At 33.6% G+C, this 144,179-nt stretch overlaps 3 protein-coding genes and 2 long non-coding RNA genes across 8 annotated transcripts; 2 read left to right on the top strand and 3 right to left on the bottom strand.

Moving 5' to 3' along the window:
• Window positions 1–51,264: 51,264 nt before the first annotated feature.
• Window positions 51,265–52,777, top strand: LOC138334257 (piggyBac transposable element-derived protein 4-like). Its single transcript, XM_069282895.1, has 2 exons — window positions 51,265–51,431; window positions 51,674–52,777. The coding sequence occupies exons 1-2, from the start codon at window positions 51,318–51,320 to the stop codon at window positions 52,697–52,699; spliced, it is 1,140 nt and encodes a 379-aa protein (XP_069138996.1). The 5' UTR covers window positions 51,265–51,317; the 3' UTR covers window positions 52,700–52,777.
• A 2,877-nt stretch (window positions 52,778–55,654) lies between these two features.
• On the bottom strand, window positions 55,655–81,433 carry LOC138334258 (uncharacterized). Its single transcript, XR_011210077.1, has 3 exons — window positions 81,187–81,433; window positions 76,463–76,797; window positions 55,655–57,095 (listed from the first exon to the last, which is right to left on the bottom strand). It is a non-coding gene; the product is annotated as an uncharacterized lncRNA (long non-coding RNA).
• Window positions 72,583–75,694, top strand: LOC138334259 (uncharacterized). Its single transcript, XR_011210078.1, has 2 exons — window positions 72,583–73,335; window positions 75,593–75,694. It is a non-coding gene; the product is annotated as an uncharacterized lncRNA (long non-coding RNA).
• A 3,671-nt stretch (window positions 81,434–85,104) lies between the features above and the next one.
• Window positions 85,105–88,166, bottom strand: LOC138335772 (uncharacterized). Its single transcript, XM_069284938.1, has 3 exons — window positions 88,033–88,166; window positions 85,328–85,966; window positions 85,105–85,155 (listed from the first exon to the last, which is right to left on the bottom strand). Exons 2-3 carry the CDS (start codon window positions 85,950–85,952, stop codon window positions 85,133–85,135), a joined length of 648 nt encoding a protein of 215 aa, XP_069141039.1. The 5' UTR covers window positions 85,953–85,966; window positions 88,033–88,166; the 3' UTR covers window positions 85,105–85,132.
• A 6,945-nt stretch (window positions 88,167–95,111) lies between these two features.
• LOC138334256 (prominin-1-A-like) lies at window positions 95,112–128,913 on the bottom strand. 4 transcript variants are annotated; one of them, XM_069282893.1, is made up of 15 exons: window positions 128,759–128,913; window positions 125,387–125,496; window positions 124,872–124,956; window positions 124,377–124,520; window positions 123,291–123,389; window positions 122,577–122,651; window positions 121,586–121,639; window positions 121,063–121,143; window positions 118,310–118,378; window positions 117,841–117,933; window positions 114,895–115,040; window positions 105,731–105,754; window positions 101,543–101,580; window positions 101,119–101,145; window positions 95,112–99,900 (listed from the first exon to the last, which is right to left on the bottom strand). In XM_069282893.1, the coding sequence occupies exons 1-13, from the start codon at window positions 128,852–128,854 to the stop codon at window positions 101,553–101,555; spliced, it is 1,104 nt and encodes a 367-aa protein (XP_069138994.1). In that variant the 5' UTR covers window positions 128,855–128,913; the 3' UTR covers window positions 95,112–99,900; window positions 101,119–101,145; window positions 101,543–101,552. The 4 variants fall into 4 exon arrangements, with proteins under 4 accessions (XP_069138994.1, XP_069138992.1, XP_069138993.1 ...); XM_069282891.1 differs by lacking the exon at window positions 101,543–101,580 and adding an exon at window positions 100,738–100,773; XM_069282894.1 differs by lacking the exon at window positions 95,112–99,900 and adding an exon at window positions 100,738–100,773.
• Window positions 128,914–144,179: the final 15,266 nt, after the last annotated feature.

Raw genomic sequence — 144,179 nt, 5'->3', positions numbered from 1 at the left:
TATGACTTATGTAGGACTAGATACGATGTGGAGCATGACATATGTACACATCTTATATGACTTATGTAGGGCTAGATGCGATGTGGAATATGACATATGTCTACATATAATATGACTTATTTAGGACTAGATACGATGTGGAGCATGACATATGTACACATCTTATATGACTTATGTAGGACTAAATACGATGTGGAGTATGACATATGTACACATCTTATATGACTTTTATATTGTACTATATACGATGTGGAGTATGACATATGTACACATCTTATATGACTTATGTAGGACTAGATACGATGTGGAGTATGACATATATCCACACCTTATAAGACTTATTAGGACTAGATACGATGTGGAATATGACATATGTACACATCTTATATGACTTATTAGACTAGATACGATGTGAGTATGACATATGTACACATCTTATATGACTTATGTAGACTAATACGATGTGGAGTATGACATATGTACACATCTTATATGACTTATGTAGGACTAGATACGATGTGGAGTATGACATATGTACACATCTTATATGACTTATGTAGGACTAGATACGATGTGGAGTATGACATATGTACACATCTTATATGACTTTATAATAGAGTGACTAGATACGATTATGTAGGACTAATACGATGTGATATGACATATGTACACATCTTATATGACTTATGTAGGACTAAATACGATGTGGAGTATGACATATGTACACATCTTATATGACTTATGTAGGACTAGATACGATGTGGAGTATGACATATGTACACATCTTATATGACTTATGTAGGACTAGATACGATGTGGAGTATGACATATGTACACATCTTATATGACTTATGTAGGACTAGATACGATGTGGAGTATGACATATGTACACATCTTATATGACTTATGTAGGACTAGATACGATGTGGAGTATGACATATGTACACATCTTATATGACTTATGTAGGACTAGATACGATGTGGAGTATGACATATGTACACATCTTATATGACTTATGTAGGACTAAATACGATGTGGAGTATGACATATGTACACATCTTATATGACTTATGTAGGACTAGATACGATGTGGAGTATGACATATGTACACATCTTATATGACTTATGTAGGACTAGATACGATGTGGAGTATGACATATGTACACATCTTATATGACTTATGTAGGACTAGATACGATGTGGAGTATGACATATGTACACATCTTATATGACTTATGTAGGACTAGATACGATGTGGAGTATGACATATGTACACATCTTATATGACTTATGTAGGACTAGATACGATGTGGAGTATGACATATGTACACATCTTATATGACTTATGTAGGACTAGATACGATGTGGAGCATATGACATATGTACACATCTTATATGACTTATGTAGGACTAGATACGATGTGGAGTATGACATATGTACACATCTTATATGACTTATGTAGGACTAGATACGATGTGGAGTATGACATATGTACACATCTTATATGACTTATGTAGGACTAGATACGATGTGGAGTATGACATATGTACACATCTTATATGACTTATGTAGGACTAGATACGATGTGGAATATGACATATGTACACATCTTATATGACTTATGTAGGACTAGATACGATGTGGAGTATGACATATGTACACATCTTATATGACTTATGTAGGACTAGATACGATGTGGAGTATGACATATGTACACATCTTATATGACTTATGTAGGACTAGATACGATGTGGAATATGACATATATACACATCTTATATGACTTATGTAGGACTAGATACGATGTGGAGTATGACATATGTACACATCTTATATGACTTATGTAGGACTAGATACGATGTGGAGTATGACATATGTACACATCTTATATGACTTATGTAGGACTAGATACGATGTGAGATATGAATATGTACATACATTTATATATGTACACATCTATATGACTTATGTAGGACTAGATACGATGTGGAGTATGACATATGTACACATCTTATATGACTTATGTAGGACTAGATACGATGTGGAGTATGACATATGTACACATCTTATATGACTTATGTAGGACTAGATACGATGTGGAGTATGACATATGTACACATCTTATATGACTTATGTAGGACTAGATACGATGTGGAGTATGACATATGTACACATCTTATATGACTTATGTAGGACTAGATACGATGTGGAGTATGACATATGTACACATCTTATATGACTTATGTAGGACTAGATACGATGTGGAGTATGACATATGTACACATCTTATATGACTTATGTAGGACTAGATACGATGTGGAGTATGACATATGTACACATCTTATATGACTTATGTAGGACTAGATACGATGTGGAGTATGACATATGTACACATCTTATATGACTTATGTAGGACTAGATACGATGTGGAGTATGACATATGTACACATCTTATATGACTTATGTAGGACTAGATACGATGTGGAGTATGACATATGTACACATCTTATATGACTTATGTAGGACTAGATACGATGTGGAGTATGACATATGTACACATCTTATATGACTTATGTAGGACTAGATACGATGTGGAGTATGACATATGTACACATCTTATAGACTTATGTAGGACTAGATACGATGTGGAGTATGACATATGTACACATCTTATATGACTTATGTAGGACTAGATACGATGTGGAGTATGACATATGTACACATCTTATATGACTTATGTAGGACTAGATACGATGTGGAGTATGACATATGTACACATCTTATATGACTTATGTAGGACTAGATACGATGTGGAGTATGACATATGTACACATCTTATATGACTTATGTAGGACTAGATACGATGTGGAGTATGACATATGTACACATCTTATATGACTTATGTAGGACTAGATACGATGTGGAGTATGACATATGTACACATCTTATATGACTTATGTAGGACTAGATACGATGTGGAGTATGACATATGTACACATCTTATATGACTTATGTAGGACTAGATACGATGTGGAATATGACATATGTACACATCTTATATGACTTATGTAGGACTAGATACGATGTGGAGTATGACATATGTACACATCTTATATGACTTATGTAGGACTAGATACGATGTGGAGTATGACATATGTACACATCTTATATGACTTATGTAGGACTAGATACGATGTGGAGTATGACATATGTACACATCTTATATGACTTATGTAGGACTAGATACGATGTGGAGTATGACATATGTACACATCTTATATGACTTATGTAGGACTAGATACGATGTGGAGTATGACATATGTACACATCTTATATGACTTATGTAGGACTAGATACGATGTGGAGTATGACATATGTACACATCTTATATGACTTATGTAGGACTAGATACGATGTGGAGTATGACATATGTACACATCTTATATGACTTATGTAGGACTAGATACGATGTGGAGTATGACATATGTACACATCTTATATGACTTATGTAGGACTAGATACGATGTGGAGTATGACATATGTACACATCTTATATGACTTATGTAGGACTAGATACGATGTGGAATATGACATATGTACACATCTTATATGACTTATGTAGGACTAGATACGATGTGGAGTATGACATATGTACACATCTTATATGACTTATGTAGGACTAGATACGATGTGGAGTATGACATATGTACACATCTTATATGACTTATGTAGGACTAGATACGATGTGGAGTATGACATATGTACACATCTTATATGACTTATGTAGGACTAGATACGATGTGGAGTATGACATATGTACACATCTAATATGACTTATGTAGGACTAGATACGATGTGGAGTATGACATATGTACACATCTAATATGACTTATGTAGGACTAGATACGATGTGGAGTATGACATATGTACACATCTTATATGACTTATGTAGGACTAGATACGATGTGGAGTATGACATATGTACACATCTTATATGACTTATGTAGGACTAGATACGATGTTGGAGTATGACATATGTACACATCTTATATGACTTATGTAGGACTAGATACGATGTGGAGTATGACATATGTACACATCTTATATGACTTATGTAGGACTAGATACGATGTGGAGTATGACATATGTACACATCTTATATGACTTATGTAGGACTAGATACGATGTGGAATATGACATATGTACACATCTTATATGACTTATGTAGGACTAGATACGATGTGGAGTATGACATATGTACACATCTTATATGACTTATGTAGGACTAGATACGATGTGGAGTATGACATATGTACACATCTTATATGACTTATGTAGGACTAGATACGATGTGGATATGACATATGTACACATCTTATATGACTTATGTAGGACTAAATACGATGTGGAGTATGACATATGTACACATCTTATATGACTTATGTAGGACTAGATACGATGTGGAGTATGACATATGTACACATCTTATATGACTTATGTAGGACTAAAAACGATGTGGAGTATGACATATGTACACATCTTATATGACTTATGTAGGACTAGATACGATGTGGAGCATGACATATGTACACATCTTATATGACTTATGTAGGGCTAGATACGATGTGGAGTATGACATATGTCCAAATCTTATATGACTTATGTAGGACTAGATACGATGTGGAGTATGACATATGTCCAAATCTTATATGACTTATGTAGGACTAGATACGATGTGGAGTATGACATATGTACACATCTTATATGACTTATGTAGGACTAGATACGATGTGGAGTATGACATATGTCCAAATCTTATATGACTTATGTAGGACTAGATACGATGTGGAGTATGACATATGTACACATCTTATATGACTTATGTAGGACTAGATACGATGTGGAGCATGACATATGTACACATCTTATATGACTTATGTAGGACTAGATACGATGTGGAGTATAACATATGTACACATCTTATATGACTTATGTAGGACTAGATACGATGTGGAGTATGACATATGTACACATCTTATATGACTTATGTAGGACTAAATACGATGTTGAGTATGACATATGTACACATCTTATATGACTTATGTAGGACTAGATACGATGTGGAGTATGACATATATCCACACCTTATAAGACTTATGTAGGACTAGATACGATGTGAAGCATGACATATGTACACATCTTATATGACTTATGTAGGGCTAGATGCGATGTTGAGTATGACATATGTACACATTTATATGACTTATGTAGTACTAGATAAGATGTGGAATATGACATATGTACAAATCTTATATGACTTATGTAGGACTAGATACGATGTGGAATATGACATATGTACACATCTTATATAACTTATGTAGGACTAGATACGATGTGGAATATGACATATGTACACATCTAATATAACTTATGTAGGACTAGATACGATGTGGAGTATATCTGAGTAGAGGACACATCTCCCGGACGATACCTTTCACGAGTCTGTGATGCGTGCTATTGTGGGTACCTCTGTAAATGAACCAAGGAAGGCCAAACCAATAAATCAGGTAGAAATGTCATTAAGGTCAGTCGACCACGACCGTCACAATGTTGGAGTAAATGTGTTGATAATGTCGGATGATTGGATCGACAATGTATTCTGTCATTTCTACTTTGATGTCTCCATCGGTGATTTTAAAATTGATGTTAGAGACAAAGTCGTCAATTTAAAATTGATGTTAGAGACAAAGTCGTCATTTTAAAATTGATGTTAGAGACAAAGTCGTCATTTTAAAAAGTGATGTTAGATGACAAAGTCGTCATTTTAAAATTGATGTTAGAGACAAAGTCGTCATTTTAAAATTTTATGTTAGAGACAAAGTCGTCAATTTAAAATTGATGTTAGAGACAAAGTCGTCAATTTAAAATTGATGTTAGAGACAAAGTCGTCATTTTAAAATTTAGATGTTCATTTAGAGACAAAGTCGTCATTTTAAAATTGATGTTAGAGACAAAGTCGTCAATTTTAAAATTGATGTTAGAGATGAAGTCGTCATTTTAAAATTGATGTTAGAGACGAAGTCTTCATTTTAAAATTGATGTTAGAGACAAAGTCGTCATTTTAAAATTGATGTTAGAGACAAAGTCGTCATTTTAAAATTGATGTTAGAGACGAAGTCGTCATTTTAAAATTGATGTTAGAGACAAAGTCGTCATTTTAAAATTGATGTTAGAGACAAAGTCGTCATTTTAAAATTGATGTTAGAGACAAAGTCGTCATTTTAAAATTGATGTTAGAGACAAAGTCGTCATTTTAAAATTGATGTTAGAGACAAAGTCGTCATTTTAAAATTGATGTTAGAGACAAAGTCGTCATTTTAAAATTGATGTTAGAGACAAAGTCGTAATTTAAAATTGATGTTAGAGACAAAGTCGTCATTTTAAAATTGATGTTAGAGACAAAGTCGTCATTTTAAAATTGATGTTAGAGACAAAGTCGTCATTTTAAAATTGATGTTAGAGACAAAGTCGTCATTTTAAAATTGATGTTAGAGACAAAGTCGTCATTTTAAAATTGATGTTAGAGACAAAGTCGTCATTTTAAAATTGATGTTAGAGACGAAGTCGTCATTTTAAAATTGATGTTAGAGACAAAGTCGTCATTTTAAAATTGATGTTAGAGACAAAGTCGTCATTTTAAAATTGATGTTAGAGACAAAGTCGTCATTTTAAAATTGATGTTAGAGACAAAGTCGTCAATTTAAAATTGATGTTAGAGACAAGTCGTCATTTAAATTGATGTTAGAGACAAAGTCGTCATTTAAATTGATGTAGAAAGTGTCAAAAATTGATGTTAGAGACAAAGTCGTCAATTTAAAATTGATGTTAGAGACAAAGTCGTCAATTTAAAATTGATGTTAGAGACAAAGTCGTCATTTTAAAATTGATGTTAGAGACAAAGTCGTCATTTTAAAATTGATGTTAGAGACAAAGTCGTCATTTTAAAATTGATGTTAGAGACGAAGTCGTCATTTTAAAATTGATGTTAGAGACAAGTCGTCATTTTAGAAATTGATGTTAGAGACAAAGTCGTCATTTTAAAATTGATGTTAGAGACAAAGTCGTCATTTTAAAATTGATGTTAGAGACAAAGTCGTCATTTTAAAATTGATGTTAGAGACAAAGTCGTCAATTTAAAATTGATGTTAGAGACAAAGTCGTCATTTAGAAATTGATGTTAGAGACTAAGTCGTCATTTAGAAATTGATGTTAGAGACTAAGTCGTCATTTAGAAATTGATGTTAGAGACTAAGTCGTCATTTAGAAATTGATGTTAGAGACAAAGTCGTCATTTTAAAATTGATGTTAGAGACAAAGTCGTCAATTTAAAATTGATGTTAGAGACAAAGTCGTCAATTTAAAATTGATGTTAGAGACAAAGTCGTCAATTTAAAATTGATGTTAGAGACAAAGTCGTCATTTTAAAATTGATGTTAGAGACAAAGTCGTCATTTTAAAATTGATGTTAGAGACGAAGTCGTCATTTTAAAATTGATGTTAGAGACACAAAGTCGTCAATTTAAAATTGATGTTAGAATGAAGTCTTCAATTTAAAATTGATGTTAGAGACAAAGTCGTCATTTAAAATTGATGTTAGAGACAAAGTCGTTGATGTTAGAGACAATCGTTTTAAAATTGATGTTAGAGACAAAGTCGTCAATTTAAAATTGATGTTAGAGACAAAGTCGTCAATTTAAAATTGATGTTAGAGACAAAGTCGTCATTTAGAAATTGATGTTAGAGATGACAAGTCGTCAATTTAAAATTGATGTTAGAGACGAAGTCGTCATTTAAAATTGATGTTAGAGACAAAGTCGTCATTTTAAAATTGATGTTAGAGACAAAGTCGTCATTTTAAAATTGATGTTAGAGACGAAGTCGTCATTTTAAAATTGATGTTAGAGACAAAGTCGTCAATTTAAAATTGATGTTAGAGACAAAGTCGTCATTTTAGAATTGATGTTAGAGACAAAGTCTTCATTTTAGAATTGATGTTAGAAACGAAGTTGTCGTTTTAAATTTATGTTAGAGAAGAAGTCGTAATTTTAGAATTCAGAGACATAATACAGTTCGTCAGTGCTGATCAAGACACCGTGCACGTTTTCGTCATTTAAGAATTTGTCAGTATTGCTATAACATCATTCTAGAACTTGCCATAGGAGTAAAGGACAATACCTGATGACATTTGGAAGCAACAGACCTGAAATCAAGTAGGCCAAATAGACCCATTCATTTGTCTCTATGTCAATCCTTTGTCATTTTTTGCATTTCCTTTGTTCAGAGCGAAGGTGATGTGATTATGATATTTGATTTTACCTAACAAATGTAACATTGGAACTATTTTTACATCTTGATAATCAAGAATTGTATGAAGTAGTAAATTGTGTAAAGAAAAGGTCATATAAATATAAAGCTGTCAAATAGCATTTGCTGATATGGCCGTCGGCTACTCATTTGATGTTAATTGATGAGGGTTTTAAAGTTCGTACGTTATGGCTTTGGTATCCGTAGGTACCAGCGTCTGGGCAGTGCCGAACCAACTTCATCACAGTGGCTGATGGTTAGTATACGAAATATTAATACATATGTTAATTAGCTTCAAACGAGCCTTTTATGGCCCAAAGTGCCCTGAATGTGGAAAGCAAATAGCACCCGGGCCCCAATTGATCGATACAAAAACCACCGACTTAAGACAAACATTATCTTTTATTTATAATGTAAATTAAGTTAAATGATTTAATTTCAATTTTGTCCTAAGTTTGCGCTGAGAATCGGGGCCTGTTCGCTTAGTCATTGCACATCTAAAACAAGAATTGAAGAAAGCATCAATACCATGATACATCTTTACGGTTTGACAAGTTGTCAAACGCCTATGATTGTTTAATACCATGTTACTGAGAACCATTCTCATTTTAAATTAATTTACCATGTACATTTTATGCAGAATTATTACTAGAGTATGTCATTGCCTGTCCATTTCTTGTTAACTCACCTGTGAAATATTATATACTCTAAGATGTAATGGAAAACGAACACACTTTTAAACCGTTTTAGCATATTATCTTGAGAACAAGAAAAACCAAAAACAAGGAAAGATTTGTTATTCGATAGGATATGGCGGAGATATCCGAAAACGAGCACCGTTCTTTTACCAGCTAATGACCGGAAACCGTAATGGAACATCGTTCTAAGATAACGTGAATAATGTTTACAGATAGTCTAATATTGATCTTGAGTGTGTGTGTATTTATAAACTTCCATTAGCTTTGTTTCGAGGAGGATTCTTAATCTTACATATTTTTTGGTGTGTAGAAAAGTCAAATATGGCTTCTAATAAACATAGTGCATACAACTAGTTGTAGATAACTCACAAAAAAAGACGAAAAAAGCAATCAAGCATTCATTTCAGGGTATCTTTCTTAGTGGAACTTTTTATTGAATATAAAACACCAGTACCAAAATCGTTCAGATATATGTTTTGTTAAATTATAAACTCGACAACTAATTAACGATAAATCAATACCAGCACCACGCTACATGTATTGCTCTGCGCCGAGAAAAGATGGATAGGGAAATCAAAAGAAACATATCTAACAACTATTGGTTTGTTTGGCCTGTTTAGGAAACGAAACTTTTTCGATGATCAATTGATTTGTTCATGTACAAGTTATCTTTACAACTGATGTGATCTATAGTCAATAGCCAATTACAACGACTTACAGTTTACACTGAACACTATTTATCCCATTACTATGTATGTTTCATAATGGAGAGAAAATGGTCAACCGATACCGCTATTGATTCTGATTGTCTTTCAATTTCGGAATAGAATACATTTCATATCGAATTGTTTTTGAGTTGCGTTATATTTACAGTATGACAAGTAGGTGATTACTCAAATTTATAAACAACAGAATGTTGGCACTATGTGTTTAGGATGGAAGATATTATGACGCATTATATGGTGATAAGTTTCCCTGAACGTATACAAGAAACATACTAACCCCACAGTATACCTATAGAAATAAAGTTATAGTCAAGATCCCTAACACATAACTGTTACTACATCCTCTAAAGATCGTGTCTTGTCCAAATTTGAAACTTCATTAACTCGAGTGTGATTTACTTTATAAACAACACTTGCTGGGGAATCTTTATTTAATTGTCGCAGTATTACTTCGACCTTGAACACTACTAATCATTTTTATCTAAGCATCATATACATAGCATGATGGTACAGTATCTATGTGTTGGCGATAATAATGACATTTTCCGAGCAGAGGAGAATTTAAACAATTCAACGTTTAGATACAATTCTTAATGACATGGCGTTATCTTTACTGATAAAATGGCATGTGTATAACGCGTATAACAGTCACTCTCACTCAAGGTTATTCAAGGTCGAAGATGTGGAGGGACGCTAGAGTAACCGGAATAACGCCATCGACTACGATCATCACCTGGCAACTGTTCCGTGTTAGGTTCGAACTTGTAACGTAGAGGAGAAGGGATATTGATTATGTGCCTATCACTTTACCCACTGTCAAACTACTTTAAATGATTCATTTGAAGTTGATGTTATGATAAATTCAGCCACGAAGTGGCTCAGAGTTTTGTTACCAGAGGGATACATCTAATTGTATTGTATATATTTTAGCCATCAGACAATAACATATTCTACAATTTTTACAAAAATAGTAGTGCAATATCTATTTACATGCAATAGTAATTATCGTGACGCATTTATAAATATAGCATATCAGCATAAATATAGGTAGAAGCAATGTGATTACATTAATATAACTATATAGATAAGCTATTGCCATATAAAAAAATAGCATGAAAACTAACTGTTATCGGCAATATTATTAGCTTCTGATTAACAATGACTGACTATTTTAACATTTGTGGGATACTGACAAAGTTTAAAGTGGAAGCCATTAGATAGATAACGTCTTTGTTTTAATGTTAGGCGTAAAATTAACGACTTGTAAACGTCACTATCACATACCACTAAATACAGGCTATTTGTGTAAATTAAAATGGTTTTATTGGTGGTGTTCAACAACCATTCGATCGTTTGACATGGTACTTGATGGTAATGAGAGCTGCTATCTTATATCAGTACTTATTTTCAGTTATTAACTTTAAATTTAAATGAACGACATGATATTTATATTGGTCGTTCAACTTCAAGTCATTATAAATAAAAAGACAGATGCTATTTAATTAAATTAATGAAATAAATGAATTTGAATAGATGCAAAGCTCTTTTTGAAAGGTTTAAATCATGCAAAAAATATTTTGAAATTACCATGATAAGCGTTAGTTAATCAATTTCTTTATACGTTAATGCAACAAGCTGAAATTTAATTATTCATTAATTTTCAACCGATAGTTTCCAAAGTATGAACACATTTTATGATACATTATATAACAACCAACCTAGCAGTATCACATATGGTAAGGAATGTCGTCTATCTGGTGATATTGAGATCACGTATTACTCGGTAATCTTCAATAATTAATGATTTCTACTAAAAATAGCTACATCATTTACATAAACGTCTTTAACTTGTTTGAATTGACGATAACCTTTTCATGGTTGCTAAGTTGAAATGGTATTTTGCCAGTCTCTTGATTGTTGAAATGTACATATAGACTGAATTTTAAACTCAGCTTTATAAAAACTGCATATCCTTTATAAAGCCGTTCACAATTGTTTCTATACATTAATTTAACCAAATGAAGTGCGTTTACAATATACTGTTTCATGTCTTATTATCTTAACTGAATTGTTTGTCTATTACAAAATCAAACTAAGTATAGAATATCTACGGATGCTGACACAACGAGAACGTCCGTCATTTGTTAACACTATAACAATTGTAGTTCGAGTGTTTAGACCCAAAGGCTGTACAAGGTATATGATAGAATTTAATATGAAATAATCACTTAATTTAGATCCTATTCTAATTACGCCAATGCAGTAAATGTATCACATGACACGCATGCTAATCGAGTTTAGAATAGGGAAGTCAAGCCAATCTCGATCCCCCAGATGGCCTTTTATTGAGACGAGTGTAAAATTGATCTTGGTCTAAAGAGTCTACTATTGAGGCGCATAAGTTCATGTTTGCAAAGGAATTAAAATAATTTTGTGTATTGTGTACTAATAGCTATAGAATGAGCGAGCCAGTCGATCTGACGGCTGACATTCTCGAGAAACAGAAACCCCGTTCATAGTTTGACAGAATACAATTAGAAATAAACAGACTGGTCCTAATCCGTCAGATGAAATGTCGTTTCCATTGAGGACAATGATATGATGGTGTTAGGTGCCTTTGGCGGTTCATTGTCCGTGTTTTGGTCTCGACACACTCTCTGTAACAGGGGGCCAGGTCAAACCAATAGCTGCACAATGGACTGAAAATTATGTGGTTAAAACTAAATTATTCCTAGATTTTTAAGTCGATCTTATTTATAGCAGTAGAAGCTCCGAGACGTACTGAGGATTAGAGTAATTACTGGTATCTGTTGTCATTCACAACAAACGCAATCATTGCCCCTAGTCAGGTGAACACATTACGTTGATGTAATACATCTGTACGGGGACGTCCATAACAATGATTCCCTAAACACATAATGGCCAACCCAGTAGTCTTTTAAACCAGGGGCGTTGGCATTAACAGATATATCAACACCACGTACGACTGCTACCTTTATTTCCATGTATACAGTATTTCGCGTCATTTTTATTTTCAACATTCGCAAAAATTATCCTACAAACATTATCGTACAACAATTATCCTACAAATATTATCATAAAAAATCATATCATTCAAAATTTATCATGCAAACATTATCATACAAAAATTTTATCATATAAAAATTATCATATAAACATTATCATACACTAATTTTATCATACAAAGATTATCATACAAAAAGTATATCATACAAAAATTATCATACAAATGTTATCATACAAAAATGTTATCATACAAATTTATCATACAAACTTTATCATACAAAAACCATCATACGAAAATTTTCTAATACAAAAATTATCATACAAACATTATCATACAAAAAATATATCATACAAAAATTATCATACAAAATTTCGCGATTAAGGTAGCTCCATACTTTTGGGAAAACCCATGTCATTTTTTTCTAACAGGTCTTATTTTTTTGCATTTTTCATGTAGATTTCAAATCTGTAAAGATAAATGGGTGTTCTCGAACTACTTTTTGAGATAGTTAAGCTTGAAATATACCATCCATGCAAAATTGCTGACCGAAAATAGAAAAATTCGTAAAATTATGTTTTCTGTAGTATATGGGTGAATGTAGTCTCGATCCTGTTGATTTTTTTGTCCTAAATTTCTAACGATAGAACAATATACAAAACTATTTTATTTTTACAAATGCTAACTAATTTTTGTTATTTCCCAGGACCGTTTCTATACGTAAGTATCATGTTTTGCCATATTTTCGCCCGTAAAAAATCAATGAATAGGCCAAAAAGGAAATGAAAACCCATGTCAATTTCACAAAATTTGTATATGATATGCCCAAGGTAATATGTTTTTCAAATATCATATAAAAACACGGGGTCTTCGATCAAAATTTCACAATTTTGTAAGCTTGAAGTTTGTAACTCGCAACCCTACCCCCATTTCATCCAGTGCTAAGATGGGTTATATTTGACTATTTTTTGAAAATCATGCCGCAAAAAAACATTCCACATCAGTTCATACGTTTTTGTTATATTATATCTGGTTTATGTCTGTTTATTTTTATGATTTTCTCCAAATTGTGTGTTTAAAGGAAATCCGTATGCGATTTTTTTAGAATTCCGGAATTTCGGTCCGGCCGGGTCCCCTCTTATGATTTAAAGCGACGAACGGCACTTCCGGTGTTTAAAAATCCATTCCCATTTACGACAGGGACCGCAAAAACCACAGAGATAGCATATAATTTTCACTTCTCTGCTTTTATTTGATTTATTTAATGATTTTAAACATTCATTATTATATGTAGACAATTTTCACCTATTGAAGAAATATCCAAGTGTGATGTCGTGGCGTATCAGAAACAATCTGGAATTCAAAACCACCTCCTCAACTCCCGGTATAGCGTCATATGAATTGGCGCGATTTTCAAAAGTATGGACCTACCTTAAGGCTCTTATTGACAATCCTGCATTAAAACATACGTTTTATGCAATGTTTGCGAAACATTTGAATTCGCGTTCTCGGTCTTCACAAGAATTCACGTCAACATCCCGTGATTTACGATACTTTTAATTAATACAATGAACGAAGTCTATTTTGATGAAGCTCACCACTCCAACATAATTCAAATACCTTATTTAATCAGAAGTAATACAAAAAAGTCAAGTTATACTCCATAAATTTCATTAGGATACTCATATAACTTGACATGTTCGATGGTTCTATCCTTTTGTTTTTATATAAAACAAATGCTAATTCAAAATCACAGACGGGGAACTTCAACAACTACTAAAAACACCATATACATAATGACAAACCGTAGCCTTTTAATTAGCTTGGCCTTCTCACACATGGAAGCTAAAGATAGGTGGCTATCGGGGACATCACTGATGTGGCTGTCTATAGTGAACACTAAGTATCAGAGTCAGAATTAGATTAATTCCGGATGTGTTGCCTATAATCGGGAAAACGTTTTGAATTGGCAATTCTGGAAAGAATATAATTTGATAGTTAGATGATAAGTCAGCGTGCTTTCACACACAAGACTAACAAGTAACTCGGCAGCACGTGCCCGTGTCAGATCGTCATAGAGATAGCGAGCTGGTCTGATGAGCGCGTGATATCCGTTTGTATAAGCAGCATATACACCTAATTCCTGTCAATTCCTGGCCAATTTGTACGCTGCTGATAAGAATTAGTTAATGTTTCTGTCAGTTAAAGAAAAAAAGATGAAAAAATAAGCCTTTTTGTTTCTTGGTAGATAACAGCTTCAAACTCAAGTTAATTCTATCTTAATATTTCAAACGAAAGCATGAACAAATAACAGGATACAAAATCTGAAAAGCCTTAAGAACATTTATCGTAACGGAATCTGCTAAAATAAAATTGTTTAATGACCTCATCTCTTGTTTTGAAGCTAGTGTGAAATTCGCGTGAACGTCTTAGGAAACAATGATATTAATTGGCAAACTTCGATAGGTGAACTTGATAACCTTAATTTGTGATCACGCGGGCACATGATGACAGAGTATTTATACATTTGTATGCAAATGGACATTACGTTTTACCTTAAACGAAAAGAAACATAACAAAATACCCGAACAATGAAAATGAGCAAGAAAGAAGGTGTATTATTTTCATCCATGAAGCCCCTTATTTTGTTACTATCATTGTAATGATTGCTGCGTTTTCTATTATAAGCTAATGCTATATGATGTAATGGACAATACACAAACTATGAGATATTCGTAAAATAATACAACTGTTCCAGCTGGTGTTCAGTGTTAAAGGAACTTGAACATAAAAGGTACGTTACAATAATTAAAGCTTCATATATCAATATTCTAGAATTCAGGTTAACACTGACAATCAATGACACCCAATCAAACACACAACTCTAAATGCAAACATTACATCACACAAAGGCCGATGATAAGAGCGGCAAACAAATATATGTGTTGTATGCAATTTTATTGTTTCATCTTTGTTACTGTACTAAATGAATTGATTCTGATGTACATGGGGGGGGGGTTGCATAATACACAAACAATTTATGACGTCGTTTGTCGTAGAAAACTAAGCTTTCTATCACATTCTATCACATCTAACGACATTGTTGCGCCTAAACTCGAGGACTTTGTGTTTCTTTAAGCTGGGAGCCCGTCCTGTATATAAATGTGGTAGAATGGCCGAGTCCTAATCGTTTATAATGGTGATTAATTATACACGGGTGGTTCATATTATTTCTTACTTTGTGACAACTCATCCTTGATCTTAATATTTGTGACCCATAATCGATATGAAATCAAATACATGTACAACATATAAAAAGAAATTAAATTACAACATAATAATAAGGATTAAATGTACAACATATCAATAAGGATTAAATGTACAACATATAAAAAAGAAATACATGTACAACATATCAATAAGGATTAAATGTACAACATATTAATAAGGATTAAATGTACAACATATAAAAAAGGATTAAATGTACAACATATCAATAAGGATTAAATGTACAACATATCAATAAGGATTAAATGTACAACATATAAAAAAGAAATACATGTACAACATATCAATAAGGATTAAATGTTCAACATATCAAAAAGGATTAAATGTACAACATATCAATAAGGATTTAATGTACAACATACCAAAAAGGATTAAATGTACAACATATCAAAAAGGATTAAATGTACAACATATCAATAAGGATTAAATGTACAACATATCAATAAGGATTAAATGTACAACATATCAATAAGGATTAAATGTACAACATATCAATAAGGATTAAATGTACAACATATCAATAAGGAAAAGGATTTAATGTACAACATATCAATAAGGATTAAATGTACAAATGTACAACATATTAATAAGGATTAAATGTACAACATATCAATAAGGATTAAATGTACAACATATCAATAAGGATTAAATGTACAACATATCAATAAGGATTAAATGTACAACATATCAATAAGGATTAAATGTACAACATATCAATAAGGATTAAATGTACAACATATCAATAAGGATTAAATGTACAACATACCAAAAAGGATTAAATGTACAAAATATAAAAAAGGATTAAATGTACAACATATCAATAAGGATTTAATGTACAACATATTAATAAGGATTAAATGTACAACATATCAATAAGGATTTAATGTACAACATATCAATAAGGATTAAATGTACAACATATAAAAAAGGATTAAATGTACAACATATCAATAAGGATTTAATGTACAACATATCAATAAGGATTTAATGTACAACATGTTAATAAGGATAAAATGTACAACATGTTAATAAGGATTAAATGTACAACATATCAATAAGGAATACATGTTCAACATATCAATAAGGATTAAATGTACAACATATCAATAAGGATTAAATGTACAACATATCAATAAGGATTAAATGTACAACATATCAAAAAGGATTAAATGTACAACATATCAATAAGGATTTAATGTACAACATGTTAATAAGGATAAAATGTACAACATGTTAATAAGGATTAAATGTACAACATATCAATAAGGAATACATGTTCATCATATCAATAAGGATTAAATGTACAACATATCAATAAGGAATACATGTTCAACATATCAAAAAGGATTAAATGTACAACATATCAATAAGGAATACATGTACAACATATCAAAAAGGATTTAATGTACAACATATCAATAAGGATTAAATGTACAACATATCAAAAAGGAATACATGTACAACATATCAAAAAGGATTTAATGTACAACATACAAAAAAAGGATTAAATGTACAACATATCAATAAGGATTAAATGTACAACATACAAAAAAGGATTAAATGTACAACATATCAAAAAGGAATACATGTTCAACATACTAATAAGGATTAAATGTACAACATATCAAAAAGGAATACATGTACAACATATCAATAAGGATTAAATGTACAACATATCAAAAAGGAATACATGTTCAACATACCAAAAAGGATTAAATGTACAACATATCAAAAAGGAATACATGTTCAACATATCAAAAAGGATTAAATGTACAACATATCAAAAAGGAATACATGTACAACATATCAAAAAGGATTTAATGTACAACATACAAAAAAGGATTAAATGTACAACATATCAATAAGGATTAAATGTACAACATATCAATAAGGATTAAATGTACAACATATCAATAAGGATTAAATGTACAACATATCAATAAGGATTAAATGTACAACATATCAAAAAGGATTAAATGTACACATATCAATAAGGATTAAATGTACAACATATCATAGATTAATGTATTAAATCAATACATTAAATGTACAACATATCAATAAGGATTAAATGTACAACATATCAATAAGGATTTAATGTACAACATATCAATAAGGATTTAATGTACAACATTACCAAAAAGGATTAAATGTACAACATATCAAAAAGGATTTAATGTACAACATACCAAAAAGGAATACATGTTCATCATATCAATAAGGATTAAATGTACAACATATCTATAAGGATTAAATGTACAAATGTACAACATATCAATAAGGATTAAATGTACAACATATCAATAAGGATTAAATGTACAACATATCAATAAGGATTTAATGTACAACATATCAATAAGGATTAAATGTACAACATACCAAAAAGGATTAAATGTACAACATATCAAAAAGGATTTAATGTACAACATACCAAAAAGGAATACATGTACAACATATCAATAAGGATTAAATGTTCAGCATATCAACAAGGATTAAATATTAATTAATGTACAACATATCAATAAGGATTAAATGTAAAACATATTAATAAGGATTTAATGTACAACATACCAAAAAGGAATACATGTACAACATATCAATAAGGATTAAATGTTCAACATATCAACAAGGATTAAATGTTCAACATATCTATAAGGATTAAATGTACAAATGTACAACATATCAATAAGGATTAAATGTACAACATATCAATAAGGATTAAATGTACAACATATTAATAAGGATTAAATGTTCAACATATCAACAAGGATTAAATGTTCAACATATCAATAAGGATTAAATGTACAACTGTACAACATATCAATAAGGATTAAATGTACAAATGTACAACATATCAATAAGGATTAAATGTACAACATATCAATAAGGATTAAATGTACAACATATCTATAAGGATTAAATGTACAAATGTACAACATATCAATAAGGATTAAATGTAAAATATCAAAAGGATTAAATGTAACATATCAATAAGGATTAAATGTACAACATATTAATAAGGATTAAATGTACAACATATCAATAAGGATTAAATGTTCAACATATCTATAAGGATTAAATGTACAAATGTACAACATATCAATAAGGATTAAATGTACAACATATCAATAAGGATTAAATGTACAACATATCAATAAGGATTAAATGTACAACATATTAATAAGGATTAAATGTACAAATGTACAACATATTAATAAGGATTAAATGTACAAATGTACAACATACCAATAAGGTAATAAATAATCATAATCCTCGTAGCAGACGATCAAAAGTATAATATTAAAGGAATTTTTAAAATGGAAATAAGTTTCGTTAAATTAGGCTACTATTCAACATTTAGAATAACAAAATACCATATTCACACAGACTATTACATTCATTATGATACCAAAGCAAAGTGTTTAATTCCCTAGAAGACACGAGGCTATCGCCAGTACATAGTCATTGTGTTGAGGAGAAATGGCACCGACATCTATTAGAATGCTTTTTGCAACATATGGCCCCAAATTGTCTCACAATTGAGCTCAATTATGTTTCAATAAATCAGTTTAAAAGGCTAATGTCAAATATAATGTGGACGGTGTTACGATTTATTTTAAATGTTTCCATTTTCCCATCACCAAATAGTTTTTGCTGATGGATCAAAAGTGAGATATGATTTCTAATATCTGTATGAAAGGATAACCTTGCTGCAAGTAAACATTTCTTAAACACATAATCTTTCTGTAGCAATATATAAAGTACTTCATCAAAATGCCAGATTTTGAAATTATTGTTTGCTGCATTTTCCTTAAACTGAACAATGAATAGAGCCTTAAATGGCAGGCGATAAAATATCTAATATCATTATATTTTCTGAGTATTCACACATTTGTATAAAATAGAGAGAATGTTAAAATGCTATGTCACATGTCTGTATCCATCAACTTTATGGTTATGGGCTATTAGGGCCATCGAAACTCTCTTTAACACCATCACACCTCATTACACAGGTGGGACGCTAAGCCAACATCTACAAAATATCAACTGCAACGCTTAATTTGTATATAAACATTTTAAAGTATCAATTGGCGGTTGTAAGGATATGATGATTTCAAATGTTAATAAAAAGTATAGAAGAACTGTGGAAAGTTCAATAATATTTCAATTCAAGATTTATTTTAAATTTTAACTTGATAAGAATATTTCAAATTTAGAGAGTTTTCATTCGATTTGGCAACATCAAATATTACTATCAGTACAATTGTAGTTACCGAAACGCTTCATCTACACACTTAGAAGTAACAACTCAACAACCATATTGAATGAACAAGGCCAACCTCACTGAGGATGACAGGGTATTTATTAAATCAACAGCAAATGATAATCAATTATAATAATGTCTCGTATGTAATACATATGAAACAATATTTGTTTTAAGAATTAATACACCAAAAAGTCAATGTGGGGTTTACAAATTAAAACCTCCAAAAAAAACATTAGGTCATCAACAAAGAGAAATTGTCTGGATATTTCTGGATATAAGAAAGTGATCAAGCAAAGACTGGTATATCTAATTTGATTATGTAAGTCTTTAGGGTAGTTTAACTATAGTCAACTGTTCTATTTTAATGTATTCTTGATTGTTAAAATCAGTATTAGAATGTTGTGATCGTTTTATTTGATGTGCTGTGTCAGTTTATATTTCTGATTAGATAATGGATAGCAGCACAATCACGTTATCAAGTGTAAATAAGTAAGACAGCCATGTAAACGTAAATCTATAGAGGTATGTAAACAAGTCAATTTAAATGTGAGGACGTTATCGTCAAGAAAGAACAATTTTGGAATTGAAACATTCCGCTCGGAATGCATTTCAGTTAAAAACTGTCTGAATTAGTAAAATTGTATGTGTAATTGGGTGTACTGTATTGTGTAGAAAAATCAACTTCCAAAATTTGTGGAAATTTTGTAACGCCTTTGGATTTCAAATTACATTACATGTATATGCAAAGTCTCTGAAATAGAAACAAAAAACAAAAACAGCCTTTGAGGATTACAGAAGACCGAGTCCCTTCAATTCTTTGGATGTACATCAAAGGATCAAATGAAGATATCACCCGTTTTCACAGGCATAGTCTTCAGTTTTGCAATGCGTAGTCCAGAGGTGGATATTACGACGGTGATAGTAGCCCCTGGAGTATCGATGATGACAGACATTGGGCATGCATTCTGTAAAATTAGGTATTTTTTGTATTTTGATTGAACACGAGTTAACAAAACAATTTTATGCAAACTTATAGACTATGTAATAAATTATATTGAGTTGGAAAAAAAGGCTCTGAAATAGTTTGTCATATGATCTTCACTTGAAATAAACGATAAACAGACAAGTTGCTTTGTATCATCTTGAATGGTTTGATATAAATTTCAATAGCATTTCAAAACCGTAAATTTTATTTTCTTTTTCAGTACACAAATAACATAATGGTTTATGTTTCTAAAGGTATAAGCGGGAATAAAGCTTTTTCCTTATTTATCTGGAAGGATACCCCATCAAGACTTCATTATGGTTTCTTCATCATTAAAAAGACATACCCAAAGACGGAAATCTCGATTGATATGTACATCAGTCGTGACAGATTGCAAAAGTGTATTAGCGGGAACTGTTACAGATTTTAGTAAGAATTAGTTTGAATTCACATTATTGCTTTTTGTAGGTTCTAGGTACATATGTATATTATAGATAAAATGAATTTGACGTTTCAGCCAAGTATCAACGGAATTGTTTTGACTAAAACAACGATGTATCTGTACACTACAATCATGGAAATGTTGTTGCCAATTAATTAATTGCCAAACAAAACGTCAGTTTTGTTTTACTATCATAATAATCAAAAGACTTTCAGAAGAAAGAGTGCAAACGGATCCTGAATAACTTGCTACTTAATTACTTTTTAACACAACATTCCCTTTTAATACAAATTCGAACGAGGAAACATCTTAATTCCTCCATGGCAGATTTCGTTGGAAGAGCAAGCCAACATCCGGTGAATTGTTGGTCCATCACCAATCACACCAGCCACAGAAAATGCTTACAATTCCTGTCTGTTGAAAGTGTATCAGCTCCTCACTCTTTGACAAAACGGATGGGCTGCAGGCTGGAAAAACAGTTAACGTGTAGAAGAAATGAAAATATTAGTTTATGGTATGCATCAGCTACAGCCATCTCGGGTCACGCTAGAATGTGAGAATGACAAATCATTTTTGTTTTTTGTGGAAAGAGAATACCACCCCGAACGGGAAGGCTTTACTCTAAGTAATGGTTGTATGTGTAGGTTAATAGATAGGAACGGAACACATATCCCCAAACTAATTTACGGAGTGCTGAGAGCATAGCTACGGTTACAGGAAACCTACAAAACATGTGTATATCTCTGGACGAGAAAACATTTATGGATAATGCAGAAAGGAAAATAATTTGTGATGTATTGGGTATATACGTGAATGTAAATAGGCCGTGCAGTCGTCCCGAGACCAACACCAGACGGCAAAGTCGTCTGCCATTTACAATGGCGAGTAAAGAGTACATGTGTCATACGTACGGGCAGGATTTACGGACAGTCAGACAAAAACTACAGACAGAAGGACGAAATTTATACCTCTACGACTAATATTACACTGCTTACTTTTAACAATTATAAACGGGGAGCAAACATATAGTAAAACTATATACAAGTCAGTCCTGTATCTGCAGGACTAACGAACTACAATAGGTACCGCAGCACATATCACGAATCACGCATTTTCTTTTACTGATATTGATCATTTATATCTAATTTTAGATATTGTTTTATATTGATGGGTTTATTTCTGACCTTATAGTGAACCACGCAATAGTTTGGTCGAATAGAGGGCTTTGTGAAAAGTTATAACCTTTTGATATGTGCTTGCCGTAAGTAAAATGCTGGTGGTATTTCCACTTTAGATTCGGCCTTAACTGCATATGCATTTAAGCTTTGACTCTGATATTCTTTTTTTTTTATTTCATATGGTATGGTTTTTTCATGATTTTTCAATGAATTAGGTTTTTTAATATACAACGCCAATGGAGCGAAATTGACGTATCACGATAAAGTCATATTTTAGCGTAATTCTTGGATTTTGTTTTACATATGTATGAAAGAAAATCGGTCATCAGAAAGTCAGATTTAGTTTGAAAACAAAGAACATATATAATGTTTTGCTTAACAGTGATTTATATAACAAAGCAATGAAACATAACTATTGCTATTAGAACTGCTGGTACGCTTTGTTAATCGTGCTAAACAATCCCTTTTTAACATTATCTTTGAGTAATCGAAATTGAAAATAATGTTTGTTTCTAATATTTTTCTCGTTTTTCTTTTACACAAATTACGTACAAATCACAACATTGAAAATAAGCCATGCTTTAAAGTTTTGGGGTTGGGAGTTTGTACAACGGACCACTAATATCAAACGAATTGCATGAGACATAGAAATAAACATGTTTGCTGCATTTAAGGTGCTGTACATCTAGCCCTTCTTGCTATATCCAAGGAGAGGCAATTTGAGAAAAATTAAATTACAAAATAATAGTTCTAACTGGCCAATTATTTGAAATATTGCATAATGAACGACATGGAATCGTTGATATTTACAACATTCTGTTTCTAAACAGCAACGCAATATTTATTCAAAAAGCTATTTCATACCCATTAATACCTAGTACCAACATTCATGTAGTTGCGTGAATGTAATCCCATTATTGAGGTCAGTCCGTAGAATAGTATGATCATCAAATATAGGTCAAGCACTCCTTTTAAAACCATTTCCATCTTTAAATATGGAGAGTGTCTTGGGAACAATTTGTTCTCTCATTTACAACTGAGGTGTACCGGGAAGTCAAGTTCGTCAATTTTTTTGTCTTTGAAGAGAAAATTGTGAAGAATATTTACCCCTGAAAGTTATCAGCTCTACGATATGTAGGTTTGAAATAGGTTTTTATTCGGAGACTAAGTTTTTAGAAGGCTAAATTAACAGCTATCGTGTTTTAGGTTTTTGCTGTTTTTCACTGATTCTATCTATAGGTACATTGGAACTATGACTATGTATGTTCTCGTAAAACCGTAAACTTAAATGAGGCGTGCGGTTTAATTGGTACGTTGGCGACTGCGGTAACAAACATTACCCAACAACAGGACAGTTTCCGAACACGATAGAGACTTCATGTTTTACATAATCAGTATCATGCATGAGTGGACGATCATTTCATCTGATCGTGTTATCAAATGAAGCGACAGTTTTACCTATGTGAATGGATGGAGGATGTGATTGTGGCCTTGGAATGGTTGCAGACAATGTCTTACACTTGTCCTGTATTACGTGCATAACATTTCAGCTGTCAGAAGCACAAGACCTAACATCTAACCAGAATGAATATCATGCCCCATTTCAAACTGGCGAAAACATTTTGCCATAAATTAGAAAATGTTTAACATTCATAGTGCGGTTCACTACTCGCGATTTTCTTGTGAGTTGGAATAATTTTGGGTGATGAGTTAAGCAGACCCAAAGTTTAGACACCCGTCCTCACTGACAGGTACACGAACTGATGCTCAAACAGTATGGCGAGCAGATGAGCATCGCATACATATACTGTTTTCATTGTTTCTACTTTTTTGATAACTCCGATTTTTGATATTAATTCATGTGGCTTTTAATAACATCCAAGAGACCCTTTTAAATACATCACAGGTAGAGTAATCATTATGTATCCATTTAGAGAGTCCGACTTAATACTTTCTTAAGACAAATAAAAAGCTCAATGGCTTCAAGAAAAGTAAACATCTAAGTTTTCTAACTTTGTATGTAGTTTTAAGGAAATTGTAAAGACGTCTTTATTCATTGATTGAAATTCAGAAATCATTTTTATTTTCATTCTTTGTTTACAATATATTTATGCTATCTAATATCTTACAATCTCTTAAATCATCGCCGACAGGGCATTAACGATACTCATTATTTTAACCATAATTGGTGTAATCAACACAAAAAATAATATAACATAATTTATTTTGCCTTTGGTGCATGCGTAATAAGTACGGCATTCCATATAGGATATAGTGCCATGTTTTTTGGGGATGCAATTGATTAATTTTAATATTTTTATCATGAAAAAAAATAAGAAGCTCAAACTTTTCAATGGTGGCAATGGTGTTAAAAAGTAAGAAAATTTTGTAACTGAAGAAAAATACTTCAGTCTGTTCCTGTTATTGACAGAGAAAACACATCATTCGTCAGCGGTGGAGCATATTCAATATTATTATACCGATAATGTTACTTATTTATTATCTCGTTTAAAATCCTTATAACTCGCATTCTCTTCTTTGTACTTGTTTAACATTGATGTCATTATTTTTTTAACGCCATCGGGTATGAAAGAAAACAAAATTTACTTGAAAATAGTGACATCAATGCTTATAAAAAACCATCATGCTACTTGATAAAATCAAATACGTATAAACGATTCGCAAATAAATTATTTTCCCAAATCAATACGCGACATCGACGTCTCCATTGTGACGTCATGATAACGTCGGGTTATTCTCAGAGGTTTTTTTTCATAGATGTAAAAAGAAAATAAATCTGCTAAACAGAAAGTCGGATTTAATATGAAAATAAATGAATATTAATTATTTAACCATTGATGCCACTAGTATTTAACTTCGTCGGGGTATGAAAGAAATTTTGTTTGCAAACTGTGTGAATCTGTGTAGCAACCAAAATTTATTTCATAACCTGATGGAGTTAAAAAATAGTTACATCAAGGCTTGTAATAAAGTTTTCTGACTACTTGAAAATATCAGATAGTTTAAACGTACGATTCCATTGATTTTCCAATGGATTTTTTTTTCTAAATCAATACGGAACGTCGACGTCTCTATTGGGACGTATGAAAACAAATAAGAATTAATTATTACCTGATGAGCCCGCTTGTGTTCTTATCTAAGAGTATGTATATATATATATATACTGCTCTCGAGCGTTTACAGGATATCAATCAGGCCTAGCATCAAGTCTTGCACATAGCCAGAGATGATACGCATCTGAATCTTAAGTTGTGCTGAAGTCTATTGAAACCAAAAGAGTGGATAAGTATACATATATCACACCTGCTCCAACAACGTATCAGGTTCTCAGGGGTATAACTCCCGGGGGGACGATTACTCTCGGAATCTAATGATTCGATCCCTCATACACAAACCGCCGGGGAATAGTTTTCTCAGGAAACATATGATGGTAAATACATTGATAGATCTGAATAAAGATTACAGGGGAGGCTAGCTTGATCTCTTCGCTCATTAAAACTATTGACCTGCGCTGAGACATCCAAACTCTTCATAGTAACGCCCGTGCACTGCATGATCACAACACAGACAGCTGCGTGATATATACAACATTTATAAAGAGTGGTTTATATACATCATATGTAATAAACACAAATTATAAAGAATGATGATGATGATGATGATGGTGATAATGATGATGATGATAATGATTATTGAACTATCGTTCGATAACATATTACATAGGTATGTAAAAATATCGACGATGCCACTGGATACCGGACGGACCTATTCAATAAACAATAACTGTGAGCATTGTGACCTGTTTCCACCATAATTTAATCGTTTACAAGCAGAATAAATTATTTGCCGACAAAAGCAAATAAAGTGTGATGATATATTTACAAACAAAACATCATTGACTGATTTTTTTTTTAAATCTTAATTGCAGAAAAGAATGATTCGATAACACATTATGTTACTTATGAGTACCTATATAATATATTTCCACTTTCTGAACGTCTTTAAATCTATATTTATATAGCTACTTCATGCCAGCTGTTTATCATATGCGGGTAGGTTTATCGCAGTGTCCTCTGCTTTCTGCCAAATTCCAACCAAGTTCAAAGCCGGTATAATACACATATTGCTATGGAAACCATCAGAAGGGTCCTACCAGAAAGACACTGATCACAGAAGAAATTCGATTTTGGGTTCATGTATCTCTTCTGATGGGGAAAATAATTATCCCGACAAGTGAAACATTCGGTTTGTAGACTTCCGGCAGAGATCGGAGTTCATCAGTATTACATTTGTTTTAACTTTGTAATATTCATATCGATTAATCAAAAAGAAATTTTCATATTATTTACTACCAACAGTTTGAGAATAACAATACTTACAATGTAAATAAGTTTTCATTTTACACAAACAAATAATAGCTCAAAATGATATTTGGTAGTACTACGTAGTGTAGTATAATGAAAATTATCCTTTCATACCATATCTTATTGATTCAGATAGACGGACTAATACTCTTTATCTGATATTCATTATGTGAAAGGACAATTAAATATTGGTTAAAATCAACTTCAATTCTATTTTTTTCACTTCCAAGTTTATTTTCTTTTTTCATTTCCGTACCTGTACAAAGTTAAAGATGCTCCACCGCCGACGAATGGTACTCTTTTTCTATCCAAAATAGTAGCAGACGAATCGGTAATTTTCTTCAGTTACAAAAGTTACTTACTTTACACCATTACCAGCATTGGAAAGTTTGATCTTCTTATTTTATTTCAAGATAAATTAATTAAGAAATTGAATGATTTATTGTGTCCCGAAAAACTTCATGGCACTATACCTTATATGTAATTAAGAACTGATCGTGCAATCAAAAGAAATTATTTTATATGTATTTTTATGTTGATTAGATACCAGCACATGATCTTGTGCACCTAAGAGTTTCATAGCCGATAGATAATTTATTTGATATTTGTTTTTTGCTTTATAATGGTGACAGCAAGGTTCAAATATTTGTTTTTCAGTACCTTCCAAAAATCAAAGGTATTTTTTCAGTTTACCAAAAATAAACATAAAAACATTGACCTTACACCATGTTCAAACTGGAAGTAAACATGGCACATGACCTTAGGCAGTACATTTTATCATATAATGTAATTATTATTTAGCTGACCATTTAAATTTCAATTAAAAACTAAATAATTGATTAATAAATCAGAGTTCAATTTTTACAAATATAAAAAATAAAATTGTTGGCGACTTTTTAAATCAGACGGCACATTCCGATATTCTTCTTCTATGGCCCAACTGTAATAAGGTACGTATGCATCTTGGGCTAAAAACTGAGGTTATATTAGAATTTACATTGACATTCTGTACATTTAATGCCTGTTAAAGTTTGTTACATTATAAACCTTAGCTTAAATTATGTGTCCGTGCAATCATGTACCGCGCACGATCATATTCCCTACATATAAACACGATTATACATCAGGTATTGTTCAAATGATGAGTATTGTTTATTTTCTGTCGGCAGTAGAACATCTTTTACACTGGAATTTATCATAATATCGTATAGCGGAAACCTATATTCCTAATATATTTTTTTGATTTAAAATACAATCACCTAAAATAGATATAAACATAAATTTGTTATGCTCCATTTATATATATATATATATATATATATATGATTTTAATTTCAGAAATAAGTTCTCCTATTTTAACAGACATATCAAGATTTTTGAGAAAGCCTGTCATATCCAAATCGCAATTATAAAATTGATAATGACTTATTCATTTGACCTTGATCAAGTGAGGAATACTGAGTGTTTATGATTGTGTATAAGGGAATGCAGGAATTTCATTTTTATAACATTATTTCTTCCTTATATTTAAGAACTTATTATACTATTTCTGTATGTGTTCTAAAGTTATCATTCAATAAAAGATTCGTGTTTATAATATCTATCATGAAATTTTAATATTCTAATCAACAAAGAAAATAATGTCTTCAGGTTTGTTATTCTTCCATGTATTTCTCCCACCTTATGACTTATTTTCCCCATACTTATTTAGGTTTGTTATCAAAGCTGCTATGTACACTACCGACAAAAAAAGAATAATCTATCAATGCAAAAGCAAAACAAGAACCAGCAACTTTTTTGTCAGTTAAAAAACTTAAATACTGTATACCTTTACTGTCCTTTAAAAAGATCTTTACATTTAAAGGCAAAGTTATGGAACTAATTGATTGCATTCTACAACAAATATGCTACAAGTAAAGTCAATTCTGTTGTTGGAAGTTGTAGACTAGACCTTAATCGACCTTTATTTCGGTAGTTCATCACCTTCATACATGTACATATAGTTCCCAGATACTGAATATCACCGGCAAAAGGCGTTAAAAGAACGATAACTCTTACTTCAATATCATCGCTTTTATCCTAATTATGTTTAAGTATAATGCTAGGTTTACACTATGTTCCCGGCGGTCACGGCAGCCCCGTTTCAGGCCACCGTGGACAAAACGTGGTGACCGCGAGACAACGTGAGACAACGCAGAAGGACGTGATAGACAAACTTGAGCGGCCGTGATTACCTTGGATGCCGTGCCAGATTTTTAAACTGTCAAAAAATTTGCCACGGCAGTCACGGTACAGATGGTGAACGCCACAGGACGTAATAAAACGGGATTGACGTAACAAAACGTGACAGTGCGTACGAGGCCGTAACAGAACTGAAGATGGTCCGTGGTGGAACGGGCAGCAGATTTCAAGTTTTGTGACATTCTGTTGCGTTTTTTTCCACGTTTGATCACGGTTGATGCAGATTGGCTGCACATTTTGTGCCGTTTTGTCCAGGTTTGTCAAGGTGGATGAAAACCGTTTTGATGCGTTCTGTCAAGCCATCTTACGGCTTGTAGCGGTTGAAAGTCCGACGTGATACGGCTTGTTACGTCTTATTACGGTCTTACGTTGCAAGCAAAATATGATAAGGGTATCATTGCTTGGCCTGGTACATATTTGCTACTTCATTGAATTATTTGTATTAATAAATAGAAATAGTCATTATCAAACACATTTAAACCCTCAAATTATACCAAAGCTATTATTGCAAAAGGCAGATTAAATGAGTACAGAAAAAAATTTGCGTAGAAACACTTGGCTATAATAATTATATATTTATACCAAATATGCTTTTAACAAGTTCTGTAATTAAAACGTGTTTGAAATTACATTTTCGGCAATAAATATTGTTTCAGTTGCTCCAAAAAGCCCGGCATCAGACTTTCATCCTAGTAAGCCTTGGCGGACCGTGAAAAACGTATTGGAGTTCGATCAAAACGTGTAAAACGTAGCAGACCTCATCAGATCGTAACAGGCCAGGAGAGAACGGAGTGATATCCTGGATAGACCGTGCTAAAACCGTAGTGTTCCTTTAACATCCGGGAACAGCACTTTCCCCTATATCCACGGTCCACCACGTAATTCGTAAAAGACCGTATCAAAACTTCACAAGACCTAGCTCAACTTGAATGCAGTTGCAAAAATAGCCAAAATTCCACGGCGCACCACGTTTCGGGCAAACGGGGCTACCGTGGTCGCCGGGAACATAGTGTAAACCTAGCATAAAGAACGGTAACTCTTACTTCAATAACACTGTTTTTATACTATGTTGAAGTATAACACTGTTTTTATCCTTACTATGTTGAAGTATAAAGAACGGTAACTCTTACTTCAATATCATCGCTTTTATCCTAACTATGTTTAAGTATAAAGAACGGTAACTCTTACTTCAATAACACTGTTTTTATACTATGTTGAAGTATAACACTGTTTTTATCCTTACTATGTTCAAGTATAAAGGACGGTAACTCTTACTTCAATATCATCGCTTTTATCCTAACTATGTTGAAGTATAAAGAACGGTAACTCTTACTTCAATATCATCGCTTTTATCCTTACTATGTTTAAGTTTAAAGAACAGTAACTCTTACTTCAATAACACTGTTTTTATCCTAACTATATTGAAGTATAAAGAACGGTGATTCTAACTTCAATAACACTGTTTTTATCCTATGTTGAAGTATAACACTGTTTTTATCCTTACTATGTTGAAGTATAAAGAACGGTAACTCTTACTTCAATATCATCGCTTTTATCCTAACTATGTTTAAGTATAAAAAACGGTAACTCTTACTTCAATAACACTGTATGTATCCTAACTATGTTTAAGTATAAAGAACGGTAACTCTTACTTCAATAACACTGTTTTTATCCTATGTTGAAGTATAACACTGTATTTATCCTAACTATGTTTAAGTATAAAGAACGGTAACTCTTACTTCAATAACACTGTTTTTATTCTAACTATGTTTAAGTATAAAGAACGGTAACTCTTACTTCAATAACACTGTTTTTATTCTAACTATGTTTGAGTATAAAGAACGATAAATCTTACTTTTATAACACTGCTTTTGTCCTAACTATGTTTGAGTATAAAGAACGGTACTCTTATTCAATAACACTGCTTTTTGCTACCATCCTGGTTTTGCTACAATCCCAAGATGTCAGCTATCTTAATCGGTTGCTTTGCCTGCCATGTTGTTGGGATTTCACATGGTTATAAATAGTCTATTCACTTTGATTGTGGCAAAAACGATTTACGTGTGTTGATTGGTTACTTGTTGTTGAAGATTTATATGTGTAAGGGGTACCAGTTGGGAAATTATTGCAAACAAATTATCATTAGATAAACCCAGAGAAGTCCGAATGTTTTTTTTTCTGGTTGTCGGACATTATTCTCAGAAATCACACAAGGGGACGCTACTCGTACTTAATAGAAACATTTTCAGGAGCGCTTGGAGGATCTACATATAGCCTAACTAATACTGTTAGGTAGATGATCATGACCTACTTGTAAAAACTTTCCGTTGCATGGGAAATGCTGAAACAAAGTTACTTAGGGGATATTTGTGGAACTGTATTCTCTAAACTAAAGTACAGTTTTAAACGAAATGTTATGCCTGTTTCTATGCATATATTATGTATTTCACCAACTTGTCTGAGTATATGTACATGTAAATCAGTACAGTGTATGTTAGACTTGTTAGCATCAGGAAAAGGCTCACTACACCTTCTGAACAATTTTATTAAAATAAACAAAACGTTAATTTCCATAACGCAGGTCGTATTATGTTTCCTGACGTCGTGTTAGTTGACCATTTCTGCGCCAAACGGCAACATTTTAACTTCGTTAGTGTTGTAACCTCATCTTTGGCCATCATTATCAATTTTGTTATGCTATAATTGTTTTAAAGAAACTTTTTATCGGAAAGTTAGCCTATATTGGCCCTTTCATAAATATCATGAAGTTGATTATCTTTTATATTGAATTCGAAAGCATTTAAATTATTATTCTTCAAAAATGAATTGTCATAATAACTATGGCAGCTAACTGTGAACAGAACAATTCGTCAAGCTTTCCTATTATTGCTTCCTAAAGAATAATGCTGTATGGTAGCCTTCTTAGCTATTTGGGAAGCTAATACTTGTATCCTAACTATGTTTAAGTTTTAAGAACGTTAACTCTTACTTCAATAATACTGCTCCTATCCTAACTATGTCTAAGTATTAAGAACGGTAACTCTTACTTCTTAGAAAAAATGGATTACCAAAAATAAAAGTTTGTCGTTAAAAACCATAGGCTAGTTGTGTTCTCATCTTGTGATCTTCATTTCACTGACTGACTCTTAGCTGCAATATTGTAGCTCAAAAGACTTTTAGACAGAAAATGCTGAGGTATAGTAGGCCGGGTACGTATATTCGTTCTAACTGACTCTGGGTGTCGTTGTAAAGGTTTAGCACTGACATCAAATTAATATTATCGTCTTTTACATTAATAAACACCATTAGTAGAAAAAATATTATTATTGTACAATGTATTGAAACGTGAATTATTATAGATGTCTTCACAACTGCTCTCTACTGTTGCCAATCCGAAACAAAAAATAACAATGTAATAATTCATAATTATTAAAAAGTCGTTATCAGTCATATTAGCATATGGAGCGATTACTACAAAAAGCATCGAATCATTATTCATTAAAAATGGGATAAATAAAATATCAATTAATTAAAGTTTCAAATCTTTCAAAAAAGTGTGTGAACTTCAACACATTCCTATTGATAATGTACTATCGTTTCTCGTTCCTTATTACACATTTAGCAGATTGAACTAGAGTGTAAATCAATTCTATATAGAGATGTTAAAATATGATGCATAATTCACAAATGTAACCATTGTATTTTAACTTCATGTTACAGTGAAAGGAAGGTTAACGATCGTTTTTCCCATTTTTGACTCAATTTTGATGAAAATTACCTTAATGCTTGGCTCATTTTTCACTTCAGCAGTGCTCCACATGCACATTTTATATCTGACCGGAAAGCATAGTAGGCCGGATATGTATCGTTCTAGTTTTGACCCAGACAGTAAAAAGCAAAATATTTACACAGGACTCAATATTTATTGTATTAGGATGATAACACCCTTGTATGAAATATCTACATTAATCATTGACACAAGGAAATAGAATATATTAGCCACCACTCACACTCAATTAGCCACACAGGTTAATCGGTATATCTATCTACTATTGAAACTTTGTTCACGTCACTGTACGTGACATGGTGGAATCTTTATTTTTAGTTTCTTTTTTTAATAATAAAGACTCTGATCGAATTCTTTATGAGTTATGTGGCGTTTGCTCATTTAATTGGTAGGTACAATCTTACATATGATTGATCTCTTCGACCTGGACCGATATGACATATAACAAAAATTGTTCAAGGATAAGGGCCTTTCGCTTTCAACATAGATGATTATCAAATAGTCACAGAAAACCAGACAATAAACAATTTACCTTTAGACTTTTAATTGGCAAAAATGGTCATGGCTTCAAAGACAAATACCCTCATGAGTTCTGGGAACAGAAGCCCATGAATATGGGTAATATTGATAACAAATCAAATTTATTTTGGACGCTAGGCACTCACGAAAATGATCAAACACTTGTTCATAAATCAGATAAGTCCAAAATCTGTTTGTAGCATTTCCGGTTCATAAAAAAAATTCGCCAAGTCCGTAACGCGCAGGGAAGCCATGACGGGGAGTGGATTGAGGAGACTGCCACACTAAAACAGTAAAGAAAAACAACAGCAGTATCTGGATATAAAAACTGGGAGGGAGGGAGAGTATAGACGTCGCACACAATGTTCGGTCACTTTTATGTAACGTTATTGAATGTAAAAGACGTCATTATCTTATAACATGACGAGCGCAATTAATGTCATTTCCGACATTCGGCAAACCTGCAAGACAAAGAAAAAACGCAAATTTTCGAATACTTCTTTGAATTTTCAGTAGAGATTTCGCACACGTATATTTGAGCAAAAACGTATTTTTTTTATTCTTAATAGAAAACATAATTCCTAATATGAAGTCATCTTTCAACGTCGTGAACTTGCGTGACAGAACAGTCAATCTAAAAATTTCATTTTGTGTCATTTCTGCAAGACAAAGGTTTTGTTCGATAAAAAGTGTAACGACGTCGCAGTCTATATTTTCTGACATGTTATTAAAATAGAAGAAAAACGTATTTTTATATTAACAATTCATGTCTCTATCTAATGTATTAGTACCGTTTTGTACTGTGTGTATTTGTTTTTTTTTTCACTTTTTTATCTTTTCTCTTCGGATCTGTCGATCGGCAAGTCTACAAACAAAGTCCACCATTTTGAAGTATGACGTCACAATTAATTATAACGAAATGACATCATGATAGTTCGTTTTTGGGGAATTTCTTTGTCAAATTTTACCGCCATGTGGTGTTCAGTATGACCACAGTGACACTTTAACTGAAACCGCATACAGGTGCGTGTTACATCTGTCGCGCCAAAAAACGTCATTTTCTCAACAAAAACACATCAATAGAAAAATAGATATTACAAATATTTTGATAAAAGTCCTCCCGTAATTGAATAAATATATCCTTTCTGTTTTTCAATTAAAAAAATAGTATTGCGCTTATATTATTTTACTGTTCAACGCTTTTTCCAATGAAATTCCGGCGTGACGTAAAAGTGACCGAACATTGTGCGTTATGTCATAAAGTTTTATACTCCTTGAATATACGTTCACCTGGTCTGTCCGGCTGAGCAGAGAAAATAGAAAGTTCCATAAGGGGGAAATAACTCTCTTAAACAAAGCTTGGACCTACTAATTAAAGAGCTGGGAAACATTCGGTTTGCATTTGATAACCCAATTTAATCTGTAATTCGATTAAATTCATCTATTTTATATCAACATTTGAAAAATATCCAAAGTAAATCATGGTTAAAAACCGATTACACAATGAACAAACAAGATGCCAGCGAATACTTGTTATAATGCCCTCTCACATTATGTATATGTCAGATATTAAACGTTCATGTATAAATGAACATTTCTAGATTTTGTACTACGTATTCAGTTGTCTACGGCTTAGATCTGCTTTTACCATCAAACTGGTCAGTTTGCATAGTATTACCATGTAAGTAGCCACGTTAAATATGTTAATTGCTTTATTGATCTATTGATAAGTTTGCTATGGTATATTGTTACGTCTTGTTCCCCGGATGGGCGGGACCGAAATATTACAACTTCGCTTTGTATTTCTATATTATTCATCCACGTTTTTGTTAGACATGGAAAATATTTCTATAGTGTATGTTTGTACAATTCGTACGTCAGTTAAACGTATTTAAAATCGATAAATGTTCATCTTAAATGAATAAAACTCTATCGAAAACAATGATTATCTTAATATGGAGGACAGTGCATTTGTTAGGAATTTTCTGTATACTATTTCACATCATTCAGATTGGCTAAAGGCCATTAAGAAAATGTTGTATAGTAATGGTGAGTTAATCCGTGATATCAATTTATATTTAACAGTATTTGATTATAATTATTTAAACCAGCATTCATTAAATATATCAGATATATCATAAACATTTGCTATACATTCTGTATCATATTCATGAACAAAATAGTAATTCAATGTTCGGTCAAATATTCAAAAGATGCATTCAAACGATACGATAATATAGTTATGATAGGATGGATTTTATGGAGTATGACTGAATGGCCATGAGCACAGGATTTGGTCAGGACAATCGCACCCCGAATATTACTGGTGTTCTGGTGATAGCATCTGGTCAAATATACATCACTGAACGTTTCACATTATTAACATTAGTTATGAAGTATACATTTGATTTTACCATCTTCAAATTGATTTTAACATTACGTCGACAGAGTGTATACGATAGCTATAGGCATCACTTGTGAAATGATCAAACCTTTCAAATGAAATAATAATTCAATCGATAAAATACCATTGGTCCGCAGTGTGGTATTTTATGAGGTATACGTCACAATCATGATGACTTTTATTTTTTATCACTTTCAGTATCCATTATGAAATCGCTTGTCCTTTTTGTGATGGCATGCGTTGTGGCTTTCTCTACCGTTTCCATGACTGCACAAGAGGGGTATTTGTCCACCATATGAACTAGATCAGCTTACATACGGATTCGACGTCACATACAGACAGCTATTATGTATGTCTTCCTAGTGGTAAATTACAGATTGTGAACTATATGCCGTTCAATCTGGGACTACCTAATAATTTCATCAGGCAATCCGCTACAGCAATCGCCACCCAGTAAATTGCAGACTTGTAACATCGAATAACGCATTTAAGTACAAATGTTGTCCCTTAAGGTTTCGGCATATAACACAGAAGCTTTAATTTAGAAAGGCTTTTTAATGGAAAATTTCTATATGTAAGTTTACCTTCTTTGATCTTTGAAGTAGTTATATAAGTATAACTGTACACTACTGCTGTTTCTAAATAACCGTTTCATTAACCAGGACCGGATAACATATATCATCGTTATTCTGACCTATGACCTCTGACCTACGTTAAATTGCTTTTTATTATTTTACTATAATAACTGTGAAGCTAAATTCGTGTCATGTATAAAGGGGCTGTTCAAAATGTCCATCTGATTATAAAGATTAAAGCATCTTTCTGGTGGATCTATCGAAGGATACAGTTGAGTAGAGCATAAATATTTCATTAACAACAAAAGATAATTATCTTTTACCCTTTACAGTGTATGGTCACTAAACTTGGCTTGCCGATATTTTCTACGGTTATAAAGTCATAATTGCACGAGCTATTGATATAGATATGAGATTGAAAATTTCCATTCACAAATGCTATTGTTACCATTGATATTGTGTCCTTGTAGGTTATTCTTCAGAAAAAAATGACATATTTTTTAGATATCTACTAGTAATTATGTAATCCATGTCCATGAAAATCTCATTTCTTGATCATGTGTATTAACTTTGAAAATTTTCTAGTCCATAATTTTGAGCCACAAAATTTTGGATATCTTTTTTGTACTACATTGGATTTTAATATATTTTTGCCAAATTTGCCATCATAGTGAGAACTCTCTGATTAATAGGATTTGGAATTTCATTTAGGTCTTGTATTAAAAATTATTTGGTTTTTTTTTCATATCCTTCAAAATAAAGTAATGGGAGGATGCATCATTTGCAAAAAAAATTGAAGTTATCAGTTTGTTAAAGTTCAAGTTTATTTCTTTAAATCATGTATTGTATTATGGTTAATTATGGGTATGGAAAATTTTATTTCAATCGGATAAAGTATATTCAAAAAATGCATTTTTATTGTTCAGATTTATGGACTTTTAGTGCCATTTTCAGCACTTATGTCAAATCGCATGAAATTCAATATTTTTCAGTACATGATGAATTACTTAAATCTTGCTTAACCAAAAATAGACATTTAAATATGTACTCAATGTATACAAAACCATATTTACTATTGGAAATTATCTGTTTTGTCACTCAGAAATTATACGAATTGTTCATATTGATCCGATATAACATATAATTGATGAAATGATTGTCTGCAAAGCTGTGGCATCTATATAGACCATTGATGCCATAGGAAGATAGCTTAATGTTTATATTTACATTATCAACTCATTTTAGGGTTTCTGCATTTACATAGTTTAAGCTAGACCAGGAAAACCGTTTGTCAACGACGATTTAATCCACAAGATGGAACAGCCATTTTGACGGTGATCAGTTGACGTCACCACGTCAACAATAGTGACGTCATAATGGTCACGTTTTGGGTGTCAGTTATACCGTCATATCCTTCACTTTGCCTTGGTTAATTTATATAATAGAAGTGACAAGTAAATGTAAATATATGCAGTTAATTTTGTGTCTCCTGTGTTACGAATGAGTCGGAAATCATTATCTAGAAGTTGCCATTTGAGTGAATTTCCCTATTTTCCTGATTTTGTGAAAAGTAATTAAACATTTTCCCAAATTTGGATTTTCGTATATTTTGTTCCTTTAATGGTACTTATAACTACTACTCCAAAGACTAAACACTTCCGAGGAAAATTGAACAAATTAATACATATATAACTCATGATCAGTGTTGATCCAGAGAACAAAAATAACGCCTGCATCAGTGTTACTACAGAGAAAAATACATTAACGCCTGACTCAGTGTTACCACGGAGAAAATACATTACCGGAGGATCAATGTTGAACCAGAGAACAAAAATAACGCCTGCATCAGTGTTACCACAGAGAAAAAATGCATTAACGCCGAATAAGTGTTAACGTTGATCCAGAGAACAAAAATAACGGCTGCATCAGTGTTACTACAGAGAAAAATGCATTGACGCCGAATCAGTGTTGACCCTGAGAACATAAAAATGCCTGCATCAGTGTTACCACAGAGAAAAATACATTAACGCAATCAATGTTGACCCAGCGAAAAGTGAATTAACGCCGGACTTATTATTGACCGCATCATCTTCGTCTGAAATTGTCGCGTTTCTACATTGACACACTAGATAACATAAACCACTACTCACACTTGTTTAACCATACAGTTAAATCGGTATGTATCTTTACTATTAAAACCTTTTTCGCGTCATTGTACGCGATATGGTAAAATCTTCATTTTTTATATCAGTAATAAATCTTCGATCATTATGAGTTATGTGGCAATTGCTCATTTATATGGTATACTAGTATAGATACAATTTGAATATGATGGATTTATCAGACTCGGACCGATATGTCTTCATATCACAAAAGGAAACATTTGGGTCAGGGCCTGTCCCTATCAGCATATAAAAATATCAATACTTCAAAATGTCCAGAGTAAATTGGTTAAATACCGATTACACAATGACCAAATAACTAGAAAAGGCAGCGAAAAGCCAAAACTACGTATCACTTTATTTCATTTTGATATTTGTATATATTCATATTTTTGTTTTGTTGCATTATAGATAAACATTCTAATGTCTTAATAGATATTGAAATGCTGTAATAGCCACGATTAAGATTATTAACATTATAACCAACTTGAATGGCATGTTAATTGAGCGAATTCCTTCCCAAATAAAAGTACATTTTTTTAGTTGCTTTGTGTTTGTGATACAGCTAGTCGAATTATTTTTATCATATAACTAGTCCGTCTAGCCATGTCATACGGCCATGTCATAAATATCGTAAGACGCATGTGTTATAACACTATTGTGACGTCATAGGCAGTTTTAACGTCATATTGTTATATGACTGTGAGTTTTGCCGTTTTCTGATTGGTCTAGACCGCTCAGACAGGTCTTGACAAAATGCAATGTCAACCTGAGACCGATGAACACCTGTTCAGAGGTTTGACATTGCAAATCCAGTAATCTGGCTATAAATAGACACAGGGAATTCCCTGTCTCTTCCGCATTTTTGACCAATCAAAATAGAGCATTGCCGATCATCGGGCAATAGCTAAATCCAACATGGCAGACAGTAGTGAGGTAGGATGAAAATTGTTAAGCACATATAGTAAATGTAGCTATATGGTCGAAACTTATATTGTGAAGGAGTACAGCAGAAGTAATAAAAGTACCTACTGAGGATATGTTGATGAAGATTTTCTTGAATTTTTGTTTGATTACTCATTGCGCTGTCCTTGCTTCAAAATTGTTCCAAGTAGCAAAAAAAAATCATATAACAAAACAATTATTGACTTTGTGTAGGTTAATACGAGTAATTGTTAAACCTTTGAAAGATAATATTTCCCTCGGCCTTCGGCCTCGGGACATATCACCTTTCTCAATATTTGTATAATATATACATGACGCGTACGTCGACTGATTGTTTCAGTAGACGAAAACGTCACATGCGAGCCGGATTTCTACTGTCTTATGTAGAGACGAGAAGTTCCAATTATTAAAAGTTATGTGCTACATGGAATCTTTCACTCGTGGCTATGTGATATGAAATTTATCAAACTCGTTAATTAATCTGATATGCCACTCGCCTAAAAACTCATGGCATACCAAATTATTGAACTCCTTTGATAAAGTTCGTATCACATAGCCACTCATGTAAGATCCTCTATTAATGTATTACATGAAATTGATTTTGATGCCGCGATTTTTGTTTGTTTATATATTTTGTCTATAAAGTAATGCTGGGCTCTTTGAATTGCCTACCATCATCTGATATAGGGCTATTCATAATACTTTTCGCGGTCTGTCGTCTGTCCGTCTGTAAACATGTCTGGGTACCGCTTTTCCAGTCTCCTTTTTGGCCTTAGTTATGTATATTGTACTTTCGGACTGATCCGTCAACAGGCGGCCATCCTGGTTTTTAATCGATTTTTACCGCTGTTTCTGAGGAAGTACCAAACGGATTTTGTTATGCTTAAACACAACTAATACTATGTGACGTCATTTCTTTCACAGTTATTGATAAGTTATTAGTTATTGAGTTTTTGCAAAGTCATGCAATGAAAAGTGTAGATAGCTTTCGATAAATATCCCAATCATCGTTAAATTCCATCTAATTTAAAATGAATGAAAAAATAAATTAAAAAAAAAACAAAAAAAAAAGAGAGAAAATATTGATTTTATAATTAATGCTCAAACACTATACAGTCAAGATCAGACCTCGAATTTTCGAAACAAACTTAAGTCAAAAACTAACTTATGTCATATATTGCAATATAAGTTACATAAAGAAAAGAAACTGATTTTTTGACTTAAGTCTGCACTTTTATTTCGAGAAATTGGGCAGGTCTATGAAGTGTGATATTGAAAATTTAATTTAAATTAAATGGGCTATACTGTTTTATCCAATATCAAATATCATACGTAGGTTAATCAAAGAAATAAAATAGCAATTACATATACAGTTTGTGTTTTCGTTTGTGGTATCTGTAAAGTATCACGCGTACTGTATATTGTATCTTACCTATGTTGTCTTATAGAAATAGGCAGTGTGTACAAAAGAGAGAGCTTATAACAGGTATATTCAGCAAAAAGCGTAAGAAATTAATGCATTTACTAAATTAAGAAATAGGTAACATTTTACAATATTCAGGTGAACACGTTTACATCAGTTTCAACAATATACAGTGGATGTATACGAAAACGTCGTTTAATTGTCATCTTTGTGTCTATGACTGTCAATTGTTTTATAAATGACGGACCTATTCAGAAATGCTGTCGACTTATTCAATCATGAACAAGTATCATCAATTTGGAAAAAAAAATAAAACAATAATTCTGTTGTAGATTCTCTATTGATTTATGAGTATTTACCAATAGAAATCGAAATAGTGGAATTAAATAAGAGCTCTCACAATTATGTTTTATAAAATAGATAATATCCATATAATACCATGCAATGTCCTCTCACGGTATGTATCAGGTGTCATCGGCCATGTATGAATTAACGTATTCAGTTGACCATGGCCTAGATCTTTTGATAGATGACATGGTCATTCCAATAACTCAAAACGAATTATATACGGGAAGATAATGTATTCAGGATTTGATTGTAATACATCAGTATAACCCAATCACTGGGATATAAAAGGAATGGATTCCTAACGGTGTTAAGACGATCACATCCGAACGTTACCATGTAAGTAGCCACGTTAAATATGTTAATTGCTATATTGGCATATCTATTTTTGGTGTCCACGAGTAAATGTATGTGTAACAAAAACAAAACAATGTGTAAAATAATTAATGAGCCTTTTGTGCATGAACAAACAGTACTTTATTCCATATGGCGCAAAGTACGATGGATTGTTTGACTTTTTATATTTTTATCTTGAAGTATAATAAAATGCTCAAACGTTTTCAATGAAATAACAACTCAATTGATAGAATACCATTGGTCAACGGTGTGGTACTTTATGATGTATACGTCACCATCATGATGAATTTTATTTGTTTATCATTTTCAGATTCCATCATGAGGTCGCTTGTCCTTTCTATGGTGGCATGCGTTGTGGCTTTCTCTGCCGTTCCCGTGAGAGCCCAAGGGGGTATTTGTCACAATATGAACTTGACGAGCTTAGATACAGAATGGCTTCTTATTTGTTGTCACATCGATATCGTTCACAATACCCAACTGTACGTACGGTAACCTCGAGTGGACATGGCCTTACCGGATCAGTTTTGACACATACACGTCCACCGCAACGTACAGCTTATACCCACCTACGGCTGGAAGACACTGCTTTACGAACTGGTCTACACAAGAGAATAGTAATACAACCGTATGTAGGCAACAATGTCGTACTTCTAAGTGACGGTAGAACACAGGTACATGTACCTAATAATTTCATCAGGCAATCCACTACACCAAGTGCCATGCATGACATTGCAGGCTTGCAACATCGAACAGTTGTCCCTCAAGGTCTCCGCATACAACACAGAAGCTTCATCTAGGAACGATTGCGAAGGTTATTTCATGTAAGTTTACCGTCTTTGGTTATAGAGGTATGGAAATACACAATACATTTGTATATTCACTTAGTAACCATTTTATGAACCAGGGCAGGAAAGCATATTACGAGGGTCAATCTGATCTATAAGAGTTATTTCCCTTTATTTGTTGTACAATGTGTTGTAGCAGAACCTAACTATAGCCGTATGCATTGTTTTCTGATAAATTCTTGTTATACTATAATATGAAAAAGAATTCTTGTTTATTGTTATCATATAAATGTGACGTCGTTGAATTCTTGTTTGTTACTATACTACAAATGTAACACTGAATTCCTATTTATCTTTATACTTTAAATGTGACCACGAATTTCTATTTATCTTTATACTTTAAATGTGACCATTAATATCGTAAGACACATGTGATATGAAATTTATCACACTCGTTCAATAAGTCTCGTGACATACCAAATTATTTAAACTCGTTTGATAAATTTCATATCACATAGTCACGAGTGTAATATCCTCTATTTATAATATTAATGTGTCGCTGAATTCCTTTCTATTTTATATATTGAATTCCTGTTTTGTTTCTATTTCAGGCTTATGCAATCGTTTCGTTTCATACGGAATGCTGAAGTATTTCTACTTTATTTACACCAACGAATATGATGCAATGGTATACATAACAAAGATATACTCAATTTGGCATTGTTTTCTTCGTAATACTTCTTTCTGATTGCCGAATCGTTTTCTTAATACCTCTTTGAAGAAACATTCCGAAAATGGCGGACACAATAGAGACGTCGACGTTGCGTATTCATTTGCAAAAAATAGTTTCTTAAGATGTAATGGAATCGTACGTTTAAACGTATTTTAAATCTGTATTGAAAATTTAAACATGATTATTGATGTCACTATTTTGCTTTAACTTCCCCAGATAATGAAAAAGAAAGTTGGCAAAAGAATTTGTTTTTATAACCTGATAAAATTATTTTTGACATTTGATTGTTACTTTAACTTTGATTCCGTAAATATATTGAAAACCATTTTATTAATGGCGAGACCAATATCAGCGGAAAACATTTAGAGTTTAAACCAAATGAACTTTCAAAGGATAGAAACTACAGAAAAAGGGTAAAAACGATGGTGATGTACGAACGTAAAAAAAACAATGGCCATGGTGAAATGACCTCCCCCTCCCAACACCAATTATATCTTTTTGATTCACATTTTACTGCCTTAATATACAATTAAATCATATTTATTATAATTTAAGTGAATATTAAATGTGATTTGCAAAAAAACATGACTATGATAACTTTGACTTAGAATGGGGGTCGGCAAGGACCAATATGGATATGATATCGATATTGAAATGCTATCTCAGACTAACAATTCTAACAAAGTTTGACTCATTTACTTTGAAAATTGAGCAAAAAATGCTCATAAATATGTTTTCCCTATAGAAACTATAGTAAAATTGACCCCCTCCTTAGGGAAAACGTGAGACCCCAGGGTCATATAATTCACAATTTTATAAGACACCTTAAGACCTTTTCATCTATAAAGTGTATTTGATTCTACCATTTCCTGATCCAGAATTCTAGAAGAAGATTTTTTGAGGTTTTAGCCTATTTGACATTTTTAGGCCCCGCCCCTCTGCCCCCGGGGGTCGGCCAGGACAGATATGATATGATGTTAAAATGCTATGTCAGGCTAATAATTCTGATCAAGTTTGACTCATATTCTATGAAACTAAATGTGTTTTCCCTATATAAACTGTTTTCCCTATATAAACTATGGTAAACTTCACCCCCTCCATAGGAGGAAACGTGAGACCCCAGGGCCATATAATTCACAATTTTTGTAAAAGACCTTAAGACCTATATCGATGAAAAGCATTTGATTCTAACATTTCCAGAATTTCATAAGAAGATTTTTGAAGTTTTAGCCTTTTTGAACCCTTTTGACCCCGCCCCTAAGGCCCCTTGGGGTCATTCATAGAAAATCTGTTCATAGGATTTAATGGCCATTTCATACTGATAATTCTGACAACATTTGACTCATTTCCTATTACAAATGACCAAATAATGCTCAAAAATGTGTTTTTCCTATATAAACTATAGTAAACTTAACCCCCTCCCCAGGGGGAAATGAGAGACCCCAGGGTCATATAATTCACAATTTTTATAAAACACCTTAAGACCTTTCTATCTATGAAGAGTATTTGATTCTACCACAATTGTAAGTAGAAGATTTTATTTTTAATTTTAGTTAATTTTACCTCTTTTGGCCCCTCCCACAGCCCCCTGGGGGTTGGAGACCATATCATTCACAATTTCGATTGGCCTTATGCCTTAGAATTTTTGTGCAAAATTTCATTGAAATTGCTTCAGCAGTTTTGGGGAAGAAGTCAAAAAGTAAATTCTAAGGACATAGGACGGACGACGCAAGACGGCGGACAAAAGGCGATTAGAATAATCTCAAGTCTCAATTGACCCAAAAAAGAAACTATTAGGGGAAGGATTATTACCATGGTCATGACAAACAAAACTTATGTTTTGATACAATAGGGTATTCAATTATGTACATATAGAAAGCCAAAATCATTTTGAAATTTCCTTAGTGTTTGTTTGGGATGGGGTATATTTCATCATAGCCATGGTATTTTTATTCCCTCTCCATTTCTAAAGTAAATTTCTCATATTCTCTACAAATGACACTTGAAATATTTTCTCACCCTATTCTCCTTAAACGACATGAAATGGTATATAAAATCACAAAGGACATCATTTAAGTCTAAATTAAGCCAGTTTGAATTGTTTGTTTTAACAAAAAATAAAGTGGGGGCAGTTGGAAAAGTGTTGGGATCATTTCACCATGGCCATGGTATTTTTACCCTCTCCTAAGTTGAAGTTCTCTTAGTCATAGTGCTTTGCAAATAACATTTAACATTCACTGAAATCATAATATATATGGTTTTATTGTATCTTAAGGAAGTTATATGTCTGTTATAAAATGAAAATAAATAATTAATTGAAGTGGGCCATGGTATTTTGACACCCCTCCCCCCTTTTAATTTATTATATGATGTCCTTATATTCACAGTTTCTGTAAATAACACTAAATATTAACTGAATTCATGATATCTATGATTTTGTTGTATCTTAAGACAGTTAAATGTCAGTTGACAAAAAGTAATTGGACTGGGAGAGGGGGAGTCATTTCACCGTGTCATGGTATTTTGACACCCCCCAACCCCCTCTCTTCCCCTTCTAGGCTTAAAGATGCTCCATCGCTGACAAATGGTATGTTTTTCACTATCAAAAACAGCAGCAGACGATTAAATATTTTTCTTCAGTTACAAAAGTTACTTACTTTACACCATTGCCATCGTTGAAAATTTGAGCTTCTAATTTTAATTCAAGTTTGAAATATTGAAAATAATTAATTGCATCCCGAAAAAATTTGCACCAAAGGCAAAATAAATTATTTTATATTATATTTTGTGTTAACTAGACATATATATACCCTGGTACACGATTAAACACCAATTATTGTTCAAATTATTAATATCATTTATGCTCTGTCGGCGGTGGAGCATCTTTAAGTTCTCGTAGCCATTAGTGTTTTGTAACTTAATATCAACTGAAATCATAATATATTTATGATTTTATTGTATCTTCAGGAAGTTAAATGCCAGTTGAAAAGTAAAAACTGTAGTAGGAATGGGGGGGGTCATTTACTTAATATCAATTGAAATCATAATATATATGATTTTATTGTAGCGTATTGACCTGTCACCCGTTTTAATGATAATACCGGTATATCTTGGTATGCGATATGAATTAAAGGTGACAGACATAGAAATCTGATCAGCTGATGCCAGTGATGGGCGCAATCGGATCATGTTTTCACTCGCCGAAGCCTAAATAATAATAATATAAGTCAAGTCAAGTAACTTTTATTTAAAGTCGGTACATATTTAAAACACATGACAACACAAGCCCATGTGGGCTTTTACAACCTACTATTTAACAAAAGTAAACAGGAAAACATAAGGTAAAGCACAGCATGTAAAACATGTAATACACAAATAATAAACACTAAGCAGTAAGCAGAGATGAAAACTGGGCATGAGCAAGACTACAGGAGTAAAAAAAACTATACCCTCTAAGAGAAAAATTATCACAGGCGTTATAAAGAAGGCACGTCTCAGATCACAGATATTTATACAAGCTTAGGAGAAAAAAATAAACATTAAAATAAACATTCTTTTATTATTGATTACTGATGATATGATTTCCTGCAGCCTGATCAAATGTACCAAGAGCCAAGTTTCCGTGTTGGTCATATCAACTCTCTCCACTTCAAGTTCGCTATCGACACAGTTGACCAGGCTCAAAAATAATTTCAAAGTTTAGTAAGTAAAATTACTATTAAAATACAAGAAAGGGTAGTACAAGGTAAAACTCTTGCAGCTGAAACCATTCCAGCTTCCAATAATTTGTTTAAAATGATTAAAACATGTGGTTGTTCTGGCCCTCACTGGTAGGGAATTCCATACTGTGGCGGACAGAACTCTGAAACTATGTGTTCCATATGTCACTGTTCTAGTTCTTGGTAAGTCTAAAACATTACCATATCTGAAGGAGTACGAAGATTGTTAAAAATGTATAACATTTTGGAGGTAGCAAGGACCATGCCCATGTAAGATTTTGAAAGTTTATGTGCGTAGCCTACTTATAAGTAGAGTGGTTGTGCAACTCTTTTCAAGGAGTTTTTCATATGTAGATTTAAAATCTTGATATACAAATTTAAGAGCCCTGTAGTGGACTCGTTCAAGTTTCTTGTTGTTGCTTTTGGAGCAAAAATGCCAAATAAGAGGGAAAAAATAAAACTTGACATAATGAAGGCATTATATATCGCTCGGCGGCTCTCGAGAGTAAGAAAACCTCCCAAGCGAGCAAGTACATTTATTTCCTGGATACCTTCATACATAAAATCTTAATATGTTTATCAAAATTTAGTAATGAATCGATAGTGACATCAAGTAATTTTACAGCTTCTTCGCATTATATTGTAATGTCACCAATTTTGAATAATATAATTTCATTGAAAGATACTATGACCTGAAATTTGTCTGAATTTGCTTTCATTTGATTTTGAGTGAACAAATTTATGAGTAATTCGCTTTCCTTTTCTAATATATCTACAACAACAGATTTTTTTATCATGAATGGCCGAAAGAGTGTTATTATCTGCATAATTGTATAGTTTAGCATGTTTTGTGAGGAGAAAGATGTCATTTATGAAAACATTAAAAATTATCAGACCCAAAATCTAACCTTGAGGGACCCAATTCACCAGTGTATGCATTGAACTTTTACTATTTCATAATTCAACATATTGTTTTCGATTTGGTAAATAGCTTTTAATAAGATTTATGGCACCATCTCCAACCCCATAAGCCCCATCGTTTCCAACAAGAGTTTGGGAGGGACGCAATCGAATGCCATGGACAGGTCCATCAATATAGCCGTTCCTTGTCATGGCTATCAGTGGAGACTGACAGCTATATCCCTTCCTAAAACAATGTTGTATAGTGTTAAACTCTGACATTGTTGCATTCTGGTTGACACACTCATGCAAAACGAAAAAACAACTCTGTTTGATATAAATTTATCATTATCAGCTGCCTATTTATTTATTATTTTTTGACAATAATCACTTATAATTTGAAATTTAATTTTAATGAAAAGCTGATAAAAATAATGCATGTTGTGTACGTCTACAGTACTTCCTGTTAGTGCTAGATATAAACCACTTCATATCAGTTAAAACACAATGAAAAACAATATTTAAATATCATAGTTTATTTATAATTTATCATTTTTAAACACAAACACATATAAATATATATATGCCGAATTTAATTGTTGCAAATAAAACAGGTAGTCATATGGACATGTTATGATGTTTATATCATAATCTAGAGCATAAATAGAATCATTATTCAATAACGGTGTAAACTCGCAGAGGCACGCCGGCATGTAAGTAGTTACGATCTATACACAGGTAACTAAACGTATAGTTATTGGGTAAAAATTATTTCAGTTTTGTGGCTCATTATTTTAAATGAGTAGTTTTTGTAACTTTTGAAAAATAACTCCCGAGTTGAGAATAAATTCCACACTCATTGCCGCACTATATAAAAGCATGCGCTAGTACGGTACCATTTATTAACCTCTGAATAATCTTCAGATTAAAAATATATATTAAGAAAAAACTCCGTTCGCGATTGAATGTTGTTTGTAAGTGATGAGTGTCGAATGAAAACTCTGGACTTTTCACATTTTTCATATTTTCCCTTAAATTCAAAAGGCCCTCACAGCTTTCTTTTCTTCTGCACTTAGCTTTACGACATAATTAAAAAGTGAGAGTTTTCAATTCCCTGTCCCTCCCTAGTATGTGATTGATACCAACATGAATAGGAGTCATGTTTACTGACACCAAGTTAGTCCGCGCGGGAAAATGGATGTATTATTAATAGGAAATTGAAAAACTATCTACAAAACAGTGAGGTTTTGATGTATTTTCATATTTTTACAGGGACTATTTTTCATCACATTGATATTGGCTGTTCAGGCTAAAGGGTTGAAGCGGGAAATTCAAATGTTAACTCGTTTCTAAATTATGTTTTAATTTGAAGAGAAAACAAAATGTAAATATCACAATTAAAGGATAGTTAGATTGCATTTATTTGAGATACAAATGCAATCTGGGTGGCAGATAAATATTCATAGCGCCCTAACTGGCGCTATTCTATTTATCTGCCACCCAGATTGCATTTATGTCTCAAATAAATGCAATCTAATAATCCTTTAATTGTTAGATAACACATTGCCTTCGTACGCACACACACATGGTGTAAAGTTATTTGTATCTTTCTGGAGATATATCCTGTAAAGTTACATTTACCAGCTATCACAGAAAAGATATATAAATACCTCATAAAGTTGGTGACATTCTTATAATTCGTACACGCGTTATTCCGAAGGCTTAATAGTCCGAATGTCCTTTAGTCCATAAAATATCAAATATTGCTTGTTATATTGATGTTAAATTACACACAATTATGATAGTTTAGTATATTTCTCAATGTGTTTGATGAATATATTTTTCGAATTTCTACGCACGGCAATTTGTCATTTTTTATAAGAAATGAAATATGTTAGAAACTTACAAAAACAAACAAAACAGAATTTTATGTTGATATTGGTTTATTCATTTGTTATGTATATATTTCCTCATAGAGAGATACAATAAATAGCCAATAAAATCAAAACGAGAAAAACAAAGTTCAACACATCACATTATCGAAATAAGCCAGAACAATTTACACAGTCATTTAGAACTTGTCCTCGGCCACGAGGAACACGTGAGACGCTTCTCTGATTAAGTGCATATCCGTCAATTCAATGATGTTTCCTTGGATATGTGTTGGGTTCGATCTGATGCATTGCCTGACATCAAAAAGGCATTAAACGCAAAAACACCAAGTATTTTCTTAAGATATCACAAATTTCTGGATCAATGATTTTACCTCTGGAGCATCATCGTATCAATAAGTAATATATACACTAGTTTATGCTGCACATTGGTGGTGACAACTTAAACAATGTTACAAGTACAATAATACTACACCAAATCCATTGAAGGAGCAATCTAACACAGAAATTAAATTTTAACATATATATTAGTTTTTATTTTGTCCTCATGTTTTTGTTAGTTTCTTCCAGAACCATTCACAATATCTTTATGTACCATGTCATGACGTAATCTTACTATGACGTCATTGTACTATGACGTCATGTTTTACAAATAAAAGAATTCAAACCCCTGAAGACTGGCATGAGCCGAGAAAGCGCTAGGGAGGAAAAAACTGTTTTATAGTTGTGTTTTCTTTTTATGTATATATATATATATATATATATATATATATATATATAAATACACATCTTCAAAGCTAAATCTCAAACTACGATAGTTCTGAATACATATAACATATAAATGACAAATTAATCTGTTTATGGCAGTATATAATTACATGTCATCAAATGGCTGCAAAGATGCATCATCATGTAATTGTCCTAAAGAATATGAACGTCTTAGCATGGTTATCTTATTCATTATCAGTTAGACTGTGTTTGAATTTTAAATCAGAATAACCATATGTCCCTGCACTGCGATCGAAAGATTCATGGTTCGAATAACCAATATTGTGTCTCATATTTTTATTTATGTTTTGTCATATAAGTCTTCAAATTGTGAATTATACATGTATTTTTAGATGAGATATCAGATGTTAGAAAGACCTCCATAGAAGAGTATTGGAATTCGATGTTACCGAGCCAACTTTCATCCTGGTTTAAGACAGTTTCTTCTAGGAATACATTCCAAAACATCTTAAAGTTCCTGCACGTGGCTGATTATCGGAGATTGGCAGACAGACAGGTGTGTGTTATTGAGTGATATAGCTTAGGCCCAGACTTATGTTTTTTATATAAAATATGAAATGTGAGCATTCATTAAATAACAGAGACTAAAAGGCTGTCATACTTCCTTCTATGAAATTGTAAAGCTAATTTGTCGTCCCTGAATGTTGTAATACGATACAGTAAAAGACTTATCAAAATTGTACGATGTATACAGTTTTTCATGTGACATGTTTATTAGAATGTTTCATTATTTTGCAGCATCCAGCTTATGATCCAGCTGCACGCTTCAAACCACTGCTGACCTTCATTAACAGAATGTTTCAAAGGTTTTTGATACCCAATCAGGAGCTATGTGTCGACGAGACGCTAGTGTCTGCAAGAGGTCATAGTATAATGCGTCAGTATATTCCAACCAAGGCAGCCAAATTCGGTATCAAGTTCTGGATGCTGTGTGAAGCGGCAACTGGATACGTCATCCGGATGATGATTTACAGAGGGCGACAATTTGATCCAACACCAAGAGGAGAGTTGCAGGGAACTCATGTAGTGGAAACTCTCTTGAGAGAAACCTCCCTATTTAACAAAGGCTATCATGTTTTCTGTGATAGCTATTTCACTTCTCTTAATCTTGCATCACGTCTTTTAACACGCAATACCTATGTAACGGGAACACTGAGAAAAAATCGCCCAATGCCGCGTACCATTCAGCAGGCAGACCCCCAGGCTGGCACTGCCATTTACATGCGCCAGAGAGATGTTCTTTGTGTAGCATACAAAGACGAGGTGGGTAAAAAACCAGTGCGTATGTTGAGCACTTTACTTCCTGCTCAGGACCTCCCGACAGGACGCCCAAACATCATTCACCAATATAATAGGTACATGGGAGCTGTCGATTCGTCTGACGCTGTGATGAGCGCTTATAGCTGCGTTCGACGCAATAAAAAGGTTTGGAAGAAAGTAATATTGCATCTGTTTCATCGAATCATGATGAATGCCTATATTTTATACAAGAACAACACGACGGATAGAGTGGTTTCAAGACTTAAGTTTATTCAGATGGTGATAGAAGATTTAGCTGGAGTTCAGCCCGACGCACAAGTAGCAAGACCGAGACCGAGGAGATGTCATGTAGACTTCCTCCCCCAAAGGAAGGAAAAAGACTGTTGCGTATGCTCTAGCCGTGCTCGCGGAGGAATCAGGCGCCGAAGCCGAACTGCATGTACGCTATGCAGGAGAGGATTGCATAGAGAATGTATTCGATTACACCACTGCATAGAAATGTAGATTTAAAACTACAACATCAATTGAAATACAAGAATTATGTATATAGACCTGTGTTGTGTAAACTTTGTTTTGAAAATACACGGGATTTCACTCAAAAATCTATAGTTATTTTAGAAGTTAATAAATATATCATTTTATGTAGGTCAAATTGACTTACGGTTGATCTTGAGAAAAAAAAAACTTCTCTTTGTGTTGTTAATTAGTCAATATAGCACAGTGGTGTGTATATATACAATATAACTCAACTTTGATGGATTCATCATTTTTCATACGTCATAAACTCGCCTTTGTAATATTTAAAAACAGAAACATATGAAATGAGTAAGTATGATATAAAAAGTATTAGTATATCAATACAACGTATACAAATTTATTCATATTTTCTTTCTTCTAATAATCATGAAGGCGAGGATCTGTATCAGTGTATATGCATTAGGCCTAATCTCCAGAAGAAACAACGCAAAAATGAAATGACGTCATAATTGTCGTAACGTCATAATTGGCAGATCAGCTATTTGACAGTTCGAATTTGGCGACGTCAACAACTTGGCAGTCTAAGGGTTAATGATATGAAATGGAAAAGAATGTTTCATTTGATTGTTTTAAATATTCATGCTATTTTGATACATAAAGAGTTCCAAGTCCCGTTTTCTTTCGAATGGATGTCAAAATGACGGAAAATCAAAGTAATAAAATTGCAATAAAACGTCGAGGTATGAGAAGAAAATATTCTTTCATACGTGAATATGAAACCCTCGGTATTGCAAAATATTCTACACTCGGGATCACAACATGTTGTAAAACTCTCGGCATGCCTCAGGTTTTAGTGACCCTCGGGTAGAATATCCCTATTCTTCATATCCACATATGAAATAGACTTATCCTCAAAACCACATATTATCTGTCTTGACCTAATGGTAACTTGGTACAGTGGTTCAAATCTCTTTACGTTTTTGTTTATACATATATGTCAGATTTCATCATGAACACCTTTGTCCTGTTTATCGTGACATGCATTGTCGCTTTCTCTGCCGTCACTCATCAACAGGTGAATGTTGATAGTCTAGTCATGTGACCGTTTCAGCCTTTTATTGCTCGAGATTCCATGATTATGCCGTCTTTAATGATAATGAATGTCAGGATGACTAGATTAGTTGACGGAATGAATAGTAGGATCGCCGATCCATTCACAGTATTCCCACCAGCTATCCCCATCAGGCGTTTTACGTGGAGAACAATCTACACTCAGAAGGATTCCTATGTTCCTGTCTAGAGGTACATCTTGAATTCCTGCTAGTTTTGATAAAGTAAACAATATTTATCTAAGACACATTTCAATGACTATGTGGATTTAAAACTTTGTAATGCACTACTGTTTTTGTTTAGATAAACATTGGTATCTAAACGTTCGAACCACTTACTGTGGGCATTGTAAAGTCATTATTTAAGTCATATGTGGTAGTCATATGGCACTATAACATCAAACCTAATTCCAGATTGATGAATTTTGATGAAATTTGATAAAGGTAATAAAGCTTGAGATTTCATTTAGTGATAATCAGAATGCTTGTTACACAAGATGTTACCGTTGATGACATGTCTTAACAAGATCATTACGGAGTATTGCGTATTTGTAACATGCTCTCTAACATAAAAGTTACGATAATTTACGATAATTTTGGTGTCTTAGTATCATGAAATGTTTATAAAACAAATGCCTTTTTAATATGATCTAGTCAGGAACAAATGTTGACCGTTCAGGATTCCCTCGGGCATGATGGGGGAATTCCATAGTTACGTCAGTATGTGTGTACAGAATATCTGATTGGAGAACAATTCTGGGATCTTGTAAGCGAACACCCGGTTAACAGATCACGTACTGGTTTCCACAAAAAAATTATCTGAAACGGCATCATCACCTTTATCCTCCGTCTTTGCATTCAAAACAGGCCTAACTTACACACACGCCATGCAAACAAACACTTGTCTATCCTGCATACAAGAACATGAAAGATTACTTTAAATATATGGTCTTTGAATCTGTATCGATGTATCGTAGACCGAGGAATCCATGACAAACATTCAGCAGCTCAACGGTCATACCATCTACAGGCTATATAACAGTAACTGTCCTAGGTTAAAAATCAAATATGGCAACTCGGTAACGATACATACTGGTAGTCGTTGCCCCTCGGTTATCTCCATTTTTTCGAAATGGAAATTCTTAATATGCAATGTATGATCAAATTTTTATATTGAAAAAAAAACATATTATAAAAGTAATTGAAAGGTGTCATTTTTATATTTCAAATCACACTTTAGCTATAACGTTCCGGTTATCAGTAGTTACCCAACTAAGCAATCAACAATGTTAAAAATTGGACGAAGAACATGTAAAGTAGACTTATTTATGTAAATATTGAGATTGAACAGTGGCATGATTGCGTTAAAGGTGGTATGAACCCGCGAATGGATAGAGACAACTTTAATGTAGCGCGTTCAATGCGTTTTAAATGTATGTTAATTTACACATGTATGTAATATATATCTAGGATCTTACATGAGTGTTCATTTCATATGAGATTTTATGAAACAAGTCTAAGAAGTTCTTATTTTCGAAAGTCTTGGCGAGCAAAAATTAAAACTTCGAGACGAGTGTCATAAAATCTTATATGAAATGAACACAAATTCAAGATACTTTTTATCACATAACTACAAATACCTACATAGCAAAGAATTTCACGTCAAAATGTATGCCGAAAATCCAGCAAAGGCCGCCATTTTGTCCCGACGTCCTCGTAATCCTGACATCACGTCATTTTTCCTGACGTCATTTTATTGTTTCTGTCTGACATCACAATGAATTTCCAGCCAATGAAAATCGCTCCAGGTCATATTACACTAGTGACATATGCAAAAATATTACACGGGCGAAATCACTGGATATCAGGCGGATTATGTGATAAATCCTTTTAATTATTACAATAAATGTTACATAAATACACGTTTAGTTACATACATATGTATATGAGATAAATATGTGATGTTTCAAGATAAGAAAGACAACTCTTGTTGTACTGTATGACGTGCATCGGTATTTAGTAAGCGTTGTTAGCATTGTGAAACCCTGACTAAAATTATATAAAAAAGATGCATGGACGGATGAAGTATTAATATTAAGGTAACATCGTCACTGTATGCTACGTACATACAAATATATAGTATTATAACGGGTACCATGTTAATAACAATTAAATGTCACCTGAGTTCTGATTCAGATTGTCACAAAGATGTGCCAACAGTTTTGACCCTATACACACACTACCTATAAATATATATAGCCTCTTGATGTTTCTTAGCACTAACTTGTACATATCTGTCGATCAAGAAATGGTCCGAATGGCATAGACTTGATTTCTGATACAGCATGACACAAAAACATATCACACTGTATACAATATACATGTATTGACCCAGTACACCGTTCAGGCTCTTCAAGTTATTTTATCAATTTGACCCTTTAATATATGAAGAGTATTCAGAAGATGGTTCTTGAAATTTTCGTTAATTATCCCCTTTATGCCGCGTCCCGCTTGCTGCTGGAGATGAGCCAGAACCAACTTTGATATGATATTAAAAAACTATCTCAATAAGAATTCTAACCAAGATTGACTAATTTCATAAGAAAATTTACCAAATAATTAATGCTCAAAAAAATGTTTCCATACATAAACTTTAGTACATTTAACCTCTGCCCTTGGGGAAACTCTGAAACCCCAGTACCATGAAATTCGTGTTTTTTGTAAACGGTCTCAAGACCCTTCTGTCTATATATATTTAGGGTATTTGATAATACCATTTTTTGGAATGTTTAGTCAATTTTACCCTTTTTGGCCCCTCCTAGAAAAACCATAGTTGTACACAATTGCGATTGGACTTATGTCTTAGACAGTTTCTGCAAAATGTCATTGAATTTTCTTCATCAGTTTTGAGCCGCCATTAATATGTAGAAATGAAGAGCTACCAAGTTCATTTAAATCACATGACTTTCATTCAAGGTTGCAGGAGCCAAATAGGCTAAAATATTTAAGCGGCTTGCTGTTAAGTTCAGTTCCATTATACAATGACTAATAGCCGTATGACAGTTCAGGTCCTTTGGGCATCTTGTTCTTCATACACAATGTGTATGATGAAACAGCAAGACTTCACAGGGACTACTGCAGACATTCTTTTCGGAAACTTCACATTCAAATACAGCTACCTGTTAGCTGTATGTTTCTGTCCGTAAAGAACTAAAGAGATTGTTGTAACTCTGCTCATCATAAGTTCATTTCAAAGAAATCTTTCTCCAGCACACGTTTCTATCTTTGTGTCATTTCGTGTCAATCCAATGTATCTACAACAAAACACACACATTCAAAATCAACATATCTGAGAACTATTCTCGAATGCAAGTTGTTAGGCTCACTTGCGTATAATGTGAAGTTATTAAACATTATCGGATAATGTTATAATAAAAAACGTAATGTTTATAATAATTAATAACGTTTTGTGACAATTAGTATCCATCTAAATTATTTTGTCTTCAAATAAGAAAATAAATTTGCAGATATATATGACAATGAGATGATTTTATTTTGCATATGCGGTTTAATGTAAACTTTATTTTATTCATTCATTATAAACATACAAAAAAGTTCACATTCATATGCAGATTCTAGGGTCACGAATAACACGTGTTGTTATGTAGGTAGAAAAATACTATTTTATGCAGTGTACAATCAGGATCGGCAGTCACGTAACTCTAAATGATATGTTTCACGGAAAAATGGCGAAAATCCTGTCACTTCAGGCACATGTTTTGGTAAATCAGGTGATATTATCATTCAATCATTACAATTTATAGCCTAAAACCATTTGTGTATTTGAGTCACGTGATTCCCCACCCTAAAAATATTAACTGTTTCTTTACATGATCACGCAAAGCATTTTTTTTAGTTTAATCATATTGTATTTGAATGTTGTCAGATTAAAAAAAAACTCTTGCACTGCCAGGCGTGTGTTTTCATTTTGTTTCAGACTAATTACATATACATAGGAACTATGAAGTATCGAATTAAAATTAATATTCATATAATACAACAATAATGTTTTATTTGGGTTTTAAATTGTGATACAGTTTCTAACAAATGAATTATAAAGTTTCACCGTACTAGGAAAAAGCAATTTTTAATTATCCGTAGGCGACACCTCGGTGGCACATTAGTTATAAGTGTTACTTTCATTAACCCTATTAGGCGAAATGCCATTTAAAGAAGACGGAGCTATATTAAGATGATTTGTATCAAATGAAATCTTTTTATCCCGTCTTTCAGATAATGTGCCAAATCCAGGATCCATATATATAATTCAATTCTACAATTCTACTTGCGAAAGAGGTTAAGCCTGTAACTAATCTGGCAGTTTCTAGTTGTATTTTTCCTGTTTTTCTAGTCTGAATTTTATACATCCATCCTACTCCTCGATAGCATATTCCAATAAAGGTTTAATAAACACAGTATAATTTAGACAACATTTTCCTTTCCAATGTAAAGTCCAACTTACACTAGCCTAACACATGGTGAGAGCCGGAATTATCTATAGTTGTGATATGTATGTCCCTTTCGATGTTATACCAAGCTGATTGTGTAAACTATTGCAAATTGATATCATGTTTTTTGAAGAGAATCGGTCAATAAAACTACTTCAGTTTTATGAGGATCAAAATTACTTTCCCTTCTCTAGGCCACTGCCCTGTAATTGATAAATCACAGATTTGAGTGTTGTTCAATATATTGAACGTTATTTGGGGAATATGCGAGAGAGATGTGGTCACCAACATTTCTGATAAGAATATCAAATGTTTAGATATATCATTTATAAAAATTAAGAATAAGACGGAAACGCCAGCTTTTAAATAACTACTACAACAACCAATAACATTAATTTGGTTTCTGTCACTTCATTCAATTAAAAATATTTCTCCTGCACCATATGAAAGGAACTGTTCAAGTAATCCACGATGTCATACATGTACCTATCAAATGCATCTGAAGTATCGAAAAATATCATACATATTTGTTAAATTTCTAATGATACACATATATACTATGATAAACTTCAAAAGGTTGGGATACAGTAGTGTTTCTCGGGAAAAAAATCCGAATGATATTTATTTACAAATGTAAAAATGCAAAAATTATGTAGATGTTTATAAATAACCCGCTCAAAAACTTTGAAATTACTAAAATAAATTAGAAGAGAAATCGGCCTAGAATTAGAGGTTAGGAGACGTTCTTTGCCTGTTTGAATTGTCCAGTTTATCGGATACGTAGGAATTGATTAAAGATGGCATGAGACATTGACCTCAATTAAATCAAATATGAAGTATTACGACTTTCAAACGGACCAATATGGTGGATCGAAGTAACAGACGACTTTTCGAGATTTCAATTCCTTTTCAATTATTTTATTGACCCATCCGTACAATACTCGATATTTGATATATACGTACAGTACATAATGCGCAAGATACGTTATAACACAATTTATAACAAAATTACAAAACGTAGTTGACCTATCATGAATAAATATGGGAAATGAGTCATCAACAGATGAATTATTGATCTACTGTCATGACTAATTACAAAAATAATATATTATGTATCAGCTTTAACTTACAGGGGTTGCGCCCATTCACAGGATTGATACAAATATACTACATATCAACATGCGGATATCAGCAGACGTATGTCCACTCCGAGAAAGCTAGAGGAAGTATATTATAAAAAAAATCATAAAATTTAACAGACTTCGGCGGCACTATGGCGGCACGAGGTGACACGAAAATATATTTTCTAATGAAGAGTGAAAAATATTTTTTTAATATACGTCGAATCTTTTTGATTTTTATAAGACGAAAAATATCTTATTTTATGTAGTGTGAAAAATATTTTTACGTGCTAATGTAATAAGTTTTATGTGTCCAAAGAATAAAATGTTTTTCACACTAAATAAAATAAAATATTTTTCGTCTGACATGAGTAAAAATATTTTGCGCCCTACATTACAAAGTATTTCTCCCCCTACATTAAATATGTATTGTTCGTGTCACTAATGCGTCGCTTTAACACCAAGGCTTGTTATGAAATTGTTAGTGCACTTTATGCCAATCAATTTGATCAGTTTTGCATTAACAATTTACATAAACATATCTAAACTACGAGAGCGTAATAGGCTTACATGGGAAGATATCTTTCATGATAACAAAAATATTTTATTCTAGTTGATATAAATTATCTGGCGGTCGCCACATAATTAATTTCAAATTAATCAATTCCAAAAGCACTAAAGTCACGTGTAATACAATACATATGAAAATTTTCTTACATCTTCTTGATTCTATAGATAAATTGTGAGCTGAATGTCTAAGTTCGGTATTAGTTATCACTTTTGGGGTTTGCTAAATCACAGTATCCACCTGAAAATATATTGATATCTATTTTACATGGCATTTACATTATTTAAACCTCGTAATTATAGATAATTCACATACATCTCCTCTACTCGATATTGAGTATTAAATATTTCCGAAGAGGAACATGAAGGCTGATAATATTCATAAAATAGAGAAAACACCACAGAACACATTTCAATTAATGTTTAAAAACTCTTTAAAATATACACACATACTTTGGCAGGATCACATAGATTGCCTTCCATCACATCAATACTGTGGTGTCATGGAAATTCCATTTTCGACATGGACCTGTTGGAATCTTATATCAACTCATGCAAGTGATTGTGACTTCAATACAAGTCTCTATAGTTTAGTACAAACGTGATCTTATGGAATCTTATACCCACCTGGAATGACATTACAATGCATTGAGTGTAATTTTCTGCTGGATTTTGTGATGCACCAATGCGGGAAAGTCAAGTTTTAGCCAATCATGAGCAGGCCCATCCTCGATACTCCAGGGGTTCCGATCACTTACGATCTCTACACCCCTGGACTATCTCATCGTAAAACTGGAGGCAACAGAACAGAACAGGTAATTTAGTCCTTTGATGTACATCAAAAGAACCGTATAACGGTACACTGTGGTTGACTATGTGGCTTTGAAGTTGGGCGTCGCTCTCTCTGTAGTCTTCAAAGGAAATCTTTGCTGGTCTGTGATTGGTCAAATATTTTCAGCTGAGCTGCCTTCAATTTCACTATGAGATAGCCCAGGGGTGTAGAGATCGTAAGTGATCGGAACCCCTGGAGTATCAAGGATGGAGCAGGCCATCACACAGCCATATGGGAAAAATATATTTTAATGAGGCAATAAACACTCTCAGGATTAAAAGGTTGATGTGTCAGGAATATGGCATTGAACATGTTGTTTGCAAGTGAAAAATGAAGTAACGTTATGTAGAGATGGTTGTATATGATGAGTTGTAGGTACGTGACTGGATACAAGTAACGTTATGTAGAGATGGTTGTATATGATGAGTTGTAGGTACGTGGCTGGATACAAGTAACGTTATGTAGAGATGGTTGTATATGATGAGTTGTAGGTACGTGGCTGGATACAAGTAACGTTATGTAGAGATGGTTGTATATGATGAGTTGTAGGTACGTGACTGGATACAAGTAACGTTATGTAGAGATGGTTGTATATGATGAGTTGTAGGTACGTGACTGGATACAAGTAACGTTATGTAGAGATGGTTGTATATGATGAGTTGTAGGTACGTGGCTGGATACAAGTAACGTTATGTAGAGATGGTTGTATATGATGAGTTGTTAGGTACGTGACTGGATACAAGTAACGTTATGTAGAGATGGTTGTATATGATGAGTTGTAGGTACGTGACTGGATACAAGTAACGTTATGTAGAGATGGTTGTATATGATGAGTTGTAGGTACGTGACTGGATACAAGTAACGTTATGTAGAGATGGTTGTATATGATGAGTTGTAGGTACGTGGCTGGATACAAGTAACGTTATGTAGAGATGGTTGTATATGATGAGTTGTAGGTACGTGGCTGGGATACAAGTAACGTTATGTAGAGATGGTTGTATATGATGAGTTGTAGGTACGTGGCTGGATACAAGTAACGTTATGTAGAGATGGTTGTATATGATGAGTTGTAGGTACGTGGCTGGATACAAGTAACGTTATGTAGAGATGGTTGTATATGATGAGTTGTAGGTACGTGGCTGGATACAAGTAACGTTATAAGATGTTGTAGAGATGGTTGTATATGTTATGAGAGATGGTTGTATAGATGAGTTGTAGGTACGTGGCTGGATACAAGTAACGTTATGTAGAGATGGTTGTATATGATGAGTTGTAGGTACGTTGCTGGATACAAGGAACTAAACTAATGTAGTCATCATATGATACTCATCAATACAATCGGGCTTGTGTAATTATAAAACTTATAACATGATAATTATAGACATACTCTACTATGATTTATTTGTTAAAATGTGAAAACACATTTATAGGATAAATATAGACATATTGTACTAAGATTTATTACATTTCACTCTGTTTCCTATCAGGTTTTGTACATCAGCGATGTCAGCTGACCTCTCCTGATTGATCATAAGTGTGTTATTACGTGGTATCATCTATCATCATTTACTTAACTTCATCAAGGCCAATATTAACATATATACAATGATATATTATATATATAGTAAAATAATATGCACATAAAATAAATACTTATGTTAACATATTTTAACGTGTACAAGTCTTTATGAAGACTTTTTAAATGTCAGGAATAAAATATTAAAGGGTGGGGTATTATCAGAAACATAAATAAGGGCTCAACGATCGGCAGCTGGATACTACTTCAGATCCTCATGATGCATTTGATATAAATTCAGTAATTTTTAGATGGTGTGGACACAATTTTTTGGGAAGAACGTAACTTGTTAAAATAATATTTACTTTTTAGGTAGAAACTAGAGCACGTTAAACTTTGTGTTTATTTAGATTGAACTTTAAAGGTATTGGTGCTATAACAAATAACAAATTTTGACCTGTTTTCTTTCTTCAGTCATCATTTCTAATCACAACTTTGGATAATTAAACTGTAGAAATAATTGAAAGACACTCACAAACATGTTCAATTCATTATCAATATTGAAAAGTACATACACTGTACACTTGTTTCTGATATTTTATGTATATTTAGCTGACACAATACAAAAGTCACTCTTCAATTAATTTTAAAATAATTTTTGAAATGAGAGTGGTGGTAAATATCCTTGGTGTTAATGTCGGTTTGTGGTCGATGTCCTTGGTGTTAATGTTGGCGGTGGACTATGTCCTTGGTGTTAATGTCGGTTGGTGGTCAATGTCCTTGGTGTGAATGTTTGTTGGTGGTCAATGTCATTGTTGTTAATGTTTGGCGGTGTCTATGTCCTTGGTGTTAATGTTGGTTGTGGTCAATGTCCTTGGTGTTAATGTCGGTTGGTGGTCAATGTCCTTGGTGTTAATGTCGGTTGGTGGTCAATGACCTTGGTGTTTAGTCGTTGGATGTCAAGTTCCTTGTGTAAATGTCGGTTGGTGGTCAAAATGTTGGTTGGATGTCATTATCATGGTGTATGTTTGTTGTTAAATGTCCTTGGTGTTAATGTGGATGTCAATGTCCTTGGTGTTAATGTTTGGTGGTGCACAATGTTCTTGTAAAGTTTAAGGTCTGATAAGTGTTAATGTTTGGTGTTAATTTGGTGGTCAATGTCCTTGGTGTTAATGTTGGTTGGTGGTCAATGTCCTTGGTGTTAATGTCGGTTGGTGGTCAATGTCCTTGGTGTTAATGTCGGTTGGTGGTCAATGACCTTGGTGTTTATGTCGGTTGGATGTCAAGTTCCTTGGTGTAAATGTCGGTTGGTGGTCAATGTCCTTGGTATAAATGTTGGTTGGATGTCATTATCATTGGTGTTAATGTTTGTTGGTTGTAAATGTCCTTGGTGTTAATGTTGGTTGGATGTCAATGTCCTTGGTGTTAATGTTTGGTGGTGCACAATGTTCTTAGTATAAATGTTTAAGGGTGGTCATTGTCATTAGTGTTAATATTAGTTGGTGGTCGATGTCCTTGGTGTTAATGTTGGGCGGTGGACTAATGTCCTTGGTGTTAATGTCGGTTGGTGGTCAATGTCCTTGGTGTTAATGTTTGTTGGTGGTCAATGTCATTGTTGTTAATGTTTGGTTGGTGGTCAATGTCATTGTTGTTAATGTTGGTTGGTGGTCAATGTCCTTGGTGTTAATGTTGGTTGGTGGTCAATGTCCTTGGTGTTAATGTCGGTTGGTGGTCAATGTCCTTGGTGTTAATGTTTGTGGTGTTTGGTGTAATGTCGGTTGGTGGTCAATGTCCTTGGTGTTTTATGTTGGTTGGTGGTCAATGTCCTTGGTGTTAATGTCGGTTGGTGGTCAATGTCCTTGGTTAAATGTTGGTTGGATGTCATTGTCATGGTGTTTAATGTTTGTTGGTGTCAATGTCCTTGGTGTTAATGTTGGTGGATGTCAATGTCCTTGGTGTTAATGTTGGTGGTGGTCACAATGTTCTTGGTATAAATGTTTAAGGTGGGTGCAATGTCCTTGGTGTTAATGTTTGTTGGTGGTCAATGTCATTGTTGTTAATGTTTGGCGGTGGTCTATGTCCTTGGTGTTAATGTTGGTTGGTGGTCAATGTCCTTGGTGTTAATGTCGGTTGGTGGTCAATGTCCTTGGTGTTAATGTCGGTTGGTGGTCAATGTCCTTGGTGTTAATGTCGGTTGGTGGTCAATGACCTTGGTGTTTTATGTCGGTTGGATGTCAAGTTCCTTGGTGTAAATGTTGGTTGGTGGTCATTGTCCTTGGTGTTAATGTTGGTTGGTATGTCAAATGTCCTTGGTGTTAATGTTTGTTGGTTGTCAATGTCCTTGGTGTTTATTTCGGTTCGTTGCAAATGTCCTTGGTGTTAATGTCAGTTGGTGGTCAATTTCTTTGGGTTAATGTCGGTTAGTGGTTAATTGTCCTTTGTGTTAATGTTGGGCGGTGTAATGTCCTTGGTGTTAATGTTGGGTGGTGGTCAATGTCCTTGGTCTAAATGTTGGTTTTCAATTTCATTTCAGAAATATTTTATTAACAATACAAATATAAAGAAAATTACAAAGTATTGTTAAATTCTAGATAAATAGGCGCATGGTGTCATATATCAGTCTAAATGTTGGTTGGTGGTCAATGTCCTTGGTGTTAATGTTTTGGTTGGTGGTCAATGTCCTTGGTGTTAATATTGGTTGGTGTTGTCAAATGTCCTTGGTGTTAAATGTTGTTGGTGGTCAATGTCCTTGTGTTAATGTTGTTGGTGGTCAATGTCCTTGTGTTAATGTTGGTTGGTGTAATGTCTTGGTGTTAATGTCAATGCCATGATGTTAATGTTGGTTTGTGGTCAATGCCTTGGTGTTAATGTTGGTTGGTGGTTAATGCCATGGTGTTAATGTTGGTTGGTGGTCAATGCCTTGGTGTTAAATTGGTTGGTGGGTTAATGCCTTGGTGTTAATGTTGGTTGGTGGTTAATGCCTTGGTGTTAATGTTGGTTGGTGGTCAATGCCTTGGTGTTAATGTTGGTTGGTGGTTAATGCCATTGGTGTTAATGTTGGTTGGTGGTTAATGCCTTGGTGTTAATGTTGGTTGGTGGTCAATGCCTTGGTGTTAATGTTGGTAGGTGGTCAATGTCCTTGGTGTTAATGTTGGTTGGTGGTTAATGCCATGGTGTTAATGTTGGTTGGTGGTCAATGCCTTGGTGTTAATGTTGGTTGGTGGTCAATGTCCTTGGTGTTAATGTTGGTTGGTGGTCAATGCCTTGGTGTTAATGTTGGTTGGTGGTTAATGTCATGGTGTTAATGTTGGTTTGTGGTCAATGCCTTGGTGTTAATGTTGGTTGGTGGTCAATGTCCTTGGTGTTAATGTTGGTTGGTGGTCAATGCCTTGGTGTTAATGTTGGTTGGTGGTCAATGTCCTTGGTGTTAATGTTGGTTGGTGGTCAATGCCTTGGTGTTAATGTTGGTTGGTGGTCAATGTCCTTGGTGTTAATGTTGTTGGTGTCAATGCTTGTGTTAATGTTGTTGGTGTCATGTCCTTGTGTTTAATGTTGGTTGGTGGTCAATGTCCTTGGTGTTAATGTTGGTTGGTGGTCAATGCCTTGGTGTTAATGTTGGTTGGTGGTCAATGCCTTGGTGTTAATGTTGGTTGGTGGTCAATGCCTTGGTGTTAATGTTGGTTGGTGGTCAATGCCTTGGTGTTAATGTTAGTTTGTGGTCAATGCCTTGGTGTTAATGTTGGTTCGTGATCAATGCCTTGGTGTTAATATTGGTTGGTAGTCAATGTCCTTGGTGTTAATGTCGGCTGTTGGTCAATGTCGTTGATGTTTATTTCGGTTCGTTGCAAATGTCTTTGGAGTTAATGTCGGTTAGTGGTTAACGTCCTTTGTGTTAATGTTGGGCGGTGTATAATGTCCTTGGTGTTAATGTTGGGTGGTGGTCAATGTCCTTGGTCTAAATGTTGGTTTTCATTTCATTTCAGAAATATTTTATTAACAATACAAATATAAAGAAAATTACAAAGTATTGTTAAAAGAATTAGACAACAGGCGCAATGCCTATATCAGTCTAAATGTTGGTTGGTGGTCAATGTCCTTGGTGTACGTTTTGGTTGGTGGTCAATGTCCTTGGTGTTAATATTGGTTGGTTGTCAATGTCCTTGGTGTTAAGGTTGGGCGGTGGGCAATGTCCTTGTTGTTAATGTTTGTTGGTGGTCAATGTCCTTTGTGTTAATGTCGATTGGTAGTCAATGCCATGATGTTAATGATGGTTTGTGGTCAATGCCTTGGTGTTAATGTTGGTTGGTGGTCAATGACTTGGTGTTAGTGATGGTTTGTGGTCAATGTCCTTGATGTTAATGTTGGTTGGTGGTTAATGCCTTGGTGTTAATGTTGGTTGGTGGTTAATGTCATGGTGTTAATGTTGGTTGGTGGTCAATGCCTTGGTGTTAATGTTGGTTGGTGGTCAATGCCTTGGTGTTAATGTTGGTTGGTGGTCAATGACTTGGTGTTAATGTTGGTTGGTAGTCAATGACTTGGTGTTAATGTTGGTTGGTGGTCAATGCCATGGTGTTAATGTTGGTTGGTGGTTAATGTCATGGTGTTAATGTTGGTTTGTGGTCAATGCCTTGGTGTTAATGTTGGTTGGTGGTCAATGTCTTGGTGTTAATGTTGGTTGGTGGTCAATGTCCTTGGTGTTAATGTTGGTTGATGGTCAATGTCATGGTGTTAATGTTGGTTGGTGATTAATGTCATGGTGTTAATGTTGGTTGGTGGTCAATGTCTTGGTGTTAATGTTGGTTGGTGGTCAATGTCCTTGGTGTTAATGTTGGTTGGTGGTCAATGTCCTTGGTGTCAATGTTGGTTGATGGTCAATGTCAGGGTGTTAATGTTGGTTTGTGGTCAATGCCTTGGTGTTAATGTTGGTTGGTGGTCAATGCCTTGGTGTTAATGTTGGTTGGTGGTCAATGTCCTTGGTGTTAATGTTGGTTGGTGGTCAATGTCCTTGGTGTTAATGTTGGTTGATGGTCAATGTCATGGTGTTAATGTTGGTTTGTGGTCAATGCCTTGGTGTTAATGTTGGTTGGTGGTCAATGCCTTGGTGTTAATGTTGGTTGGTGATCAATGCCTTGGTGTTAATGTTGGTTGGTGGTCAATGCCATGGTGTTAATGTTGGTTGGTGGTTAATGCCATGGTGTTAATGTTGGTTGGTGGTCAATGCCTTGGTGTTAATGTTGGTTGATGGTCAATGTCCTTGGTGTTAATGTTGGTTGGTGGTCAATGCCATGGTGTTAATGTTGGTTGGTGGTCAATGCCATGGTGTTAATGTTGGTTGGTGGTCAATGCCTTGGTATTAATGTTGGTTGGTGGTCAATGCCTTGGTGTTAATGTTGGTTGGTGGTCAATGCCTTGGTGTTAATGATGGTCTGTGGTCATCGTTCGTAAAGTTATCACGTGTTTTACGGTGAGTTAACCATATTTAGTTAAGATCGGAAATAATTTGACAGACATAATCCGTCAAATACAATTGTCAGTTGGTGATTTGTTTTAATTTATGATAGTTAGCCGCATCACTAAACTGCCGACGTCAAACGTGTAGTTAGCTTTCTGACGGATCATGCTGTGGCCATATCTATCATAATTAACGTTAATTGTCTTAATGGACTGCTGATTGTTCTTAGCTTGTGTACCCACAGCTGGTCCAGGCAACTACGTTACCGTGAGACAGCTAAAACCACCTCCATTATATAAAGAGCGATATCATGTTGGGGATGTGCATTTGCCGAAGACCACAGTCACGTGAGTACCAGTATTAGCCCAGGTAATTACTCTATAACACCATGATAAAGGAAATAACTATACAAACGTAAATTTTTATTAAATACCTACCTAACAAATTATAATTGTAAAAAATACCGTGTGTATATAATGACTATATAAATGTATATGTGCATTGGATACCTACCTAACAAGTTATAATTGTAAAAAATACCGTGTGTATATAATGACAATATAAATGTATACGTGCATTGGATACCTACCTAACAAGTTATAATTGTAAAAAAATACCGTGTGTATATAATGACAATATAAATGTATACGTGCATTGGATACCTACCTAACAAGTTATAATTGTAAAAAATACCGTGTATATATAATGACTATATAAATGTATACGTGCATTGGATACCTACCTAACAAGTTATAATTGTAAAAAATACCGTGTATATATAATGACTATATAAATGTATACGTGCATTGGATACCTACCTAACAAGTTATAATTGTAAAAAATACCGTGTGTATATAATGACTATATAAATGTATACGTGCATTGGATACCTACCTAACAAGTTATAATTGTAAAAAATACCGTGTGTATATAATGACTATATAAATGTATACGTACATTGGATACCTACCTAACAAGTTATAATTGTAAAAAATACCGTGTGTATATAATGACTATATAAATGTATACGTGCATTGGATACCTACCTAACAAGTTATAATTGTAAAAAATACCGTGCTTATATAATGACTATATAAACGCATACGTGCATTGGATACCTACCTAACAAGTTACAATTGTAAAAATCGTATTAGATTATCTTGATGTCATTTTCCTCGAATTTGTGCCCCCTGTGTGGCACTATAAAATAAGTGACCGAGTAAATTGCGACTGATTGAAATACATGTACTGGTATCGGCTAATATAGACTTAGAACAGAGACATAAAATGTAATAATATAATATTCTGTTTCATGTTGAAAAATGGATTTCTTTCTATCATCTCGTGAGGTGGGTACTTTAATATTTTTTTCACTCGTGCGATGGATCAGTGTTTCACCCAAGCCGTGTTTTCACCCCACTCGATAAACTATAACTGTTATTCAGCAAAAATGTACTCTATCAATTTTTGTTTTTGAATCTGGGTGAGAGCTTATAAAGAATAAAATATATTAAACCCGATTTAGATTATGGTTCTAACTTTTTGTTCTTCCATGCATCGTTATATAATAAAGTCTTAGGGAAGATAGGATTTTAAATAATTTTCAAAATTATGCATGTTGACTACCATTTCTGTTAAAACAAACTTGTTAACGTTGAAAATCGGTAAGTGTAGTTAAAGTATAATTCTGTGCGACTGGTGAAAGGACCTCTTTCATGAACAATGGAAATTTGCCCACGAACCAATTTTATTGAAATTAAATGTAATATGTAGCAATATAAATGCAAACCCTTGAAATACGTTTAAAAAATTCAAAAGGTCCCAGGGGCCTGTGCTATGGCCAAATTAATGTTGCCCAGTAGAGGTGTATGACAGGGTTCCCTTTTTGATCCAAAAAGTTATTAAAATAATGTTTTATGTCATAAAACTGTATTATTTTCTGAAGAATATAAATAATTACATATTATGATCACAAATATGTAGGCAAAATCGGACAAATAAAATTTTGGCTAAATTTTAAAGACAGAAAATATCGAAATTTTGGGTATTATTTTCGGCCATGTCAATTATTAACAATGGTGATTCACCCACTTCCAGTTTGAGTGCACCAAAAATATTTTCTAAAAAGTTGGCTCATTACCTGAAGTAAATATTGTGAAAATTTCAGAAAAATTGTGGACCGGTAAATTTGTCGTTTAAAGGTCTTAATGAGGCAAGGTCTATTTTTAGCAGTATTACACTGTGGTTGCACCACGGCCCTTTTCAATCATAAAATTGAGAAAACAAAGAAACTAATTTCTTAATCTTATTTAATACTCATTAGTTACATTAAATTTAAAGTAATATATGATTTTATAACCTATATATTGTAGAATAATCAAAATATTGAATCACAATAACAAAGTATTTCGGAATTTTTAGGGCATTATCATTCACTTTTCAAGCTAGATGATGATTGCAACTGCATTCTCAGAAATATTATTTTTATTTACAGCTGAAAGGCATATAAAGTAAAATAATAACAAAATCTAGAAAAAAATGGGTGGGAGTAGATTATTATGAAAGAGAATCAAGTTTTTACCAATTTTCACACATCCCGTATATTAGTGTATATATGTATAATGTTGTTGTTTTTCAAAATATTGCGCTTTCAAAGTGTTGGTAATGGCATCAAATCACACCATTACAAGTTTTTATTTAAAAAAACATAGACAAATTGATATATGATTTTTTTTTTCGTTCAAAAATGTATTAATTTTACTATATAAGTATTTCTTAGCAGTTTAATATTTAGATTGTTCAGAACATTTTGTGAAGTTTGATTTCGAGTTTTTTTTTTAATTTTCTTTAGAATTTTCATGAATTCCATAAAAGTTAACTAAGAATTTTTTTTTCAGTTAAAAAAATAACAGCATCTTTTATGGTTAATGAAACAGTCAAAAGTTTTTGAGGTCCACAGTTTTATTTTTCATAATTAGCTTTGTGTATCGTAAACACATCATACTATCAATCAAAATGGCATAAGGTTTATCATTTCAGGTAAAAAAATGATTTTATAAGAAATTTGGTTATCACAACATGAATTATACATGTCAGGGGATCCAAATAAATAAATTTATACGTGACACAAAGCTAAGTAACATAAAATATATGCAATACACTGCATTTAAATGATTTCCAGTTTGATCAGACACTCTCATTTCCTGTTTGACTGTTTCTCCATTATCTCTGTACGATTAATACCATATCCGCCAATTAAGATTTTTAGAGATGTTTTTGTCCATACGGATTACTTTACATTTACCTATAAAACTCATATAATTCTAAACTCAAAGTCAGTTTATATAGTATTGAATAAAACGGTTTCATCGCCACACACTCTTTACCACGGGGATATACACCATGTACATGTACTGTGATCGCAGCCTTTCTTTTGTGTCTATTACTCAGTAAAGCTGTTTAATTTTCTAATTATATAATAATACTAACATGGAATTCAAATATGATTATTGACAATAAAGATGTATTAAGTTTTGATGATCTACTTACAGGTAACGTCTATTTTCATTATTAAAACTGCTACATTCAGTTAGTTATTTTGCAAATTTAAAGAAGTATTTGCCATTAATGTATCTAAATCTGAAATGATACATCACTGAGTTTCCCGAAAAAAAATAAACTTAAAATCTAAATCGATATAATATGTTAAAGTGATGAGATTTACATTTTTTAGCATGAATCAACATAAATGTTTATCAGAAGTGTTAGCCCTGCAAATAATTGAACTACTGTAGGTTTGTAACATGACCCGTGTAACCTGGTAACTCTTCCCTCTCAAACCATACAGTTACAGAATCCCGTTTTAATCACTCTCTTCACTGTAAATATGCTCTATAATTACAAAATAAATCATTAGAACAGGACATATTAGTGAAGCTACTTCAAATGCAAAACAGCTTATTGTGGTCATAAAACACCCAAATGTTTTGTAATTTTGATTATGTAAAACTTAATTTTTCTACAAAGTATCACTAAATAAATCAATTTGAAATCATATCAAGCGTTACAGATGAGAATTGGATTATACATTAATGTTGACACCGTTAGATTCGTGATAAATGATCCAAAATAAGCATATTCTTAACATTATGTAACGTTACTAAAAATAGACCATGCTATATTATAACCTTTAAACGACAAATTTACCGGTCCACAATTTTTCTGAAATTTTCATAATATTTACTTCAGGTAATGAGCCAACTTTTTAGAAAATATTTTTGGTGCACTCAAACTGAAAGTGGGTGAATCACCATTGTTAATTATTGACATGGCCGAAAATAACACCCAAAATTTCGATATTTTCTGTCTTTAAAATGAAGCCAAAATTTTATTTGTCACATTTCGCCTTCATATTTGTGATCATAATATGTAACTTTTTATACTCTTCAGAAAATAATACAGTTTTATGACATAAAACATTATTTTTATACCATTTTGGATCAAAAAGGGAACCCTGTCATACACCTCTACTGGGCAACATTAATTTGGCCATAGCACAGGCCCCTGGGACCTTTTGAATTTTTTAAACGTATTTCAAGGGTTTGCATTTATATTGCTACATATTACATTTAATTTCAATAAAATTGGTTCGTGGGCAAATTTCCATTGTTCGTGAAAGAGGTCCTTTAAAGAAAAAAACATGTAATGAAACAGAACAAGGGTATCGGTATAGAATGTTACTAGTTAGTGATGACATAAATACTTCCATTTTCAGACTCCAGAATGCAGACGTTCATTCTGTTCCTCGCCTCCTTGAACCTGGCGTTTGGTATATACGTGCAACAGGGCTTGCTATCACAGCCAAATCTAGTCCGAACGGCATCTAGGCCTACACAAGTAATAGGAAACATCGCCCGAGGTTTGCCGGCACAGCATCGCCTAGGTAATCACCAAATAGCTCGCTCCTCTGTAATATCTTCTAGGCACATCACAAACCCATACAGACAAAATGTAATTTATCCAAGTCAACGACATGCTTCCTTAACCAGTCCAGCTTTGCGCCATGTGTCAACTGGAGGTATATACCCATCACAGCATAGTAGAAATAGGCTCTACCCGTCAACGCTTCTTGCGAATGGTCTCTACCCGTCACAGATGAATAGAAATAGTCTCTACCCGTCACAGTGGACTAGAAGTTCAGTTATCAGCCGCCAATCGCTAGGAGGAAACCAAGCTATTATGGGAATTCCTGGTAGTGTAGGGTACCCTAGATACCCTAGCAGACACCAGAGCTATACATACCTTCGCTCAGCACCCGCTTACTACAACACAGGAAGCGTGTCTCCGCGTGCAGGGTTCATGGCTACATTAAATAAACAACTGGATGGAACTGTCGCAGTGACGCCATTATCGCCCATAGGTGGAGAAGGATCAGAGCTGAACCTGCTTGGGTCACAAACATTTGGTATTACCGGAAGTAGCATATCTTCCAGCGCTGGACAGTTCTAGACTGGCGTACAGGGACAACATGATCAATAGCCACAGTTAAGTGTTTTGATGTAAGTGATTATATACGAAATGTTTCAGAAAACATGATAAGAATTTAAATCTGTAATAAAACTAGGAAAGGTACGGACATACAATTTTGAATTATATGTATATAAAGTCAAATATGCTGCACAGCTATTTTTCATATTGGTCAATAATTGATTTGAATTGTTATATTGAGGTGCAGAAACAGTGTTTCAGTGTGACATTTAGGTACTGAAAAGTCTGACAGTTCAATCACCGAAATAATAAATTTTATCATTATAATGAGTACATGATTGTTTGCAATGGCGTCATCAGTGACGTGACACTGTCTTCTTTTAAAAATCTAGCTGTAACTTAATGCATCCTTAACAAATAGGGTAAAGAAGTGATAGCATTAAGTATTTGATTTCTGAAGCACCATTTACAATGCACAATTTATCACCGATATCAATATAACATAAAGCTGGTCATTTTCACGGCCTCGATATCAATATAACATAAAGCTGGTCATTTTCACGGCCTCGATATCAATATAACATAAAGCTGGTCATTTTTTCACGGCCTCGATATCAATATAACATAAAGCTGGTCATTTTTTCACGACCTCAATATCAATATAACATAAAGCTGGTCATTTTCACGGCCTCGATATCAATATAACATAAAGCTGGTCATTTTCACCGCCTCGATATCAATATAACATAAAGCTGGTCATTTTCACGGCCTCGATATCAATATAACATAAAGCTGGTCATTTTTTCACGACCTCAATATCAATATAACATAAAGCTGGTCATTTTCACGGGCCTCTTATCATATAACATAAAGCTGGTCATTTTCACCGCCTCGATATCAATAACATAAAGCTGGTCATTTTCACGTCGATAACTCCTCGATATCAATATAACATAAAGCTGGTCATTTTCACCGCCTCGATATCAATATAACATAAAGCTGGTCATTTTGTCATTTCACGCCTCGATATCAATATCATAAAGCTGGTCATACCCTCACATAAACATAAAGCTGGTCATTTTCACCGCCTCGATATCAATATAACATAAAGCTGGTCATTTTCACCGCCTCGATATCAATATAACATAAAGCTGGTCATTTTCACCGCCTCGATATCAATATAACATAAAGCTGGTCATTTTCACCGCCTCGATATCAATATAACATAAAGCTGGTCATTTTCACCGCCTCGATATCAATATAACATAAAGCTGGTCATTTTCACCGCCTCGATATCAATATAACATAAAGCTGGTCATTTTCACCGCCTCGATATCAATATAACATAAAGCTGGTCATTTTACGGCCTCGATATCAATATAACATAAAGCTGGTCATTTTCATGGCCTCGATATCAATATAACATAAAGCTGGTCATTTCACTTGATATTTTTACGTTTTCGCAAACATTGAAATGATCGCGAAAATGTAATCGGCAAAATATTGAGAAATGACGGAGTCATATAGACTCAGAGCCAGAACGCGAATATGTAAAACCGCGAAAACGTTTAGGTGAAACCTCCATAACAATCAACAATGTTGGTAAAATTTCTGTTTTTAAGTACATAACATTAAAATTAAAGATGTTTCGCCGGTGACAAATGGTTTTTTTCTCTATCAAAAACAGGAGCAGACGATTTAGCATTTTTCTTCAGTTACAAAAGTTACTTACTTTACACCTTACCACCATTGAAAAGTCTGAGCTTCTAATTTTACCGCAAGACAAAAATATAAAAAAATTAAATTGCATCCCTAAAAACCGCAGAACGATGTCCTATATGGAATAAAGTACTGATTGCGCATACACCAAAGGCAAAATAAATTATTTTATATTATTATTTGTGTTAATTAGACATATACATGCTATACATATATACGGTATAAACACTTATTATTTTTCAAATGATAAGTATCGTTTATGCTCTGCTGGCGGTGGTGCATCTATAATTAACACAAGACACCATCACGTATTCCTCAGAGCCTGATAGAGAAAATATTTCTCGAAGGAAAGTGCTCGTTATTCTAAATTGTTTCATGGTAAAAAGTTCTATCATTTTTTGTATGTAAGGCGGCTTTGGTTATCTTTGTCGTCAAAAATACATCGATACTACTGGTGTCTGCCCGCAAATAAAGCAGAATTAATATTCGTAAAACAATAAACCAAATAATGTTAATGCTACATAGAGACATTTAGCTTTCGTAACAGATGTAGTGTATTTTTGTATAGGTGTGTCTTTTAATCTCTTTCCATTTGTTTGTGTGTTGTAGCCTAGTGTCACCGATCATTCTCCGGAACCAGATGTCTTTCCAACATCACATTTGTCTGTTTGATTCTGCGAATCTAATCAATAAAGTTTATTGTCTGAAAAACACAAGTGTTATTGCATTTATATATCAAATTTGGTTGTAAACAGCATTTTCATTGGCTAAAAAACGAAAATATGGCGTTTGTAATGTCGCTTTGAATGGCTGAGATAATTACGGAAGGATTCAACTATCGACACCGCGTAGGTTTCAGTCCCGTTGAAGTCTCGTTTCGATATAGATCAAATAAGAGATTTTCAAATAAAACCTATCAATACGTGTAGCAAGGTTCAGTTGCAAATTTTGAGAAAAAAATAATTTCTATTCATTGTAATTTTTACCTAAATGACCCATTTTGCGGCCTTTTTCAAAATGTCTTTCTTTGCGTTGAGAAAAGCCGTAGTTTAGTTTTTTTTATCTTATTCATCAATGCGCCAGCATGTCTAGCTGTATCGAGCTAATTTGTGACGTAAATCTTGATTAGGTAATAAAAATATTAAAGCATTAATGTGTAAGATCTTACACTTTCATCAATTTATTTTTACATTTGAGGGTAATTCGTGCAATTTTTTTTTTTTTTTTGCTCTAAAAACTGAAAAAATAATACTGAAATTGGCCAAAATAAGTAAGGACACGGATCCCTTTTGGTCACAGAACGGCTCAAGCTGACCTCTCCCCCTCTAACACCATCCCCAACCTCCTCCTCCCCCGGACCCCGGAACGGTCCACGTCATAGGTAGGACTACTTGATGAGTCTATTTTTGTTGTATATGAGAGTCCCAACATCATTGATTTGTATATAAGTATTAATCAAGTAAGGAATAAAACTATTACCTATCACCGCCAGCTGACTTTTATAAACATCGTTATTTATCGTCATTCTCTGTGCCAGGTGAAATCTGTACACATCAAATTATATCGTCCTTCTCGGTGCCAGGTGACCTTTGTAAACATAAGTTGATATCGTCCTTCTCAGCACAAGGTGACCTCTGTAAAGATCAGTTTATATCATTCTTCTCGGCACCAGGTGATCTTTGTAAGCATTAGTTCATATCGTCCTTCTCTGTGCTAGGTGACCTTTGTAAACATCAGTTTATATCGTCCTTCCTGGCCCAAGGTGACCTCTGTAAACATCATTTTATATCATCCTTCTCTGCACCAGGTGGCTTCTGTAAATATTAGTTTTTATTACATAATTTGTTTACACCAATCTATATATGAAGAAATATAATATTTTCAACTATTACACCGACCGTTCAATAAAACCTTGTTATATTGCACGGTTCGAAGTTATATTGCACGCTTCCATGGAAACGTTATATTGCACGGTTCGAAATGTTATATTGCACGGCTTTAGGAACACCTCGCTGTTGTTGTCTAGTTTTGTAGAAAACTTCCGAGGAATTGCGAGTAACAGTGAGTTACGTTATTATGACGTCACAAAGGTTCACGCTCAATTTCGCGCTGGATTTAAAGATCTCGAATCAAGCACGTCATGTAGACGTTTACTGTACCGAGTAAAGGACGGACACGATGAATGTATTAGATCAAAAGGCTGCAAGCAGGTCTAATAATGTGAAAACAGACAATAAGACATCCAAACCGGAGTTACAACGTGACGTACGTAGGCTATACGTCAATCTTCAATAGGATATTAAGGTTTTTTCCGTACGATACGGTGTTGTGATTTTGTTAAGTGATTGTCGTATTCGTTTTATAAAAAAAATATTCAACTGAAAAACTGGTGATTATGTAATAAAACAAATATTCCATGGTTACTGTGCCCTAGTTCATAATATTTACCCCTCGGTGATGGTAATCAACAAATTTTATACTGCACTCGGCCTTTGGCCTCGTGCAATACAACATTTGTTGATTACCATCACCTCGGGTTAAATATTATGAACTAGAGCACAATAAGCCATGAAATATTTGTATAATATAGTCCTTCTCGGCACCAGGTGACCACTTGAAACATCAGTTTATATCATCCTTCTCGGGACAAGTGCCAGGTGACCTCTGTGAACATCAGTTTATATCGTCCTTCTCGGCAGCAGGTGACCTTTGTAAACATCAGTTTATATCGTCCTTCTCGGTGCCAGGTAACCCTTTTGAGTGTTTGCCCTGCAAATAGGGCGTTAGCATTGTACCTACTTCTCCTATGTAGCATTGTACAATACGGTCGACTTGCTATGGGTGATCTATTAAGCAAATAGTCCGTGTTTTGATACATGCTTAAACGATTTTAAAATGTATTTCCTCCGCAAATTTTTTCACTCCAACCCTAAAGGGAAGCTATAGAAAACATAGAAACCAGCTCAATGAGAAGGATTATAACAGCGATCTTGATTTGGATCTGCATGATAATATGCCAGCCAAACAGCCAGCTGTAGAAAGTTACAACACACTGCCAAATTCAAACATGCAGAGAATCCACCACATCATGAAACACCGGCGCTCAATCGCCACCACATAATTGTGCTTGGAAAGTGTGGGCTTGACGGCTAATGAGCCAATGTGGCCACCATTCATAGGCTTCACATTCAAATTTAACCCGAAATGTGACAGCATGTCCACGAAAGTATTCAACGACTGAATTTCTAAGCTAAAGAAACAAGGACTGCAGTCTGTTACTAGCAGCCTTATCAACACCTGCATCCAGTCAAAAAATCAGAACGTTAGTGGAAGAGGTGAAGGAATCGCTCACATCCACACAAACCAACGAGGGAACACAACAAATAAGAGCTGATTTCTTTCACCAGCTAGAAGAGAAAAAGCTGCATTAGCAACATGAATTTGAACGATTCAAGTCCAAGACCTGGGCGGAAAAAAGAGACCACCAGGGAATAGAAGGACACCTTCAAAAACCCATGGAGCCATCGCCATACACAACAGGATATGGAAAGAACATCACCCCAATCTTCAGTGGTTGACGAACTGAAAGCTTAAGCAGAAAAACTGTCCCGCAACTAAAGGGAAAATAATGTAAATGTATTCAAAAGGATGTTTCTAATCTCTGTTGAAACCTCATTCGTGAAATTGTTGTAAAACAGTATGACATTACACAAAAAAATCCATGTATCATTCCTGATTCGCATTGCAAGGCATCACAGACACGACTACTCACACATGCCATAAAATACGAAACCTAGTTATAAGATTACATTTTTATTGATAAGACGAGCTCCGACTCACAACGTAAGTAATCATAGATAAGACGAGCTCCGACTCACAACGTAAGTAATCATAGATAAGACGAACATCGACTCACAACGTAAGTAATCATAGATAAGACGAGCTCCTACTCACAACGTAAGTAATCATAGATAAGACGAACATCGACTCACAACGTAAGTAATCATAGATAAGACGAACATCGACTCACAACGTAAGTAGTCATAGATAAGACGAACATCGACTCACAACGTAAGTAATCATAGATAAGACGAACATCGACTCACAACGTAAGTAATCATAGATAAGACGAACATCGACTCACAACGTAAGTAATCATAGATAAGACGAGCTCCTACTCACAACGTAAGTAATCATAGATAAGACGAGCTCCGACTCACAACGTAAGTAATCATAGATAAGACGAGCTCCTACTCACAACGTAAGCTCACAACTAAGTAATCATAGATAAGACGAGCTCCGACTCACAACGTAAGTAATCATAGATAAGACGAGCTCCGACTCACAACGTAAGTAATCATAGATAAGACGAACATCGACTCACAACGTAAGTAATCATAGATAAGACGAACATCGACTCACAACGTAAGTAATCATAGATAAGACGAACATCGACTCACAACGTAAGTAATCATAGATAAGACGAGCTCCGACTCACAACGTAAGTAATCATAGATAAGACGAACATCGACTCACAACGTAAGTAATCATAGATAAGACGAACATCGACTCACAACGTAAGTAATCATAGATAAGACGAGCTCCGACTCACAACGTAAGTAATCATAGATAAGACGAGCTCCTACTCACAACGTAAGTAATCATAGATAAGACGAGCTCCTACTCACAACGTAAGTAATCATAGATAAGACGAGCTCCGACTCACAACGTAAGTAATCATAGATAAGACGAGCTCCGACTCACAACGTAAGTAATCATAGATAAGACGAACATCGACTCACAACGTAAGTAATCATAGATAAGACGAACATCGACTCACAACGTAAGTAATCATAGATAAGACGAGCTCCGACTCACAACGTAAGTAATCATAGATAAGACGAACATCGACTCACAACGTAAGTAATCATAGATAAGACGAACATCGACTCACAACGTAAGTAATCATAGATAAGACGAGCTCCGACTCACAACGTAAGTAATCATAGATAAGACGAGCTCCGACTCACAACGTAAGTAATCATAGATAAGACGAACATCGACTCACAACGTAAGTAATCATAGATAAGACGAACATCGACTCACAACGTAAGTAATCATAGATAAGACGAGCTCCGACTCACAACGTAAGTAATCATAGATAAAACGAACATCGACTCACAACGTAAGTAATCATAGATAAGACGAACATCGACTCACAACGTAAGTAATCATAGATAAGACGAACATCGACTCACAACGTAAGTAATCATAGATAAGACGAACATCGACTCACAACGTAAGTAATCATAGATAAGACGAGCTCCGACTCACAACGTAAGTAATCATAGATAAGACGAACATCGACTCACAACGTAAGTAATCATAGATAAAACGAACATCGACTCACAACGTAAGTAATCATAGATAAGACGAGCTCCTACTCACAACGTAAGTAATCATAGATAAGACGAGCTCCTACTCACAACGTAAGTAATCATAGATAAAACGAGACTACTAGCACATGCCATAAAATAAAAAACTTATAAAAAGTTATAACACTCCTACATTGGAGCAAGTCACTGAAAACCCACAGGTACGTTCTCTATGTTCAAATTCACATAAAAATATATCAAACCATGTTAAACTCCATTTGGAGTAATCATCAAAAAATATAACCGTAACAAAGCTTAAGTTAGTGATGAGTAAATAAAAATAACTAATACTTATACTGTATATACATTCAATCATAAATATATTGTAAACAAAAATAGAAAATATCAACAAAAACTTGCATACCAAGAATAGTATACAAGTCTGAAGGATTATATTTAAACTAAACCTTCTCTGATTGGTCTTATCCAAAACCAGGAAATAGTAATGTAGCGGGGTTGGACTGGGTCGATCGTCGGTGACCAGGTAGCTCAGTCGGTAGAGCACTCGGCTAGTATTCTGAGGGTCCCGGGTTCGAATCACGGTCTGGCCGCTACATTTTCTCCTCTCCTGTTACAGAATTGGCGCCCCACGTTGGGCGCCATTTGTCATCGGGGTGTGGAATCATGACAAAGAATAGGATATGTTCGTGGTAGTTTAATGGTGACAAGAAAAACTACAAAAGACAATTCAAACAATCAAACTCACCGGAATACTAACACAAAAGATTCACACGACCCTACACTCATATTACATGCTAGTCAACTTACCAGGCTTCTTGAACGGCGAATCCTATGGATATAAATATATCTATACTTCCGTATCGCTTCCCTCTGTATAATATGGACAGATCTGCTGGGCCAGGAGTCCAGCAATGGAGTGCCAGAGATATGGGGAGAGGAGAGGAGGAAAGCTAGGGAAGTGACGTAGATATGTAGAAAAGCATGCAAGGCAGTTGTTAACAGAGTTCAGGTCGGTGTCACGTCAAACCAGTTCGTCGACATTCCACAACACATGTACACATACACTGGATATGAGTTTACGTAAACAAGGACATTTACATTACATAACACTAGCACCTGTACACAGGTATACAGTACCCATACATGTCCAGGTAAATACTATGACCTGGGTCACAGTAATAATATTGACAAGCCGGCACACTACTTACTTCGCCCAGTCGTGATGGCTTACCGGCGACTAGATAAAAAGCGCAATGTTCCGATTGAGAATCACTCTATAGAACATATTCATAAAAAATCATTAAGGAAACAAAAAGACAATGTACAATGACGGGTCCATAGATAGTATTACCATATACAAATATCTAGTAGACATGAAACGAACTGGACCCGGAAAGTTGTACCTCTTACCGAAAAAACAGAAACTCCAACAAGATGATTTTGAAAAATATATAGGCCGTAAAGCCACCTCATTTCATTTCATCAAATTTTATTGACAAAGATTGCACATGTCAACTGGATTAAACAACAGGCAAAGCCTATATAAGTTCTCTCCAATAGTTCCAAAAGTGAGAAGAAGAAAAATGAAACAAATTAGACATAAATATGTGTTGAAAAATCATAACACGGGTAGGGGACAAAGCTCCTCAGCATTTAAAGGACTTATAGAGGGTGGATGTATACGGCATATGAGAAACACATCTGTTCCTAATATGTTGAAGACCACCCTCAACATATTTAAACAAAGGCTGCGTAAAAGAGGCTACTCAATCAAAGAGATGGACAACTCTGTCAATAACAGTTTCTTTATCTCGTGAGAAACTTCTCGACAGCATCAATACGGATAGACATATGGATGTGCCTCTGGTGATTATAACGAAATATAACCCAGAGAGTAGAAAAATCAGACGATTCATTACGAAAAACTGACATTTGATTACTCAAGGCACTGAATGCTCAGAGATATCTCCAAAGCCGCCTATGGTATCATAGAGAAAGAACAAAAATCTTTCAGAATACCTGACATCCTCAACGATCTCATGATAATAACGACAAAAACGAATAAATAAACGAAAACATGAAACGTTTTAAGACTCTAAACAGAAAGCACTCACTGATACATTAACCTCAAATTGACAATCCATGATATGAGCATACAAAATAATATTTGAAAACAAACAAATAAATAAACATATCACGAATTATGGAAAGAAAGAAAAATATACGAAATTATAGAAGATTCAAAACTAATCCTTTATTAAATTACGGACTTGTCACACATACGTAAACTGCAACTTAGCGAAATACATACAGCGATTCAAGCAAATATTATATCATACTGCAATTCAACGACTTTTGAATGCAGTAGTTTTGACAATTGCATTGAATGATTAAACCTTTGATAATGCAAATCAAATATGATGTATGCGCCTCATTAAAACAAACACCTCGCAAACAGCACCACATGCGACAATAATATTTACTCATCCCATTGTAGGAGGAGCCTAGCCACCAGGCACGTACTTTCCAATAGCACAAAACAAAACACGAACTGTTTCACATGTCCACATAACAGACTAGCTAATAATCAGAAATGCATTGCATGCTACAATTAAATGCATAACCCAACTGTCATATAAAGCGAACCTACGCGTTCGCAATAAATACGAGCAAAATGCTTGAATTAAAAGCACATTTTTTAGCGATTGATTCGCGCTCATACGAGCATCAAAATACTGATGTGACGTTGATCTTGTTACATAAACTGTGAGATATGCATGATCTATAATCTACAGTAGAGATGATCTGTGAATATGGGTTGCACTAGCTACACAAGTTTAAACAACAATACTAAGCATATTGAAACAATATAAATACTGGGTAGGATCACTGATGACTAACTCCGGTTCACGTGGATGTTTGGGTAGTACTTAACATAACAGTAATTTAGGGTTAAAATGCTATTTCCCAATTTAAAGATGCTGACAAATGTTTTTTTCTCACTATCAAAAACAAGCGCAGACTAATTGGTATTTTCCTTCAGTTACAAAAGGTACCTTTTTTACACAATTACCGCCATTGAAAAGCTTGAGCTTCTAATTTTACTTGAAGATATTAACAAAACTGATTAATTTCGTCCCGAATTTTTAAAAAAACTATTTTTGCGTTAATTAGACAATTATATACAGACACGATTAAACATCAATTATTATTCAAATGATGATTATCGCTTATGCTCTGTCGGCGGTGGAGCATCTTAAATAGGATTTAAAAACCGCAAGAATAAGACATATCCAAAGGAGGAGTGTCAATTTGGGCCATCTGGTGGCCATGACCGATAAACATGGGCCATCTGGTGGCCATAACCGATAGGAATGGGCCATCTGGTGGCCATAACCGATAGGAATGGGCCATCTGGTGGCCATGACCGATAAGCAATATTTTTTGTTTACAGATACACGGAGATCAGGACGTCATGATATGCCATATGATTAAGGTCAGGTCGGAGTCCCTTTTGATTTATGGGTGGGGTTAAACTGGAGGGGCAACGTTCTGTTTTGTCACGTTCTGTTGGTACCTAAGGATATTTTTGAATGGTGATAATAATAATACATTTATATGTAGAAAATAAAACATGTTGACATTTATAACTTAGTGTCAAAATATAGGTCACAGTGACCTAATTTTGTAAAATGTCAATTATGTAAGAATGAAGTTCATCTGATGCCATAATATACCAAAAATGTGAAATAGCATATAAGATTACATAAAGCAATATATTTGCATATTATAAACGTAGGCAAAGCGCTCGCCCTTGTGAGGAAGGCTCTAGTTTCTGTCCCCTGACCGAGAATAGAATACTTAAGATTCTAATTTTAATTGCTTTTTACGATCCTCTAATGCCCTAATTACATTTTGTGAGACATCTTTTCTACTAAATAATCATCTTGAACTACGATATTTTGGTTTAAAGTTGTGCAATTAAGCAATAATGTTTTTTGGAAAAAAAACCGAAGAAAAAAAGAAATGATTTTTAAAGATAGCTATAATCGACATTTATCGTTTAGAATTAAGAGAGAAAGGTTATCTTTTGCAATTACAATACAGATAGATCTAAGTTATTTGACTAATATAGTTTTATCAACCTTCGTGGCGGCCATCTTGAATATTTTCAATTCCTCAAAGATGCCGAGGTCAATCAGATTCTTTTTAAGTTTAAAAGGTTGAATGTTGACAGAAAGACAGAATTCTACATTCTCTAAAGAAAATCTGTTTTTAATGATAATGTTTTATATTTGTTTCGTTTTTATTACCTTATTTGATTGGTAATGATATCATAACAGACCCATATTATCATTGTACCACATTAACTTTTGTAAATCCTAACTGTATATATATGGGAATGATAGATATATAGGATTATATACATATGTAGCCTATATAGCTTACACAAATTCACTATTTTTGTATCAAGGATGTCTGGAGAGCAATGAAACATGTGTTCCTGGTTTCTTTGTTGGTACGAGAAACTGATAGTCATTATAAACATGAGCTTTTGTTCATAAAGTCGAAACCTGACTGAAAAATCATAATCACATCCACATTTACATTTATATGTAAGAAAGAAAGTGATTTCATCACTATTTCAAATTAGTAAGGTAATACTATTGTTTAACTTGCATGAATTTATTATATGAATATACAAATCAAATCCAAAAGAAATCTGGTCCCGTATATCGATTGTCTGGTCCTATTAATATGATCCTCGCTTCTTCGCTGCAAAAGAAAAATAATAATAGTCAATAAATAATACACATGTTATATCTGTCGTTTTCTTATTTCAGAAGTAATACGTTTATCATATTGTAATTATATAATTGAGTAAAATTTCCTTCTTTTCTAGTTGATGTGACATTACATTAGCTATAATTTATTTTAGTAAACGTACTCATGGTGACACTGCCACTATGTCCACCCATATAAGGATATGAGGATCCGCCAATTATTGCGCCTCCCATGTAGCTGTTTGGGTAGTATCCTGAGCCAGACATGGACTGTCCACCCATCATGTAAGGAGTGGAATACCCTCCACTCATATAGCCTCCGGACATGCCTGGGTAGTATCCTGAGCCAGACATGGACTGTCCACCCATCATGTAAGGAGTGGAATACCCTCCACTCATATAGCCTCCGGACATGCCTGGGTAGTATCCTGTGCCATACATGGAATGTCCTCCCATCATTCCTGATCCCATCATTCTTGATCCAATCGTATAAGGGTAGTATGAACTTCCACCCATCATTCTTGATCCCATCATTCCTGATCTCATCATATAAGGGTTGTATGAACTTCCACCCATCATTCCTGATCCCATCATTTCTGATCCCATCGTATAAGGGTGGTATGAACTTCCACTCATCATTCCAGATCCTATCATTCCAGATCCCATCATTCCAGATCCCCCCATCATACTATAGCCGGGATTGTACGTGGAACTTCCCATATATCCCATAGGAAAAGTGCCAATTGCAGCTCCGAAAAGCGTGCATATCAACGTAATAGCGATAAACATGGTGGCGTTTTTATCTGAAATATAGAATTATGTTTGATATTATGATTTCCCCTGTACGCCATCTGATATATGATCAAAAGCATTGTAAAACAGTCCTTGTTTATCAAGATGTTTAGAATAAAAAATGGTTTACTACAATTGAAATTTCAACATGTATACTTGACATGCTTTTTATACTTGCTCGTTATTGGAGTGTTATCATAGTATTACTTACAAGTGTATCCTAAATATATATTTAATTTCAATGTTGTCTGTAAAATTACATATATTATATATATGATTTTGAGATGTACATGTATGTATCCACAGGGAGAGGGCTTATATAGGCAATGCCTGCTGCCAAATCCCTATTAAATCTAACGATTTAATAAAAAATATTTTGAAATGAAACATGATGTAATTGACTCTTTTCTACTATTGCCAACTTCACAATTTGGAAATAATCTCAGCTACGTTTGTGGGAAGACCACCGTGCTTCAGAAAAGTGAGCATTGCAGCGATACGAGTCGGAGTTTTAATTTACTTTGATGATTACATAGCTTGCTTGTAAGTGGCGGACCAATAAGTTGACATTACAAAAAAATATTGGTCGCGATTAGTATGGTGATAGAATTAATATGATTTTAGTTAGTTCTGTTTTTCGTCTTAACTAAGCTAGATGTTCATACTCCTACACACAGTATTAGTTATCATATAACTACCATCGGTTTAGTTTTTCATTCATGGACATTCATTTTTGTTATTTTTTTTTCTATAAATGTAGTATCAAAACTGGCCATATTCTCTTATTAACCAGCAAACTTAATCAATATTACTGATATTTCGATGACTGAGGACACTAAAGCTCACCTCGAAGTTTTGATATTGTAAGAATGATAAATGTGTTGTAAGTATGTTTATTACAACTATTGAGTAAATGTTTCCTGCTTTAGCTGGTCCACATTATATTTGATTTATAAACAAAGTTTAAATCTTTATATATCTGTTAAAAAAAACTTAAACATTATCCTGAAATAAGCATGAACCTGATAAACCCAGTATTATGGATAGCATACAATATACATTTGATCATAAATACGTTAATAACAAATTTACGTAGGACTGAATAGCCGAGGAAAGGCCAAAAGTAATGCCTGTGCTTTTATGATAGAACAAGTCGCCGACTTACTTCATATAAGTAAGATTTATTTAAAAACTTTTCAAATAGCTTATTATAGCTGTATAAAAAATATGGAAAACAGAATGATTAAAGAAAATGCATCATTTATACAAACGTATCTACCATACGAAAACAACTATGCACCAAATGCGATACATTTACGAAGACTTTACGATTGAATATGATTTTCATTCATAACTACAGGTGTAATACTGCCTGGTCCAGGGCAATACACTCATGTCGCCTGAAGCTGTATTGCATGTCTACCCATGCAATAAAGCCTCGTGACGCAACGGCGTCAACAAAGTCTCTATTTCCTCGGTAAAATTTTAACATTTTTTTCACAAATATGACTGGTTTGACTATAAAAGATGCACACAATGAGATTTGTGTTGAAAATATCACATAATTTTTCATGTATGGAAAATTGACTTCCAGTCGTGGATTTCTTCGAATTTATTTCAAAATTGCGGGATATTATAGTTGTAAAGTTGCAATAAAACATTGAGGTATAAAAAAAACCTCTTTCATAAGTGGATATGGATAGGGATGTTCTACCCTCGGGAACACAAAATGTTGCAAAACCCTCGGCAAGCCTCGGTATTAACTACATTTTGTGACCCTCGGGTAGAATATCCCTATCCTTCATACCCACATATGAAAGAGTCTTATATTATTACATGTATACTAGGATGCTTCAAACGCCGCTATATATTGATCAAAACAATGATATTAGAAAGTGGGTTAATTATTAGCAAAAACATCACAAAATGTATATGATCTATCTATATAGATTTAGGTGATTTTCCTGAATAGCCTACCTCAAAAAGGAGCAGAAAAGAAATGAGTTTAAAGGTTTAAATTTGCGTACTTCATAAAAGTGAATCGATCTTACCTATAACTGTAAACCTGAGTACTTACCGGAGGACCCGTTAGGTGAGTGAAACGGCTACTTGATGGAACTGATGCTTCATTAAAAACATTCGTTTTTATATACAACTCGAAAAAAAATCCTTTGTATTGTTTCACAAAAAAAGCAAAGCTGACAAGGAAACATTTTTACAAATCATGAGTGCGGTCACGACATACACATGTCTGTGTTAAATGTCATCTATAGATGGGACCACCATCGTATCATCGACAAATCAGTTTAACCTTTGTAACTACGACAAGAAAAATTAATTACTACCGACCGACAGATCATTATCGCCGTGTAACAGACGTAACAACTCAAAGTCTGTAAGAAAAATTTTAAACCATAAAAAATGTCAAAATTTCATTCTTTCCTTCCGCATAATAGTCACAGACAAGATACAGAGATGGGATAATGACAGCTGGATTAGCCAGTGGTCTGTGTTTAGTGTCTAAAGGTCACCCTGTTCAGTGCTTATGTCCTCCTAGTTCGGTCCTTGGTTACCTGTTGGGGGATACAAAGACTAGGCTAGATTTGTTAACTGTACCGATGTCTTTTAAAATATTCTCACATTGTACCATTTATTAGAAATAGAAAACAAACTTTTAATCATTTTCTCATTTTTGTTATAGAACAAGGGAGGCCCAGAAAAGGTACTACATATAGCATTCATAAGAAGGAGTATATATGTCGTGCATTGTGACAAATGTTCAGTTTCCTACCGGGATTTTGTTTTTATTAGATTTGTTTGAAATTGTGAATGTTTGTGGTTCTTTATAACTGTTTGCAATATTTCTCCTTCTTTAAAAAAAAAACAAAAAAAAAAAAAAACTATTACATACAAAATAACCAAATATTGATGTCAAATTGTTCTCTGTTCTTATACGTACCTAATTATAAACTGGCGAAAAAAATATAAAAAATATAATTTTAAATACCTCTTGAAATAATAAAAAAAAAAAAAACCCAGAAAATTATGCAAGTTTTTCTGCAGGATTTGCAAACGTTTTCCAACGTTCTTACGATGATTAAAGAAAATCTGTTGAAAAATGAATCTGTGATAATTGAACATAAAGATGTTGTGAAAATATGTCTCACACGCAGACAGAACATACACAATAATAAGATACTTATGTTTAATAGTGCATGCATTATGTGTGTATGTACATGTATACTGTAAACCAACTTTCTTTCGCGTCCGATTTATTTCGCGAATTTCGCGATCCAAGTAAATTCGCGAAAATTTCTCGCCTCGAAGTGATATTCAATTTTAAAATGAGAAAATCTTAATCTACGCGAATGTGTTTTAAAAAGGAATCGCAAAATTAAGTCGGTTTACATGTAGATAACACAAAACACAATACTTATTTTGCTTTTGTGCACCACCATTATAAATAGAGCAAAGTGTCATGATTTGTTTTCGGGATGCAATTAATTATTTTAAATAACTTAACAATGATGGTAATAATGTAAAGTCAGTAACTTTTGCTACTGAAGGAAAATACTAATTTGTCTTATCCTGTTTTAAATAGATTAAAATTACCATCTATCGGCAGCTTAGTACCTTTAATAAGCTAATGGGCAACCAAATTGAATTCATGTTTTATCATTAAATTCCAATATGGTTTTGATACAGGGAGTAAGCGTTCGAGAATAATATGGTACATAAGATGCACACCATATAATCCTAGTTACAATATATAATATGGTGGTATTTTTATATATCGTTTATATAGTGTTGATGACACTAATTCTTTCATCTATTAATATCGCTTTTGTTCTAAAATTATATTGTGTCAAAAAGTATGTTTATAGAAATACGATACGTGTTATTATTGGGTATCAAGATACAGAAATACGATACGTGTTATTATTGGGTATCGAGATGCAGAAATACGGTACGTGTTATTGTTGGGTATCAAGATACAGAAATACGATACGTGTTATTATTGGGTATCGAGATGCAGAAATACGGTACGTGTTATTGTTGGGTATCAAGATACGAAAATACGGTACGTGTTATTATTGGGTATCAAGATAAACAAAAATACGGTACGTGTTATTGTTGGGTATCAAGATACAGAAATACGATACGTGTTATTATTGGGTATCGAGATGCAGAAATACGGTACGTGTTATTGTTGGGTATCAAGATACAGAAATACGATACGTGTTATTATTGGGTATCGAGATGCAGAAATACGGTACGTGTTATTGTTGGATATCAAGATACGAAAATACGGTACGTGTTATTGTTGGGTATCAAGACACGAAAATACGGTACGTGTAATTATTGGGTATCAAGATAAACAAAAATACGGTACGTGTTATTGTTGGGTATCAAGATACAGAAATACGATACGTGTTATTGTTGGGTATCAAGATACAGAAATACGATACGTGTTATTGTTGGGTATCAAGATACAGAAATACGGTACGTGTTATTGTTGGGTATCGAGATGCAGAAATACGATACGTGTTATTGTTGGATATCAAGATACGAAAATACGGTACGTGTTATTGTTGGGTATCAAGACACGAAAATACGGTACGTGTAATTATTGGGTATCAAGATAAACAAAAATACGATAAGTGTTATTGTTGGGTATCAAGATACAGAAATACGGTACGTGTGATTATTGGGTATCGAGATGCAGAAATACGGTACGTGTTCTTGTTGGGTATCAAGATACGAAAATACGGTACGTGTTATTGTTGTATATCAAGATACGAAAATACGGTACGTGTTATTGTTGGGTATCAAGATACGAAAATACGGTACGTGTTATTGTTGGGTATCAAGATACAGAAATACGATACGTGTTATTATTGGGTATCGAGATGCAGAAATACGGTACGTGTGATTATTGGGTATCAAGATACAGAAATACGATACGTGTTATTGTTGGATATCAAGATACGAAAATACGGTACGTGTTATTATATAATTATCGGTTTTCAAGATGCAGAAATACGGTACGTGTTATTGTTGGATATCAAGATACGAAAATACGGTACGTGTTATTGTTGGGTATCAAGATACAGAAATACGGTACGTGTTATTGTTGGGTATCAAGATACGAAAATACGGTACGTGTAATTATTGGGTATCAAGATAAACAAAAATACGGTACGTGTTATTGTTGGGTATCAAGATGCAGAAATACGGTACGTGTGATTATTGGGTATCAAGATACAGAAATACGATACGTGTTATTGTTGGATATCAAGATACGAAAATACGGTACGTGTTATTATATAATTATCGGTTTTCAAGATGCAGAAATACGGTACGTGTTATTGTTAGGTATCAAGATACAGAAATACGGTACGTGTAATTGTTGGGTATCAAGATAGAAATACGGTACGTGTTATTGTTGGAAAGATAGTTTGTTGCAATAGACGTGAGCTAGTGACGTCCGTCAGAAAAGCCCATGCCTTATACTGAGCCTTAGTTACAGTAAATATGGCGTACCAGTTGGTTCACATACACTATGTACAATCTCTTATATTCAATCATTTTAGAATTTCATTCCATTCAAAATCATGACCTTGATGTCATCGAAATCACCTGTATACCAATTCTCGGTGAAACTGGACTATAAATATTGATTAAATTATGGCGATCATCATGGAAAAAATCAAACTCATATTAAAAATACTGTCAACTATCACCACGTGATATTTCAATAAAATAGACATAAGCTGTATTGTTTGGAAATCAATTTCGGGCGGACAGATGGTCAGACAGGACAATTTCTATAGCTATCACGTTTGATCAGCATCTTGCAATTTCATGACGTTTTCTCTGCCTAACACTCCGGTATATGGATCCCTAGAACTCTGTATCCTGATATGAACAGTATCCACATTTTAGTTTCTACTGTTTGTGTAATTAGGTCAAACGGAAACAACTGATGTAGGGCGTGTCGTGTGACAACACGATTTTGTGACAGGATGCTTCTGTCAGATGTTTCAATGATTGAACAGCTTTTTTTTATTGAAACCAGAAAAGGGGCCCTTGTGTTAACTACCAATACGCGAATGAGTATTATATTGCGTATACACAGGTGTCACAATAATGTTTACGACATTATGACATTTGTCGAATAATTTCTAGGTTTAATATTGTCTGACAGATCGCAAGGAAAAAAGGTTAAACGCAACTTTTGCTATCGAACGTGAATAAAATATACCTGTAAGAGTTGGACAATTCTAAATTAATTTGAATGATTAAATCAAAGAAGAAAACATACAAACCGTCATTAATACATTATTGTCAGATCACATTTTACATGTTTCTTTAAAGATGCTCCCCCGCCGACAGAGCATAAATGATTTTCATCATTCGAACAATCATTGGTGTTTAATCGTGTATATATATGCCTAATGAACACAAAAACATCATAAAATGATTTATTTCGCATTTGGTGAATGCGGAATCATTACTTCATTCTATATAAGATATAGTGCCATGGAATTTTTTCGGGATGCAATTAATTATTTTTCATGTTTTTAACTTGAAGTAAAATTAGAAGCTCTAACTTTTCAATGGTGGTAATGATGCAAAGTATGTAACTTTTGTAACTGAAGAAAAATACTAAATCGTCTGGTCCTATTTTTGATAGTGAAAAAAAAAACATTTGTCAGCGGTGGAGCAACTTTAATACTTTACATTTTTTATTACTTTGCACAAAATACAGATAGCAATTTTGAATGAGAAATTAAGATATTAGCACAGAAAGAAAAATATCGTTAATAAGTTTTCCTTTTTCATTATAACCAGAAATTTCGTAAATACGTAGTATATATTCATGACGTATATAAGTTATATAGTTTATTGAAAGGACAGGAATTTGTGTCATTAAATCGTCTACACGATGCAATGTTTGATGACTACACTTCACCATTACAATGTGAATGTGGTCAGAGGCAAACCACAGAAAACTCTGTGGTTAGGTTATCATAATGTACTCCCACAACACATTACGGAAACAGATATCACTGTCATTATCAATAATATAATTATAATTAATGTACCGATTCATCAAATTAGAGAAACCACCCATTGGTTGTTACCAACGATCATCAATAATAGTTACCGATGTCATTAAAATACAGAAGCCCCGCCCCTTCCCCGTACATCAGAGCCAGGTCAGGCGAGTGATATTCCCTCTCGCGGCGGGGCTTAAACATCCTACATCAATAACAGGAGCAGACTGAAGTATTTTTTCTTCAGTTACAAAAGTTACTTTCTTTGTAACACCATTGAAAAGTTTGAGCTTCTTGTTTTACTTCAAGATAAAATATGAAATAATTGCATTCTGAAAAAGTCCATGTCACTATGCTCTATATGGAATGAAGTACTTATTGCGTGTTCACCAAAAGTATCATATATTCTGTGTCAATAAGACATACAGTTATATTAGTATACACCAATTATAGTTCTAATGGTGAGTATGGTTCAGAGGGGGGGCAAGTATATCCGTGGAAATCAGTGTTATGGAAAATATCGTTCAATCGACAACAAAGGGTATGTTTTCATGGTGAATAGAAGGTAACAGTTATACTTTTTATACTTATTTCTTATTACAAAGTCAAACATCTGGAAATCAGATATTGTTCCTTCATACAGCATACACAATCAATTGCATTTTGACAGAACACAAATCATTTTGGATACCCCGTAAATTGATGATACATGAAGTAGAACAAAGTATGCATCGTAATTATCCTATGAATGACCCCGCAGTGTTATTAAAGGGACAATTCACTGAGGCTAACGCTTTTATATAACAAGAAGCAAAATATGGCATAAATGTATTGTTCTAATTTCTTATGGAACATACAACACAAAATATTGACAAAAATCCACGTCATTGTTTAGTATTTTAATTGATACCTTTGTAATTCCAAATCGTTGATCAATATGATTAAGCAGATACAATATGTACGCTGTACCCATACCCGAGCCAAAGTCACGCACGTTAAACAAATGAAATATATGACCACTGAGGAGGTGATATAATGATTTTTAGGCAAGACAATTAATCTAAAAGGGTAGACACACTACTGTCAGAGCGATTTGAGCAGTTCTAGACAAAAGTTGCTATTCTCTACGAGCAAGGGACAGGGTTCGGCATACAAGATGTTTGACCACAATGTGTATTGGCGGACAGCGAGTGAGTTTGAATATTTCACACGTATTTCACCACCATAGGCTTTTCTGGCATATCACAGTAAAACCGACTGACTTAATTCCCATTAGAGCTGGATTTTTCCGATAAATGTACAAATTTTAATGTTCTCTTAGACTGAATTGTCCCTTTAAAATACTGAATTTTTAAGCGAAATAAAATATTCAGTTCCACATAAAAAAGTCTTGCTGTAAAACTGGACATCAACCAACTGTGAAGGGTGCACCAAGTGCGATACTTACCTAATTGAAATGTTTTGTTTGCTTTCTATATTTCAGATTTATTTTAAGTTTGTGCCCATCACGGGTATCATTGTGTGAAAGTATGATATTCCCAATAAAAAAATAAAATAAAAAGACTGTTGGTTGGTGATGTATGTATTGCTAGCACTTTTTGTCATCAGTTGTCATGGCTCGTTTTCTTTATAATCAGATCACTCTTCCTTAATCACACGCTCCGCCTGAGATCTACACGGATTTCGTTTGCTTAATATGTTTGCATAATTTGAATGTGTCACTTGTGTAATAATATCTTTTTAATAATTCATTGACTGTGCCTGGCAGGAAATCCATTATGACGTCATGATAGAAAAAGAAAGAAAAAAAACAACATTATATGCAGTGACCAGCTTAAAGTTCTGTCAGTACGATTGGATAAAATTATCGCCTCCACTGGGGTTTTACAGCACATTTGGACGTTGAAAGTCTTCGAAATTAAGGATAAAATCATCTAGAATCTGTGTTAATTTCATTGAAAGCTCGTCCGGTTAGAAATTTGATTTGTGCTCGTCAAGGTTCACATAAATATTAAATTCAGGAAATTTTCCATTTTAGAAAAAATAATTCGTATACATACCTGCAATTTATGTAACAATAATATAACAAACGGAGTTAGCAAAACAAAAAGTTTTATTTTCTTAAATCAACAGACAGAGTGTACAGCTATCATTAGAGTTATATTGAACGATTAAAATGCATGTAGTTTACATAATGGCATGTATCAGAAGTTTGTCCCGTCCACTTTGATTATAACATTGAAAGGTGTATTATGTTTATTATGTAACAAAACATCACCATAAAAATAAAAAGATTCGTTGTACAAATACTCCTCAACACTGTCAGTATTTAAGTGACAAACTGCTCTAATAGATGAGAGGTCCATGGGCCTTATCGGTCACCGGGGTTCAAATATAGAATAAAACAAAGACTTATAAACACTATATACTAGCCGTTAAAAAAGTCAGTGATTTTATAAATTTGACTTTTTAATCTTTGAAGAGCATTTGCTTCCATCAATCCTGCGAACGCAGAAGATATTTTGAAATTTTAGTCCTTTTGACCATGTTTGGTCATGGCCCTCTGGTCCCCAATGCGGCCAGCGAGCAGCGATATGATGTTAAAATACTATATCTCAAGCTAACAATTCTAATCAAGTTTAACTCATTGCCTATGAAAATTGAACAAATCATGGTCATAAATGTGTTTTTCCTATATAAACTATTTTAAAGTAGACTTGAGTTTAAACTTATTTGACACCTTTTGTCCCCGCCCCCTCTGTCCCCAGGGGAATCGGGCAAGACCAATATGAATATGAAATTAAAATGCTATTTCAGACTAATAATTCTAACAAAGTTTGACTCATTCCCTATGGAAAGTAATAAAAAAAATGCTCATAAATGTGTTTTCCCTTTATTAAATATTGTAATCTTCGGGGAAAACGCGAGACCTAAATGTCATATAATTCACATTTTTTGCAAAGGATCTTAAGACCTTTCTATCTTTGAAGAGTATTTGATACGAGCTACCACATCTGTGAGTGGAGAAGCTTTTAAGTTTTGTTTAAACCTGTTGGCCACTCCCACTGGGGAATGGGAGGTGCGGACCATATATTTCACAATTTTGATTGAATATATGCCTTAAAAAGACTGTGCAAAATTTCATTGAAATTGCTTCTGCAGTTTTAGAGAAGAAGTTGAAAATGTAAATTGTTTACGGACATAAGACGCAAGACGCACGACGGACGACGACGGACAAATGGCGATTAGAATATGTCACTTGAGACTTCGCCTCAATTGACCTAAAACAAACATAAGTCACCAACAAAATCTCAAAGACGTGCAATGTACATGTCGTTTTCGTTATCAATGAACAAATAAAATTAGGAAATAAAATTTTAAAATATTGTTTTTTCTCATGGCAAGACTAATTCTAATGCATTAATTACTTTTTTATTTCGTGCAACTAAATACATGTATATGAAATAAATTTACCAGGAATATTTTAAATTACATTAATTATTATATGTTATAATTTAAATGACAATTTTCTAACATTCAAGTAAAACTAAAAGTTTGAGATGTTTGTAGAATGTATCGCCCCTGTTGATCTGACGCCAAACCCAAATTATATGAAATGATACACGACCCATTGTCATAAACTGTCCTCATATATACACACATAGGCAAGGTATATGCTCCGGGCAAGTTTACATATTCACTAATCTATGACAAAGACACAAGTATACGCTTTAGGCGGGGTAATATAGGCTGGAAGGCTGTAACTAACATAATGTTATTGTTAGTATGTGTAAGTCCGGTGTTATATAATGGCTTTAAACGAATAAAAGGTTTTGTATTATACAGCGATACTTTATTTATGAATAAATTTGATAACCTATGTTCAACTGTCAGTAGGTGACTAAATGGCTTTAAACGAATAAAAGGATTTGTATTATACAGCGATACTTTATTTATAAATAAATTTGATAACCTATGTTCAACTGTCAGTAGGTGACTAAGTCTAGAGTGGACGAGGTCAAGGTGACTATTACGATTTTTTATACCATATATCTTTTCATTTATTAGTGTTGATTTGAACCTTAATCTAACACAGTCCTTTACTAATTAATATTTCTGAAGCATATGTTCTTAATCATAGTATTTATTGCTGTTTTTGCTTCAATGAAGGTATACATATATGAAATATATACAGAAATGTATTATTGATCACACCTCAAAAAATATTTACAGTCAAGTTCTTTTCTTGATTGGAACGGCCTTTATTTTTTTATTATTATTCAGCCAAAAAAAAAAAAAAAATGGGGGAAAAAAGAGAAAAAATAGCTGATCGGCTAAAACGGGTATGTTTTTTTTCGTTCAATTTGACGTGAAAATCCACACGAAGGTACTAAAGTGGTAGAAACAAACTGAACATGTTCATAAACATTTATATAACATATATAACTCTGTGAATAGAAACATAGGGATAATTTAACCGACAAAATGTAATAAAAACTTGCCGAGATCTTTGTATGATTTTGTTACCAAGACATTTATCGTTCATATCTTCCTATTTTCCTCTCAAACCATTAAGATATCTCGTCGCCGTTTTGATACATCTGAATAATTAAGTTACAAAAAGCACTGCAGCTGGAAATGAATTGTACATTATTAAATTGTTCAACATTTCGCGTCCTTCACACTGGTATACCAGTCTGGGTTCAATGCTAACAGAAGATACAGTCAGTTTGTTGATGATGTTGCCACCATGTTTATGAAAAGGACGGGGTATATTGTATATGAAAAACCAGCACTGCATTATTTTGTAGGATAGTAAAACGACATAAGTCTGCAAAATAAAAATAAAACGTCCTACTTCCATACGGCGAGTAATAGTTTTACACTCTATTACTTAAAAGGAATAACAAAGACAATAGCGGTAGATAATGTATAAATACACGCATATGGTGTGTCCGATAATGATATTAAAATAAATAAAAAAGAGACCTAGAGGGCCTGTATCGCTCACACGGTTTATTCATTAATGATCACCAAAACCCAAATCAATTGGAAATGGCAAAATCCACCCCTTTAGGCCCGTCCTCCTGTCCCCGAAAAGTCAGCACCACCATCTGTATAAGATTAAATCCCTACCAATAAGCATACCACCGATGCAATATAAATGCTATCCAATGCTTAGTTTCAGAGAAGAATTCGTTTATATGGAAATAGCCAAATTGTTGGAGGACACCGCCAGGTTAGAAAGAATTTTTGGTTCATCTGGTTCATCTGAGAAGGTCAAGACACACGTTTTTACAGACAATAAAGAAAAATGATGGGGTCATATCATAATGAAAATATCTCAATATAACTCCTGTATATATCAAATATGACATATTAAAGTTAATTCTTAACACATTTAATAATAATGGTAAAGAATACAAAACGATGCGATAAAACTGTAATGAAAGTGTTTTGTATGCTTAGCTTTTGACTAAAAATTAAACACATTAAAACCAAAACAAAAATCAGCATATCATTACATCTGCAAATTAAATAATTTCAATGTAATTCAAGTGATATGGAATGTTTACAAACAGGACGGAATGCCACTTTTGATAACGTTATAAATTACAATCAATCAATAATTAAATTGTATGAAAATAAATAGAACGAACGATAATGGAACATAATACAATTATAACACACGAAGTAATTAAGGGGACGGATTAATAGACATATTTCAATAACATAGAAAATTTGGATCATAAAAGACTAACTACAAAAATATACCATTAAAATTTTGTGTTTTGCTTTTAGGCTATTATTCTATATCGGACTGCTTATGTAATATATCCGTATAAATATCTTGCAGAAATATTGCTAATTATATAGATAGGAGTTTTTCTTCTTACACACGGTAATCTGTGACACTAGTAAAGATCGTATATACGATTTCCATTTACAAACAACGGGTTTAAATTCTGCCACAGATACATATTATTCATTCACACTTAGATAAAACTATATATCCATGGTAATTTGCTTTTTTTTCCCAGAACAAAATAATATATAAAAATCAATAAAAATTTCAAAATTTCTATATTCAGTTGTCGAATATCAAAACCTAGGTCATGCCAGTTTCAACTGTTGAATGCTATACAATTACAAAATGAAACAGTTCAATGTGATTTGCATTGCATTTCATATGATTTTTAACGGTAATGTATCATTTTTATCTGATTATGAAAGAAAATGATATCACAGACGATTTGAAATCACATCTATAAATGTTCTATACGTATTGTAGTTATATCTTCTGAAGCACAATTAATAATATAAAAACGAAAATAACAGTCGTTGAGAATTGCTGATTATCCATTACGAAACAATGAAAATGGTTTTGCATTGTTTTGAAATATGAATGAGTAAGAGTTTAACATTTACCGACTAGTCAAAAGAGAACTGTATTATGCTCCTTATACAGTTAAGATTTCCATGGAATATATTATACTAAAAGCAGATCATTTACTTAACAAAAGATAAAAGACAACGTTTAAATATCCAGCCTCAATGTAAGACCACGTCCAAAGAGCTGAACTGCTGATGACATTCGTTTGAGCACTTTTTATCTGGAGCGTTTGTCTTAAATATCATGATCAGTATCTATTATTATAGACCATATACGTAGTAAGATCACTTCAAATTCTGTCAATGGTTATTCTATATCACATTTTAACACATGACCACCAGGAATAAGCTCCTATTGTCATACAGAAACAAGTTGTCAATACATCCATAACCCACAGAACACTCGTGTCTACCAATCAACAACTGCGTACGACTGGTTGAAGAGGGCCTTTTCGTTCTTTTCCGGGTCATCCGCATGACCCACTTTGTTTCTGAAAAAAAGTTTCAAGTTTATATTGAAATCAACGAGTAAATGACTATATTTGCGAGAAAGTTATTGCATCATTATATTCTACTAGAACCTAATAGTGGTAATAAAACCTGTTTCTTTGCGGTTATACTATTAAGCGATTACCATTTAATATACATCGATCAGTGTGTTAAAATTTATTTTTTATCCTCGTAGCTTTATCATTCCCAATTTATAACTTAGGGACAAATAAAAAACATAAGACATGAAGTAACCAACATTGATATATGGAACTCGATTTTTTACACAAAATTTTAACCTGGAAAAAAGTATGTGAACGAACATTCCAGGCACTTTGTAAATTCCTATATATGAAATATACGACATTATTTGCAATTGAGTGAATGCACTTAATAAAAAAAAGACTCTCATGAAAACAATAACATTTGTTAATACAAGTTGCATAATCATTACAATTAAGTTACTTCACAGGATTAGCTTGGCTGAGCGATTGCTAATAAGGCAATATCATAAGACTGATATAAGTGGGAACATTCAGAAACACAAAAGGTATTCGGTCAAATAACCTGTTAAACTCATGTTAGACAAGGAAGGGAGGAGAATGACACATGGTTGGTTGTATTATTACCATTTATACTAAAAAAAATGTTCAAAATCCTAATAAAGACACTGCATATGCGAGAGCATCATTCACATTTCATACAGGTTAGTATGGAAGTGTTTGGAAAGGAATGTTAATATCATGGCCAGTGTTTGGGTTTAATACCAAAAACCTCAGTGGTGTTATCTGTGATCATGTTAGTCTTCGTACAAACAGCAATCAAAACACATATAATACCTTTTAGTTGATTTTAACACTTTATCGTAAGCGAACCTGGAATAATATATAATAGGTAATATCAACCTCGGAAAGTGCATGATTTTGACAAAAGTAATTTATTTTTGCAATTTTTACAAGTGATCTATTGGTTTCTAAAGTCTGTATTTCAAAAATCGTATAACATCCAGAAAGACGGACAGCTAATGCGATAGTACCTTTGGTTTCACCAACAAGAAAAGGAACAATCAGAAAGTAAAAAATCTTTACGAAACTTAAAATTGTTATCAATCTAATGTAGCAACATAAGAAATATTATACTCTTTATACATCTAGGTTCCTCATAAACTCTTTTTCTTTCAAAACCAGAGTTCATTATTCTACGCAATAGGACGTACTTACCCTTTGAAAACAGGCCTCAGATCAGAACTGAAAAAGATGACAAATACATATTAAATTTTCATTAAAGTCAAGTATTGAATATAGACACATGGAATTCAAAGGACATTATAAATCTAAAAACAAATTTACATTAAAATAGTATATACAAAATAAATTCATGAATCAATTGTAGAAAATTGATTTCTTTCAAAAACTTTAAAATTAATCAATTTCTTGTTATTTTCCAATTCTATGAATTTATACATAAAAGCATTTTAATAATTAATAATAAAAATAAAAATAAATAAACAAATATGGCAGATCAGGCATGCAAAATAAAACATAACTAAAACATCAAACCAAACCACAACAACATGAACTAAAAGGAAATTAACATGGATTAAAAGTTTAACATTTTAACTTAAATCATATAACAACTTGTTACCTCCCTTGACTCAAAACACTTTCCGGCTATTTGGATACCTAACAAACGATTCGATTAAAGTTCAAATTGTAGAGAGCTAATTTACGTAAGGCAATATATCTGTATTCAAAACATATTCTGGTAATTTCTGTGACTAATATCATTCGGAAGCTTAAAGAAAATGATCAGGGATTGTTGAGCGGTTAACGATAGGATAAAAAAATACATCATACGATTTTGACAGTAGTTGAATAGTTTATACAGTGATTATTTAAATAGTTGAATAGGTTATACAATGATTATTCTTTTAGCTTAATTGATTATACAATGGTTTTTGTAAAAGATGAACAGAATTCTGCTCGATTATTTAAAAAACCTCGTAATTCATTCGTCACAACCAAAGGCTTTTTACATACATGCATTGTACACATTCTAAGGAAATTACACACACTATCATGAGACCTTCAGAAAATAATAGAAAACAAGAGGCCCATGTTATGGTCATCTGACTATTGGCACAATACAACATAGTCATTTAAAGATTTTAGCCATTTTGACCCCTGTGATATTGAATGAAGATAAAGGTCATTTTTTAAAAACAAATATGGTAGCCGTTCATCCAAGCATGTCACAGGCCCAATATTAGGTCTCTAAGCCTCTTCGTTATTCATAAAAAATATTTTAAGATTTAAGCCTATTTGACTCCTGTGACCTTAGATAAAGGTCAAGGTCATTCATTTGAACAAGCTTGGTAGCTCTTCATCAAAGCATGTCAAAGGCCCAATATCAGGTCTCTAGGCTTCCTAGATATTCTCAAGAAGTCGTTGAAAGATTTTAATCTATTTGACCCCTGTGACATTGAATGACATTCAAGGGCATTAATTTGAACAAACTTGGTAGCCCTTCATCAAAGCATGCTGCAGGCCCAATATGAGTATCCTGGGCCTTTCTGTTCTTGAAAAGTCGTTTAAAGATTTTAACCTATTTGACCCCTGTGACCTTGAAAGAAGATCAAGGTAATTTATTTGAACAAACTTGGTAGCCATTCATCATAGCATGCTGCAGGTTTAATATGAGTATCCTGGGCCTACTGGTTCGTGAGAAGTCGTTTAAAGATATTAGCCTATTTGACCCCTGTGACCTTGAATGAAGGTCAAGGTCATTTATTTGAACAAACTTGGTAGCCCTTCATCCCAGTATGCTGCAGGCCAAATATGATTATCCTGGGCCTTTTGGTTCTTGAGAAAAGTAATTTAAAGGTTTAAGCCCATTTGACCCATGTGAGCTTGAATGACGATCAAGGTAATTCATTTGAACAAATTTGGTAGCCATTCATCCCAGCATGTCATGGGCCCAATATCAGGTCTCTAGGCCTCTTAGTTATTCACAAGAAGTTGTTTAAAGTATTTCAACCTATTTGACCCCTGTGACCTTTAATGAAGGTCAAGGTCATTTATTTTAACAAACGTGGTAGCGCTTTATCCCAGCATGCTACAGGCCCATTATCGGTACCCTTGGCCTTCTGGTTCTTGAGAGGAAGTCGTTTAAAGATGTTAGCCTTTTTGACCCCTGTGACCTTGAATGAAGGTCAAGGTCATTCATCTAAACAAACTTTGTAGCCCTTCATCCCAGCAAGCTACAGGCCAAATATCAGTACCCTGGGCCTTTTGGTTATTGAGAAGAAGTCGTTTGAATGAAAAGTTTACGCACAGCGCATGACGACAGACGGTGCATGATCGATGACAATAGGTCAAATGACCTGATAAAACTGTATATCAAAGAAATGTGTCAAGGCGTTTACACACTTTGATATAAGAATTTATATAAACAATGTTTCCTCAAAGCATATTTACAGGCATTATCTGCTCTGTAATGATACGGATATAGACATCTAACAACTAGTATGCATACTTGATGCTGCCTATTCACTTCTAAAATGGTTTTTTAACAAAATAACTGTTTCATTAAAATGGCGCTCTCTTTTGGCAAGGCGTATGGTGTAGTTATACAATATTGAAATCGTTATATGCATATAACTTTCATAAGGGATCTATTCGTCCGGACAGAAAACTATCAATCTGCATCCCTCCCCACATAAAATTGAGATCTAATTCTTCCTTCATAGAGCATTTGGATCTCCTTTTCCACACCGAGGAATTAGATCCACACTGAGAAATGAGATCTACACTGAGAAATGAGATCTACACTGGGAAATGAGATCTCCCTTTGCCCATAGAAAACTGAGATCCCTCTCAGTCATAAAAACACTGCCAATAGTACTAGTCATGTGGTTGATTCATCAACCAAAAAAGGAAAAAAACACCATTCAATAGAAAATGACTAGTTAATGCCAGCAACAATTCAGAGTTTACTCTCTAAATCAGAACAACGTTTATTGATCAATTTTAGAAATTGTTCAAAATATTTTTGTCACTTAACTGTTGCCAGCAAAGCTTGAATATCAAACTGCCAGGCCCTTTATGGGAAAAGCAAGACTTTAAGTAAATGACACAGGCAGTGAGGGGCATTAATTGCTAATTCTAAGTGGAAACCGCTCCACCAATAATAGAATATAAATACAACTGAAATCAGGGTTGGGGTAATATAGTTTTAAAAGCCATCAAATAATTATCTATCACTGTACAGCACACAGATATCCTGGTCTTTACATATCTTCAATCTTATATTTTGTCTAGGAATAACAGCGACTAGAACTTGTGAAGACAGGCAATTCAGTAGTTTTTTGTTTCAAACATAATCATAATTGCAATGACATTTTCTCTTAATTCACGGTTCAGGTATTTAAAATAACTATATTCTCATACGGATGTGGACTTTTGGATATTAATAGCAATAACAAATATGAAAATTAACAGTATCTAACCCCCACATTTTTCCAATATCAGTTACTGGATCTTTAACAACATCGTGTGCTTTATAGTGTAATTGAATGTGAAACGGTGAAACATAGGTGTGACTGTAGACTAGAAATATGAATATGAAGGAACTAGAATGATAACAAAACATAGTAAGTGAATACTGGACAGTGCTAACAGGTTTACAATATATACCCAATCATACACTTGAACTACATTCTATACACTATCAAACAAAATGGATTTCAGACGTGGTTGGCTAATTGGCTAGACATATATCTAATTTGCTTGACTTACGACTTTTTACTTGATGTCGATGCAGCACGTAATATGTCTCCAGAGGTTTTACTTAATACAGATTGTGGGCGTGATGTTTCGTTTTTGTTACTATGTTTAGACAAAGGACGAGAACTGTCCTTGGTTGATGAAGGACAAGAACTGTCCTTGATTGACGAAGGATGAAAACTATCCCTGGCTGATACAGGTCGTGACAATACCTGTGCAGTTTGATTGGAATTTGCCTCTGGTGAGGATTCTTGAGTAGAATCATTCAGATTAGGATATAATAAATCTGACTGAGTTGGAGGTGGTGGTATACTTGTTATGTTATTTGAATTATCTGAAACATGTGGGTTTGTAGGGCCATCTGGTACAACATAAACACCGCTAATGCCTTCTGTGAGGGCCATGTCACTGAAACAGTACATCATTACAATCACCTTTTCAGGTAAAAATTCAATACGACCCCATTTGATTAAACATTTCCTTCTCTAGATCTGATTTGTCTTATAATCTACTTATAGCTTCATTAAAACTGTCAAATATTATACTACCTAAATATGATAATCCTGTCAAGTAAAATTGCTGAGTGAATTTGCGACCTGAATTTTGGTCTTATTCTTACTGCATTTTTTTCTGACTATCTTTCCTTTATGCATAATAAGAAGATATTCAGTACAATTTGCAGTAAGAATAAGACAAATAAACGGGTTTAAAACTCAGCAATATTTTACTTTGACAGGATTATTTACTTTGAAAATATCATGAATTCTATGCACTAAAGGAATTATAAAGATGAATTCTGAATAGGTTTTTAACTTATTAAATAACTCTATACAGTCTGACTAGTCTGAATTCAACATTTGTTAAATCAAAGAGAAGGAACATATTACTAATGTCAATAAGTATATATCTTAATCATTATTACTACACCACACTTTACAATGACATGCTACATGATAAAACAGGCCAGTTAGGAGATAAATTGTACTTTGCACCCAGCTGTTAATTTGATATTAATTTTACAATCAGAAGTTGATTCTCTGTGTCTTACCGTTTGTGCTCAGTGGAATGTTTTCTGTAAATTAAAAACATCAAATTTACATCCAATTATCTTCATAATTCAATATCAATATGTATTCCTCATTTATTTCCCAAGAAACAAAATATTATATCTAGGACAGTAGGAAATTTATTATATATTTTCTAATTAGAAAGCAATTTAAATGTATTTTCTTTTTTGGGGGGGGGGGGGAATAAACTCCTTTCTGTATTAATACCACATTGTACATAAAATCATTTTATAGGAATTGTACAGTTCCTAATTAGACAGACTGAGTTATATGTTTATAGGAACTAATGTACAGTTCCTAATTAGACAGACTGAGTTATATGTTATTATAGGAACTAATTGTACAGTTCCTAATTAGACAGACTGAGTTATATGTTATTATAGGAACTAATTGTACAGTTCCTAATTAGACAGACTGAGTTATATGTTATTATAGGAACTAATTGTACAGTTCCTAATTAGACAGACTGAGTTATATGTTATTATAGGAACTAATTGTACAGTTCCTAATTAGACAGACTGAGTTATATGTTATTATAGGAACTAATTGTACAGTTCCTAATTAGACAGACTGAGTTATATGTTATTATAGGAACTAATTGTACAGTTCCTAATTAGACAGACTGAGTTATATGTTATTATAGGAACTAATTGTACAGTTCCTAATTAGACAGACTGAGTTATATGTTATTATAGGAACTAATTGTACAGTTCCTAATTAGACAGACTGAGTTATATGTTATTATAGGAACTAATTGTACAGTTCCTAATTAGACAGACTGAGTTATATGTTATTATAGGAACTAATTGTACAGTTCCTAATTAGACAGACTGAGTTATATGTTATTATAGGAACTAATTGTACAGTTCCTAATTAGACAGACTGAGTTATATGTTATTATAGGAACTAATTGTACAGTTCCTAATTAGACAGACTGAGTTATATGTTATTATAGGAACTAATTGTACAGTTCCTAATTAGACAGACTGAGTTATATGTTATTATAGGAACTAATTGTACAGTTCCTAATTAGACAGACTGAGTTATATGTTATTATAGGAACTAATTGTACAGTTCCTAATTAGACAGACTGAGTTATATGTTATTATAGGAACTAATTGTACAGTTCCTAATTAGACAGACTGAGTTATATGTTATTATAGGAACTAATTGTACAGTTCCTAATTAGACAGACTGAGTTATATGTTATTATAGGAACTAATTGTACAGTTCCTAATTAGACAGACTGAGTTATATGTTATTATAGGAACTAATTGTACAGTTCCTAATTAGACAGACTGAGTTATATGTTATTATAGGAACTAATTGTACAGTTCCTAATTAGACAGACTGAGTTATATGTTATTATAGGAACTAATTGTACAGTTCCTAATTAGACAGACTGAGTTATATGTTATTATAGGAACTAATTGTACAGTTCCTAATTAGACAGACTGAGTTATATGTTATTATAGGAACTAATTGTACAGTTCCTAATTAGACAGACTGAGTTATATGTTATTATAGGAACTAATTGTACAGTTCCTAATTAGACAGACTGAGTTATATGTTATTATAGGAACTAATTGTACAGTTCCTAATTAGACAGACTGAGTTATATGTTATTATAGGAACTAATTGTACAGTTCCTAATTAGACAGATTGAGTTATATGTTATTATAGGAACTAATTGTACAGTTCCTAATTAAACAGACTGAGTTATATGTTATTATAGGAACTAATTGTACAGTTCCTAATTAGACAGACTGAGTTATATGTTATTATAGGAACTAATTGTACAGTTCCTAATTAGACAGACTGAGTTATATGTTATTATAGGAACTAATTGTACAGTTCCTAATTAGACAGACTGAGTTATATGTTATTATAGGAACTAATTGTACAGTTCCTAATTAGACAGACTGAGTTATGTTATTATAGGAACTAATTGTACAGTTCCTAATTAGACAGACTGAGTTATATGTTATTATAGGAACTAATTGTACAGTTCCTAATTAGACAGACTGAGTTATATGTTATTATAGGAACTAATTGTACAGTTCCTAATTAGACAGACTGAGTTATATGTTATTATAGGAACTAATTGTACAGTTCCTAATTAAACAGACTGAGTTATATGTTATTATAGGAACTAATTGTACAGTTCCTAATTAGACAGACTGAGTTATATGTTATTATAGGAACTAATTGTACAGTTCCTAATTAACAGACTGAGTTATATGTTATTATAGGAACTAATTGTACAGTTCCTAATTAGACAGACTGAGTTATATGTTATTATAGGAACTAATTGTACAGTTCCTAATTAGACAGACTGAGTTATATGTTATTATAGGAACTAATTGTACAGTTCCTAATTAGACAGACTGAGTTATATAGTTATTATAGGAACTAATTGTACAGTTCCTAATTAGACAGACTGAGTTATATGTTATTATAGGAACTAATTGTACAGTTCCTAATTAGACAGACTGAGTTATATGTTATTATAGGAACTAATTGTACAGTTCCTAATTAGACAGACTGAGTTATATGTTATTATAGGAACTAATTGTACAGTTCCTAATTAGACAGACTGAGTTATATGTTATTATAGGAACTAATTGTACAGTTCCTAATTAGACAGACTGAGTTATATGTTATTATAGGAACTAATTGTACAGTTCCTAATTAGACAGACTGAGTTATATGTTATTATAGGAACTAATTGTACAGTTCCTAATTAGACAGATTGAGTTATATGTTATTATAGGAACTAATTGTACAGTTCCTAATTAGACAGACTGAGTTATATGTTATTATAGGAACTAATTGTACAGTTCCTAATTAGACAGACTGAGTTATATGTTATTATAGGAACTAATTGTACAGTTCCTAATTAGACAGACTGAGTTATATGTTATTATAGGAACTAATTGTACAGTTCCTAATTAGACAGACTGAGTTATATGTTATTATAGGAACTAATTGTACAGTTCCTAATTAGACAGACTGAGTTATATGTTATTATAGGAACTAATTGTACAGTTCCTAATTAGACAGACTGAGTTATATGTTATTATAGGAACTAATTGTACAGTTCCTAATTAGACAGACTGAGTTATATGTTATTATATAGGAACTAATTGTACAGTTCCTAATTAGACAGACTGAGTTATATGTTATTATAGGAACTAATTGTACAGTTCCTAATTAGACAGACTGAGTTATATGTTATTATAGGAACTAATTGTACAGTTCCTAATTAGACAGACTGAGTTATATGTTATTATAGGAACTAATTGTACAGTTCCTAATTAGACAGACTGAGTTATATGTTATTATAGGAACTAATTGTACAGTTCCTAATTAGACAGACTGAGTTATATGTTATTATAGGAACTAATTGTACAGTTCCTAATTAGACAGACTGAGTTATATGTTATTATAGGAACTAATTGTACAGTTCCTAATTAGACAGACTGAGTTATATGTTATTATAGGAACTAATTGTACAGTTCCTAATTAGACAGACTGAGTTATATGTTATTATAGGAACTAATTGTACAGTTCCTAATTAGAGAGACTGAGTTATATGTTATTATAGGAACTAATTGTACAGTTCCTAATTAGACAGACTGAGTTATATGTTATTATAGGAACTAATTGTACAGTTCCTAATTAGACAGACTGAGTTATATGTTATTATAGGAACTAATTGTACAGTTCCTAATTAGACAGACTGAGTTATATGTTATTATAGGAACTAATTGTACAGTTCCTAATTAGACAGACTGAGTTATATGTTATTATAGGAACTAATTGTACAGTTCCTAATTAGACAGACTGAGTTATATGTTATTATAGGAACTAATTGTACAGTTCCTAATTAGACAGACTGAGTTATATGTTATTATAGGAACTAATTGTACAGTTCCTAATTAGACAGACTGAGTTATATGTTATTATAGGAACTAATTGTACAGTTCCTAATTAACAGACTGAGTTATATGTTATTATAGGAACTAATTGTACAGTTCCTAATTAGACAGACTGAGTTATATGTTATTATAGGAACTAATTGTACAGTTCCTAATTAGACAGACTGAGTTATATGTTATTATAGGAACTAATTGTACAGTTCCTAATTAGACAGACTGAGTTATATGTTATTATAGGAACTAATTGTACAGTTCCTAATTAGACAGACTGAGTTATATGTTATTATAGGAACTAATTGTACAGTTCCTAATTAGACAGACTGAGTTATATGTTATTATAGGAACTAATTGTACAGTTCCTAATTAGACAGACTGAGTTATATGTTATTATAGGAACTAATTGTACAGTTCCTAATTAGACAGACTGAGTTATATGTTATTATAGGAACTAATTGTACAGTTCCTAATTAGACAGACTGAGTTATATGTTATTAAGGAACTAATTGTATTCCTAATTAGACAGAACTAATTGTACAGTTCCTAATTAGACAGACTGAGTTATATGTTATTATAGGAACTAATTGTACAGTTCCTAATTAGACAGACTGAGTTATATGTTATTATAGGAACTAATTGTACAGTTCCTAATTAGACAGACTGAGTTATATGTTATTATAGGAACTAATTGTACAGTTCCTAATTAGACAGACTGAGTTATATGTTATTATAGGAACTAATTGTACAGTTCCTAATTAGACAGACTGAGTTATATGTTATTATAGGAACTAATTGTACAGTTCCTAATTAGACAGACTGAGTTATATGTTATTATAGGAACTAATTGTACAGTTCCTAATTAGACAGACTGAGTTATATGTTATTATAGGAACTAATTGTACAGTTCCTAATTAGACAGACTGAGTTATATGTTATTATAGGAACTAATTGTACAGTTCCTAATTAGACAGACTGAGTTATATGTTATTATAGGAACTAATTGGACAGTTCCTAATTAGACAGACTGAGTTATATGTTATTATAGGAACTAATTGTACAGTTCCTAATTAAACAGACTGAGTTATATGTTATTATAGGAACTAATTGTACAGTTCCTAATTAGACAGACTGAGTTATATGTTATTATAGGAACTAATTGTACAGTTCCTAATTAGACAGACTGAGTTATATGTTATTATAGGAACTAATTGTACAGTTCCTAATTAGACAGACTGAGTTATATGTTATTATAGGAACTAATTGTACAGTTCCTAATTAGACAGACTGAGTTATATGTTATTATAGGAACTAATTGTACAGTTCCTAATTAGACAGACTGAGTTATATGTTATTATAGGAACTAATTGTACAGTTCCTAATTAGACAGACTGAGTTATATGTTATTATAGGAACTAATTGTACAGTTCCTAATTAGACAGACTGAGTTATATGTTATTATAGGAACTAATTGTACAGTTCCTAATTAGACAGACTGAGTTATATGTTATTATAGGAACTAATTGTACAGTTCCTAATTAGACAGACTGAGTTATATGTTATTATAGGAACTAATTGTACAGTTCCTAATTAGACAGACTGAGTTATATGTTATTATAGGAACTAATTGTACAGTTCCTAATTAGACAGACTGAGTTATATGTTATTATAGGAACTAATTGTACAGTTCCTAATTAGACAGACTGAGTTATATGTTATTATAGGAACTAATTGTACAGTTCCTAATTAGACAGACTGAGTTATATGTTATTATAGGAACTAATTGTACAGTTCCTAATTAGACAGACTGAGTTATATGTTATTATAGGAACTAATTGTACAGTTCCTAATTAACAGACTGAGTTATATGTTATTATAGGAACTAATTGTACAGTTCCTAATTAGACAGACTGAGTTATATGTTATTATAGGAACTAATTGTACAGTTCCTAATTAGACAGACTGAGTTATATGTTATTATAGGAACTAATTGTACAGTTCCTAATTAGACAGACTGAGTTATATGTTATTATAGGAACTAATTGTACAGTTCCTAATTAGACAGACTGAGTTATATGTTATTATAGGAACTAATTGTACAGTTCCTAATTAGACAGACTGAGTTATATGTTATTATAGGAACTAATTGTACAGTTCCTAATTAGACAGACTGAGTTATATGTTATTATAGGAACTAATTGTACAGTTCCTAATTAGACAGACTGAGTTATATGTTATTATAGGAACTAATTGTACAGTTCCTAATTAGACAGACTGAGTTATATGTTATTATAGGAACTAATTGTACAGTTCCTAATTAGACAGACTGAGTTATATGTTATTATAGGAACTAATTGTACAGTTCCTAATTAGACAGACTGAGTTATATGTTATTATAGGAACTAATTGTACAGTTCCTAATTAAACAGACTGAGTTATATGTTATTATAGGAACTAATTGTACAGTTCCTAATTAGACAGACTGAGTTATATGTTATTATAGGAACTAATTGTACAGTTCCTAATTAGACAGACTGAGTTATATGTTATTATAGGAACTAATTGTACAGTTCCTAATTAGACAGACTGAGTTATATGTTATTATAGGAACTAATTGTACAGTTCCTAATTAGACAGACTGAGTTATATATGTTATTATAGGAACTAATTGTACAGTTCCTAATTAGACAGACTGAGTTATATGTTATTATAGGAACTAATTGTACAGTTCCTAATTAGACAGACTGAGTTATATGTTATTATAGGAACTAATTGTACAGTTCCTAATTAGACAGACTGAGTTATATGTTATTATAGGAACTAATTGTACAGTTCCTAATTAGACAGACTGAGTTATATGTTATTATAGGAACTAATTGTACAGTTCCTAATTAGACAGACTGAGTTATATGTTATTATAGGAACTAATTGTACAGTTCCTAATTAGACAGACTGAATTTATAGACTGAGTTCCTATTATGTTATATGTTATTATAGGAACTAATTGTACAGTTCCTAATTAGACAGACTGAGTTATATGTTATTATAGGAACTAATTGTACAGTTCCTAATTAGACAGACTGAGTTATATGTTATTATAGGAACTAATTGTACAGTTCCTAATTAGACAGACTGAGTTATATGTTATTATAGGAACTAATTGTACAGTTCCTAATTAGACAGACTGAGTTATATGTTATTATAGGAACTAATTGTACAGTTCCTAATTAGACAGACTGAGTTATATGTTATTATAGGAACTAATTGTACAGTTCCTAATTAACAGACTGAGTTATATGTTATTATAGGAACTAATTGTACAGTTCCTAATTAGACAGACTGAGTTATATGTTATTATAGGAACTAATTGTACAGTTCCTAATTAGACAGACTGAGTTATATGTTATTATAGGAACTAATTGTACAGTTCCTAATTAGACAGACTGAGTTATATGTTATTATAGGAACTAATTGTACAGTTCCTAATTAGACAGACTGAGTTATATGTTATTATAGGAACTAATTGTACAGTTCCTAATTAGACAGACTGAGTTATATGTTATTATAGGAACTAATTGTACAGTTCCTAATTAGACAGACTGAGTTATATGTTATTATAGGAACTAATTGTACAGTTCCTAATTAGACAGACTGAGTTATATGTTATTATAGGAACTAATTGTACAGTTCCTAATTAACAGACTGAGTTATATGTTATTATAGGAACTAATTGTACAGTTCCTAATTAGACAGACTGAGTTATATGTTATTATAGGAACTAATTGTACAGTTCCTAATTAGACAGACTGAGTTATATGTTATTATAGGAACTAATTGTACAGTTCCTAATTAGACAGACTGAGTTATATGTTATTATAGGAACTAATTGTACAGTTCCTAATTAGACAGACTGAGTTATATGTTATTATAGGAACTAATTGTACAGTTCCTAATTAGACAGACTGAGTTATATGTTATTATAGGAACTAATTGTACAGTTCCTAATTAGACAGACTGAGTTATATGTTATTATAGGAACTAATTGTACAGTTCCTAATTAGACAGACTGAGTTATATGTTATTATAGGAACTAATTGTACAGTTCCTAATTAGACAGACTGAGTTATATGTTATTATAGGAACTAATTGTACAGTTCCTAATTAGACAGTTTATTATTGTTATTATGGAAAATTGTACAGTTCCTAATTAGACGACTGAGTTATATTTATTATAGGAACATATTGTACAGTTCTAATTAGACAGACTGAGTTATATGTTATTATAGGAACTAATTGTACAGTTCCTAATTAGAGAGACTGAGTTATATGTTATTATAGGAACTAATTGTACAGTTCCTAATTAGACAGACTGAGTTATATAATATATGTTATTATAGGAACTAATTGTACAGTTCCTAATTAGACAGACTGAGTTATATGTTATTATAGGAACTAATTGGACAGTTCCTAATTAGACAGACTGAGTTATATGTTATTGTAGGAACTAATTGTACAGTTCCTAAATAAACAGACTGAGTTATATAATATATGTTATTATAGGAACTAATTGTACAGTTCCTAATTAGACAGACTGAGTTATATGTTATTATAGGAACTAATTGGACAGTTCCTAATTAGACGGACTGAGTTATATGTTATTATAGGAACTAATTGTACAGTTCCTAATTAAACAGACTGAGTTATATGTTATTATAGGAACTAATTGTACAGTTCCTAATTAGACAGACTGAGTTATATGTTATTATAGGAACTAATTGTACAGTTCCTAATTAAACAGACTGAGTTATATGTTATTATAGGAACTAATTGTACAGTTCCTAATTAAACAGACTGAGTTATATGTTATTATAGGAACTAATTGTACAGTTCCTAATTAGACAGACTGAGTTATATGTTATTATAGGAACTAATTGTACAGTTCCTAATTAGACAGATTGAGTTATATGTTATTATAGGAACTAATTGTACAGTTCCTAATTAGACAGACTGAGTTATATGTTATTATAGGAACTAATTGTACAGTTCCTAATTAAACAGACTGAGTTATATGTTATTATAGGAACTAATTGCACAGTTCCTAATTAGACAGATTGAGTTATATGTTATTATAGGAACTAATTGTACAGTTCCTAATTAAACAGACTGAGTTATATGTTGTTTTAACAAATTCATTATAGGAATATACTTACTCATATTGACCATCAACTGCAGGATGCACCTCCTCTATTGGTTCATTCTGTTTCATTTTACGGAAGTGTTTGGCAAGTTTGACAGCAAATATGATACTGGGTATGAAAAAGAATATACACCAACCAAGACCAAACCAGAATCCATTCTGTAAAAAAAACCACATCATTTTTACCATTAACAGTAGCAAAATCCTGAAATTTAAGCGAGAACATGATTTGCTTCAATGTTTTATACCACTTCACATAAATTCCTGATTAAAAACAAAATGAATCTTTAAACATAGATGACATCTCTATTCACAGACCTATAGTCATAATAAGACTTGAGAAACGTAAAATGTTTAGATTTAAGTTTCAAGTTAATATTACTATTCATTTATATCTCTCTTGGTCAACTTCGATTTCACAATCCTAAAAAAAAGAACAATTCTAAGATATCAAAATCTAAATTTCATCAATTTCAAAAGATACAATTTAAAGAAAATTTATCGAATACCCTTGAGCTTACTTTGGAGAAGAAGGTAACATAAATGATATGTATGACCAGTATGAGATGCAGAGTCAGTATTATGGTATATACCAATGTGTCCACAGTGTACCTACACAGGGGGATACTATATGACCAGTATGAGATGTGGAGTCAGTATAATGGTACATACCAATGTGTCTACACTGTACCTACACAGGGGGATACTATATGACCAGTATGAGATGTGGAGTCAGTATAATGGTACATACCAATGTGTCTACACTCTACCTACACAGGGGGATACTATATGACCAGTATGAGATGTGGAGTCAGTATAATGGTACATACCAATGTGTCCACAGTGTACCTACACAGGGGGATACTATATGACCAGTATGAGATGTGGAGTCAGTATAATGGTACATACCAATGTGTCCACAGTGTACCCACACAGGGGGATACTATATGACCAGTATGAGATGTGGAGTCAGGATAATGGTACATACCAATGTGTCTACAGTGTACCTACACAGGGGGATACTATATGACCAGTATGAGATGTGGAGTCTGTATAATGGTACATACCAATGTGTTCATAGTGTGCCTACACAGGGGGATACTATATGACCAGTATGAGATGTGGAGTCTGTATAATGGTACATACCAATGTGTCCACAGTGTACCCACACAGGGGGACACTATATGACCAGTATGAGATGTGGAGTCAGTATAATGGTACATACCAATGTGTCCATAGTGTACCTACACAGGGGGATACTATATGACCAGTATGAGATGTGGAGTCAGTATAATGGTACATACCAATGTGTCCATAGTGTACCTACACAGGGGGATACTATATGACCAGTATGAGATGTGGAGTCAGTATAATGGTACATACCAATGTGTCCATAGTGTACCTACACAGGGGGATACTATATGACCAGTATGAGATGTGGAGTCAGGATAATGGTACATACCAATGTGTCCACAGTGTACCTACACAGGGGGATACTATATGACCAGTATGAGATGTGGAGTCAGTATAATGGTACATACCAATCTGTCCACAGTGTACCTACACAGGGGGATACTATATGACCAGTATGAGATTTGGAGTCAGGATAATGGTACATACCAATGTGTCTACAGCGTACCTACACAGGGGGATACTATATGACCAGTATGAGATGTGGAGTCAGGATAATGGTACATACCAATGTGTTCAGTGTACCTACACAGGGGGATACTATATGACCAGTATGAGATGTGGAGTCAGGTTAATGGTACATACCAATGTGTCCACAGTGTACCTACACAGGGGGATACTATATGACCAGTATGAGATGTGGAGTCAGGATAATGGTACATACCAATGTGTCCACAGTGTACCTACACAGGGGGATACTATATGACCAGTATGAGATGTGGAGTCAGGATAATGGTACATACCAATGTGTCCACAGTGTACCTACACAGGGGGATACTATATGACCAGTATGAGATATGGAGTCAGGAAAATGGTACATACCAATGTGTCCACAGTGTACCTACACAGGGGGATACTATATGACCAGTATGAGATGTGGAGTCAGGATAATGGTACATACCAATGTGTCCACAGTGTACCTACACAGGGGGATACTATATGACCAGTATGAGATGTGGAGTCAGGATAATGGTACATACCAATGTGTCCACAGTGTACCTACACAGGGGGATACTATATGACCAGTATGAGATGTGGAGTCAGTATAATGGTACATACCAATGTGTCCACAGTGTACCTACACAGGGGGATACTATATGACCAGTATGAGATGTGGAGTCAGTATAATGGTACATACCAATGTGTCCACAGTGTACCTACACTGGGGAATACTATATGACCAGTATGAGATGTGGAGTCAGGATAATGGTACATACCAATGTGTCCATAATGTACCTACACAGGGGGATACTATATGACCAGTATGAGATGTGGAGTCAGTATTATGGTACATACCAATGTGTCCACAGTGTACCTACACAGGGGGATACTTTATGACCACTATGAGATGTGGAGTCAGTATACTGGTACATACCAATGTGTCAAGTGTACCTACACAGGGGGATACTATATGACCAGTATGAGATGTGGAGTCAGTATAATGGTACATACCAATGTGTCCACAGTGTACCTACACAGGGGGATACTATATGACCAGTATGAGATGTGGAGTCAGTATAATGGTACATACCAATGTGTCCATAGTGTACCTACACAGGGGGATACTATATGACCAGTATGAGATGTGGAGTCAGGATAATGGTACATACCAATGTGTCCACAGTGTACCTACACAGGGGGATACTATATGACCAGTATGAGATGTGGAGTCAGTATAATGGTACATACCAATGTGTCCACAGTGTACCTACACAGGGGGATACTATATGACCAGTATGAGATGTGGAGTCAGTATAATGGTACATACCAATGTGTCCACAGTGTACCCACACAGGGTTATCACAAATAAGTTGTTGTACAGATTCCAGATGGGATCACATTTCCCAACTTCATTCCTCACCTACAAACAAAAAAGGGAAATTTGCATCATCAAATAAAACTTATTTTTGAATACAAATTTATTGTTATATAGTTTTTATCCTATAGTTTATACAATATGTATATATGAATACAGAATCACGTTAATTTTCTTTGTTTCAAATGACATGAAGGACACATTAAATCCAAATGAATCATTTACATGAGCTGCACAAAAAATACCTGTATAATTGTCATGTATTTGAAAAAGACTGAAGACACTTGTTGTCTATCAAATGTTGAAAATTTTACATTATTATAAATGATACATGAATGAAATGTTGAAGAGTAAATAGATATGAAAGCAAATCTCTTCTGTTAAAGATGAGTATAACGACAAAACAACTGGATTGACTTACAGCATTGAAGAGTTTGGCGATAAAAGAATCAATGGTGGCAAAAATTCTGTTTGCAAAATCTGATGCAAGCTGTGGATATAAAAAAAACCATAAAGATGTTTGTGTTTTATTTTACAATGATGTAGCATATGATTGTAACAATTTTAGTCAAGTTTCTTCAAGTTTCTATCATATACAGTTTAAAGCAAAATGTTTAACTGTAAAGATAACATAAAGTAAGGACAGGGGAAGAATTGGTCTGTATGTACAGTTCAGGGGTACCTACTTAAGTAAGGATGGAGGAAGTATTGGTCTGTATATATACAGTTCTGGGATACCTACTGAAGTAAGGATGGAGGAAGTATTGGCCTGTATATATACAGTTCTGGGATACCTACTGAAGTAAGGATGGAGGAAGTATTGGTCTGTATATATACAGTTCTGGGATACCTACTGAAGTAAGGATGGGGGATCTGGGATATATACAGTTTCTGGGATACCTACTGAAGTAAGGATGGAGGAAGTATTGGCCTGTATATATACAGTTCTGGGATACCTACTGAAGTAAGGATGGGGGAAGTATTGGTCTGTATATATACAGTTCTGGGATACCTACTGAAGTAAGGATGGGGGAAGTATTGGCCTGTATATATACAGTTCTGGTATACCTACTGAAGTAAGGATGGGGGAAGTATTGGTCTGTATATATACAGTTCTGGGATACCTACTGAAGTAAGGATGGAGGAATAATTGGCCTGTATATATACAGTTCTGGTATACCTACTGAAGTAAGGATGGAAGAAGTATTGGCCTGTATATATACAGTTCTGGGATACCTACTGAAGTAAGGATGGGGGAAGTATTGGCCTGTATATATGCAGTTCTGGGATACCTACTGAACTAAGGATGGAGGAAGTATTGGTCTGTATATATAAAGTTCTGGGATACCTACTGAAGTAAGGATGGGGAAAGTATTGGTCCTGTATATATACAGTTCTGGATACCTACTGAAGTAGAGGGTATTGTGTAAAAAGTATACCTACTGAAGTAAGGATGGAGGAAGTATTGTCTGTATATATACAGTTCTGGATACCTACTAAGTAAGGATGGAGAAATATTGGCCTGTATATATATACAGTTCTGGGATACCTACTGAAGTAAGGATGGGGAAGTATTGGCCTGTATATATACAGTTCTGGGATACCTACTGAAGTAAGGATGGGGGAAGTATTGGTCTGTATATATATACAGTTCTGGGATACCTACTGAAGTAAGGATGGAGGAAGTATTGGTCTGTATATATACAGTTCTGGGATACCTACTGAAGTAAGGATGGAGGAAGTATTGGTCTGTATATATACAGTTCTGGGATACCTACTGAAGTAAGGATGGAGAAAGTATTGGTCTGTATATATACAGTTCTGGGATACCTACTGAAGTAAGGATGGAGGAAGTATTGGTCTGTATATATACAGTTCTGGGATACCTACTGAAGTAAGGATGGAGAAAGTATTGGTCTGTATATATACAGTTCTGGGATACCTACTGAAGTAAGGATGGGGGAAGTTTTGGCCTGTATATATACAGTTCTGGTATAAGTACTGAAGTAAGGATGGAGGAAGTATTGGTCTGTATATATACAGTTCTGGGATACCTACTGAAGTAAGGATGGAGGAAGTATTGGCCTGTATATATACAGTTCTGGGATACCTACTGAAGTAAGGATGGAGGAAGTATTGGCCTGTATATATACAGTTCTGGGATACCTACTGAAGTAAGGATGGGGGAAGTATTGGCCTGTATATATACAGTTCTGGTATACCTACTGCAGTAAGGATGGGGGAAGTATTGGTCTGTATATATACAGTTCTGGGATACCTACTGAAGTAAGGATGGAGAAAGTATTGGTCTGTATATATACAGTTCTGGGATACCTACTGAAGTAAGGATGGGGGAAGTATTGGCCTGTATATATACAGTTCTGGGATACCTACTGAAGTAAGGATGGAGGAAGTATTGGTCTGTATATATACAGTTCTGGGATACCTACTGAAGTAAGGATGGAGGAAGTATTGGTCTGTATATATACATTTCTGGGATACCTACTGAAGTAAGGATGGAGGAAGTATTGGTCTGTATATATACAGTTCTGGGATACCTACTGAAGTAAAGATGGAGGAACTATTGGCCTGTATATATACAGTTCTGGGATACCTACTGAAGTAAGGATGGGGGAAGTATTGGTCTGTATATATACAGTTCTGGGATACCGACTGAAGTAAGGATGGAGGAAGTATTGGTCTGTATATATACAGTTCTGGGATACCTACTGAAGTAAAGATGGAGGAACTATTGGCCTGTATATATACAGTTCTGGGATACCTACTGAAGTAATGATGGAGGAAGTATTGGCCTGTATATAGTTCTGGGATACCTACTGAAGTAAGGATGGGGGAAGTATTGGCCTGTATATATACATTTCTGGGATACCTACTGAAGTAAGGATGGAGGAAGTATTGGCCTGTATATATACAGGTCTGGGATACCTACTAAAGTAAGAATTGAGGAAGTATTGGCCTGTATATATACAGGTCTTGGATACCTACTAAAGTAAGAATTGAGGAAGAATATTGGCCTGTATGTACAGTTCTGGGATACCTACTGAAGTAAGGAGAGTGGAAGCATTGGTCTGTATATATACAGTTCTGGTATACCTACTGAAGTAAGGAGAGTGGAAGCATTGGTCTGTATATATGCAGTTCTGGGATACCTACTGAAGTAAGGAGAGTCGAAGCATTGGTCTGTATATACAGTTCAGTTTTGTTTAGGCAGTCAATTACAGAATCCACAGCAGCCTACAGAAATATGAAAGTCAATATTAACAACTCTTGGTTTAACAATTACACCATTCCATGATAAAACAGGTTAGAATTTTTACATGAAGAAACATTATTTTAGAACAAACTATATCATGAAATATTTTGACACTACATTAAACAGAAATTATCAATAGCTTTTCTTAAATTTTCGCCACCCCTCCCCATGACCCCCTCATTTCTTTCCCCTCTGGGTATGTATTGTTTACATGTATCTATAGTGACTTTCGAACAAATTTATACAATTGTCGTCAAGCATATAGTGTTCTTTCAACTACAATTTTACATAGATCTGGAAAAACAACCAAATGGTGGGTAGATAGCTACTGTAACTGTAAATAAGAAAATCCATAAAGTGATTTAGATAATTAAGCTATATACAATATAAAACATACATTACTACAAAGTATAGGGAACTTACTGATGTGCCATTAACTGTTGTTTCCATGTTGTTCAAGTCAGCAGTCAGATTGTTCTATAAACAGGAAAAGATTAATAGTCCTAATATAAGAAATCATCCATATACATCCAAATACCAAGTACGGTCAAAATGTACGAAAAAGAAATACCCAATACTGTTTTTAAGGGACATGAACCCTAAATAATTTGTTCTGTATGTTTAGATATGACATTCAGATATCTATTAATAATTTTATTACAATTTCAATTCAATTCATTTTATTCCGAATGCAAACAGCGTATAGGATTACAATAAACATACAGATGATTGGCTAATGTTTAAAACGTCAGGATAAGATGGAAAATACACTTCCCGATTGCGCGTATCACTGACCCTTGCCATATATATTGTTTTCATTTTGTTTGTATTCCATTCACCCTTGTTTTTGACGCGTCATTTTGTTCAACAAATCTTGACCAGACTGTATACAGGTTTAAAATAGAGAAAGATGGAATTTCCGTTATAATCATTAATTATTTTTAATGTATGCACAATAACTGACATATACATGTATCACTTAGTAAGGCAGCTAACACATCATGAATATGTGTTTTACTCAAACTTTTGGGGTTTATGTCCCTTTATTTTTTTGTTTGTTTCGTTGTTTAATCAGCTTTTGTTGCAAACATTTGATCCACAAAAACATTCAGATGTTATCAAATAAAATTTACATAACTAAATTAAATGAATTTTATTAAGTGTACATATCATAATAGTTATAAATCAAGACATTTTAAAATTGCTAAAATCGAACTTTTAGTCCAAATTGTGAAATTTCATACCTGCAAAAATAACTGGCCATACACTGTATCCTCGTTCAGACTTTAAATGTCTAAGACTTACTGTTGCTGGCACCATACATCACTACGGGACAGAATCAACTTATGGCCCACTAAAATTATACCACATTATCCCAGCTAGATAATACACTTAAGTATGATTTAATACATACCACAGATTCCTGAAGGGCGGCCACCTCTGTATTCTGTATAAGATCTAGGGTGTCAGCATGATTGTTCAAGTTGTTCTGTTAAAACAAGAACTTAATGAAAACTATCTATACCTGATAGTATCTTTCATCTCTTTTAATTATGCAGAAAGTTGATTAAGTAAACAGATCTAAAACAAAGTTGTAACTTATTTTCATTGACATGATACATTGAGAGGCAAATCTATTAAATATAGACATATTTAATGATTATTTAATACAACCATCCAGAGTAATTCTTTGTAAAGATTTAGAAATTAACAATCCTTCACAACTTAAGGAATGTCTGTGGAACAGCAACATAAAACAATTTTCTTCAGTGTCTTTGGATAAAAGTATGTAAACTTCATTTATTTGACATTGATTGCAAAACAATTCATGCAACTAAAAATCACTTTTGATGGCCTGGATGAAAGTGCGCGAAGGGTTCTAGAGAGGGAGGAATTACATTTTATGCAAGTGTGTATGTTTTGGTAGGGGTATAAAAAGTATCTGGATACTATTTATCCAGAAGGTATAATATTTTATGCACAACACCAGAGAAAACCCACATGATCGGGTAGGTGATCCCTGACCTTTTCACAGATATGCCGGGGATCGAACCCCGGCCAGCTAGGTGAAAGGCGAGTGCCTTAACCACTACACCACTCGACCATCCAAGATAATTGTATGTCTTACTTGTGAGGTAGTGTCTCCGTTAGCACCAGCTGTAGTAGCTAATGTCCTCAAGCTTTCTGCAAATGTTGTCAAGTTGGTCTGGGTCAGGCTTTTGCTGAGCTGGTGAGTTAATTGAGATTGATATAACAATTTGTATATCTTTTCAGGTTTTAGACACTTGGTTTTACCGTTTGATTAATTATAACTTAAAGATGCTCCACCGCTGACAATTAGTACTAATTTTTCTAAATAAAAAAAACCAAACAAGAGCAGAGGAACTGATATTTTTCTTCAGTAACAAAAGTTACTTACTTTACACCATTACCACCATTGAAAAATTTGAGCTTCTGATTTTATTTCAAGATGAAAATATCAAAAAATAAATGATTGCATCCCGAAAAAATTCCATGACACTATGTTCTATATGGAAAACGAATTATTTTATATAATTTTTTTGTGTTAATTTGACATGTATATATGTACATGATTAAACACCAATTATTGTTTAAATGATGAGTATCATTTATGTTCTGTCAGTCGTTGAGCATCTTTAAATATGAACAGATTACTGATTTAGTACTTTGGTTTAATAGATTACTACTTTTACATTCAGTGTAAATACATGAAGATTGTGAGATGAATACCTGTGGAAGTAAAACTATATTACGATTATTCTGTATTACATACATATGAATGCATGTGCTTTTAAAGCCAGAAGGAAAATATTTTTCTTGAAGAACTACTTTAATTAGTATGTGATTGGATCATTTTTTCTACTTATCCAAACTGAAAAGCATAATAACATTATGAGAAAATATTTGCAAGAATTATTGAACAGCAAAGAAATTACACAAATAAAGGCACCATATATCAATCAACCACTGAAAATGGGTGATTATGCTCAATACTAATAATATAATGCTATTTCATTGAGATATGCCAAGGTTCATTTTTTAATCATGATATATGGTAATTCTGTCAAACAAAAGTTAGTAAAGTCACTTAGCGTGACAGAGAAACACATGTAAGTGGGGTAAAACACAAGAGTTTAACTCAATATATATTTCATTATAATTTACAAGTCTTTCTGGTTTATGAAAGTTTTACCTCAGATGTATAGGAAGCAAAGTCCACATCCACAGCAGTTTTTGTATCCTGTAGGTCTGACAGTAGTGAAGGTGTCAGAACCGAAATAGTCGAGAAGTCAACAGAGTCATCAATCTTATTCAGTTCTGACTGAATATCAAATTCCTATAAATAAAACAGCAACAATGTAAAGGAAAATACAATTTCAATAGATCACTGATGATGAATTGTGAATGTTGCATATAATATAATGCCATATTCAATGATTACACAAAAAAACTTTAAAAATCTGTATGGAAATGAAAATGTTCTTAGTAATAAGACTGTTAAGTTTTTTATCTATGGTAAGGAGGAAAATTAAATAAAAATTAATTTTTAATCATTTTCCTTTTTCTCATGGATTTTTCATTTCTTTTAATGAAATTCCATTTTCAAGTTTCAATTTTCCAATTCAATTACTGGAACAATTACACTATCTTTTATAAAATATTGATGTGACTCTATATAAAAACTTACTGTTCTATAGTTATCTATAGAAGATGTATTGATGTAAGTGTCTGCCTTCATCGCTGTGTATATTGTCTTACTAGCTTGACAATCCCTGTAAAACACAAGTACTTCCCTTCAAATTTATGTGTTAAACATTTCATAAAAATGACAGTAAATATTGTTTCCTTCCACTCTAATGTAAGCAAGCTTAAGAATATCCTCTAAAATAATGTGAACTAATGCAGTAGTAAACACTGCAAGCAAACTACAAAAATGTGTCTTTGTCTCGAGTGTATTTCAGTTCAATAGTCTTGATTTTTGGATCGATCCAAAAAATCATTTTAGCTGAAATACCCTTGAACCAGGAAACAATTTTTGGGATCAATCCCGAAAATCATTTTTACAGAAATACACTTAGGACCAGGAAACAGTTTTTGGGATCGATCCCGAAAATCATTAGACTTCCGATAAAAATACAATGGAAATTGTTTGTTACTCTTGTTTCAAGCCTCAAATTGCCAGAAATTCTGCGAGTAACTTACTTGAGAAATCCAGAAAGAGGTATATCATAGGTAGAATTGCTGTAGAGCATTTTTCCCAATAGAGACCCTGATCCTTCATACATCTGTTTGTAAACAATATCATCCACAATCTGAAACACACAAACATATCTCTATCGATCAGTTAATCATCAATGTTGATAGTGAAATATCAAGGTATATAGGTCATAAAAATCTTAACAAGAGGCCCAAGGGCCTTAACGGTCATCTGATTACCTTGGCAATAATCATAAAGGGAATTAATTAGATATCGCGTAATGGTAGCCATCTTCGATTTGGGATCAACAAGAGATGTAACAACAATTTGTCAGGACTATGTCAGGAACATTTCATGCAAGTTTCAGCCAAATCGCACCGGCAGATCTTGAGAAGAAGTTCAAAATGTGTTTTCAAGATGGCGGCTGTGGCGGCCATCTTGGATTTCGGATCAACTCGAAAAATAACAACACTTTGTCTGGACCATGTCAGGATCATTTCATGCAAGTTTCAGTCAAGTCGCATCTGTAGAACTTGAGAAGAAGTTCAAAATGTGTTTTCAAGATGGCGGCTGTGGCGGCCATCTTGGATTTCGGATTGACCCGAAAAATAACAACACTTTGTCGGGACCATATCAGGATCATTTCATGCAAGTTTCAGCCAAATCGCACCGGTAGAACTTGAGAAGAAGTTCAAAATGTGTTTTCAAGATGGCGGCTGTGGCGGCCATCTTGGATTTCGGATCAACCTGAAAAATAAGAACACTTTGTCAGGACCATGTCAGGATCATTTCATGAAAGTTTCAGCCAAAGCACACCAGTAGAACTTGAGAAGAAGTTCAAAATGTATTTTCAAGATGGCGGCTGTGGCGGCCATCTTGGATTTCGGATTGACCCGAAAAATAACAACACTTTGTCGGGACCATGTCAGGATCATTTCATGCAAGTTTCAGCCAAAGCACACCAGTAGAACTTGAGAAGAAACTCAAAATGTGTTTTCAAGATGGCGGCTGTGGCGGCCATCTTGGATTTCGGATCAACCCGAAAAATAACAACACTTTGTCGGGACCATGTCAGGATCATTTCATGCAAGTTTCAGCCAAATTGCACCGGTAGAACTTGAGAAGAAGTTCAAAATGTGTTTTCAAGATGGCGGCTGTGGCGGCCATCTTGGATTTCGGATCAACCCGAAAAATTACCAACACTTTGTTGGGACCATATCAGGATCATTTCATGCAAGTTTCAGTCAAATCGCATCTGTAGAACTTGAGAAGAAGTTCAAAATGTGTTTTCAAGATGGCGGCTGTGGCGGCCATCTTGGATTTTGGATCAACCCGAAAAATAAGAGCACTTTGTCGGGACCATGTTAGGATCATTTCATGCAAGTTTCTGCCAAATCGCATTGGTAGAACTTGAGAAGAAGTTCAAAATGTGTTTTCAAGATGGCGGCTGTGGCGGCCATCTTGGATTTCGGATCGACCCGAAAAATAACAACACTTTGTCAGGACCATGTCAGGATCATTTCATGAAAGTTTCAGCCAAATCGCACCGGTAGAACTTGAGAAGAAGTTCAAAATGTGTTTTCAAGATGGCGGCTGTTGCGGCCATCTTGGATTTCGGATCGACCCGAAAAATAAGAACACTTTGTCGGGACCATCTCAGGATCATTTCAGGTAAGTTTCAGCTCAATCCCACTGGTCAAACTTGAGAAGAAGATTGAAATGTGAAAAGTTTACGGACGGCGCACCACGACGGACGAAGCATGATGGTTATAGGTCATCCTGACCCTTCGGGTCAGATGACCTAAAAATGACATTGAACAAATCAGTACTTACTCACTGTGTCAAGGCCAGCGAGGTCAAGGTGACCTTGAACTAATCAGTACTATTCATCCTGTCAAGGTCAGAGAGGTCACAGTGACATTGAACCAATCAGCACTATTAACCCTGTCAAGGTCGACGAGGTCACTGTGACATTGAACCAAGCAGTACTATTCACCCTGTCAAGGTCAGCGAGGTCACAGTGACATTGAACCCATCAGCACTATTCACCCTGTCAAGGTTGGCAAGGTCTTGGTGACATTGAACCAATCAGTACTACTCATTGTGTCAAGGCCAGCGAGGTCAAGGTGACCTTGAACCAATCAGTACTATTCACCCTGTCAAGGTCGGAGAGGTCACAGTGACATTAAACCAATCAGCACTATTAACCCTGTCAAGGTCGGCGAGGTCACTGTGACATTGAACCAATCAGTGCTATTCACCCTGTCAAGGTCGGCAAGGTCACAGTGACATTGAACCAATCAGCACTATTAACCCTGTCAAGGTCGGCGAGGTCACTGTGACATTGAACCAATCACTACTATTCACCTTGTCAAGGTTGGCGAGGACATGGTGACATTGAACCAATCAGTTTTACTCACCAGGTCAAGGTCGCAGAGATCATGGTGACATTGAACCAACCAGTACTAATTCACCCTGTCAAGGTCGGAGAGGTCATGGTGACATTGAACCAACCAGTACTAATTCACCCTGTCAAGGTCGGAGAGGTCACAGTGACATTAAACAAATCAGCACTATTAACCCTGTCAAGGTCGGCGAGGTCACTGTGACATTGAACCAATCAGTGCTATTCACCCTGTCAAGGTCGGCGAGGTCACTGTGACATTGAACCAATCAGTGCTATTCACCCTGTCAAGGTCGGCGAGGTCACTGTGACATTGAACCAATCAGCACTATTTACCCTGTTAAGGTCGGCGAGGTCAAGGTGACATTGTACCAATCAGTGCTATTAACCCTGTCAAGGTCGGCAAGGTCACTGTGACATTGAACCAATCAGCACTATTCACCCTGTCAAGTTCGGCAAGGTCAAGGTGACTTTGAACCAATCAGTACTACTCATTGTGTCAAGGCCAGCGAGGTCACAGAGACATTGAAGCAATCACTACTACTCACCTTGTCAAGGTCGGAGAGTTCACAGTGACTTTGAACCAATCAGCACTATTCACCCTGTCAAGGTCGGCAAGGTCACAGTGACATTGAACCAATCACTACTTCTCACCTTGTCAAGGTCGGCGAGGTCAAGGTGACATTGAACCAATCACTACTACTCACCTTGTCAAGGTCGGCGAGGTCACAGTGACATTGAACCAATCACTACTACTCACCTTGTCAAGGTCGGAGAGGTCACAGTGACATTGAACCAATCAGCACTATTCACCCTGCCAAGGTCGGCAAGGTCACGGTGACATTGAACCAATCACTACTACTCACCTTGTCAAGGTTGGCGAGGACATGGTGACATTGAACCAATCAGTTTTACTCACCAGGTCAAGGTCGCAGAGATCATGGTGACATTGAACCAACCAGTACTAACTCACCCTGTCAAGGTCGGCGAGGTCCGAGTCAGTGAGGGGCTGACAGACAAATCTCTCCAGTGGAGCTCCAATCAGATAAGTTAGTGTGGTCAGCAGCATCAGCAGGGAGGAGAAGATAAAGACAAATCCCACCGATCTGAATCAGCATCAATAAAACCCCAAATTTTATATAAACATTGATCTGTATCAGCATCAATAAAACCCCAAATTTTATATAAACATTGATCTGTATCAGCATCAATAAAACCACAAATTTTATATAAACATTGATCTGTATCAGCATCAATAAAACCACAAATTTTATATAAACATTGATCTGTATCAGCATCAATAAAACCCCAAATTTTATATAAACATTGATCTATATCAGCATCAATAAAACCTCAAATTTTATATAAACATTGATCTGTATCAGCATCAATAAAACCACAAATTTTATATAAACCCACCGATCTGTATCAGCATCAATAAAACCACAAATTTTATATAAACATTGATCTGTATCAGCATCAATAAAACCACAAATTTTATATAAACATTGATCTGTATCAGCATCAATAAAACCACAAATTTTATATAAACATTGATCTGTATCAGCATCAATAAAACCACAAATTTTATATAAACATTGATCTGTATCAGCATCAATAAAACCACAAATTTTATATAAACATTGATCTGTATCAGCATCAATAAAACCACAAATTTTATATAAACATTGATCTGTATCAGCATCAATAAAACCACAAATTTTACATAAACATTGATCTGTATCAGCATCAATAAAACCACAAATTTTACATAAACATTGATCTGTATCAGCATCAATAAAACCACAAATTTTATATAAACATTGATCTGTATCAGCATCAATAAAACCACAAATTTTATATAAACATTGATCTGTATCAGCATCAATAAAACCACAAATTTTATATAAACATTGATCTGTATCAGCATCAATAAAACCACAAATTTTATATAAACATTGATCTGTATCAGCATCAATAAAACCACAAATTTTATATAAACATTGATCTGTATCAGCATCAATAAAACCACAAATTTTATATAAACATTGATCTGTATCAGCATCAATTAAACCACAAATTTTATATAAACATTGATCTGTATCAGCATCAATAAAACCACAAATTTTATATAAACATTGATCTGTATCAGCATCAATAAAACCACAAATTTTATATAAACATTGATCTGTATCAGCATCAATAAAACCACAAATTTTATATAAACATTGATCTGTATCAGCATCAATAAAACCACAAATTTTATCAATAAACCAATTTTACATAAACATTGATCTGTATCAGCATCAATAAAACCACAAATTTTATATAAACATTGATCTGTATCAGCATCAATAAAACCACAAATTTTATATAAACATTGATCTGTATCAGCATCAATAAAACCACAAATTTTATATAAACATTGATCTGTATCAGCATCAATAAAACCACAAATTTTATATAAAACATTGATCTGTATCAGCATCAATAAAACCACAAATTTTATATAAACATTGATCTGTATCAGCATCAATAAAACCACAAATTTTATATAAACATTGATCTGTATCAGCATCAATAAAACCACAAATTTTATATAAACATTGATCTGTATCAGCATCAATAAAACCACAAATTTTATATAAACATTGATCTGTATCAGCATCAATAAAACCACAAATTTTATATAAACATTGATCTGTATCAGCATCAATAAAACCACAAATTTTATATAAACATTGATCTGTATCAGCATCAATAAAACCACAAATTTTATATAAACATTGATCTGTATCAGCATCAATAAAACCACAAATTTTATATAAACATTGATCTGTATCAGCATCAATAAAACCACAAATTTTATATAAAACATCGATCTGTATCAGCATCAATAAAACCACAAATTTTATATAAACATTGATCTGTATCAGCATCAATAAAACCACAAATTTTATATAAACATTGATCTGTATCAGCATCAATAAAACCACAAATTTTAATAAACATTGATCTGTATCAGCATCAATAAAACCACAAATTTTATATAAACATTGATCTGTATCAGCATCAATAAACCAATTTTATAAAACAATTGTATCAGCATCAATAAAACCAAACATTGATCTGTATCAGCATCAATAAAACCACAAATTTTATATAAACATTGATCTGTATCAGCATCAATAAAACCACAAATTTTATATATAAACATTGATCTGTATCAGCATCAATAAAACCACAAATTTTATATAAACATTGATCTGTATCAGCATCAATAAAACCACAAATTTTATATAAACATTGATCTGTATCAGCATCAATAAAACCACAATTTTATATAAACCACGATCTGTATCAGCATCAATAAAACCACAAATTTATATAAACATTGATCTGTATCAGCATCAATAAAACCACAAAATTTATATAAACATTGATCTGTATCAGCATCAATAAAACCACAAATTTTATATAAACATTGATCTGTATCAGCATCAATAAAACCACAAATTTTATATAAACATTGATCTGTATCAGCATCAATAAAACCACAAATTTTATATAAACATTGATCTGTATCAGCATCAATAAAACCACAAATTTTATATAAACATTGATCTGTATCAGCATCAATAAAACCACAAATTTTATATAAACATTGATCTGTATCAGCATCAATAAAACCACAAATTTTATATAAAACATTGATCTGTATCAGCATCAATAAAACCACAAATTTTATATAAACATTGATCTGTATCAGCATCATAAAACCACAAATTTTATATAAACATTGATCTGTATCAGCATAAAAAACCACAAATTTTATATAAACATTGATCTGTATCAGCATCAATAAAACCACAAATTTAATATAAACATTGATCTGTATCAGCATCAATAAAACCACAAATTTTATATAAACATTGATCTGTATCAGCATCAATAAAACCACAAATTTTATATAAAACATTGATCTGTATCAGCATCAATAAAACCACAAATTTTATATAAACATTGATCTGTATCAGCATCAATAAAACCACAAATTTTATATAAACATTGATCTGTATCAGCATCAATAAAACCCACAAATTTTATATAAACATTGATCTGTATCAGCATCAATAAAACCACAAATTTTATATAAACATTGATCTGTATCAGCATCATTAAAACCACAAATTTATATAAAACTCCGATCTGTATCAGCATCAATAAAACCACAAATTTTACATAAACATTGATCTGTATCAGCATCAATAAAACCACAAATTTTATATAAACATTGATCTGTATCAGCATCAATAAAACCACAAATTTTATATAAACTCATCGATCTGTATCAGCATCAATAAAACCACAAATTTTAAATAAACACCGATCTGTATCAGCATCAATAAAACCACAAATTTTACATAAACTCATCGATGTGTATCAGCATCAATAAAACCACAAATTTTATATAAACATTGATCTGTATCAGCATCAATAAAACCACAAATTTTATATAAACATTGATCTGTATCAGCATCAATAAAACCACAAATTTTATATAAACCATCGATCTGTATCAGCATCAATAAAACCACAAATTTTATATAACATTGATCTGTATCAGCATCAATAAAACCACAAATTTTACATAAAACATAAACATTGATCTGTATCAGCATCAATAAAACCACAAATTTTATATAAACATTGATCTGTATCAGCATCAATAAAACCACAAATTTTATATAAACATTGATCTGTATCAGCATCAATAAAACCACAAATTTTATATAAACTGATCTGTATCAATAATAAACAAATTTTAATAAACATGATCTGTATCAGCATCAATAAAACCACAAATTTTATATAAACATTGATCTGTATCAGCATCAATAAAACCACAAATTTTATATAAACATGATCTGTATCAGCATCATTAAAACCACAAATTTATATAAACATTGATCTGTATCAGCATCAATAAAACCACAAATTTTATATAAACATTGATCTGTATCAGCATCAATAAAACCACAAATTTTACATAAACATTGATCTGTATCAGCATCAATAAAACCACAAATTTTATATAAACATTGATCTGTATCAGCATCAATAAAACCACAAATTTTATATAAACCCACCGATCTGTATCAGCATCAATTTAATCACAAATTTTATATAAACATTGATCTGTATCAGCATCAATAAAACCACAAATTTTACATAAACATTGATCTGTATCAGCATCAATAAAACCACAAATTTTATATAAACATTGATCTGTATCAGCATCAATAAAACCACAAATTTTATATAAACATTGATCTGTATCAGCATCAATAAAACCACAAATTTTATATAAACATTGATCTGTATCAGCATCAATAAAACCACAAATTTTATAAAAACATTGATCTGTATCAGCATCATTAAAACCACAAATTTATATAAACTCATCGATCTGTATCAGCATCAATTAAATCACAAATTTTATATAAACCCACCGATCTGTATCAGCAATAATTAAACCACAAATTTTATATAAACCCACCGATCTGAATCAGCATCAATTAAACCACAAATTTTATATAAACCCACCGATCTGTATCAGCATCAATTAAACCACAAATTTAATATATAAACCCACTGATCAGTATCAGTATCAATTAAACCACACCGATCTGTATCAGCATTAATTAAACCACAAATTTTATATAAACCCACTGATCTGTATCAGCATCAATTAAACCACAAATTTAATATATAAACCCACTGATCAGTATCAGTATCAATTAAACCACACCGATCTGTATCAGCATTTATTAAACCACAAATTTTATATAAACCCACTGATCTGTATCAGCATCAATTAAATCACAAATATTATCAGGGCCGCGCAAAAACTTTAAAATGTACTGGTCTGTCGGACAAGTGCTTCATCAAAATCTACTTGTCTGAATGACATTTTCAATTGTCCGCCTTATACGTTAGATAAATAAGTATATGTGACGCTATATATTAGTCCACAGCAGTTTTAGATATATCCAGTTGATTGTCAGAATTGTATTGATGCCAATTTGGGATAACGTGACTAACAGACGGTTTTACAAGAAGATCGACAAAAACGTTTCATTCCAGAACATATTTTGTATATGCAAGTGTTATAAAAAAAAAGATATATTTTAAAGGGTCGATATTTTAACTTACTTTCCAATGTAGTAGGTATATTATTTTAACTCCATTATCTTCTTGTAAGATTTTTTTGGAAGCGAACATCGCAAAAAACTGAAGCAAATTTCGCTGTGACATCTTGTTATAGGATATCAATAGACCTCAGATTTATTCATGTTAAAATGCTGTACACGTGCATGGGCATTGATAACAAAAGTCAAGGATTTCCAAGAATGATGCAGAAAGCGAAAGCTTATCATTGCTTTGTCATATTTTTAAGAATGTCAGACCCTATATAAAATTATCGAGAAACAATATTATTATTACAGCGCCGTTACAACAAGTGTTCCTATTTACATTCATTCACTCGATAGACACGTTGGCTGGTAGCTGATCTAGTAGGCTGGTAACTGATGCAGTAGATTAGATTTTAGGTGGCATGTAACGAAGGCACTGATTGGGTGAAGCAGCGGCAGCCTGACTGATTGCCCCCTGACTGACAAGATCGCCGACAACATTGAGAAGTAGGCGGAGCCAGCGGGTCTTCGATGTTCATACCCGACTCTGTTGTACAATGTGTTTGATCACGTTGTGTACTATTTAATTTTTTACAATGTATACATTCAATCACTGTATTAAAAATTCGTTATTGTTTTGTTTCACTTATTAAGCGAATGTTTTGAGGATGTTTTGTTCATAAATTATTGGCCATTTCTCTCGCCTTCGGGGAGTATTCATACTGTAGCATAACGTTATGTATCTAATCTACCAATGTTCCAATGGATCAAACTTTTCATCGTGTTTGTTAATGTGTTGGGTTTAGATCTATTGTAACCTTGTATCTTGTCAGTTTTGCTGTAATAATATTACCAACCACTTATTGAAAATCCTAAATATATGACAGTTTAGGACTCGTCTTATAAATCCCACGTGTGTTTTGACTTTTTGCACACGGCCTGCTGCCAGGACATGTTATGGCGGTTCCCTACGTAATGAGCATCGCTAGATCTATAAGGAGTTTCATATGCAATTTTACAAGAAATATGAAGATTTGTTAAAATATCTAAAATAAAGAAATACTAGTCAAGTGAATGTTGATGAAATTTGAAGAATATTTGTTTTGTTTTTAAGTAGATACACACGCATTGTTGATGATGCATTGTAGATAGATCGGTTTAGCTAACTAGCTATTCAGTTTCATTAAGCTGGATGAGAAGCCCGAGAGTACAAGTGTAGCATCCAGTACCAATTGACCTGTGGATTTGGCGACAGTACTCAAGTCTATAAATAACACAGCTACAGTACACTCATTCAATACACCGATACAAGTCAGCGGTAGCGGTTTATATACACGCGTCGTTCTCAGCTGGGGTAGCACGGCTGTAAATGTCTTATCAGAATATATTCCGATCAAACACGGTTTTGATACATACCTGGATGTTAGTAGGGGATGTTATTCTAGTTGTAGACGTCAAGTTTAGATGCATTGCCTAAATACTTGTAATTTAATTTGATTCATATTTGCGCGACCCTCACAGGTAATGTTCTCTGAGGTTGGCGGATGCGCGGCGGTAGTTTGATTTTAGCCGAGAAATTTGTCAACAATAGATTCAAATGCATCTCTCTGATTAAATACTGGTGACAAAGTTTTAAAAAATCTACGCCTTCAGCTGGAATAGCATCCCTACTGACATCCAGGTATGTGTCAAAGACGTGTTTTATCGGAATATATTTTGACAAGACACAATGGTCGGTCGTACATTGTACCCAATTTGGTTTCCCGCACCTTGCGGTAAAGTTATAATTTGTCAGAAGCAGGTGATTTCTTTTTCGACTGACTTTTCCGCTACAACAGTAGCTGTTTCCATACGTACTTCACTGATTAGCGCTGATTCAGAGTCTATACATGAGGTAATTAAAATGTATTTGTGTAATCTTTTTACATTATGATGCTTACGATGGCGATCATTTTATGTATATGGTACAGTGCACGTTTCTGATCTTAGTAATCGACAACAGATATTTCCGACTGTTTAGCTCCGCCCCTACATTGAAGCGACAGCCAATGAGAGCCGTGCTTAAACAGCTTATTGAATGTCGTTGGCAAACTGACTAGATACCATGCAACCTGACTAGCTACCAATCAACGGAACCACCTACTAGACTGGCCGTCACACGTACGCTTGTTGTAACGGCGCTGTAAATGAACTATACCTTTCACCCAAGAGTTATCTAAGGAACAAGTTCTGTCGCACAAGATTTATCTAATGAACCTCTCCTGCCTCACAAGATTCATCTAATGAATCTCTCTTTTCGCCTAAATTTTATCTAAACAACCTCTCCTGTCACTAAAATTTAGCTAATCAACCTCTCCTGCCACCTAAGATTTATCTAATCAACCTCTCCTGCTGACCAAGATTTATCTAATGAACACTTCCTTTGAACAAGAACCATCCTTTTGACTTCGCCTTAAGATTTATCTAAGAACCCTCCTGTCGCCTTAGATTTATCTATGAACCCTCCCTGTCGCCTTAGATTTATACTTATGAACCTCTCCTGTTGCCTTAGATTTATCTGATGAACCTCTCCTGTTGCCAAAGATTTATCTTATGAACCATTCCTGTCGCCTTAGATTTATCTAATAAACACTTACTGTTGCCTTAGATTTATCTTATGAACCCTTCCTGTCGCCTTAGATTTATCTAATGAACCCTTCCTGTCGCCTTAGAAGTTTATCTTATGAAACCTTTCCTGTCACCTTAGATTTATCTTATGAACCTTCCAAGCAGAACAAGATTTATAAAAGCACCTCTCCTGTTGCCTTAGATTTATCTAATGAACCCTTCCTGTCGCCTTAGATTTATCTAATGAACCCTTCCTGTTGCCTTAGATTTATCTAATGAACCCTCCCTGTTGCCTTAAGATTTATCTTATGAACCCTTTCCTGTGGTCGCCTTAAATTTATCTAATGAACCCTTCCTGTCGCCTTAGATTTATCTTATGAACCTCTCCTACTGAACTATGAACCTTCTGTCGCTTATTTATCTAATGAACCTCTCCTGTCGCCTTAGATTTATCTAATGAAACCTTTTGTACTGTCGCCTTAGATTTATCTAATGAACCTCTCCTGTTGCCTTAGATTTATCTAATGAACCTCTCCTGTTGCCTTAGATTTATCTAATGAACCCTTCCTGTCGCCTTAGATTTATCTTATGAACCTCTCCTGTTGCCTTAGATTTATCTAATGAACCCTTCCTGTCGCCTTAGATTTATCTTATGAACCCTTCCTGTCGCCTCAGATTTATCTTATGAACCCTTCCTGTCGCCTCAGATTTATCTTATGAACCCTTCCTGTCGCTTAGATTTATCTTATGAACCTCTCCTGTCGCCTTAGATTTATCTAATGAAACCTTTTGTACTGTCGCCTTAGATTTATCTAATGAACCTCTCCTGTCATCCTTAGATTTATCTATTGAACCTCTTCCTGTTGCCTTAGATTTATCTGGATGAAACCATCCTCCTGTTTGCCAAAGATTTATCTTATGAACCTCTCCTGTTGCCTTAGATTTATCTAATGAACCTCTCCTGTTGCCTTAGATTTATCTTATGAACCTCTCCTGTCGCCTTAGATTTATCTAATGAACCCTTCCTGTCGCCTTAGATTTATCTAATGAACCCTTCCTGTCGCCTTAGATTTATCTGATGAACCTCTCCTGTTGCCAAAGATTTATCTTATGAACCATTCCTGTCGCCTTAGATTTATCTAATGAACCCTCCTTACTGTTGCCTTCTGATTTAGATTTATCTATGAACCCTTCCTGTCGCCTTAGATTTATCTAATGAACCCTTTCTGTAGCCCAAGATTTATCTAATGAATCCTTCCTGTCACCTTAGATTTATCTTATGAACCTCTCCTACTGAACAAGATTTATCTATGGAACCACTCCTGTAGCCTAAGATTTATCTAATGAACCCTCCCTGTCGCCTTAGATTTATCTAATGAATCCTTACTGTTGCCTTAGATTTATCTAATGAACCTCTCCTGTTGCCTTAGATTTATCTTATGAACCTCTCCTGTTGCCTTAGATTTATCTAATGAACCCTTCCTGTCGCCTCAGATTTATCTAATGAACCCTGTCGCTTAGATTTATCTAATGAACCCTTCCTGTCGCCTTAGATTTATCTTAATGAACCCTTCCTGTGCCTAGATTTATCTAATGAACCCTCCTGTAGCCCAGATTTATCTTATGAACCTCTCCTGTCGCCTTAGATTTATCTAATGAACCTTACTGTTGCCTTAGATTTATCTAATGAACCCTTTTGTATGCCTTAGATTTATCTAATGAACCCTTCTGTCGCCTTAGATTTATCTAATGAACCCTTCCTGTCGCCTTAGATTTATCTTATGAACCCTTTCTGTAGCCCAAGATTTATCTAATGAACCTCTCCTGTTGCCTATGAATTTTTATTAATGAACCTCTCCTGTCGCCTTAGATTTATCTAATGAACCTCTCCTGTTGCCTTAGATTTATCTAATGAACCCTTCCTGTCGCCTTAGATTTATCTTATGAACCCTTCCTGTCGCGCTTAGATTTATCTTATGAACCCTTCCTGTCGCCTTAGATTTATCTAATGAACCCTTCCTGTTGCCTTAGATTTATCTAATGAACCCTTCCTGTCACCTTAGATTTATCTAATGAACCTCTCCTGTTGCCTAAGATTTATCTTATGAACCCTCTCCTGTCGCCTTAGATTTATCTAATGAATCCTTACTGTCGCCTTAGATTTATCTAATGAACCTCTCCTGTCGCCTTAGATTTATCTAATGAACCCTTCCTGTCGCCTTAGATTTATCTTATGAACCCTTCCTGTCGCCTTAGATTTATCTAATGAACCCTTTTGTACTGTTGCCTTAGATTTATCTAATGAACCTCTCCTGTTGCCTTAGATTTATCTTATGAACCTCTCCTGTTGCCTTAGATTTATCTAATGAACCCTTCCTGTCGCCTTAGATTTATCTAATGAACCTCTCCTGTTGCCTTAGATTTATCTTATGAACCCTTCCTGTCGCCTTAGATTTATCTAATGAACCCTTTCTGTAGCCCAAGATTTATCTAATGAACCCTTCCTGTCACCTTAGATTTATCTTATGAACCTCTCCCTGTCGCCTTAGATTTATCTAATGAACCCTTCCTGTCGCCTTAAGATTTATCTAATGAACCCTTCCTGTCACCTTAGATTTATCTAATGAACCCTTCTTACCCAATTATTTGCCTTAGAGATTTATCTAATGAACCTCTCCTGTCACCTTAGATTTATCTAATGAACCTCTCCTGTTGCCTTAGATTTATCTTATGAACCTCTCCTGTCGCCTTAGATTTATCTAATGAACCCTTCCTGTTGCCTTAGATTTATCTAATGAACCCTTCCTGTCGCCTTAGATTTATCTTATGAACCCTTCCTGTCGCCTTAGATTTATCTAATGAACCCTTCCTGTCGCCTCAGATTTATCTTATGAACCCTTCCTGTCGCCTTAGATTTATCTTATGAACCCTTCCTGTCGCCTTAGATTTATCTAATGAACCTTTTGTACTGTCGCCTTAGATTTATCTAATGAACCCTTCCTGTTGCCTTATGATTTATCTAATGAACCCTTCCTGTCACCTTAGATTTATCTTATGAACCTCTCCTGCTGAACAAGATTTATCTGATGAACCTCTCCTGTTGCCAAAGATTTATCTTAGAACCCATTCCTGTCGCCTTAGATTTATCTAATGAACCCTTACTGTTGCCTTAGATTTATCTCAATGAACCCTTCCTGTCGCCTTAGATTTATCTAATGAACCTCTCCTGTCGCCTTAGATTTATCTAATGAACCCTTCCTGTCGCCTTAGATTTATCTTATGAACCTCTTCCTGTCGCCTTAGATTTATCTAATGAACCCTTGTCCTGTAATACTGCCTTAGATTTATCTTATGAACCCTCTCCTGTCGCCTTAGATTTATCTAATGAAACCTCTCCTGTTGCCTTAGATTTATCTTATGAACCTCTCTCCTGATAATCTTAGGATTAAGATGTGTGGTCTTACTTACAGAACATCTAACTCTGATAATGGATTATAGATCGTGTACTTACAGAATAACTTAAAGGATTAAAGCTCATGTCTTACTTACAGAACATCTAACACCTGAGATTTCTATCTTACAGAACATCTAACTCCTGATAAAGGATTAAGATCGTGAACCTCTCCTTCCTGATAAAGGATTAAGATCCTGTCTTACTTACAGAACATCTAACTCCTGATAAAGGATTAAGATCGTGTCTTACTTACAGAACATCTAACTCCTGATAAAGGATTAAGATCATGTCTTACTTACAGAACATCTAACTCCTGATAAAGGATTAAGATCGTGTCTTACTTACAGAACTTCTAACTCCTGATAAAGGATTAAGATTGTGTCTTACTTACAGAACATCTAAACTCCTGATAAAGGATTAAGATCCGTGTCTTACTTACAGAACATCTAACTCCTGATAAAGGATTAAGATCTTTACTGTCTTACTTACAGAACATCTAACTCCTGATAAAGGATTAAGATCGTATGTCTTACTTACAGAACATCTTAACTCCTGATAAGATAGGATTTAGTATGTCTTACTTACAGAACATCTAACTCCTGATAAAAGGATTAAGATTATGTCTTACTTACAGAACATCTAACTCCTGATAAAGGATTAAGATCATGTTTTACTTACAGAACATCTAACTCCTGATAAAGGATTAAGATTGTGTCTTACTTACAGAACATCTAACTCCTGATAAAGGATTAAGATTATGTCTTACTTACAGAACTTCTAACTCCTGATAAAGGATTAAGATCATGTCTTACTTACAGAACATCTAACTCCTGATAAAGGATTAAGATTGTGTCTTACTTACAGAACATCTAACTCCTGATAAAGGATTAAGATCCTCTTACTGTCTTCTTACTTACAGAACATCTAACTCCTGATAAAGGATTAAGATTATGTCTTACTTACAGAACATCTAACTCCTGATAAAGGATTAAGATCATGTCTTACTTACAGAACATCTAACTCCTGATAAAGGATTAAGATCATGTCTTACTTACAGAACATCTAACTCCTGATAAAGGATTAAGATCATGTCTTAGGATTAATATTGTTTTACTTACAGAACTTCTAACTCCTGATAAAGGATTAAGATTGTGTCTTACAGAACTTCTAACTCCTGATAAAGGATTAAGATTGTGTCTTACTTACAGAACATCTAACTCCTGATAAAGGATTAAGATTATGTCTTACTTACAGAACATCTAACTCCTGATAAAGGATTAAGATTGTGTCTTACTTACAGAACATCTAACTCCTGATAAAGGATTAAGATTGTGTCTTACTTACAGAACATCTAACTCCTGATAAAGGATTAAGATCATGTCTTACTTACAGAACATCTAACTCCTGATAAAGGATTAAGATCGTGTCTTACTTACAGAACATCTAACTCCTGATAAAGGATTAAGATCATGTCTTACTTACAGAACATCTAACTCCTGATAAAGGATTAAGATTGTGTCTTACTTACAGAACATCTAACTCCTGATAAAGGATTAAGATTATGTCTTACTTACAGAACATCTAACTCCTGATAAAGGATTAAGATTATGTCTTACTTACAGACCTATCTAACTCCTGATAAAGGATTAAGATCATGTTCTTACTTACAGAACATCTAACTCCTGATAAAGGATTAAGATTGTGTCTTACTTACAGAACATCTAACTCCTGATAAAGGATTAAGATTGTGTCTTACTTACAGAACATCTAACTCCTGATAAAGGATTAAGATTATGTCTTACTTACAGAACATTCTAACTCCTGATAAAGGATTAAGATTATGTCTTACTTACAGAACATCTAACTCCTGATAAAGGATTAAGATCGTTGTCTTACTTACAGAACATCTAACTCCTGATAAAGGATTAAGATCGTGTCTTACTTACAGAACATCTAACTCCTGATAAAGGATTAAGATTATGTCTTACTTACAGAACATCTAACTCCTGATAAAGGATTAAGATTATGTCTTACTTACAGAACTTCTAACTCCTGATAAAGGATTAAGATCGTGTCTTACTTACAGAACATCTAACTCCTGATAAAGGATTAAGATTGTGTCTTACTTACAGAACATCTAACTCCTGATAAAGGATTAAGATTATGTCTTACTTACAGAACATCTAACTCCTGATAAAGGATTAAGATCCGGTCTTACTTACAGAACATCTAACTCCTGATAAAGGATTAAGATTGTGTCTTACTTACAGAACATCTAACTCCTGATAAAGGATTAAGATCATGTCTTACTTACAGAACATCTAACTCCTGATAAAGGATTAAGATTGTGTCTTACTTACAGAACATCTAACTCCTGATAAAGGATTAAGATCCGGTCTTACTTACAGAACATCTAACTCCTGATAAAGGATTAAGATTGTGTCTTACTTACAGAACATCTAACTCCTGATAAAGGATTAAGATCGTGTCTTACTTACAGAACATCTAACTCCTGATAAAGGATTAAGATTGTGTCTTACTTACAGAACATCTAACTCCTGATAAAGGATTAAGATCGTGTCTTACTTACAGAACATCTAACTCCTGATAAAGGATTAAGATTATGTCTTACTTACAGAACATCTAACTCCTGATAAAGGATTAAGATCCGGTCTTACTTACAGAACATCTAACTCCTGATAAAGGATTAAGATTGTGTCTTACTTACAGAACATCTAACTCCTGATAAAGGATTAAGATTATGTCTTACTTACAGAACATCTAACTCCTGATAAAGGATTAAGATTGTGTCTTACTTACAGAACATCTAACTCCTGATAAAGGATTAAGATCGTGTCTTACTTACAGAACATCTAACTCCTGATAAAGGATTAAGATTATGTCTTACTTACAGAACATCTAACTCCTGATAAAGGATTAAGATTATGTCTTACTTACAGAACTTCTAACTCCTGATAAAGGATTAAGATTGTGTCTTACTTACAGAACATCTAACTCCTGATAAAGGATTAAGATCGTGTCTTACTTACAGAACATCTAACTCCTGATAAAGGATTAAGATTGTGTCTTACTTACAGAACATCTAACTCCTGATAAAGGATTAAGATTATGTCTTACTTACAGAACATCTAACTCCTGATAAAGGATTAAGATTGTGTCTTACTTACAGAACATCTAACTCCTGATAAAGGATTAAGATTGTGTCTTACTTACAGAACATCTAACTCCTGATAAAGGATTAAGATTATGTCTTACTTACAGAACATCTAACTCCTGATAAAGGATTAAGATTGTGTCTTACTTACAGAACATCTAACTCCTGATAAAGGATTAAGATCCGTCTTACTTACAGAACATCTAACTCCTGATAAAGGATTAAGATTCGTGTCTTACTTACACAGAACATCTAACTCCTGATAAAGGATTAAGATTGTGTCTTACTTACAGAACATCTAACTCCTGATAAAGGATTAAGATTGTGTCTTACAGAACTTCTAACTCCTGATAAAGGATTAAGATCATGTCTTACTTACAGAACATCTAACTCCTGATAAAGGATTAAGATTGTGTCTTACTTACAGAACATCTAACTCCTGATAAAGGATTAAGATCGTGTCTTACTTACAGAACATCTAACTCCTGATAAAGGATTAAGATTATGTCTTACTTACAGAACATCTAACTCCTGATAAAGGATTAAGATTGTGTCTTACTTACAGAACATCTAACTCCTGATAAAGGATTAAGATTGTGTCTTACTTACAGAACATCTAACTCCTGATAAAGGATTAAGATTGTGTCTTACTTACAGAACATCTAACTCCTGATAAAGGATTAAGATTGTGTCTTACTTACAGAACATCTAACTCCTGATAAAGGATTAAGATCATGTCTTACTTACAGAACTTCTAACTCCTGATAAAGGATTAAGATCATGTCTTACTTACAGAACTTCTAACTCCTGATAAAGGATTAAGATTGTATCTTACTTACAGAACATCTAAACTCCTGATAAAGGATTAAGATATGTCTTACTTACAGAACATCTAACTCCTGATAAAGGATTAAGATTGTGTCTTACTTACAGAACATCTAACTCCTGATAAAGGATTAAG

This window comes from Argopecten irradians, chromosome 11, assembly GCF_041381155.1.
Source record: "Argopecten irradians isolate NY chromosome 11, Ai_NY, whole genome shotgun sequence".
Lineage (NCBI taxonomy): Eukaryota > Metazoa > Mollusca > Bivalvia > Pectinida > Pectinidae > Argopecten > Argopecten irradians.
The sequence above is the reverse complement of the archived record's forward strand: the minus strand, read 5'-3'. Positions and strand labels throughout refer to the sequence as shown.

Coding starts and splice junctions, on each gene's coding strand:
- LOC138334257 (XM_069282895.1), top strand. CDS start 51,318: ATGTTACCGAGCCAACTTTCATCCTGGTTTAAGACAGTTTCTTCTAGG. Junction 51,432..51,673: donor GGAGATTGGCAGACAGACAG/GTGTGTGTTATT, acceptor ATTATTTTGCAG/CATCCAGCTTATGATCCAGC.
- LOC138335772 (XM_069284938.1), bottom strand. CDS start 85,952: ATGTTTATCGCTATTACGTTGATATGCACGCTTTTCGGAGCTGCAATT. Junction 85,156..85,327: donor TAGTGGCAGTGTCACCATGA/GTACGTTTACTA, acceptor TTTCTTTTGCAG/CGAAGAAGCGAGGATCATAT.
- LOC138334256 (XM_069282891.1), bottom strand. CDS start 128,854: ATGCTGCTGACCACACTAACTTATCTGATTGGAGCTCCACTGGAGAGA. Junction 101,146..105,730: donor CATTCCACTGAGCACAAACG/GTAAGACACAGA, acceptor CATCTTTTTCAG/TTCTGATCTGAGGCCTGTTT. Junction 100,774..101,118: donor CTGAGGCCTGTTTTCAAAGG/GTAAGTACGTCC, acceptor ATATTATTCCAG/GTTCGCTTACGATAAAGTGT.